At 40.6% G+C, this 140,952-nt stretch overlaps 10 protein-coding genes and 2 long non-coding RNA genes across 14 annotated transcripts in view; 7 read left to right on the plus strand and 5 right to left on the minus strand.

Annotated features, from left to right (window-relative positions):
• Positions 1 to 2,050: 2,050 nt before the first annotated feature.
• On the minus strand, positions 2,051 to 10,607 carry LOC146384842 (nicotinate-nucleotide pyrophosphorylase [carboxylating]-like). 2 transcript variants are annotated; one of them, XM_084929945.1, is made up of 5 exons: positions 10,569 to 10,607; positions 7,358 to 7,614; positions 3,956 to 4,266; positions 2,393 to 2,524; positions 2,051 to 2,311 (listed from the first exon to the last, which is right to left on the minus strand). In XM_084929945.1, exons 2-5 carry the CDS (start codon positions 7,611 to 7,613, stop codon positions 2,084 to 2,086), a joined length of 927 nt encoding a protein of 308 aa, XP_084786071.1. In that variant the 5' UTR covers position 7,614; positions 10,569 to 10,607; the 3' UTR covers positions 2,051 to 2,083. The 2 variants fall into 2 exon arrangements, with proteins under 2 accessions (XP_084786071.1, XP_084786072.1); XM_084929946.1 differs by lacking the exon at positions 10,569 to 10,607 and adding an exon at positions 8,510 to 8,689.
• Positions 10,608 to 21,584: 10,977 nt separating this feature from the next.
• Positions 21,585 to 36,817, plus strand: ppp1r12c (protein phosphatase 1, regulatory subunit 12C). Of its 2 annotated transcripts, none has more exons than XM_084930254.1 (20): positions 21,585 to 21,957; positions 23,708 to 23,882; positions 23,970 to 24,100; positions 24,422 to 24,540; positions 25,638 to 25,797; positions 25,939 to 26,083; positions 26,168 to 26,242; positions 26,328 to 26,401; positions 26,509 to 26,621; positions 26,714 to 26,778; positions 27,211 to 27,341; positions 27,420 to 27,507; positions 27,774 to 27,891; positions 30,142 to 30,260; positions 30,915 to 30,964; positions 32,397 to 32,433; positions 32,626 to 32,739; positions 33,091 to 33,141; positions 33,992 to 34,042; positions 35,615 to 36,817. In XM_084930254.1, exons 1-20 carry the CDS (start codon positions 21,767 to 21,769, stop codon positions 35,699 to 35,701), a joined length of 2,094 nt encoding a protein of 697 aa, XP_084786380.1. In that variant the 5' UTR covers positions 21,585 to 21,766; the 3' UTR covers positions 35,702 to 36,817. The 2 variants fall into 2 exon arrangements, with proteins under 2 accessions (XP_084786380.1, XP_084786381.1); XM_084930255.1 differs by having other exon boundaries at positions 21,586 to 21,957; positions 32,626 to 32,730.
• A 2,064-nt stretch (positions 36,818 to 38,881) lies between these two features.
• LOC146384844 (rho GDP-dissociation inhibitor 1-like) lies at positions 38,882 to 58,314 on the minus strand. The gene is made up of 6 exons (XM_084930258.1): positions 58,205 to 58,314; positions 49,879 to 50,067; positions 49,086 to 49,169; positions 43,525 to 43,601; positions 42,436 to 42,499; positions 38,882 to 40,778 (listed from the first exon to the last, which is right to left on the minus strand). The coding sequence occupies exons 2-6, from the start codon at positions 50,063 to 50,065 to the stop codon at positions 40,579 to 40,581; spliced, it is 612 nt and encodes a 203-aa protein (XP_084786384.1). The 5' UTR covers positions 50,066 to 50,067; positions 58,205 to 58,314; the 3' UTR covers positions 38,882 to 40,578.
• A 3,371-nt stretch (positions 58,315 to 61,685) lies between these two features.
• On the plus strand, positions 61,686 to 69,482 carry LOC146384845 (ubiquitin carboxyl-terminal hydrolase 46-like). Its single transcript, XM_084930259.1, has 21 exons — positions 61,686 to 61,775; positions 61,876 to 62,053; positions 62,136 to 62,227; positions 63,791 to 63,871; positions 64,070 to 64,125; positions 64,421 to 64,493; positions 64,603 to 64,686; positions 65,177 to 65,232; positions 65,552 to 65,642; positions 65,752 to 65,835; positions 65,930 to 66,030; positions 66,154 to 66,210; positions 66,311 to 66,442; positions 66,535 to 66,658; positions 66,744 to 66,895; positions 67,001 to 67,100; positions 67,241 to 67,317; positions 67,495 to 67,603; positions 68,213 to 68,270; positions 68,440 to 68,597; positions 68,684 to 69,482. Exons 3-21 carry the CDS (start codon positions 62,192 to 62,194, stop codon positions 68,687 to 68,689), a joined length of 1,635 nt encoding a protein of 544 aa, XP_084786385.1. The 5' UTR covers positions 61,686 to 61,775; positions 61,876 to 62,053; positions 62,136 to 62,191; the 3' UTR covers positions 68,690 to 69,482.
• A 5,615-nt stretch (positions 69,483 to 75,097) lies between these two features.
• Positions 75,098 to 77,703, plus strand: LOC146384846 (uncharacterized). The gene is made up of 4 exons (XR_014800436.1): positions 75,098 to 76,250; positions 76,874 to 76,942; positions 77,043 to 77,220; positions 77,303 to 77,703. It is a non-coding gene; the product is annotated as an uncharacterized LOC146384846 (long non-coding RNA).
• Positions 77,704 to 81,074: 3,371 nt separating this feature from the next.
• On the plus strand, positions 81,075 to 84,523 carry LOC146384847 (ubiquitin carboxyl-terminal hydrolase 37-like). Its single transcript, XM_084930260.1, has 11 exons — positions 81,075 to 81,200; positions 81,324 to 81,380; positions 81,481 to 81,612; positions 81,705 to 81,828; positions 81,914 to 82,065; positions 82,171 to 82,270; positions 82,411 to 82,487; positions 82,665 to 82,773; positions 83,383 to 83,440; positions 83,610 to 83,767; positions 83,854 to 84,523. Exons 1-11 carry the CDS (start codon positions 81,154 to 81,156, stop codon positions 83,857 to 83,859), a joined length of 1,020 nt encoding a protein of 339 aa, XP_084786386.1. The 5' UTR covers positions 81,075 to 81,153; the 3' UTR covers positions 83,860 to 84,523.
• A 6,810-nt stretch (positions 84,524 to 91,333) lies between these two features.
• On the plus strand, positions 91,334 to 94,105 carry LOC146384848 (uncharacterized). Its single transcript, XR_014800437.1, has 4 exons — positions 91,334 to 91,420; positions 92,037 to 92,105; positions 92,206 to 92,383; positions 92,466 to 94,105. It is a non-coding gene; the product is annotated as an uncharacterized LOC146384848 (long non-coding RNA).
• Positions 94,106 to 96,236: 2,131 nt separating this feature from the next.
• Positions 96,237 to 99,813, plus strand: LOC146384849 (ubiquitin carboxyl-terminal hydrolase 37-like). Its single transcript, XM_084930261.1, has 11 exons — positions 96,237 to 96,363; positions 96,487 to 96,543; positions 96,644 to 96,775; positions 96,868 to 96,991; positions 97,077 to 97,228; positions 97,334 to 97,433; positions 97,574 to 97,650; positions 97,828 to 97,936; positions 98,546 to 98,603; positions 98,773 to 98,930; positions 99,017 to 99,813. The coding sequence occupies exons 1-11, from the start codon at positions 96,317 to 96,319 to the stop codon at positions 99,020 to 99,022; spliced, it is 1,020 nt and encodes a 339-aa protein (XP_084786387.1). The 5' UTR covers positions 96,237 to 96,316; the 3' UTR covers positions 99,023 to 99,813.
• A 9,696-nt stretch (positions 99,814 to 109,509) lies between these two features.
• On the minus strand, positions 109,510 to 112,130 carry LOC146384850 (aly/REF export factor 2-like). The gene is made up of 6 exons (XM_084930262.1): positions 111,812 to 112,130; positions 110,908 to 111,081; positions 110,680 to 110,827; positions 110,489 to 110,555; positions 110,027 to 110,207; positions 109,510 to 109,924 (listed from the first exon to the last, which is right to left on the minus strand). Exons 1-6 carry the CDS (start codon positions 112,001 to 112,003, stop codon positions 109,904 to 109,906), a joined length of 783 nt encoding a protein of 260 aa, XP_084786388.1. The 5' UTR covers positions 112,004 to 112,130; the 3' UTR covers positions 109,510 to 109,903.
• Positions 112,131 to 119,882: 7,752 nt separating this feature from the next.
• LOC146384851 (excitatory amino acid transporter 3-like) lies at positions 119,883 to 122,952 on the plus strand. The gene is made up of 8 exons (XM_084929947.1): positions 119,883 to 120,118; positions 120,326 to 120,368; positions 120,453 to 120,515; positions 120,601 to 120,782; positions 121,344 to 121,451; positions 121,780 to 121,902; positions 122,245 to 122,319; positions 122,412 to 122,952. The coding sequence occupies exons 1-8, from the start codon at positions 119,961 to 119,963 to the stop codon at positions 122,473 to 122,475; spliced, it is 816 nt and encodes a 271-aa protein (XP_084786073.1). The 5' UTR covers positions 119,883 to 119,960; the 3' UTR covers positions 122,476 to 122,952.
• Positions 122,953 to 126,698: 3,746 nt separating this feature from the next.
• On the minus strand, positions 126,699 to 128,024 carry ppp1r27b (protein phosphatase 1, regulatory subunit 27b). The gene is made up of 3 exons (XM_084929948.1): positions 127,724 to 128,024; positions 127,471 to 127,621; positions 126,699 to 127,255 (listed from the first exon to the last, which is right to left on the minus strand). Exons 1-3 carry the CDS (start codon positions 127,947 to 127,949, stop codon positions 127,132 to 127,134), a joined length of 501 nt encoding a protein of 166 aa, XP_084786074.1. The 5' UTR covers positions 127,950 to 128,024; the 3' UTR covers positions 126,699 to 127,131.
• A 2,576-nt stretch (positions 128,025 to 130,600) lies between these two features.
• p4hb (prolyl 4-hydroxylase, beta polypeptide) overlaps positions 130,601 to 140,952 on the minus strand; it is a 16,387-nt gene continuing 6,035 nt past the window's right edge. The window contains exons 3-11 of the mRNA XM_084930263.1: positions 140,084 to 140,217; positions 139,768 to 139,905; positions 137,139 to 137,243; positions 136,910 to 137,035; positions 136,100 to 136,300; positions 135,708 to 135,828; positions 134,403 to 134,584; positions 133,022 to 133,135; positions 130,601 to 132,109 (exon numbers count right to left, since the gene is read on the minus strand). Of these exons, the coding sequence (XP_084786389.1) occupies positions 132,038 to 132,109; positions 133,022 to 133,135; positions 134,403 to 134,584; positions 135,708 to 135,828; positions 136,100 to 136,300; positions 136,910 to 137,035; positions 137,139 to 137,243; positions 139,768 to 139,905; positions 140,084 to 140,217 (1,193 nt within the window). The 3' untranslated portion in view covers positions 130,601 to 132,037. The remainder of the gene's footprint in view (positions 132,110 to 133,021; positions 133,136 to 134,402; positions 134,585 to 135,707; positions 135,829 to 136,099; positions 136,301 to 136,909; positions 137,036 to 137,138; positions 137,244 to 139,767; positions 139,906 to 140,083; positions 140,218 to 140,952) is intronic.

The raw sequence follows: 140,952 nt of genomic DNA on the forward strand, positions 1-140,952 counted from the left end.
CAAATAACTCCATCCTGAATAAAATACAATTTTAAACACTTTAAACTGATCAGATTATAAATAAAGAGGGTTCATTTTCCAACATGCATCTCTATAATAAAGATTATTTTTTTAAAATAGAGGAGTCGCCACCAGCTACAAGCTTGAAATTTAACTGGTCCTTCTGAGTGCATCTTTGTAAATATAATCATATGATAGTAAGTATTATAATAACATCCAAATGCTCTTGTGCTGACGACGAGATGCAAAACAAACTTCTTCTTCTTCACTTCTTCACTTCCTGCCACCATCGACCCACTTCAGTTTGCTTACCGGACTAATTGTTCCACAGACGATGCCATATCTACCTGCTCCACACATCCCTGAGTCACCTGGACGCTGGCAGAGGGAATTATGTTAGGATGCTGTTCATGGACTACAGTTCAGCATTCAACACAATAATTCCCTCTAAGCTTTTCACCAAGTTGACGGATCTAGGACTCAGCTCATCACTGTGTCAGTGGATCCTCAACTTCCTCACAGACAGACCCCAATCAGTGAGGGTGGGAAAACAAGTCTCCCCCTCCATCTCACTCAGCACTGGAGCGCCTCAGGGCTGTGTTTTAAGCCCCCTGCTGTACTCACTGTACACTTATGACTGTGTAGCCACATCAGACACCACCTCCATTGTCAAGTTTGCTGACGACACTGCTGTTGTGGGCCTGATCTCCGACAACATCGAGACGGCCTACCTGGAGGAGATTAGGAACCTGGAGAACTGGTGCCAGGAGAATAACCTCCTCCTAAATGTCAGCAAGACTAAGGAGCTGATCGTGGACTTCACTACAAAGCAGGCGAGGAATTACAAGCCCCCCTGGCACGCCAGTGGAGAGAGTGGACAGTTTCCGATACCTGGGTGTCCACATCACTCAGGACCTGTGATGGTCCTGTCACATCAACACCCTGGTTAAGAAAGCCCGTCAGCGTCTCTTCTTCCTCAGAAGACTTAGAGACTTCCATCTGCCACTGAAGGTGCTCAAGGACTTTTACTCCTGCACCATCGAGAGCATCCTGACGGGAAACATCTGCACCTGGTTTGGGAACAGCACCAAGCAGGACAGGCGAGATCTGCAAAGAGTGGGGCGCTCGGCCGAACGCATCATTCAATCAGAGCTCCCTGACCTGCTGTCCATCTACACCAAGCGGTGCAAGTCCAAAGCTAGGAAGATTATGATGGACCTCTCATCCCAACAATGGACTCTTCTCACTGTTGAGGTCTGGGAAGCGCTTCCGCTCCCTTAAGGCCAAAACAGAGAGAATGAGGAGGAGCTTCTTTCCCCAGGCTATTCGGGCCCTGAACCAGGTGTAGGACTGGACTCTCCCACACACGTCACTATAAGACTGGACTCTCACACACATCACATCACCACACGCACTCTGTTTTTTCTTCATGCACACTTCCTATAATTTATAATCTCTTTCTGCTATTTGCACATTTTTTACTGTAAATTTCTAAATTAAATCTGTAAATTTTGTATAACCTGTAAATTGTAAATACTGTAAAACCTCTGTCATTTAATGGTCGGGCATTGCATTGCACAGCTACAAGCATTTCACCTCATGTCATACTGTGTATGGTTGTGTGTGTGACAAATAAAATTTGAATTTGAATTTGAAACTTGTCTCTCGGTGGTCTGGTCTACTGCCTGGCATTTAGGAGACTTTTGTCTTTACTTCTACCATTCAGCACTATTAAGTGTGCAAGGAGAATCCATCTTACTGCTTCTGTTGCTCTTTGGTTCTCTGAGAAATTTGGGGTAATGAATGTAACAGTTGGGCTGTAATGTTTCCTGTATTGCATTAATGCAGTATTTGAGATCTGAAAGACTTTTCCTTTGGCCTACAACACTGTGTAGAGTGCAACATAATTTTAGACTCATCGCTGATCCTTATCACAGAGAACTAAGGAGTAAGCAAACAAGATGCCTCAAACGCAGACGACTTTAAATGCAGTCTTTCTTGGAAAGTATTAATGTGTTAACACAATAATCACATTTTCCACAGTCTGGCATATTATTAGAAATGTTTTATTGGTGATTTTTTATCAATCAATTTGCGGTTGATTAAACATCCTGTTTAATCGAGCATCAGGCTTTTGAACCTTGAGTGAAAAGTCCACCACTGGGCAGCCCTGCGTTATGCAGCCCAGAGAAACGATGTCCACATGTGAGGAGAGATACAGAGCTACGTTTTCTGGCGTGACTCCTCCACTGGCTTCTATCAGAAGAGCAGAGAACTCCTCCTTCAGTGCCTGAGCTGTGACTCGGAGCTCCTGCAGGTGAAAGAGGAGAAGTGTAACCATGGAACAAAAACAACAATCACCCTGGGTTCGTGTTTCTATAATATTCGCCACCTGAGGTTGAAAGTTGTCCAGCATGATGACATCTGCTCCCGCTCTGGCTGCCTCCCTGCCCTCCTCTGCTGAACGACACTCCACCTCAATCTTGCTGCTGAAGCCGCACACCGAGCGGGCAGCTTTCACCGCCTGGGGAGCAAACAGGGTTCTGCGTTTGTGTTTGTCTGCTTTTTAGTGAGCACAGCTGACCTGATGAGAGCTGTGAGGCCTGAGCTACAGAATCTAGATAAAGGAAAGTAAAACAGACAAGCTTCCTCTTTGCTTTCCTGTGCAAAGAGGATGACTGCTTTCGGTAATCTCATGACCTCTTGTGAATCCCAGTGTTTTAAAATAAAATAATTTCACCACTTTTGTAAAACTATGTTAAAAAATTATGTTAAGGCTAAAAATCCCATAAAAACTAAACAGAATTTTACATAGATTAATCTAAAAATTCAACTCAGGAATATATTTTTTGCCTAGGTGTAGCATCCTCTCAAATATAACCTTAGAAACAAAATGCAAACACAGGTATGCAGACTGATACTGCCAGTCGCTGCTTTCGTCATTTTTCCTCAGTCTTCTGCTTCTGTTATTACTCACACTTCTTGTGATGTATTCTTGTTTTGCTTCCTCTTTCAGGGTTTATTTATTGTTGAATTTCGGTAACAGCAAAAAAAAAACCAACCAAAAAAACCAAACCCTTCCTTCTCACGTATTTTTGCCTGCTTCAGTCTCCTGCATTGAGTCCCCTCTCTGCCAACACATGACAGACGGCATCAAAAACAAAAGAAAACATGTCTACATGTAATCCTACATGTTGCAAACAGAAACATGCCCCTTTGACAGTCAAAACCGTTACCTCAAGCTTTTGGTTTTGAATGTGCAGGCTGTCTGAGGTTTGTTGTTGATATAAAGTTCCCTGAGGTAACTGTAAATTTACAAAACAAATCTATGGGGTGTTTTTGCCTTCATTGTATACTTACAGTGAAGACAGACAAAGAATGTTAGGAAGGGGAGCAAGGAGGGCACAGAAAATCAAAATATTTCATTAGAAACAGTGCAGCAGTATTGAAAATATTGATTCTCAAAACCTTTTCAAAACTATAGGAGTAGCTTTTTGATGGATGCATTCTTTCTAAAGCTGGCAGGGGCAGGAACTCTGGTTGCAAAAATAAATCAGACGGTATAGAAGTCTATTAAGAAATAATCATTTTATCACCTCAGATAATACTTTCCTGGTTTTATGGTCTGAAACTGAAAACATGATTTTTTTTTATTTTCTTATTTTTGTCAATTTTATAAACAAATAGAGTAAAATAAAGATAACCCCAAACAAACCTGAATCTTCAGGTCCCAGAAACCACTGGGTGATATCATGGTGGCTCCATCTATCTGTTATATACAGCCTATAGACGTTTCATGAAGCCCTGCTGTCTCTTGTTGATAGTTTTTGAGGCTTTTGAATCAGGTCTTCAAAATTCAGGATCCAACGTTATCAAAGACATTACTTTAAGTCTGCTGAACTTTATGCTGGAGTTTAGATTACTTAAATTTTATGTACTGATCTTTGATGCCCACCTCTGTGATACTTCCCGATGCCCACACATGATTGTCCTTTAACATCACCATCCCACTCAAATCTTGTCTGTGCATGGACACGCCGCCAACCAACATGGCATATTTCTCCACCAGACGAAAGCCCGGAGTAGTCTTACGCGTGCCAGCCACCTCCCCGTGCCAGCCGTGTGCCTTTGCAATAGCCTGGAGCTGAGAGCAGCGGGTGGCAATGCCCGATGCCCGTGCCAGGCAGTTAAGAGCCGGTCGTTCCCCGAGGAGGAGGGCGTTTGCCGGGCCCCTCACCACAGCCGTCAGGGTGACAGCATCTTCACCTGTGGATAAAAGCAGGTAATATAAAAACGGATCTGAATAAAAGTCTGTAATTTACTTTGAGAGTAATTTACAAGAAGAAAACTGAATTTTCACTTTATGGAAAAAAAACTTTTATTCGTTCCCTGTTGAGTGGTTGATGTCATTTCCTGTTCCTATACTTTCAGCAGATATGTCGTTATGCTATTAATCTTCTTTTAGTGTTGTGTTTTGCCTTTTGGCTCCATTGTTGTTTTCCTACCAAAGATAGTTCTGTAGTTACTTGGAAATATTTTGGGATTTTGCTTCAGGTATACTGTATGCCCACATTTTAGTGTGTATGTGACACAGCTCTGATTAGGAATTGATTACTGTAACTGGGAACTACAGTTGCATTATATGTAGTCCTCTCAACAGATACATTAAATGTAGTAAACTGAGAAAATATTAAGCATATAAAAACATAGGCGCAGGTTTTGGATGTATGCATTCTTTGAAAACATGAAAACGTGATTTTTTTGGGGGTTTTTTTGTTTTTGTAAGTTGTATTAGCAAATAGAGTAAAATAAAGATAAAGAAAACCCAGAAACCAAACTTGAGGGTTCAGATTGGAATCCCACAAACCACTGGGTGATTTCATGGTGGCTCCATTTATCTTTTTTTATACAGTTTTTAGACGTTTCATGAAGCCCTGCTGTCTCTTGTTGAAAGTTTTTGAGGCTTTAGAATTAATTTAAAGGGGGGCTGTTAGTTAGGGGGCCAAGGAGCTGGTGGTGGACTTCTGGAAATGCAGACCCATCACACTGACGCCAGTGAACATCCAGGGAGTGGACATTGAGGTAGTGGACTCTTATAGGTATCTGGGAGTTCACCTGAATAATAGACTGGACTGTAGCCACAACACTGATGCTCTTTACAGCAAGGGTCAGAGCAGACTCCACCTGCTGAGGCGGCTGAGGCCATTTGGAGTCCAGGGAGCGCTTCTAAAGACCTTCTATGACTCTGTGGTGGCATCTGTCATATTTTAGTGTTGTATGTTGGAGCAGCAGTTTATCGGCAGCTGAGAGGAAGAGGTTAGATAAACTCATCAGGAAGGCCGGCTCTGTTCTGGGATGCACCCTGGACCCAGTGCAGGTGGTGGGAGACAGAAGGACTCTGGCCAAAATAACATCTCTGATGGACAGAGTCTCCCACCCCATGCATGTAAATGTTGCTGAACTGCAGAGCTGCTTCAGTGACAGACTGCTGCATCCTCGATGCATGAAGGAGCGTTTCTGCAGGTCCCTCCTCCCTGCAGCTGTCAGACTGTACAATCAAAACTGCTCCCAACAAACAGATGTTTACATCAGTGCTGTAACTTGACTAATCAACTGAACAACTACTACTGTTATAACTTGCACACTACTTTTCTCAGTTTATATATACTAACTTATTGGAAGTTGTATGTCTACTTTTAAATGCACAGGTACAATACACAATCTGTACTTTTGTAATTATTCTAAATATTCTTAACTATTTAAACATCTTTCAGTATCCTGCTCTGTTTGCACTCTACAACCTGGGTTTGCCATTTATCTGTACTCTAATTATAAAAACTGTACAGAACTCTGTTTTGGTAACTATTCTCCATGATGTAAATATGTAAAAATTGTGTGTGTTTCTGTTCTGTTTGTATATGTGGGTTTTGGGGGTTTTTTTTTGCTGCTGTTACAACCAAATTTCCTCTTGTGGGACAATTAAACTATTATTCTATTCTATTCAGTTAAATTATTTTCTGTTATATATTTACTGTTGTTCATATTAAACATGGCCAAACTTTCAGATGATGATTATGTCAGAGTATGAACAATTAATCTGTGTGAGCTGAAGGCTGGTGACTGTTCACTCAACCTTAGCTATCTTTTTTAACTCTTTGTCCTTTTCGAAGTCAAAGAGAGTAATGATCTAATATCAGTGTTTTGATCAATCAAACGGCTGGAGATGAGCACAGAAACATCACCCACCTGCTGTTCAAACTTTCTGTTTAAACATCAGCCAATCAGAGGAAAGTTGTCTTAAGCGGGGATGGGTTAAATAGCTTGTTTCAGACTGGATGAGCTGAGAGGTCACACCAAGATCCAGTGTAAAACAAATAAGGATTATTTTGAACTGTGAATCATGCAAAGCTACTCTGGTTCCTTTTTGCTAAAGCATATAGTTAGGGCTGGACCAGGTGACCCCGAATCCTCCCTTAGTTATGCTGCACTAGACATAGGCTGCCGGGGGATTCCCAAGATGCATTGAGTTTTTCCTTTCCAGTCACCTTTCTCACTCACTATGTATTAATAGACCTCTCTGCATTGAATCATATCTGTTATTAACCTCTGTCTCTCTTCCACAGCATGTCTTTTATCCTGTCTTCCTTCTCTCACCCCAACCGGTCGCAGCAGATGGCCGCCCCTCCCTGAGCCTGGTTCTGCTGGAGGTTTCTTCCTGTTAAAAGGGAGTTTTTCCTTCCCACTGTCGCCAAAGTGCTTGCTCATAGGGGGTCATATTATTGTTGGGTTTTTCTCTGTATCTATGAAGCGCCTTGAGGCGACTTTTGTTGTGATTTGGCGCTATATAAATAAAATTGAATTGAATTGAATTGAATTGAATTGGTGTCCAGTAAAAAAAAAGTATATGGAGCTGGGAATGAGCAGAAAAAAAAACCCCTCCAAAAAACTCAAACACACTCGATAGTGCTGAATGTTTCACACCCACCCATGACAGTAAATAGTCATGTCTTCTACACCTACGTCAACTTTAAGTTTCCTGGGACTTTCACATTATCAGGGTTTTTTTCTCCCTCAGACCTTCAACCATTGAATCATCAGAGCTTCAGAGGACAGAAAGTCTCTAAAAGTAACAAGTGGGGCAATAGAGGCGGCAGCAAGTTAGCTTTATGTGGTTTCACACCTTTTCTGTTAGATGTTAAACTGGCTTCTGAAGGCCCATAGAATAAATGATACATTTCCATTCATTATCTGCTATCTGACTCATGTGTTGTTCTTTGCTACAGCAAAGGTCACAAACACAAATTCACAGAACTTTTCTTGTATTTTACTGCTATGGAAGGAACTATGCAACACCTACCGATCTCAGTTCCTTCCTGGTAAATCCAGTCCACTGTGCAGCCCACTTCAGTGAACACTGCTGTGAAGAAGGGACACCCAGCTAGGATGCTGTGTGGAGTTTTACACAGCAACCTTGCTTCCACTTCCCGTGAGCCCACACACACTCCTGCAGGATCAAAGTTTGGCGTGTCCTCTGCCAGCCACTCCCGTGCCAGCCGGGTCAGGGTGTGGTGTGGGACTGAGTGCACAGCCGGGTGTCGGCATGGTGGAGACATACTACAAATGAGAGAAAAGAAAGTGATGAGAAACTTTAGTTGCTGGGAATGTTGACATGAAAATGAGAAATGAAAGCTGATCATAAGTCAAAAAGTCAAAGTGCTTTCTTGTCCTTTAATGACAACATGAATGAATGATTTGAGTCAATTCTGAGCATGGAGACAATCTAAATCTTGTTCATTTTTCTTTCTAGTAAAGAATGGTAGTGAAGGAATTATAGAAAATCACAAATAGTGGATATTAATCTTTATATTGCCATCAAAAACAGTTAGAAAGAGAATAGTACCTGTGAAAACCTCAAGGAACAGAAATCTAGTGGCACATACTTTCATCCACATGCAAAAGTGAAGATCAATGACTGACACTGTGTGTATATACACAGGTGTACATTTTCATAAACATCATTTCCATCTTATTTGTAAAGCTGTTACTGAGTTTTTATCTGAGCCATTGTGGAATTCTGCCTTCTTTCATTTGCACACAAAAAGAGAGTTTCACTGTGGAGAGATTGTATTTGTCTGATATTAGCTTCTTTTCACTGGATGTGTATTAAATTCCGAACTTAATTAAAATGCTTCATCTTTCACACAAAGTTCTACAATCAGGCCACATCATAGCTTAAATACTTCATATGACAGTAGAGTTCTTCACTCTCACACTGTGGTTCTTCCTCGGGCCCTTCTCCTGTGGAACCAGCTCTCAGTTTTGATTCAGGACAGGATTTAAATCGTTAGTTATCCTGATATAGGCTCAGACTACTGTAAGACTTCCCATGGTGCAGTGCACATTTTCCTCTATTACCCTCTTTATTTGTACACTTTCACTAAATGTCATTAACTTTTGCGTTCACTCTCCTGAAGTTTGTGTCCTTCTCTCTTTGTATGCTGTCGCTCACCTGTAACTGGGCCCAGCAGATGGCTGCCCCTCCCTGGTGTTGGCCTCTTCCTGTTATATGGGAGTTCTTTCTCTCTACCATCGTCACATTTTTGCTTTCAGGTGGACATAGGTATATAATTAAAGTAACAACTTCATTTAAGTGCTATTAAATGATGTGAAAATGAGACACTAATTCTAGAAGTGGAGAAGAGGAAATGTGTTTTTCTCGGGGGAGGCGGGACAATCTTAGTCTTCAGCTCAGTGAGGTAATTTGTTCTGAAAAAGTTCAGAACAAAGGGCAGAGGAGGGGGAAGGAGTGAGGGGAAGAGAGATATGGTGAAATCAGCAAAAGATCCCTGTGTGATACACTGTATTACTCATGCTGTTAGTTTAATCCACTTCTACACGTTCAATCTGATTTTCTACAGATGAAAAACGTGTGGTTTTTCTGACAGTTTTGTCCTGTTAAATAGTGGATGTTCTTCCTCCCCACTATCACTGAGTAGTGTTCGCAGCCTTTCAACATAAAGCATCTGGAATCTGGAGATTGGCACTATATAAACACAAGTAAATTGATTCAGGACATGTGCATTTGCCTGATTCCTATGCACGTGAACAATTTTGTCATTCAAAAGACACTCAGACATTCATGTGATTTTAACATATAACTCTGGCTGAGGCATGGCAGTGAAAAACAAGAAGTGCTGTTTCATCACTGGGTGTTGTGTTGTGTAATCTTGTAATCTTTTGTAATCTTGGTTCAGGATTCAAAACTAAAACTAAAAAAAAGACAAAGAAAAAGTCAGGTCAAAGTTCAGAACCAATGAGTCTCACAGACGTTTGAAACAAGATGAAAGCTGCACCCACGATTACAAAAAAAGTTTTATCAAGTTGATTTGAAGCCAGCGGACACATTAATCAAACAAATATTCGTTTAAGGAAGGCTTGGATTCAAGTTTAAACTGAATTCTGGCAGATCAGATGATCTTACTGCCACATCCTAAACTTACATCAGATGATAGCATTAATGATTTAGGTCCCTGAACAGAGCTGAACTGCTAAATATGAATTACTGCAGGTGAGAATATCCTCTTATTGTGACTGTAGTGGCTCTCACTAACAGATGGGTTTACAAGTAAACAGAAAATATATACAAAAAGAAGAAATAAAACTTCTATGGGAATGTTTTTGTTAATTTTGTCACGGTTCTGGGTCGCTGACCCAGCGTTTTGAGTTTATTGTTATTATTTTCTAGTTTCTCCTGATTTTGTATTAGTTCTTAGCGTTTAGTTCTTGTATTTAGTGTTTTATTGTTCCTAAATGTGTTCTCCCCCGCTGTGCTCTGTTTATGTCCCCAAGTTTGTGTTGTAGAACAGTTTGTGAATTTCCTGTTTTACTTTGAAGGTCTGTGTCTCGTCGTGTCTAATTAGGTTCAGCTGTGTTCCCCTCTGGCGTGTCATTCCCTCGTTACCTTGTGTGTATTTATAGTGTGTGCCTGTCTATGTTTGTTGTCTGCTTGTCTGTGTAATTTGGTAAACCTCTGTGGCTCTCTGCTCTCTATTCTCCGTGTCCTTATGTTTTCAGGTTTGTTCATTAATTCTTCCCAATCTAGGTTTTAGTTGCTCCCTGTCCATGACAAATTTTGTCATATAAAAAATTATATAAAGAGTTTTTCATGTAAAACAAATTTAAACAGGAACATCTCCAGAAAGAACCAAAAAAGGGATACAATAAGACAACATTAAAATAAGATATGATAAATAATAAAACATAGTACAAGTACTAAAATGAATTCTAAAGTGTAACTCAATGCAATAAAAATGTTAATTTAAAACATTAATTAAAACAGTAATGATCAAAAGTAAAACGTCCTTATTAACCAGATTTTATTAAAACACTAAATGTACAGTTTTAATTCACATTTAAATGCTTTAAAACATGTTTTTTAACATTATCATTCCTTCAATCTAACCTTCACAAAAATATGTTGAGCAGAAGGATAATTACAATCACTGCGTATTCAAAGTCTGTTTTATGATTGGAACAGTGCGATAAAAGTAAATAAAATATTTACTTACGTCTCCTTCTCTATTAGCCAAAGTAGAAGTGCTGAGCACAGAGAGCCACTGGAAAAATGTTAACGTGGAATTTGACCCTAAGTCCATGATGGAATGTTTACAAGAGTTAACACTGCAGGCTTTCACAATGATCCTTTTGACCACGTCTGATTTAAAAGTTGCTGAGGTCAGGCTGCTTATTTGTAAAAATGACCTGCGATAAATTCAAAGTTTTCAGCCAATACATCCGAAAAACACGCCGAGACTTTTTAGTGTGTTAATAAAATATTACAGGTTAGAGATTCAGTGAATAAGCCACCTGGTCCTATTGTGATTAAAATAGATTAAGCATTATTCGACTTCTAGTAATTCTAGCATTTCAATAACATTGAACAGAACATATTTTTGTTTTTTTTGTTTTTTTAAGAGCCAAAGAGAAGTGAGTTTGAGCCCCTTTCCAGTGATACGGTTCAACAGTTTCTTTAACTCAAGGAAAACAAGCACAGGAGGGGATGTCAGCGAGGACAGCTGGGAGATTGGACAGGATGGAAGGAGATCTCACCGGGAGAGAGCAGAGTTTGGTTAGACCAGGTGAGACTATTAAAGAATCCACAAGGCGAGTCATGCAAGGTGAGCGAGGTTCCTCACCTGGAGATGTGTGGGAAGGATGATTATACAGAGCCACTGGTTTGCTTTGGGGTGGTAGATGAGGGCGATAGGAGGATGGGCAGGCACGCGAGTCACCCACTGGAGGGTTCAACAGGAAATGACTAGCTCAACAGGGACAGATAAAAGATTCTGAGGCCTGAACTGCTTTTCAGAAACTCATGAAACACCAGAAACCAGAGAGACAAGAACACTCAACTAGAGTGCTTAGAACAGCACAGGAAACCCACTAGGGACTGATTACCACTCTGAAGAGGCAGACACAGGGCCAAGGAGTGGGAACCCCGGGGCTCCTTCCTAGACTCAGAGACCGTAAGAAAATGAGGCCAACCAGTGCAGGAGCATGGCACATGCTGTATTAATCAGAATTTGTCATTCACACATTAAAAACATTATTATTGTTATTATTATTTTATAGTATTGTTCTGTTTATTTTTATCCTCCTGCTGCTAAACTAATTTCCCCTTGTGGGACAATAAAGAAATTGAATTGAATTGAAAAAAATGGTTTCCAAGGTAAAACTTGGAATATCTTTTATCTCTGCTTGGACTGGTTCCTTTAAATCTGCATGCTTCCAGCCAAAATTGGCTAAAAAAGAGAAAAGGTTTAACTATACCACACCTTGTTTTCCTGGAAAAAGAAGGAAGTGAAATTGTCAGAGCTGGATACTAATGCAGAGTTTCAACAGAATGAACATTTTTAAAATGCTGTGAGAGCAAAAACCTCATTATGCTCTTTCGACATGCAGGTGTGCGTCTGCAGGAACCGGCCCAAACAGAGATGTATAAAAATAAAAGCAATCGGTGGAAAGAGCCACTTTGCAACGTGGACCACTTATAAAGGGTAAAGGTTATTCATGGAGTCATTGCTAGTTAAGGTTAAATGAGTGCTTGCCTCAACAAGGCTCTGACTCTATGCCGGCCTGGCTAAACGATTGCATTTTTTCCATTTAGATTTATCACGTCCACATTATACAACTTTTTTGGAATTGGGTTTGTATTCCTTTTGGTCTTGTGACTGCTCTTAAAGCTATGTTTACATGTTTGTCATCTGTGAAGCTACATTTGTGATGGTTTATGATTAGAAGTGGTCTGTTTTAAAAAGACATTTTAAATCTCAAGAAGACTTTAACAAGATGAAGAATTTATATAATAATTAAAAACAAATCAGATATATTTTGACCCCTCGGGTGCATATGAGCCTCCTTAAAGCTTGATGACCTTGGCCAGAGATGTTTTATGTATTTCTGAGGGAGCTGTAAACTAAAAGGGAAAGATTTGGTTTTATTTTACTAATCTGCTTTATTTCTTTTTACGCCTTTTTTTTTAAAATTTGTTTCCAAGTTTGCATGTTAAACTGTATTGTTTGTTCTTATTCCTAATTTTATGATCTTTCTATTCCGTGCCTTGGAAAGAACTTTGTAACTTAACACATTTTTATTATCATCAACACCAGAGAGTGGTTCTTACAAGGCTCTTATTCACTCTTTGATTTGCAGTTTTGATTAGATGGAGGTAAAAATTTTATTTTTTTTTTTGCTGAAGTGTTTGTAAAGACAGGGACAAGGAGACCTGCTGTTTTCCCAGAAATCTCCCAGGTGTCTTCTAATCATAGAGCCATTTTTAACCTCACAATTGTGTAGCTGTTACTCCCTAGAAGTGCAGTTGTTAGACAAAGCATTGAACTGTTTCTGAATTTCCTCTTACAGGGCTTGCACAATTCTGTGGTCCCTGACTGGATTGAGAATCTACAACGTCTTTTATCATTGTAAAGATTTGTGTATGTTATTTACAAAAAAAAGAAGAAGAAGAAGAAAGAAAATTTGACCCCACATCTTTGTCTTTTGTCATTTTCACATCCATAGCTGTGAACTTTCTGCATAAACTCGTGAGTAGTGGTTAACAACACTGGTGTGTGTATATGTGACCCTGGTACATACATTCAGTTTAAATGTCTTTTCTGACTCTTGGAGTGAGAGTTTACAAAATGGACTTTATCTTTATTCAATATGGCCTAAAACTAGTGACGGACTCCGTGAAAGGCTCTTAGAAACACTTAGAAAAGTGTTTATTAAGGCCACAGATCAAAAAAGCTGAAGGTTGTTCTCTCATTAAGAGGCTGATCTCTTCTTGGAAACAGGTATGAAAGACAACACAGGTTACAACACAGTGAAAGTGATTAATCCAAAAGGAGGTAAACCAAACCCGTGAAGGTTACCACAGTGTAATTTCATTAAGAATTACAAAAATAAAACAGGAAGTTGCAAAACTGAAACCCAGCATCATGAGTTTCCTTGTTAAAGACTATTACTCACATTCTTACGCATGGAAATACATTGCATGTGTCTTTCACATTGAAAAAACCTAATCTTTCAGAATATATATTTGTCTATCTTTCAGATAGACAAATGATAAACGGCTAATCTCCTGTAACCAGATATTGTAACTACTATGTTTAAATGTAACAGAAACTGAGCATTTTTTGATTATTACATAAGATAATGTGATGAATTAGGAAAGAATCAGCTGTGATGAAATGCAGCGCTCTGTGACACACAGTCAATGAAACAATAGACAAACTTATGTTTGATGAAAGGTATCAAAAGCAGACTGTAGATTAAAAATGGCCTCCTATCACATCTCATCCAGTTTGGTAGGGATGTGACAGGAGACGGAGACAGTTGCTCCCCTTGACTTTTCCAACTTTTCCATTCTTCAGTCTCTTTTTTTCAATACATAAGCGTCACACTTCCATACTTTTTGTTCGGTGGCAGTTTTGAGTATTTGCTCAAGTCAACGTGCTGCTTTTCTGTAACCTGTACTGTTAGGAGACCTGGGTCATCGACCCGGAGTTTTGAGTTTTCATTATTATTGAACTTTGAATTTGATATTCTTTATCATTTCTAGTCTTTTGGTTTCTTTGTTAGAGTTCTGTCTTATTGTTTATGTCTCTGTGTTCTATAGTCGCTCTCCCCTGTCAGCTGTCGCCCCTTGTCAAGTCAGTGTTTCTGTGTTATGTTTCCTGTTTTACTTTGAAAGTCCGTGTCTCATGTTAATGTATCAGGTTTTGCTTCCCTTGTCTCGTCAGCCCTTATTTGTCCCAGCTGTGTTTCCCTCCTGTCTCTCATTCACTGATTGCTCCCTCTGTGTATTTAAGCCCTGTGTTTTCCTCTGTCTGTGATGTGATCTGCTGTCTAACATGCTGTGTGGTTTGTCTGCCAATTGGGTTGTTGCTTAGTTTATGTTCTCAGTTCAGTTAGGTTTCTGTTTTCTACCATCCAGCAATAAAGCTGAATAAAGCTTTGCTTCTGACTGTCAGCACATTGGGTCCTCCTTACCACCACTCCTGCCTGCACATCAGCCTACACACAACACGTACACATACATGCACATATCTGCACCACTTTTATTTTATGTTATGTTATTTTTTTTTCCCTCATCAGTTGCAGGACCAGTGGTGGAGGGGGGAGCAGGGGGTATGGAGGGGTGAGAGTTATCTTATATTGCTAGTAAAGCTTTAGGAGGCTGTAGTGGCCTTGGTTTTGTTGGTTTCATTTCTCTTTGCAAGAGAATCCTACCTTATTGCTTATGTTTGGGACTCTATAGACCCTTTTCCATTAGTACCTACTCCAATCAACTCTCCATGATTTGACCTGGAACAGCTGATTCCATAACAATTTAGTACCTCCAAATGTGCGTAGTTGTTTTCATATCAACACGTCGGAGGTCTTGTGGCGTAAGATAAAAGGCCTGGACTTGATTTGACGTGTGGTTCTTGCATTTGGAAGATTTTGCTGTGAACAGACAACATGTGGTCAAAAGAGCACTCCATGCAGGTGAAACAAGCCATCCTCAGGTGGGGTTGATTTTGGGGAATGTTGGGTGGCACAGGATTGCACAATTTACCTCAACTATGTCACCTTAACAACAATTAAGTGTATCTTTCATCATGCTTAGAACCTGAGACCATGTTGTAATATACTTATTCTATTCTTGTTGGATTTTTTTCATCTTTTTCCTTTCACAACCGTTGCACTGTTGTCTCTTTTATTGTGCTTGTTTTAAATGTGTGTATGATCTATTTGGTTTAAAAAAAAAAAAAAGGCCAGATCAAGGGAAGAGCTAGTGATATATGAAACCGTATCATCAGAGTTTAGGGTGGCAGTGATAAAAGTGTTTATATGGTAAATAAAAGTGAGAAGCGATACTTGTGGAACACCTGTACTGACAGCAAATGATACCTTGCCTGAACACTGTGGACTCTACTGCCTGAATACACCAGAAAGTCATTAATGATCAGACCACATCATATCTTAAAGATCTAACAGGGCTCTGTTGGTCATAACTCCTCCCCCTTTTGTGCAGTAACTCCTCCCCTTTTGTGAGTGTGGACGCTTCCTCTCTTTGCTCTTTAAATGCTTTGCTTCTTTTATTGATTTGCTTTGCTTCTTTTATTGATATTTATTTTATTTATTTTTTTTATTGATTTTTATGCTGTTTTTTTCCCTTTTTTCCATATGAGCTTACCTGCGATAGCTTCTGGACACTGGACGCTTATAGATCATTAGGACTAAAGTGTTCTTAACAGAAACAGCAACATTTTTATAGTTACCTTATCTTCAGCGCTCCGTGTGTCTGTGGCCTACACACAGCTGAAGCCTGATTACAGCGTCTGGGCACCGAACAGCCTCAATAGCCTGGAAAGGTGCTAACCGCTAGGCTATACTAGCAACAAGATGCCTTCCCTCTCCACAGATGACTACCACAGCCTCCTGCAGAAGATTGCAGTACTGGAGACAAAAATTCATCGCTTAGAAGTAAACGTGGAAGTAAATGGACTGTGTGGAAATGAAACAACCTTGCCTTTGATTCAAAACAATGGCGATGAGCAAGCTAGTACACAGCTAAGGAGCACAGATAACATGACCAAGAAAGTAGACTGTGCATTATAATAAATCCTCAAGCGATAATCCCCCCTTGGACTGTCTTGGTGCAAAACCAAGACATAAATCATGTCTCCTGGAAGGCGGAGGACGTATCACAGGCAGGGCACAGCGAGCTGAAATCTCTGAAACCGACTGGCCTTCACTTCCTACGAGACAGAGAAGCTCTTCTACCCCTGTATACAGGAGGAAACAGGACTGGACAACCGTGAATAGGAAGGTTAACAACAAACCTCCAAAACAACTGAATGTCAAACTGCAGAACAGATTTGCTCCACTATCAAAGGATCCTGGATCTACAGGGTGGGCCATTTATATGGATACACCGTAATAAAATGGGAATGGTTGGTGATATTAAAGTCCTGTTTGTGGCACATTAGTATATGTGAGGGGGCAAACTCCTCAAGATGGGTGGTGACCATGGTGGCCATTTAGAAGTCGGCCATCTTTGATACAACTTTTGTTTTTTCAATAGGAAGAGGGCCATGTGACACATCAAACTTATTGGTAATGTCACAAGAAAAACAATGGTCTGCTTGGTTTCAACGTAACTTTATTCTTTCATGAGTTATTTACAAGTTTCTCTTTGTTCACAGCTATTGACATGTCGAAGAGGTTAACACGTGAAGAGCGGATCGAAATTGATGATATTTGATATTTGATATCTGGTGAACGCAGTAACCGGGTCATTGCAGCAGATTTCAATGCAAGACACCCTACGAGACCACCCATCTCCCATGCTACAGTTAGCAAACTGCTTGCTAAGTGTCGTGAAACTGGTTCAGTGTTGGATTTGCCAAAATGTGGACGCAAGAAAACTGTCACTAATGAAGAAACATCAGTGGTTGTCCTAGCTTCATTCAGCAAGAGCCCACAGCGTAGCACTCGCCGCATGTCACTGGAGAGTGGCATTAGTCGAACATCCCTTCGGCGGATATTAGCTACTCACAAATGGTCCCCCAAACCCTTGACAGGCCATCCCCCTCCTCCCCCTCCCTTTCTCCCTCCTCCCCACACCTGAAATTCACTGACGAGATGATGGAGTAGGTCAATGCTGGGCTCAGATCTACCCCCCGGCCCAATCCCTTTTTGTCCCCCATAAACCCCCCACCAGAGCAGCCAAAGGTTCGCCATCGAGCTCGCCCTCAACAGAGCAATCGAAGTTACATTGCCCAGCCTCGCCCCCCTTAGTTCCTCCTTACCACGTGAGCACAGCCTTGAGTTTATGTTTTTAACTGAAACTTGGTTGGACCAAAGTAACAGTGGAGCTGTTCTCATCTAGACGACCCCTCCTAACTACAGTTTTATCAGTGAGGCCAGGGTGAGCAGGAGAGGAGGAGGGGTTGCTGTCTTAAAAAAGCGCTATATAAGAACCAGTCCATTTACCATTTATTTAATGAATCATTTCAATGTAAGCAGCTATCTCCTGGAAGTTTTCAGTCTTTTGAATATGTGGCTTTACAGCTGAAGGCCCCATTCAAAGTTGTGTTTCTTAGGCTACGTCCACACGTACATGGGTATTTTTGAAAACGGAGATTTTCCGTTTTCGTTTTAAAAAATAATCCCGTCCACACATAAACGCAGAAATGAAGGAAAACGCTGCTAGGAACATGCCAAAGCAACAGGTGGCGATATATTCCTAACCGTGTAGAAATGTTGGCCAATCAGAAGTCTAGAAGCCTCGGTGGGAAATAGTAAACAAGGATGGGGCATAGAAGCAGAACCGAGTCGTATGTGTGGAGGGACAGTAACTGTGTGTGTATATGTAAGCATTTAAACACTGCAGAGAGTACAATTAACAGTAACAGTATTGTAGAAATTCATTTCACCGAAACAATAACGTGGCACACAGTGTGACGTCAAAAAAGGCGCACACCTTTGACGCTGCGTTTCCTGCGTTTTCTCCGTTTTTCTCGTCCACACGTAAATGCAAAAACAGAGTTTTCAAAAATATCCACCCTGGCCGGAGTTTTTAAAAATCTCCGTTTTCAGTGACCAAAAACGCCGTTTACGTGTGGACGAAAGGTGCAAACGCATAGAAAAATCTGCGTTTTCAAAAATACCCGGGGACGTGTGGACGTAGCCTTAATGTTTACAGGCCTCCCAAATACTGCACAGACTTTTTTAATAATCTCAGTGAACTGCTGGCTGTGATCTGTGTTGATTTCAACTGTGTAATTATTGTTGGGGATTTTAACATCCATGTGGACAACCCTCAGGACAAAGGGACTAAAGACCTGAGTAATACTCTGGGCAACTTTGGGCTGACTCAGCATGTAACAGAGGCCACACATAATAAAGGACACACTCTTGACCTACTGATCTCCAAGGGCCTGAGCATTTCAAAGGTTACTGTGTCTGATGTGGGCCTGTCTGATCATTACTGTGTTTTCTTTGAAAGTAAAATTTCAGCCCACACTAATATATCAACAGCAGTGATCACAAAACGGTGTATAACTGAAAACAGTATTGAGATCTTTAACCAGGTCTTCCCATTAACACCTGACCTGTCCAGAGGTTCAGTCAATGAGCTCGTCAATAGCTTCAATGCTAAAATGTTAAATGTAATGGACACTATTGCTCCCATTAAGATGAAGGTTATCTCTGGAAGGAAAAAGTCTCCATGGAGAAACTCCACACTGGTGAAAAATGAAAAAAGAGAGTGTAGGAAAGCTGAGCGCAGATGGAGAAAAACAAACCTCCAGGTTCATTATGACATCTATAAAGAGAAACTTCACAATTATAATTTACAACTGAGGAGTGCAAGGAGGTCCTACTTCTCTCACATCATCACCAAAAACAGCCATAATGCTCGGGTCTTATTTTCTACAGTTGACAGGCTAACAAACCCTCCTGTGTCAGTGGCAGTTGAACTTCATTCAACCATGGCCTGCAATGACTTTGCCAAATTCTTCACAGAAAAAAAATCCAAAAGATTAGACAAGCAATTGGTACATCAACAGCAGATCCAGAATATGTACTGTGTCCACTGAAAAACTGTTTAAACGCCATCAAACAGTTTCAACCTATTAACAGCAAAGACCTGGAGGACATCTTAGGTCAACTGAACTCCTCCTGCTGTTTAGATGTCCTGCCAACAAGTTTTTTCAAAAAGGTCTCAAAGACTTTGGAGTCAGACCTGTTACAGATTGTCAACTTTTCTTTAATGTCAGGTGTGTTTCCAGAACGTCTAAAAACTGCTGTAATTAAACCTATACTGAAAAAGGACAATCTTGACAAGACACAAATGAACAACTACAGGCCGATCTCAAATCTCCCATTTTTAAGTAAGATCACTGAAAAAGCAGTTTCTCAACAGCTCAATTACTTCTTAAAACAGAATAACTGCTATGATGCCTTCCAGTCAGGTTTTAGACAGAACCACAGCACTGAAACCGCTCTGACCAAAGTGTTTAATGACATATGTCTGAATACAGACAGTGGAAAAATGTCAGTCTTAGTTTTACTGGATCTCAGTGCAGCATTTGATACAGTTGACCACAACATATTACTCAAACGACTGGAGAACTGGGCAGGTCTCTCGGGAACTGTACTAAACTGGTTCAAAACATACTTAGAAAACAGGAAATACTTTGTATCAATAGGTAACTTCACATCTGAGCAGACAAGTATCACATGTGGAGTTCCCCAAGGTTCCATCTTGGGACCCTTTCTGTTTAACATTTACATGCTCCCACTGGCACAGATTATAAAGAACAACAAAATAAACTATCACAGCTATGCAGATGACACACAAATATATATCACAATGTCACCAGGAGACCGAGGCCCTGTACAGGCTCTTGGTAAATGCATCGAGGAAATTAATGACTGGTTGTGCCACAATTTTCTCCAGCTAAACAAAAACAAAACTGAGGTAATAGTCTTTGGTGCCAAAGAAAAACGATTACAGGTCACCAGAGAACTTCAATCTATACACCTAAAAACCACAAACCAGGCGAGAAATTTGGGTGTAGTGATGGATGCAGACCTAAACTTAGAAAAACACATTAAGACAATAACAAAATCAACTTACTATCACCTCAAGAATATTTCAAGGATAAAAGATCTGATGTCTCAACAGGACCTGGAAAAACTAGTCCATGCATTCATCTTTAGTAGGCTTGATTACTGTAACAGCATCTTTACAGGTCTACCTAAAAAATCAGCCAGACAACTACAGCTCATTCAGAACTCTGCTGCTCGAGTCCTCACTAAGACCAAAAAAGTGGACCACATCAGTCCAGCTCTGAGGTCTTTACACTGGCTGCCTGTCCGTCAGAGGATAGACTTTAAAGTTCTGATGCTGGTCTATAAAGCTCTGAATGGTTTAGGACCAAAATACATCAGTGACCTCCTGACCCAGTATGAACCTTCCAGATCCCTCAGGTCATCTGGATCCGGTTTTTTATCAGTTCCCAGAGTCAGAACCAGACACGGAGAAGCTGCATTCAGCTTTTATGCTCCATATATCTGGAACAAACTCCCAGAAAGCCCCAGATCAGCTGAAACACTGTTTATTTAAATCCAGGTTGATCCTGTTCTCAGCTGCATTTGAATAAAACTCCAAATCCACACTTTTAAGCTTAAATTTCAAAACTTACATTTTAACTACTGATTTTATCTACTGTTCTGATTTTATCTACTGGTTTTTTTTAATCAATTTTAAATCATGCTTTTTATTTGTTTTTGTTTTTTAATGTCTCTGTAAAGCACTTTGAATCACCTTGTTGTTGACTTGTGCTATATAAATAAACTTGCCTTGCCTTGCCTTCACTTTTTAAAGTGTAGGCTTACTTCTGGTTTCTAGAGTTTCTAAAAGTAGAGAGCGTAAAATGCAGAGCCTTCAGCTATCAGACACCTCTACTGTGGTCCCAGTTTGAATTCAGGGCACCCTCTCTAATTTAAAATCTTTACATAAAGCTCATAGTTGGGGGGGCTAGCTAAGATTTCTATTTCTTCTCCACTCACCTCTTTTTACTTCCTCTGTGTTTTTATGTAATTTCTGTATTTTGTTCTTGTGTTTTTGTCTCTATGAACTCCTTTTTGAGCCTGGTTATACGAAAGGTCTCTTCCTGTTAAAAGAGACTTTTTCCTTCCGATCATCACAGAGTGCTTGCTCATAGGGGATGGCTGATTGGGTCCTAACATTGCTGGAAAGAGTGTTTTGAGGTGACTTTTTACAAACTGGTGCTTTTTAAATAGAACTGTGATGGTGTGAATTGTGATGTGCATAGTGTTTCTAGCGCTTCTAGTATTTGTCCTCTCACTGTTAAGTAAGCATTAGGCTAAAACGGACTATGAGAAAGCACAATGTCAGGAAGTGCAGCAGCAGCTATGCACAGTACCCAAGCATTAAACTATTTCTGTATTTCCTTTCCAGGGCCTGCTGCAAACGAAACCAGCGGTGGTGACGTCACGGGGGCAGGCCTGCACAGCTCTGCGCGTTCCTTGTGCCCGCGGGCACGAGCCAAGGCTCATTCTACTACACAGAACGGAGCCCGGAGCTAGAGAACCAGGAAGTGAAAGCATACACATGGAGGGAGTGTCCGCCGCTGCTGCCTCTGTGTGTGTTTTATTTTTAAAAACACGGTCCTCCGCGGACGCATAAATGGGAGACGCGAGGACCAAGCGGCGGGAGCAGCTGAAGCGCTGGGCCGGCTCCTCCACCGACAGAGCCTCAGATGTGCCCAGGCTGAGGCTGCGGGGCGATGCCGGGAACGGAGGAGGGGAGCCCGAGGCCGAGCTCGACGACCCGCCGAAGGACCAGCCGCTACCCGGGGGAGGAGACGAGAGGCGACGGTCAGGAAACATCTCCTGTCAAACCGGCTAACAGCCTGCTAGCTTAGCTCCAACATCTGACGATAGGCTGAGGGAGGAATGCTGTGCGGGGGTTTGGGCTGTAGATGGGCTAAATAATAGAATCACACCACAGCAGAAAACACGCCCGCTCTACAGTCCTTTATTTAACATTTTAATGTTTATTTGTTGCCATGCATACTTTCAGAGGCCGGAATTTGCTGTGAGCGGTAGCTAGCTAGCCAAGTGTCTTAGGTGAAGGTTTTTATTTCCATCAGTCCCACCACTGCTGGTCTGAGATGGTCTAAAATCTCCTATTTTAAAGCGCATATATCATAATTCCTTTCGTTGTTTTCCAGCCTGCTATAACTTATACGATTTGCAGTGGTTGTTTTTATCCAGACGACCTTTAATGAGCCAGTTTCAAGTTAAAGAGCCTAATGCTAATCATAGTATTTTGAGTAGTTATTGCCTAGTTGTCCGTCTGAGATGATGCAACATTATGAATATTGACGATGGAAACAAAGGTCAGTATTTATGATGACAGACACAAAAAGGCCTTTGCCATTTATTGAAGGTACATTTGTTTAACAAATTGAGGCTGATATAATACAAATGTGTTGCCATTGTCAAAAGATCCTGGAGAAAAAGGATCAAACGTTTGGCGCAGAAATTTGGGGAGGATGTTTAGTTACAATGTTTCTGATATAACATTATTAGATTTGTGATATACCGCAATACATACCAGAGACCGTAGATGAAATAAAGTAGTAAGACAAAACACATCCCAAGTTGCAGCGTTTCCCATCAGTTAATGATTTAGTGGTGATGCAAGATCAGAAAGGATTATTTCTCTTCATCAGGTGTCACAGTTTTGACCTACAGCTGTGTGTTATAGAACTGAAGACACTTGTCGGGTTGAGAGATGAAACGTTCTCAAGAAACTTTAAGAAGTCCAGTCGCTTTTCTTTCCAAGCTCCTTAGATGACCCTGATCTGGATGACTAAAAGCCTATACAGACAATAACTTTATTCATCCGCACCTGAAAATAGTCCCCAAGAAATCTTGTGGAAGTTTTTCAGTGGGTATTTCTCTGTTAGTCTTACAAGGATGTGAGGGATAAGTTGTAGGGTCTGTCAGGGTTTGCGCGGGTCCTGAAAGTATAAAACTGACTTGTATTCAGTTGGGTTTGGTTGTAAATTTTTAGAGATGCGTCACTGTGAGAATTTCACTATATTCGCCCCTTCCTCACATTTATTATGACATACCTTGTCATTCAATCAACTCTTTTAGTTCTTGTAGATCGTAAAATTGTAAAAAATCAAAAACTCCCAGCTGCATCGGCCCAACAGGCCATCAGTTTTAAGTTGCTGCGTATGGCTTATATAGCCAGTCACAAATCCATAACAGTAGCAGCACAGTTTACAGTTTATTTTGGCCTGATGAGAAAGCTCGGTACAATCAACACCCACTACATTTTGTTTCACAGAGGTGGTGTCCTTTTGTTGATCAGTGCACTGTGTTTACACCACCTAGCTCAGTTGTTGAGGTCTCTTTTGTTGCAGTGTTCAGTTACATTCATTCAGTTCTACATAAAAACTTTCATTTTTCAGTTTGCACCTACACGTTTCGGTTTACTTGAAACGATCATAGTTTCCCTTACAGCGTGTATTTCATTGTGAGTTTGGTCTGTATGGTGTGTATAAGAGCTGAATAGTGAATTCATGCAGCTGCCTGTGTCCTCTGTTTTCAGGAAAAAGGTGAAATTTGATATTGCTGCTGAGTTTCTTGCAGCCTGTGCCAGCGGAGACACGGAGGAGGCCAAGGTGATTTTGGAGGAGGCCAAACAGACTAAAAGAAGGAATGGCGAGGATACAGCAGCAATTATTAACTGCTCCAATGCAGACGGGATCACTGCTCTACACCAGGTGAAGCAGTTTCTCCCCCTGAGGTTTTATTGGCTCGTGAATAAAAAATTGTGCAGTTTCGTAAATTTTTTTTCTCCTTTGACACAGGCCTGCATAGACGGCAGCATAGAAATGGTGACCTTCCTTTTGGAGCAGGGTGCCAGTGTGAACCAGGTTGACAATGAGGGATGGACGGCGCTACATGTTGCTGCCTCCTGCGGCCACGCTGACATCACAGAGTGTGTACAATAGCAGAACACAGCAGCTTTGCTTCAGTGTGTGTGTAGCTTCAGTGCCAGTCTTTCTGCAGTCAACAATACAAACATTGTTATCATGTTTGGCGGATGAAGCATGAGTGGGCTGTGCCAGCACACACACAGCTCACATTTAGAGAAAGAAAACTTTTTTTCATTTTATCATTTCAGTGACTAATGGTTTTGTTCCAATGTGCATGCGCCACAAACACCGATAACATGACCAGAAGTTGTCTGTTCAAAGGTCATTGTGTTGGCCTTCTGAGGTTAAACGAATCGTCTCTACCTCCATGTTTGTTTTGTCAGGTTCCTCCTGCAGGAAGGTGCTTCTCTCACTGCTGTGAACTGTGATGGTGATGTTCCTGCGGACATTGCTCTGGATGAAACCACTGAGTCCCTACTTCAGAGTTACACTCGGAGACACGGTAAGTCTTTTTCTGTGTGTAGTTGGAAGGCGTTTCTTTGTGCAATCAAAGTTCTGGAGCTGTTCCTTTTGCATCCAAACGGTGTGAGACACGGTCATGTGCATGCAGCAGGTGCCATAAGTGAGCTTTGTGATCAGGATTTTGCGTGGCATGTGCTGCATACGTTTTGTGACAGTTTATGTACTGAGTAGCACCATGTTGACAACTAAGGTCATCTCCATCAACGGGCTGGAGATGACCTCATCTTCATGTTAAGGAATGTTGCTGGTCACAGATGTTGTTTCTGCAGCTACAATCCAGTGACCAAACAGGGATCTTCAGAAAAAATAAGTCGGTGCATCAGGTCAGGAGCGCAACCAGAAGCATTTTCATTAATTAAGCTCTCCTGACATTATTAATTCATCCACTACTATCACACTTACAGCATTAGTTCTTCTGAAACTTTCAGAGGGAGAACATTTCCCACAAAAGATCTGAAGTGCAGTGCTGAGCATGATTTTCATCACGCTCCATCTTCCCCAGTCACTAAATTCAGCTCCGCAAAGTGAAGCTAAAGTTAAAATGTTTTTATTCAGCAAAGCGGAGAAGATCCAGTAATGTTTCTTTGCTGAGAGAGCTCCGCATGTAGCAGGAGTGCTGGAAGCTGAGTTTCACGGTACAAAGTGGCACCTTTTAAAGGCGAAAGTTGAATGGTTATGATTTGTGCTTTTTATTGGAGGGTGACTTGTATGTTTGTGTGTCTGAAACTTTAATCAACTTATTTCTCATCAATGCAACTTTAACAGCTGCAACTGCATTCGAACTTGACTTGGCCCAGTTATGGCCCGTACATGTTTCTGTTAGTGGTGCTTGCTAAAATGTGAAAAAACTGGAAACTTTGTTTCTCGGTGGTTGCCTTTTTTGTTCATGTGTGATGCATGTATGCGGATCGCGTTCATCCTAGATGGTAATGGGACTTACTTTCAAAGTTATAGGCTGGACACTTGAGGATTTAGCTTTAGAGCTAAGACGCTAGGATGACAAGTCCTCCAATCTTTAGACAGAAATTCATAAAAAAAACAGGAAACACGTTAATTTGACATTATGTGTCTGTTCAGGTGTGGACGTGGAGTCAGCTAAACGTCGGGAGGAGGAACAAATCATGGCAGACGCCCGCACGTGGCTGACTGAGGGCCTGCCTGCTGACGTGCGACACCCAAAGACTGGAGCCACCCCGCTGCACGTGGCTGCAGCCAAAGGCTACCTCGAGGCCCTGAAGTAAACATTTCTGACTTATTGTGTTGTAGGTCTTTGACATTAAGCTTAAAAATCAGATTTTAAGTGAGGGCAGATGTTTGTCTGGACTGTGCTCTTCTTCTATTCAGTAGTTTGACTTCATATCTTCCTTTGCTGTTCCAGGATACTCTGTCAGTGCGGGCTGGATGTGTCAGCTGTGGACTTTGATGGCTGGACACCCCTCCATGCTGCAGCTCACTGGGGTCAGGGGGAGGCCTGTCGCATCCTGGCTGAACAGCTGTGCAATATGGAAGCTCGCAGCAAAGGGGTGAGTCCCGGATAAAGAAAACTTATCTTCCTGCATTGAATTCATCTAGTCAGCCTCTTTAACAGTTTGCTTGAATACTTTTAGGGTCAGACCCCATTTGATGTTGCTGATGAAAGTGTTTCAGAGCTCCTGGAGGAATTATCTCAAAAACAAGCCAATGTAAGTTTGTCTTTACCTCATATTGTGCATTTATGTAATCTAGTAGTTTGGGTTTCTTGATTGTGCCTCTCTTTTTCTTTCATAGTGGCTTAATGAGAGGTCAGTATTGGACAGGCAACCGGGGTCCAACGCTACGAACGCACAAAACAAGCGGCGGAGGTTAATAATCATCTGTTTCTTATCCAGAATTAAATAAAAATTCTTTCGTTTCAAAGCAAAAGTTACAAGTTGCCATGTGACCTCTGTCTCCCTTATTGTGCCTGCAGGAGCTCGGTGTGCAGGATGAGCAGCAGAGAAAAGATGACTTTACAAGACCAGTCTAAGGAGCGGGGCATTTCAGGAGGCTTGGACCTGAGCGAGGAGAAAGAGAGCAGCCCCGGTAAACCTCCCTGTCATGAGTACTGCATGCTCTGTAAATCAGCATCAGTGTGCTGATTGTAGTGAATGATGCCGATTCCTGTTTTTGTGCAGAAAGCTCAACTGTCTCCAGTCCCGATACAGAGAGTGCGACGTCTGCTGTCACTCTGGCCGACAAGGTAAAAAAATCTGAGTTTATCATACAGGATGTTTCATTTTCAGCAGGTGTTAGGTAATGGTGTGTAGCGCATGTGATCAGATATGATAAAACATGTTGCAGTAAAGAGTTGTGCTACTGCTTTTAAATGAGCCAAAAACTAGTTTATTGAAACTACTTATTCAAAGCTGAAGCTTGTGCCGAGCAAGCAGCAGCATGCAAGGCTGGAGTGCAAAAAAATGCAGTTTCTCTGATTCATACCTGAGGCTGCCCCCCCCCCCCCCCCCCCCCCCCCCAATGAAGGATAAGCATGCCAAGTAAAAAAACAAAGAATACATTTCAACACATGCTGATATTAGCATTTTTTTTATTTTTTCACTCGGGTCATAAATCTGATTCTGAAATGGTGACATATAATCTGTTGTCCTTTTTTCTTCTCTCCTATGTGATCCAGACACCAACAGATAAACAAGAGGAGGAGAAGGAGCAGGACAAGGCGAGCCGCACTGCCAGAGTACAACCCACCCCTCAGACGAAGGACTATGCCGCAGATAGTCCCAACGCTCCCAACGCTGACAGGCGCAAGTAAGAGAAACAAATACTTTACTAACAGTGAAAATGCTTTGAAAAATGTCTGATGAGGGAAGTCGTTTGTGTGTTTAGATTCCAGGCTCCAGCGAGAGACGAAGAGTCCGAGTCTCAGAGGAAAGCTCGCTCTAAGCTGTTGCGGCAGACTCGCCGCCCCACACAGGTAATACTTCTTATCCAGATTCAGTACATGCTATTCAGTTTTTTGTTATTTTTTTGTTAACAGTCCCTATAAAAAGCGTGCAGACGCCCGTGATAATTAAACATTTGAACACAGTTTGGGGAAGAGTGAATAATTTACTGGGTGACGACGGGACTGTAGGATGATTTTAAGAGCAGCACGCTGCTGCACCAGTGCTGAGTTAGCAGCAGTGTACTGCAATGTTTTTAATTCCTCTTGGCGGTTTTGTTTGTGCTCTGTGCATGCAGGGTGTGACTCTAACGGACCTCAAAGAAGCTGAGAAGTGTGTGGCTAAATCTGGCGATTCTTCACCTCGAACCATCCAGCCGGTCAGCCCCCTCGTCACCATCACGACTGCAGAAAGAGGTGAGTGACACAGACAGCTAAGAACCCAAAAACTGGATAAATTCAGAAGAATTTCATAATTTTCACTATAAAAGTTATTGTTGTGTGTCGGTGTAGCACCAAAGTTTAAAAAGGAATTAAACCAAAGAAGTGCCGCACATCTGCGATCAGCAATGTCAGAATTATCTTCCAGGTTCTGTTAAAACTGAGGGAGCTGGTGTGTATACAGCCTGAAAGGGGACGTGACTTAATCCTGTGTTTTTACGAATCGCCAACAGGGGGCGCCTCATTTGGTTGTAAAAAGAAGCCACGTTGTATGAAAGCGTATGGGGAACATGAAACCATTTATCACTTGTCTTCCGTAAACTTTAACATAGACGACTTTATTGGGTCAGTCACAAGTTTCTTAGTGAGTCCGACTTGTGTCTGCTCGCCCTGTCTGAATATTTCTGGCAGTGCTTTCGCTTCCTCTTTTTCAGCAGATCAGTTAACCTTTAAAACTTAAACATAGAATCATCATATGAATATTTAATACCCAAAGTGTAAGAACAGCTGTTAACTTGTCATTTCAAATGTAAGAATCTTGCTGACTTTTCAGCATTAGTCTTTTTCTAACTGCTGTTTTCCTGCCGGCGTCCCTCCTCAGGATTGTTTAAACATTCAGGTATGCGTGCTATGCAGGTGAAGCAACTGATAGCCCGGATTCTGGAGTAGGATGTCTGTTCTCTGCACCTGCATGTACGGCACGGTCAGATATATCTCTCCGTGATCACACCCAGATTCAAAATGCCAGGCTCGCGACTTCACAACTGTGACATCACGGTGGCTGTGTCCATCTTTAATATGCAGTCTGTAGTCAAAGATGAATATGAGTCTGAGAAAAACTGAAAATCAGGTCAGAAGTCCAGCTACGACTGTTCGGTTAGGGGTGTAAAACAAATTTTAGACCGCAGGCCACGTATGACCCTAGTTTGAGCTTAAGTAGGTCATATCAGTAAAGCTACTGCATACAAACATCTGCAACTTGTGTCGTCTTCTTTTAGTGTTAACAGGTTTAGTTACACATGTAGTTGCTTAAGAAAAATAAATGTGATTTGCAAAAATGCATTTCAGTTTATACACATTATAAAGAAATGGTGTTGCAGGAAATAAAAGAACCCCATCAGCGTGGGCACTGTGTGCTAAAGGTTGCAGGAAAAAGTCTCAATACTCAGACTTTATCCTGTTTACAATAAAACCAACACAAAAAAATTGTTTTAACTAACAGAAAATGTTTGTTTGTTTCACTGGAAAGACAAACAACAACAAAACAACAGGAGCTTCTCAGTTTAATTTAATAGTAACAATAGTTAAAAAAAAATAATGGCAAAAATACAGTTAGTCTAACATTTGTGTCCTTATTTTCAATTTTCACATTTTTCAAAGGCCATCCAGTGGGTCAGGTTGGAGCCTGTGGGAGGGTGTAGCTTGTACCATATGTTGCAGGGTTTCCAGGGATCGGTTCATTTAGGACAACAAGCAGCACAGAGGTGCACCGAACACAACGAGTTACAGGGAAAATCAGCCAGACTCAGCAGTCCCACCACTGAGTCCTGATTTATTGGTTAAAATATCTTTAAATTTTTAAAGGCTCCTTAAACTCAAAGTGAAATACTTGGAAACTACCTGAGCATGGCGAAACCCACCATACGCGTTTTGCTGTTTATGTGGCTGGAAGTCTTACATCGCCTCTGTTTACAGTATGACTCCCACAATATAAGTGACATATGAGGCAGCTTTTGGGTGGAGTGCTCTTAAGGGCAGCATCTTAAAGGAAATGATGGTTTCTCACATACTGCGAAGGCTAGTGCTGCTTGTGCTGTGTTTCTATGGGTAGATAGGGCGGCTACTGCATACTCAAACTCATTGAGCTGCGGTAGAAACCATCTGACCCATTTATCGTACTTTTATCACTCAGCACGCTCCACCCGTGTTTTGTGGGGGGGTTTTGGTGCAGTTCACCATCTGATATGATGAAGCAAAATCAGTTTTTAAAGTTAAGTTGCAAGAACATTCAGTTCAAAGCCCAAACCAGCAGTTTGTGTTGTCTAAACTCATTCCTCACGAGCCTCGACGTGCAGTGATCTGAGATGAAGCCAGGAGGCAAAGATAAGCCGGCTATGGCGCCAAGTTTCATTTGGAAACGAATCTACGTTTATGCATCGCTACGATGCCTCTGCCTAAACTCCACACGCCTCACGAGCGTTTTCTGTTGACCTCCTTGTGTTTCAGACACAGACCCGCAGGTGAAGCAGGAGGAGCCGGAGGGAGACAAGCGTCTGCAAGCAAAGGACAAGCGGAAAGCGAGGAGGGAAAGACGCTCCACCGGCATCGTTCAGCTGGGAGAAGAGGTGAGAGCGGTGCAGATAAAGTAATTTCCCAATCTTCCTTCCTGTTTTCCACAGCACTGAAGTTGGTGAGAGGGCAACCTTATGAGTCATTGTGTAACTCAAGACATAAACAAACAGTGAGCAAAGCCATTTTAGATCCTGTACTGTAGACATCATGTGAGTTTGACGTCACATCGTCAGGTGTGCGCCACGGTCTTTGTGGCGCTTCGGCCGGCCACCTGTTGACTTTTATAACCTGGCACTTTGCGCCCCATCCTGAGTGTCTTGAAGACAAGATATTCCAGCACAAAAGCTCAGAGACGCTTAAACAGAGGAGACTGTGTGATAGTGATAGATCGTGTATTAGAGCATCGACAACCTGCAGCTCAGTAGCTCAAGATAAATGCGACGACCAGGCGAGCTGATAAGGGTCTAGAGCAGGTAGTTCAGTGAGCGAATGAGGCAGCTGCCTCGAGTCATGAGAGCACATCTGGGCTACTTCCTGTTGTGTCAGAAACAGCAGCTTCGGGGAAGCCGACTGTTTTTAATAAAAGAAATAAACATCCTGCTGCTGTAATGTGTGAATGTTTGCATTCGAATCTCATTTATATGAAACAAGATGGATATTTGAGTCGGTTGTTGAAGTCTTAACTGTGTGACTATCTTGTTTTTCAGAACGAGGACAACCTTCATCCAGATGATAAAAACAGTAACAGCACAACCCTGTGAGTCTCATTCATTCTTGTGTGTCATGCATTTCTTTTATTTCACACACGGGCAAATGAAATAATTTGTTTTCTGTACATTTATTTCATGCATCTCTATATTTTTTCCCCTTTTGATCCTGATGTCTGAAATAAATGTCTGCATTTCAGATGTAATGAGTCAGCTGCCCTAAACCATGTAGCTGTATTCTCTGACCGTGAACTGGCATTTCTGCTGGTTTGAATTGTTGATGATTTGGTGAGATCCTGAAATGTTTTGGTTCTCCAAACAACGTGTTCACACCCGTCCAGGAGCAGATTTGTTCAGTGTGAACAAGATTAAATGATGGACGTCAGCATCATCGGTGCATTGATAATGGGAGGATTAAGCAGAGAGAATACGATCTTTTCTAGACTCATTAGTTTTACAGCGGCGCCTGTTTCAGGCGGGAGGGAATAATTCGCCCGGTGTGACACATTCCTCGATGCTGCGCCTAAATAATTATAAATGAGATAAAAGAAATTACGCCACTGTGATGTGACACAACCAGCAGGATTGTCAAGTGAGCCTTACCTGAAATAAAGTCCTCACCGCTGCCTCTTTCACAAACGCTAAAATTAGCAGATTAATATTTGAAGTGCATGTGCATCCTTTTCTTTACCCTTTTTTGTCCTTTTTTTTTGTTGTTCATACAATCTTGTTGATCAGCATCTTGCTCTGAATATGAGTAAATGATTAGAGCGTATAAATATTAAGGTCAGATCTTAGAAACTTTACACAAAGCTGTCATTTTCCTGCTTTTGTCATTTTATTCCCCTGACTTTTGTGCTGGTTCTGCTTCTTTTCCCTTTTTGATGATTGGTCGCCCGTCACCGTGTGCGCTGCTTTTTTCCTCCCGTTGTTTGGTAGGAGGAGCAAAAATGGCTCTTTTGATAGGGAAGGTTACCGACGCACGCCTTAGTAGAAAAGCAGATGGAAAATAATTTATTTTATTGCTTGTTTATTTGTGGGTTGTTTTTTTTTTCATATTTTAGTGATTTCAGACATGCCAAGTCACGTACCCAGCACTGTTTATTAACCATTTAAAAACAGACAAATTCACTGAAAGGCACAAATCATGTGTGCAGCAGTGTCGCAAAACTTCGTTTCTCCTTCGTTCGGCGGCTCCCTTTTGGAGTGATCATCTGGTCCGTTCACTTGGCTTCTCCTCTGTCCTCCTTCGCTTCCATGAATCTTCTTTGGTTTTCTTCTCTTGCTTCGCAGCGCCATCTTTGCCTCTACATCCACTCTCCTTCCTCTGCACGTGTCCAGACCATCTAAGACTTGCCTCTTTCTTTCTTTGGTTTCTCCTCTGATTTACTCGATTGTATTCCTGCATTCAGAGAACAAGGTCCATACGATTTGTGATGTGTTTTGATATCATGGAGGAATCTCTCTTATGTGTCTCTGCAGTGGGAGTCAGCTGTCAGATGCATCTGATTATAGACCGGTACGTACCCGACCTTCACCACACACACACCAGAAAACCCGCCTCAAGGCTGAAACTGAAATGTAGCTCACTAAATCCAGGACCACAGACTGAAACCTCAACCAACTGTTTCCACCTGGTCACCTGAAACAAACACACACACACACTTTTATTTTCTTGCAAATCCTTCACTAATGTGTTGTTTCCCTCCAGCTGTACTTCAAGATGCTGCAGGAGAATGTGTCTCTGAAAGAGAAGCTGCAGGAGATGGAGCTGCAGCTCAGCCAAAACAAAGTGGAGCTGGAGAGACTCCGACAGGTTGGGCAGGTTTGCTGATGCCTCTGACATTTAAGCAGCGTGTGAGGTGTTATTTAAAAATTGGGACGTGCTCTCTGGGCTTTGACATCGCGTCAGCCAAAGTAAGCAGAGGAAACCAGAACTAGGCCTCAAGGTCACAGCGAGACGCCGATGCTCTAAATGACAGGAACATCCAGAATATAAGATGAAGATTATTTGAACTGAGAATCATGCAAAGCTATTCTAGAGCCCAAGAGTAAAACATCGAGCTAAAAGAGCAATATTTTATTTTGTTAGTTTGTCATCATCGTAATATATTCTCAGCTCTCACATTACATCCGTGCACCTGAATAAAATGATCGTCATTTCTGTGTGTGGCAGAGTCAGGAGAGCAGCACAGACCGGCCGGCCCTGCTGGAGCTGGAGAGATATGTAAGTTGTTTTTTGCTTGTTTGCGGTTGGCTGGTGTTGGGTTTTTTTTTTAGCTGGGAAAATCCCCTGAGATTAAAATCTTTTTCAAGAATTCACACCATCAGAAGCTTAAAAAAATAAATTCATTAAATCGAGCGTAACAAAAATGGACATGGTGCATTAATAAAGGATAATAAAACACAAAAGGTACAAAATAGGAAGAGCACCTCCAGTCTGTGCTTACAGAATGTTTTAGAAGAGCTTTGAGCTTTCAACAGGGAACAAAATCATCAAGCTGCATGTCTTGGCACATCTCATCCTAGATGTTGTCAGTCTAGATATGCAGGCTCGCCACATACAGTGCTGTGCAAAAGTCTCGAGCCACCCAAGACTCCTGTAGATACATCTACAAAATATCTTTAAGGAGTCTTCAGGAAAGGTTCTCCACTCACTCACTCACTCACTTCTCTCCATGCTGGTGGCCTTTTCTGTTTATTTCTCTGTCAAGATGACCCCAAGATGAACATTTCCTGAGTTCTCAGATACCAAAGCATCTGAAGTGTGAGACCTTTCAGTTTCTGTCCCCTCCTAAAGTGTGTTGTTTGAGACATATTTGTGACTGACGGGGACACTTATGAAACTAAGCCTTTATTTCCTGTTGAAACTGTGGGGGCTGAGTATTTTCTGTGTTCATAGCAATCTTGAAAGTTGTGATCAAATATGAGGTCAGGGTGTGGGGGCACATTAACAGCTCTGCAGGCTCTGCAGTGCGTGAAACCCCGGTTGAAACCTCGGTTTCACGCACTGCGGAGCAAACGTTTTCGCTCCGGCTGCTTCAGCCAGTTTGATGTGCCGCTGTTCTTGTTAACAGGAGAAGCTGAAACTCCAGAGGAAAGCAGGGGAACTGGAAGACGAGCTGAAGGTACAGATGTTCAGAGCTGAAAGCCGACTGATAATAAACGAGAGCAGAATAGGAATAAAATACCAAACAGAACCACTTTATGGCTGCGACACACAAATCGAAACGAAAGCAGTGAGCTGTGTGAGCAGTGACATGCTCAGTTATTCTGACATACGCCGTGACCTCGGAAGCTTCTAGAAAGCTAGAAGCTTTTAATCCTTCGATACATCAGTTTATTGAGACTGAGATGTGTTTGTGCTGCTGTATGAAGTTTGGCGTGAGCCTCTGAGAAATGGCGTTCACTGGATAGTAAATGAAAAGCTGAACTCAATGAAAACAAAAATAAACATTTTTTTTTTAACCCCACAAAAATAAAACCAGTAAACTAACACTGGTATTTTTAGTCAGTTAAGTTTGTCCCAAAATGTGTCACGTCTGCCTGCATTACTGAGTGGCACGCGTGCTTGTGTAGTCAGTAATGTAGGCAGGTGGGAGCTGAATTCTTGTGCTCTGTAAGATCTGGTGAGACCAGTTTGTAATGCAGATGTGATGTCAGATAACGCACACGTTTCTGCAGGATGAAGGAGTCGCCACTAAAACATTTCTTACAATGACCTACATCAGAAGATGGAAGTAGCCGCCCTGTTTTGGGTGGCGGGGCGGAGCTGGCGAGCTGCATTCACGTGTGTGAAACAGACAGACATGGATACCTGCTAATTAGTGCTGAGTAGCACACTGATAAAACACTAGATATCAGTCATCAAACATGTGATTTGTTAGATAATCCCATTGAAAATGCTCCAAAAGACGCAAACGGGTCCGAGAAGTTCAGTTCGGTGACTCCAGCTGGCGAGGGTGAAGCCTAGCAGACGGCTACAGCTCCCCGTTTCAGCACACCTGTCAGACAGACCGGCCACAACTCAAACATTAATACCTCCCAGAATCCGGATGGGTGAAATATTCTTTTTAAATCTCTGCTTCACAGTCGTGGGAAGAGGGAACCTATCCGTAAAGACCGAAGCCTTTTTTATTGCAGGCTGCAAACGTGATTATTCCTGATGTAACGCTGGCTATTGTGAGCGTGTTGTGACCTCGGCACGTAAGTTTTCAGCCCAGAGGTCGAAGCTTGTGTTTGTGCAGTCTCAGCAAATTCTGCAGAGCTCCACAGTTTCCCGTAATGACTGAACTCATGTGACCCGCGAGGACCCTCGTGTCCTGAACTGTGACACGGCTGTGGTGGTTCAGATTACAGCTTCAGATTTTAAGGTCACGTAAACAATCCAGGAGCCCAAATGTCCAGCCAGATAAATCAATAGGGAAAGAAGGAGCTTAGAAGGATAGATAAAGGTAACGTAACAACTTATTGCCGCTTAATGAAACTAATGATTCGCTGAGTCTTTATTAAAGAATGAAAGGAGGTTTAAGACAGGCTACAAAAATCTGTTTACAGTAGCTGTAAATCTATGCAGTAGACGTGTGAAATGCCCTGTAGATTGGAAGTGCATCAGGCCGGCTGTGTTTTGTCTCTCTAAGGCAGAGTTCGTCTTTCTAAGAGCGTTGAGGCTAAAGCGATGTCTCCTGACGTGTCTGCAGGTTCTCGGGGACCTCCGAGCTGACAACCAGAGGCTCAAGGATGAGAACGCCGCTCTGATTCGAGTCATTAGCAAACTCTCGAGATGAACCTGTGACAGAAAATATTCACCTCCATGGACGTAACAAGTATTACAGGATGTATGTTTTTGTCCAGCACGGACGACACAAACGAGGAAGAGACACACACTGCACAACTTTCAACAGTAACTGGAGTAACGTCATTTTCAGGGTTATTGTCTGTGTTTGGGCCTTTTATGTTTTGGCAGATCTACTGTAAACCAAGCTGAACTTCACCTCCTGTGGACGGACAGGATGTCCCTGCTTCCCACTCCCACATTTTTTTTTTTTTTTTAAATAAGTTTTTATTGTTGTATTTTTAAAAAAAAAAGAAATTAAATATTTTAATGTGCTTCGCTCTGGTGAAACTTTGTATTAAGAGACTTAAAGCCATGCACAGTGAGAGTTCAGTGTGTTTTTAGACTGGGTGAAAGATTTGCATAAGAGCCAGTCAGGTGTGCGAGGTGGTCACTAGAAAAAGACACAAATAACGTCAACGTGCCAAAAACCAGCCCCGGTTGTTTTTTAATGTCCTTTTGGGGGGGAAACCTCAAGCGGTCAGTGTTGCTTCTCAGGACGAGTCTTGGGCCGATGCTTTCTGTTTTTAGCTGGCTGCTGTAGAAGATGGACCAAATTCGCACATCTCCCGGCTCCTCTGGATGTATGTTAAACATTTATGTTCAGGGGCCGGCCGTCCTGAGGACATGATGTAAAGGTGTAGTCGCAGCTTCAGGAGAGTTTTAGGTGCTAATCATGGACGTCAGGCACAGCTCATGTTCAGAGGGACGTTTACAGAAAATATTTGTTACACAGGTATTTCAGGAGGCGGAGGACGCATGCTCCAACTTAACTGTTCTTTACTCGTAGTTCTATTTTGCCATTTTTGACTGGATGCTTGTGAAAGCCCCCCCACCCCCAGCTAAGTATTCACCATGTGACAGACGGCCGTTGTCCAACAGGAAGGCCGGATGGGTCAGTTTTTGAATGTTTACTTCAATTTTAAAGATAAAACCAACCACAACAAATGCATGTTATATTGTATTTTGATGCCGTGCCTTTCGATATGCATTTGTAAGTAATATTTCTATTTTGCTTTGGCAGTGTACACTGTTGAGTATAAAATACAGTATGGGCATAAATGTTGAAGTATCTGTTGTTTGTTTTTGTTGATAAAGAGCAATCCCACATTACATGTGAATAAAACATCGAGGCCCACATTTTATTTAAGTTTTCACTCTCAACTTAATAATATTTCAAAACTCTGAAACAGCTCTCGTGTCCAGTGGATCTGATTTTGCCCATAAATCATTAGAATTCTGCTAAAGCATCCTGATTGCTCAGTTAAGGATTTACAACAGGAGACACCCCCTCCATGGCGCCTGTTTTCAAACGATAATTAGACCTTATGAGTGTAATTATACCACAACAGAAGTTCAGGAGGCAGCTCACTTCATGCCTGAACTTAAAAGACGCAGTGAAATTCCTGAGACTCTCAGGAACGTGTTTTTCTACACGTTAACCTACAAAGTTAAAAATGGGACCGTTTCCCTTTCGATCTGTAAGTGCTTGAAGATGCTTCATCACTCATCTGAAAGGCTTCTTCAGTGTTTAAATGCTGATGAGGGGTCCCGGGTGGGGGCTCTACCTTGGAGGTGGGTTCAAAACGGCAGAGCAGAGGTGGAGGCCTACACCACCAACTGACAGTGGCCTATAAAAGCAGAGAGATCCATTCCTAAGCGTTTTAACCATCACCTGCCTGCGTGACCAGAACTCACCTGATTGTAGGGCGGGGCAGAGACTCATGAACATGTCCTGACGTGTTCAGGCTTGTCAGCATCAGCTCAAAGGTTACAACCTCACTAGAGGTTGAATGGATGGGACACTCCATCAGATGAGAGGTGAAATGTCTTCAAGAACCTAAAAGAAGTCCACTTCTTAGCACTTTAGACTAAAATTGGATGGAAAAAATAATAATAATAAAATATCGACAATTTTGTCCCACAGCTGCAGAGTCCCCTTTTAATCTCGACAAGAAGTCCAGAGAATACGAGGATCTGTTATTTGATATGGAAATGATGTCCTTACACTGTTTGTCCACCAGAGGGCGATAGAGAGCCCGTTGGTTGCAGTTCATCTAGTGTCCAGCAGAGGGTGCTCAGGATGAGCAGGAGTAAATGAAACCGAACAGCTGAACCTGCAGGAATTTCTTGCAGACATAAAGACCCGGATGACCTCAAATTTTCTGCTTCTAAAATCAGATAAAACTGAGGCTATTGTCCTCGGCCCTAGAAATAACCAGATTCTTACTCTAATGGCATTACCTTGGCCTGCAGTATCACTTTGAGGGACCTTGGAGGCTTTTTTGACCAGGATATGTTCTTCAGTGCACATATTTAAAAAATATGTAAGATTGCTTTGTTCCATTTGTGCAAAAAGAAATCAGATTGTATAGATTAATCTGAGATGATTACATAATTTAGCAGTGCTGACTTGTAGACATGGTCAATCTGACACATTTATAGTCCCATAAGTGTTTTTGTAGCCACAGATACACCCGCCACCCGCCACCCCCCCCTCCCTGACCCTGGTGGACATTAAGAAGAATGGCAATTTAAACCACTTCTGTGTTGGCTTGACTTTCCAGACCCAAATTGTCCAATTTTTAAACAGTTTGGGAATTGCTGCTCTTATCCTGACCCTTTTGACAGGAGCAAATCTCCGACAGTACTGGGCTCGGCTGCAATTTTATTTATCCCATATTCATTACAGCTGTTTAAATAATAATAATAGTAGTAATAGAAATAAATGTAATAATTAGTCTGCTCTATCAGTGGGGGCCATGTATCGGCTGATATTAGCTATTTACTAATATATCTGTGTCAGCATTTATAATGACCAACAAATCAAAACCGAAGAGGCAGGAGAAACACCATTCACCAAACAGTTTGTCCACCAGAGGGCGCTCTGCAACTTTGAAACGCTACAAACCCAGCTGATCCGAGCAGACAGTGCATACACAAGTAACCAGCATCACTTTGTAAGGACTACAGATAAATAATTTTAGTAAAATACATTTGTTTTGAAATGCTACTTTGCCTTACCTGCAGCTCCACTCAAGCTGTGAAAGTCATCACTTTCATAGCCTGAGTGGAATTTATTCAGTGTAATACAGCAAAAAGCTTTATTTGCAAAACACCAGAACGTCAGAGGCCAGGTTGAGCAAAATCTTTATTGACCGAGAAGAGCAACCACAAATGACGATAGAATATACAACCCCACCAGCATGCCAGCGTTTTCATAGAAACTGTACAATGTGAAGGAATGTATGGAGCAGGAATTCATAATTATCATCAGAAGAAGAGGATGAGGAAGGAACAAACAGAAGCTTTACATCCATGTGTTTCGGTACAGTACGAGTTTGCTTCATATTTAATGTCACTGGTCAGTCGTGTTTTTAAAACCTTCATTCTTCATTTAAATAGCGAGCATGTGTTTTCTCTGATAGTGTCACCTGACTGTTCATGTCAGTTTTCCTCTGTCTGCGGGTGAGACCAGACGCCGCCGAGGTCTCCGGCAGTGGCGGCAGCAGCAGACGGCGCCTGGCTCAGCCTCCTCCACACCTGGGATCTCCTGACTGCAACCTATGAAAAGATCTGAACGAACGAGAGCGGGCTTCGGCGGGGAGGGGGCAAACATTAAGGCAAAGTGGGGGGGGGGGAAGAAAAATCTAAAAATGTTTTTACCGTTTTTCTCCACGTGATCGATCGTAGTTGGTGCCAAGGCCTCTTGGCTAAAAGAAGCGAGAGTGCCAGATTAAAATTTCTCCAATTGTTAACATTCAGTTCCCTCCGATTACAGGAAGCGTTTAGCGTGGAGGGGGCAGTGGGCGTGTGCAGAGCTGCCATTCAGTAACCTGTATAAACAGTCTCCACTACAACAGGGCTACAGGTGGTTATTCGTTGGCAGCGAGAGCGAGCCCTTCATATTCAGACTACTTGATCGCGAGCGCTGCTCGTGCACACAAGGCATGCTAAAGAAACATTAATCGATACGTAAGGCAGCTACTTTTTATACTTTCCACTCCCTTGTTCACTTTGGCCACGCCTCCCATCTGACAGGGAGCGTGCGAGTACATTTAGGGAAGAAAGAGGCGGCGTAGAGCAGCTCTGAATGAATGTGTTTCGTTTTGTTTTTCTTTCAAGGCAGGTACTGGTAATCATATCAAAAGACAGCGAGCGAGTAGGTGAGCAAAACGAGCGTGGAGCGGTTGGCAAGCGGGCAGACGGGGAGGTGGATGCTGGGGGGTGGTGCTAAGAACAGCTGATTAACTGTCGTGTGAATACAATCACATTACACAACCATTGATACCATTATATAAAAAAGGCAAACAAAAGTTGATTGTACAGTTGCTTTTCCACATGTACTTATACTGAGAGAGGAAGACACCTTTTCGGGGGAGGTGGAGGGCAGGACTTAATCTCTTGAAGCAGTGAAAAACTGGGGGCAAAAACAGGAAGCAGAGGAGGGCGGCGGGCGCAGGAGTAAGGTGCTACTTGGCACAGCTCGGTGGGGCGCGTGAGTGCATGGACAGAGGTGGGCTCGTGCGCAACCAATGGAACGTTGAGCAGGAAGGGTGTTGATGGACGGACAGACGGGGGGGTTAGGTTGCTGCTACTGCTGCTGCTACTGGTGCTGACAGAGCGGGGCGGGTGGGGCGTTAAGACAGCGAGGCATGAGATAAGGCATGACAGCATGAAATGCACGACAAAAACAAAGAAGGCAGAAATGGCGGTGGACGTGGCAGGGATGGGAGGAGGATGAGGAGGAAGATGGAGGAGGAGGGGAGGGGCTGAGGGAATCCCTTGCGGCCCCCCCTACACCCCCAGCTCCAAACACAAAGGCCTCTTTTAGTCTTTCCAGTCTTTCTTGATGTTCAGGTTCCACTCCCAGGACAGGTGGTCGTGCTTGTCGTCGTCGGTGAACTTGGATTTGATGACGTAGTTGCCACGGGCCAGCAGGCCCTTGGGCGCCTCCTCCACCGTAGTCAGGAAGTCGTATTCAGCACCACGCGGCCCATAGCTGCCCACCATGTAGTCTGACTTGTCAACTGTCAACAAACGAGAGGAAACGTTAGATCTTTACATCACGCTCAAGCTCAGCTCAGATTGTGAACAGGCTGGTAATTACCAACATGTGGGCCATGAAGACACTGCAGGTGGCTGCGAGGAGTCAGTTACAGCAAAATAAAATAACAGCTTCATAGGACTTAAATTTTTAAATATACATGGATATATAATTATAAAAGTTTTCTATAACTTCTATAATTTATACAACTTAATCCTGTAAGATAAGATCACCATGATGGGCTGTCACGAGGTTTCACTGCACAGCAGGAGATGGAGATATTAAGAGAGGAGAGCTGGACGTCAACCCAGCAGCAGGAACGCTCGTCTGTATGAGGGGGCGTAAGAGCAGCGCTGCTAGAGCTCTGCAAAACAACAACCAGCGAGATCCTCGTGTGTCAGAAACAGGAGCACTCCCGTTCCTCCTCACAGAAACGAGCAGATACCCACTATCTCCTCCACACTCTTGATCTGGAAAACCCTCATGTGGATTTGCCATCCTGGCGGAGCTAGACTGAAACTGAATGGGCTGCAGGCAGCAGCTCACTCTTATTTTGGGGAGTGCTCTCGTTGCCTCTCCTGTGAATCTGTTGTCACTTCAATTTGCACCAAAAAAGGTGAAATAGATTCACAACAGTCTAACGGCACTGCCTTTGAGTCATTCTGTGATTCCCTTAAATTGTTATTAAAATAAAAATCCAATGAAATATTTTTTAAAAAGAAGCTAAACATGCAAAACACAAACATAGGCTTTAAAAAGAGCCTGAGTTAGCTGCTTTAGCTCAGTAGGTAAGCAGGCGAGTGCAGCAGTCCCAGCAGCTGTGTCTCTCCTCTCCTCACTTTCCTGTCTGTCTTCACTGCTCCACCATCCAATAAAGGCAAAAATGTTCAAATAATACTTAAAAAAGTAGTATTTTGTGAGAGGCTGCTTTCGATAACTTATAAAGCTTCAGGCCCTGAAGAAGCTCTGGATCACAGGAGGTCTCAGGATTGTTGCTTCACTGTTTGTTCAGCTTGTAACAATGTTGTTGTGACATGAGACGTCTTATCCACTTTCACTCGCATTAATTCAGAGCTGCTGTTACAACTGTGGTTACTCAGTATTACCCATTACTCTGTGACTCAGTATCCCCTCTGTGTGCTTAAGCACTCTTTTATCTGTTTCATCGTAAGGAAAAAACGTTTAAATTTACTGATGAAGAGAAACATTTAAGTTGTGTGAGGGGTGACTGTGAGACTGAGGCCTGTACGTGTTTGAACATAAACAAATGTGCTGTAACTGTAGCTAACGCGCCAAGGAGAGACAAGATTTTTTTAAACAAAGAGCCAAAGTAAAACTCCCAGCAATTATCTGTTAAACAGGCTCATTTCAGCTCGCTCCAAAGGAGCCTTTTTGATTCAACATCAGCGACTGGCTAAATAATCAGCCCCAAACTGACATTAATAGCTCATTTAGCAAAGTAACAGCTGTGCATGCTTGTATATAAAAAGACTGATTAGCAGCACAGCTAATGAGCCTCTGGTTGTTGTAGGCTGCTGTTTGGCTGTTAGCACATGATCAGCTTTACATGCAGGAGCTGCATCCAACCAGTAACGCTGATCTTCAGAGGAACTGTGTTTGTACAGACGTTTTTCACTCACTCTTCATTCCTTTCCTGAACGTCTGCTGCACATACTTCAGCCCCGACACGATCTCCCTGTTCACCTGAGGACACAAAGACATTGCATCAGACATGTGACAGTAAGACAGATCAACTGTGGAAAGTCTATGGCACTGTGCAAAAGTCTTGAGCTGGCCCTCATTTCTTTAAACTTTGCCTCCAAGGAGCCAGACTTTCTTCTGACTTGATCAAAAGTTCTTGAAGAAAGTGGTTTTTGGACATTGGCTGCTTTTTCACTCATTTTCAGTCTGTGGACCTTTTTCAGAGAAATGTTTTTTTTCCTGTTAAACTAATTAACCCTGAACTGTGAATAATTCAAGCCTAAAAATGCACCTAACTTGAGGGTGAACCAACATTGCGTATATATATAACATCAACTCGTTATTGGCTGCCTGTCACAGAAACAGAATTTGGTCCCATTTCTTCTATGAAACTATAAAAATGACAAGGATAACACAGTCTGACAGGCATAAAATACCATTTTTGCACCAAAAAGATGATTTCCAACATGCTTTTAGCTGAAAACTGTTTTTAAGCTGATACAAAGCCTCTTTTCATCCTGTGAGCATCTACAACAATTCTCCTGCTACCAACTAATGTTTTAATGAGAGCACAGATGACCTGACACCAATTACTTTGAGATTTTGTATTTTTTGTTATTGAGTGGCTACAGATGGCTCTTTGTGGCTCTAAAACCTGCTTTGTAATTGTGATGTGGTTCCAGATAAATAACAATGTGTGTCGCTTGTTTTTTTGTTGCTATGTACATCGTCTGTGCTTACACTCAGTGGATTCAGAGGAAGTGAGCAATATTTCCTATAGTTAATGGCAGGAAATAAATTTTTTTAATATCAAAGCCTCACTGAGCAGCAATCTGCCAACATTGAGCTCCTGTGCCAACAATATTTCTGTAAAATGTGCCTTAGAGGATGGCTGTCGAGTCCTGTCCAGTGACCCAAACTTCACAGATTTGAAAACATCACTATCAGTGGAACAGCTGTACTTTAACATGGTCTGCAGAAAACAAGGACAGATGCACTCATTTCTTAAACAGACCAGCAGCTCTCACCTTAAAGCTGATCTTTATTCTGTATTCTACTCCCTCCTTCAGGACAAAGGCCTGCTTCTTAAAGGCTTCCAGGTCTCCTGTGAGCAACAACAAACACAGACAAATCAATATAAGGTCCAAACCTCAGTGACAGTTCACTTCAGCATTTTTTAATTTCATCTGTTATAAGGACTAGTGCCATTGATTCATTCATTCATGCAATCCTCTCACTCTCACGCTGATCAGTCTTCGCTAACCTGCTTAGCCGCGACCCTTCCTGTGTCGTGTCCTGGCTCTTTGGCCAGGCTGCTGTTACTATTATTATGGTCTTGGATTTCATTAAGCTGCTTCCCCAAGAGCGACCCACAGGTCATGCAGATGGGGGAACTTGAACATCTTGGACTGTAGCTGTCGACAGCAGCCCTCCCTCTGCTGTGGAGATCCGTCGTGAGTTTGACAGCCACTCAAACACAAACCTGCAGCAGGTGGCGCTATGCTGAGCTCACGAAGGCAGCAGAGGAGAACAATACCACCGTCATCAGCTGCAGTTCAAGATGAGACTTACTGGAGAGGCAGCCGAATATATGATTTCTCACAAATAAATTATTGAGTAAAACATTTGCATATGAAAGCTGGTAAAAAGCGAGAGCTAGACAGTCTGCAGGGCACAGAGCTGTTAGGACATCAGATTTCACTTCACAGTGACTTTGTTTGTCATTGTCTCTTTTGGCAAAAATGAATTTAAAAATAAATTTAAAACACAAATGCATGAAGGTGTAAACATCAATAAATCATATAAAATCAAAAAGGTAAAATACTGAGTTTTTATTAACTGACACAATGTTGATATTTCACAGCACAGCTGTACTGAGTGCACAGTTACCACCAAAGTACTTGTTACGCTGTGAGAATCCAGGAGCAAAGCACACACGTCTTTACCCTCATGTTTTAATCTTAAAGATTCACTGAACACATGTTATCGTAGCTCCTGTAACCATCCACTAACATCGTCTCACTCTGTAGACCTCAAACATTACTATGAGATAAGGAGGTGTTAATTATAATGCAGATCGTCTCTTTTAGATCACAATCGTGAGGTGAAGCTCACGAGTACAAACTGAGCTGCTTCTATTCTGAGGACTCGCATACTGCCCCATACAGTGAGCTCCCACTTTAGCCTCTAAGCTTTTATTTTACATCTACTTTATATTCTGGCAAGCTGGAACTAAAACAGTGTATGACCTTAGATTTTAGTACCGAGCTGCTGACTGTGACTGTATCAGTTTATATTAAAAAGAAATAAAAACGAGTGGATCAAACTTGGAGGTTAATCGACCATAAACAATTTAAAACTGCTTTTAATTAGAGACGTCAGGCTGTTTCACCAAAACAGGATGAAAACGTCACCAAAGCATCTTGTCTTCTGTTTTAAACGATGTGCACCTTCTACCTTTACAGCAGCACCTTCTTTTGTTATCTACCCCTTCCTGAAAGCACAGACCCAGCAGCTGACTGGTCAGATGTTGTTAGCAATGTTCCCCACAGAGTGACATGACCTGAAAGCATTTACATGGAAACCACGATGGGAGCTCTTCAAATGATCTAAATACTGAGGAAAGCTGCTTCGGTGCTTCCTTTATTGCCTCCCTTAGCAGAGCAACGCTGGCGAACGGTTCATGGCGAAAACACCATCTACTACTAACAGAGAGTCTTGTTAAAAGCACAAGTTCCACTGGATCACTTCTCTAGATGGAAGTGTCCTAATGTCTTAACAAACGTGCTTTTTACCTGTATACACTCTGTTACTCTAGTACAGAAAACAAAGCTAAGATTAAAAATGTGCAGAACATAAGTGATTAAGAAAAGAGGCGACACAGGAGACATTTTTGGACAAGGAAAGCTTTTGGTCTAGAGAAAGTAAAGTTATTAGTTGTCATACTTCTAAACTACAAGCCTGTCGAGCAAAAACTCATATGAGGCTCAGTATCGTGCTCAAGGACACTACGTCAACTGGCAACTAAATAACTGACCTTCTGATTGGTACCGCTTAAAATCACCCACTAATCTGTAAACCACTAATTTAATTATATCTGAATTTAAAGGAAAACCTCTGTAAAATGTTTTTTGGTTCAGTAATTTCTTGTTTGTTTTTTAATTACACTCTTAAATAATCCAGATTATAACAGTTTTAGTTTTTTGCCTTAATCACGCCCTGCGTGACACATTTACATCCCTCCCTTTGTTTCCTACAATCAGTGAGTCCTCGGGACACTAAAATCATCTGGCAGTCCCGTGGGAGCTGACTGCCATGCTGACCGTTGCTGCCCTGTTGTTCCCAGGCCTCTAAAAAAGGCTTTTAAACTGAGCTGTTTCTAGTATGTTCTTGCTGAGTAGAGTGTGTCCTCCTCTTCCTTTGGGTCCTCTTAAATCCAAGCTTCACAAGAAACCAACAACAAAGAAGGAAGTGAGCCCAAACAGACTCAAACCTCTGCAGAAACTAAGAAATATTTTAAAGTTCGGAAAGTTAGTGTTCCACTTTTATTTCCTGCTCCTGAAGTACAAAAACAGACAACTTACACTAATCTTTCCTTCTTCTGCTTTTCCTTCTTCTTCCTGCAAGCTTCTTTTTATCACAGTCTCTGTGATCACAGAAGTAAGAGTCTTATATTTTGGGCCAGTTTGTAAGTCATTTGAACCCGAAACTGTGAGGGCGCGTTTTATCATCAACCTTATTAAACGTTTTGGTTCCTTGCATAAGAGGAGAAATGACTGTGCCATGAAACATCTTAAAAATATTACTTTCAGGGACTTTTTATTGAAAAGCATAACATGTTTTATCTCCAAATACAAACACAATGGGGACAATTCATTTTAACGTCTCCTGAGGGGGGGGGAGGCACTTTTTGGCTTAACAGAGTTCAATTCAGTGTTTCTTAAGCCTGACAATATTCAGCTTTAAGGACAAACACACGAGCATAGCTGAGGGCTATCTGTGACTTTAAACTAGAATTAATGGCAGGATTTTTGAAAAAGTCACAATCAGTCAAACTGGACTATTGTGCCTTTATTTACCGTGTGGACAGTCACAACTTTATCTGAGAAAGCAGTAAAAGCTGCAACGAGGAACAGGACAAAATGTCCTGGACTGATCCAAATCTAGGCCAGCTGGGCCCAAAGCTGCTCCAGAGGAGTGAGAAGATGCAGTTCAGACCTACAAGATTATAAAACTCTGGAATATTTTACATTAACTTTTAAATTAGTGCCAGGAAACTAAAAAACTAAATCCAGTCGCTGTAGTTTGTCCATTTCTCTCTGCTTCTGGGATGTGTCGGTAAATCTTATTAGTAGCAGATTCAGACCTTCACAGAGTAAGTGCTGCTGGATGGAATTATAATAGGCAGAGTCTGTACTGGGGGTGCAGGACAAGCACTTCTGAGAGCTTTGAAACAGGATGAAAATGATTTGAAAGAAAATAATGGTGTGTGAAAATGTGATGGAACAACACGTTGTTGGCTTTGGCAGCGTGGCCTCGAGTCTCGAGTCCCCCACCACCACCACTGAAGGAGATTTACTGGCCCATGAGAGAAAAAAGGCATTTCAATTATTTTATAGATGGGAGCCGGGAAATTACTTTTCCCAAGGGGCAACATGCGAAACGGGGACTGTTGGACGGCTGCACCAATAACACGAACTCAAAGAACCTGCTTGATATTAATTTCGTCTCTCTTATTAACTGTTATGGTTACGGGTCGATTTTACAATAAGGCAACAATAATGTATTCGTAGTAACCCCAGATTATTTTATTTAATAAAACATCAATATTTGGTGTCACATGATACAAAATATCGCGATACTATCCAGTATAGATTTTTCACCCCACCCCTACTTCTTTGTGAGTTTGTCTCAGCAGTTTGCTTCACAGGTGAGCTCATCACTCTGAATGAACTCGAGGATGCTCAATTACATCCTCTCATATTTACAATTATTTTGGTGTGGCTACTCAAGAAACTTGAAAATATCTTGCACATACTGAACTCAGCAGCAGATTCCTCTAACTTTAAACAAAATAAAAATTGAAAAAATAACTGAGGTGAAAATGTTGGCGGGACACCGAGTTATCCAGGACTCCTTGAGTCACGCACAAATGTTTTTTTCACAATGCGAACCACGATCCCTGCACATGCACATGGGTATGAAGAAGGTGCCCAGGCAGCTGGGAAATAGCAAACAACTGAAAACCTAAAGCAGTGGACCAGAAGAGACAAACCTGGAAACAAACATAACTGTGGGCCACTTATTAATAATCCTTTCCCAGGTTCCCCTACGGCAGCGGTCAGCAACCTTTAACACCCAAAGAGCCATTTGGACCCGGTTTCCACGCAAAAGGAAACACTGGGAGCAGCAAATACTTTTTGACATCTAAAATTAAGATAACACTGTATATATTGTTTTTTACCTTTATGCTTTGTGTGAACAACTAAGGTGTGTTGCTTATGAAATCCATGAAGTGCTACAGAGAAAATTACATTTTATTCATGTAATTAACACATTTTGAACTCTTAAAGAAATATAACAAATGGAAAGGAAACTAGAAAGGACCACGTAGCAAACAAAAACTGTTGTGATATATATCGCCTTTGGGCTTTTGGAGCCTTGACCTGACTTTTAAAAAATAATTGGAAAAAAAGCTCTATGCTGCTGAAACATGAAAAATAGATATTTGCAAAATTCTGCCTAAATATGTATTTTACCTGGTTAATGTGTGTGGCGGGTGTGGTCTGCAGCGCCGCTGCAGGGGAGGCGGACGCACCTGAGCGGCACCCGCAATCACGCCTCGCCGCCTTAACGTCTGTGCTCTCTGTGCTGATGTGTTGGTATGTGTCGGGCTGTGAGCTGAAAAGCTACAGCTGGCTTACAGCAACCGTGTGTGAAAAGTGGTCAATAAAGAGATGCTGAAAAGCGTGTTCACGGAAACATCGTCGGGTCTGCCGTGATATGTTTACAATGGGACTTCTGCTCCTGAACCTCTGCACATAACGTCTGCAGATCGGGGCTGTACGAGGTCACTTCATCTTTACGCAGGACTGTAAGCTGTCGTCTGTGAGGCGTGAGCGGTGTTTGTTTTTAACATAGTTCACGGTGGAGAACAGCTGCTGACATAATGTGGATCCGAAGAGCCATAACTGGCCTACCTGGGGTTGAAAGTCTCGATAAATGCACGGCGTTTCGGCGGGTATACCGGCTTCCGCAAGTGTGACGCTTATTTTGAGCGATGAAAAAAATAATAGAATATAATTTTATTTTTATATTTCAATATCACAATAATCTTCCAATTTAGAACTACAAGTTAAAAAAACTAACATAAAGAAAATATACTTCAGCTAAATACTTCTAATTTATTTTCCCAAACCACGCGGAGCCGCACTATAAGGACTAAAGAGCCGCATGCGGCCGACCCCTGGTCTACGGAAACCTGTAGGAAGGATCAGCAGTTCCAATATGGCGCCATTAGTTATCAAACACTGAATGTTGGGGTTCAATCAGAAACTTCTACTTGATTTCTGCCTGAGCACAGACTCACCACAGAGGTCCAGGACCAGCGGCTCAGGAGCACTATCACAGACCAAACTCATCCGGATCACCTGGACGTTGGGAACATTGGGATCTGAGACAAGACCAAAGAAACAGGTGATTCAGTACAGACATAGCAAACATGCTAAACATGTGTCTCATACTACCCAGATTACTGCTGGCTGCTCCATAGTTTATATTCATAACTTTTATTTATCCTTAAAGACACTTTAACGTCATTTTCACATGCAGTCTGCTAAACCCAGACATTTATAGGAGGTCTGCATGTGATGTAAAAATCAGCTACGTGTTTGAAGTGTTTGAACTCAGGGGAGCTGAAATCAGGACAGGCTGCTGTAGTTGGGACAGATTCTGCATTAATTACTCTTCAGTTTGTTCTCAGTCAACAATTCAAACTTTTCTCCTCACAGCAGGAAGCGTACTGATCATCAGTGTTTGACAGACAACACTAGGCCACAGGTTACTATAAAGACATCAAACGGGGTGTAACAGTTCAATGACAAACCGAAAGCAATAAAAACATCTGCTTTATTGTAACACAGCACCACCTTCCTGCACTGTGATACCTACAGGGACCTCTTATGTATTGTTGAAGCAGTGAACAAGAAACACATAAGAGTAATGGACTTTAATGTTTATCATTAAATCAAATAAACATATTTTTTCTGTTTTTAATTAATCACTTCTAAAGAAAAACTGAGATACAATTTGAACTGTGGTTTTGCAGAACCGTTACACACACACACACACACACACACACTCAGACACACACAGTGTATTACCAGCCTCAGAGATCCCAGGGCCAAGCAGGGCTTCCTTATATTTGCGTAGGCTTTCGTCATCCTTATCCAGCTCTTGGATCTCCTTCACTGACTTCTGGGCTGGAGGTTTGTAGTTCACTGGCTCTGGCTCTTCATTTTCAGCGGCGATAGCTGCTAGCTGCTCCGTAGTCACGTCATCGTCAGCCATGTCTGGAGAGGGAAAAAATGTGAGTGACGGTATAGCGAGCATGGAAAGAAAGCAGGTGGGCAGACGTCCTATATTCTTACTAACACTTGTCTCTTGGGGAGGCAAGTGTTTTGTTGTAAACAAAAAGACAAACTCTGCTGTGTGTAGCATTTTATGTCATCTAATCTCACTTCTTTGAAGTAGTAATAATGAGAGGGGAGTCATGAACGAGGCGTCAAGCATCCCATGATGCAGTTATTTAGGTCAGATGAAAACAACTGTGTTCCCCTGGCATGGATGACATGAGTCTGGTCTTTTTCACCTCTATTACATTCATCCAAGCAACAGCTTCACAACAGTGTACACCGCAGTCGTGTATATTTGTTTTTCTCAGCGATGTTATCAGGGAAGAGTTTCAAGGATAACAAGAACAAGGAATAACATTTGTTTTGTCCTCATAAACCTCCAAATAAGGAAGCCATCTCATTTATGTCAGGAAAGCAAGATGATCGAGTTAATCTGATGCAGAGACAATGGGTTTGTGTTTCATTTGCACAGAAACTAACTGTGTTCCCGTTTTAAGGAGGCTAATGCCCAAAAAATTTCCACTGCTCAAACGCACAGTGTAACAAAAGCAGGAAGAGCTGTGCTTGGACCGAGAGTCTTAAAGCTCACAATAAAGCCCCCCTCCCACCCACAGCAAAACAGAAAAAAAACACAGGGCCTGAATGCACCACTGGCACTCTAGCATACATCGCTTACAATTACACTTTAGTGCTGGTTGTGTATCTTTAATCACTTAAGAGCAGCCACTTTGATGTTGTAAATAATTACAGGAGCATTTTTAAAAAAAACCTGAAGGACACCTCTGCACACAACGAACTCTCAGTAATGTGGAAAAACCAGCAGAGAGAATTCAGGACGTAAACTCTCTTTGCTCAGATGCAGTGACTCTGCTGCTTCACAGGGCTGCTCCATTATGACAAAAAACATCCATGCCTAGACTAGACATTTAAAAGAATGTCAAGCGCATGAATGGAGCCATTTGAGGTGGTCTGGGCATCTGAACAGGACGCCTCCTGGACAACTCCAACTTCGAGAGGTGTTTCGGAGACATAGGAGGAGATTTTAAGAAACAAGATGTATTTACTGAACTTATAATATTTTACAGGGGATTTTCTTAGGATTTATGTACAATTTCAATAAAATGTTTTATTTAATAAATAGATAAATGTAAGAAATAAAGGGGTACACAGCTGTGGTGGAGGACGTACAAGGTTATGACATAGGGAGTACTCTTAAGGGAAACTGCTGGTCCCTGCCAGCCTGCAGCCTGTACTGCAGGATGTTTGTGGTAGATATTGGACCTGCCCACCTCAGAAGCCCTGCGGCAACAGCCACAAACTCAGTGATAGCAAACAGTTAAGAGTTTGGGTGAGGGATGCTGGCAGGTGTACTCGTTTGTCTTTCTTCTAGAACATGTTCACCTATGGAAACTTGTTCGTTTTTCTCCTTCTAGGCAGACCAGGTTTTTCCATCATCTTGGTCAAAGCTGAACACGAGCGAGTCCGAGCTTTCAGGGAGGGGCGAAAGCTCACTGCTGTACAGGAAAAGGATCAAAACAGAGCCGATGTGTTTCCTCTGACTATAAAAGTTAGTGAAATAATGTCAACATGCACGCTAGAAAGATCTGATGCACCATGATCGTTTTAGTCACTATACTCTTGATTTTTTTATAATCCGTTCTTATTTATTAGGTGATATTTAACTAGGCTGGACATTTTTCACAACTGATAAAAGAATTAACTGCTAAGTCAACATCACTGTAATCTGCTTCAGTTAGTTCAACAATACAGCAAACGTAGCTGTGAACTAATTGTACCTCCATCTCCACCCAGCAGTGCTCAGCCAGCAGTGTTTAATACCTCCATGACATTCGTTTACATTTCAGCAGCAACAGATGGATTAAATGCTTCGAGTCTCCAGCCTCAGATGCAACACTGTGTAAACTGTGGCTGTAACTAAAAGACTGGAAGTTTGAAAAGAACTGTGGATAATGCAAATGTCCCAAATAATTTTAGTAATTAGTGATTTTTGTGATACAAATCGTAAGTTTGAGTTTGTCTGCATACCTCTCTCTTCTCTTATGAACTGCCTAAACTAGCAGGCATCATAGAAATGTCTATAAGCAGCACAGACGTGAACTATGCGAGGAGCCGCAGCCATAAACATGCCTGAGCAGGAGCCAAAATCCTGCTTCAATTTTCCTCCTTTCTATTCCTTACAAATGCACCATTATATATACACAATTTCTTGCACCTGAAGGAACCAAAATTGTGTGACTAAAGTAAGACTTCAAGAACATCTTCAAAATGTGATTATTAGCTGCTGGTTGCACAAATTCTCCTTAATCAAGCAGAGCCTTTAAACACCAAACTTTTACTTTGGTCAAGTTTCTCATGTGACTTCAGATATACCTTCCACTCAATAAAAATAAAATGCATTATTAGAGATATGTACAATGATAAAACAACTGGTTTTTTTTTTTAATGCAATCTTCATTTGAGTTCATGTTTTGCATAACTAAACTGCAGATTTAACTGAGGTCAAATTTAGATGACGGTTACTCGACGAGGAGTGAAACTCCTGGCATTAACTCTTAGCTTTTTATTTATATTTTTGGTTTGCATGGTCTCCCTGTTACGAAATTTCTTAAAGCTAAATATTTTTCCCACTGAGCACTGTGCAAGTACATCAGTCTTTTACTTGTAGCTTTTAGATTGTATTGTCCCACAAAAGGCTAATTTAATCCCTTTATATACTGCTATCTTATTCTGTGAGACCATATAATAATTTATTAGTAGACAAGCTCCATTTACTTTATTCTCCAAAGTTTGGTCAATCGGGCAGCACAGAAAGTGATCATTCTGACACAGTTTTACGCAAAGTGTGACCCTAAAGAGCCGTGCTGATGGGCAGTCAGCAGTTTTTTTCATAATGTGGAAAACTGATGTGTTATTTTTCTTCAGCTCACTTTTATAACTGATGGTTGGTTCAGTAAATGTGTACTTAAACTTCGTGACACTGAGGCTCTGTTTAATCAGAAGGTCAGTGGATTGATTTCCTCCAGTCCATCTGCTGAAGATACCGAACCTCGAGTTGACCCCGATGCATCCATCGGAAGGTCAGAAGGTGTGTGTGTGTGCATGTCAGATAAAAAGTGCTGTATGAATGTGTGTGTGTGATTAGGTGAATGAGGCATTTTGAGTGCACAAATTAAGCAGAAAGATGCTATATGAGTACCAGTCCATTCACCATTTTAGAGAAAGGGAAACAATCTACAACTGTCCACTTTAGCTCATACTGGGCTGTATGTGTCCCAACTAAAATAAATTGGCCATCCCTGATTTTGACCTTGAGTTGCACTTTGAGTGAACTGTTAACCACACAACTCAAGTGATTAAATTTTAGGATATTCACTTTGTATTGTTACTAATAAAAGCACAAATGTACCACTGCCTGCTCAGCCGCTTTTTCTCCACAAAGTGAGGAAATAAAATATTTATATTTAACCTAATATGATTAAATTTGGACAACTGAAGATGTTTTCATGAGGAGTAAGGACACCTGTAACGTCAATACCTCACGGGATTAGCACAGGTCTGAAATATGGAACAGTCACATTTTCAGATAGTAGAAGTTACCTTTCTTGCGTTTATGCTCTACAGTTCTCCTGTCACAAGCTTTTCCATTTGAGCAAACATTCAATAAAAAGGTTAAAAATTTAATTTCCGGTAAGCTCATAAATGTATTTTAGATTTAAATAAATTAGTATAATAATATTTGTGCTTTTATTTGAGGAAAGCTGAAAAAATCCCATGTTTTATGTTTTAAAAAAAGTATCCTCGTGTGTTTTCACTTTCAACAGTTCACGTGCTCTCACAGGACATGATGTAAGAAGTTAATAAAAGTGATATTAAGAAGACTCCCCTTGTGCTGTCATGCCAAATATTAACATTAGGACATTTCATGAGTTGACTAGAACCCAGTTTGACAGACTCGCCCCACACAGCCTTCAGCAGGCTCACAAACAGGACGGGAAGCTTAAAGAAACTTCAATTTCACAAACAGAGGAAGCATGCGGGAGCCTGTAGCCTCATCAGTGCAGTGTGTCACTAACGTTTACATCCTCTGTTTGGTGTTGGGTTGTTTTGGGTTCATCTATTTTTGTATCAAACACTAAGAACAACAACCTGCAGGGCAACAGCCAATCCAGACTGTTACCCCTGCCGGCCTCTTGCAAACATTAATAACAAATACAGAATTTAATAGAGACATGGAGGTTTCTGCCTGCTGTAATTTTGAGCAGCAATATAATTTAAATTACGGCGACTGGTGCTACCCCTTTGTTGCCTTGTTCTTAGGTTATCGCATTCACAAGATTTTCAGAAAACTTGACCTCTGACCTTCAGGTTGAGTTCACTGAGATATGCAGATAGATAATACCTATAGTAATAATTTGAAGCTCCGAGGTCGCCTCATTCTCGAGTTATCGCATTCCAATCTTAGGTGTCCGTACTGGCCGCCCGCACGGCAGGGAGACAACAATACCCTGCAAACAACAATGTTTTGCTCATGGGCGATGATGTCAGGGATCAACGATGGTCAAGGTTAATCTTTGTTATGCATTTTTGTGCATGTTAGTCAGCGACCGTGTGCGTGTGTATGTGTCTGTCTGTTTAATGCCGTCTGTAATTGCTTTTAAAGAATCATCATGATGTTACAACATGTTCAGAACCTGCCAACGGCTTACTTAATAATAATTTACTATCCAAACTAACAGCCCCACGTCAGTGCTTAAAGTTTTGCGGACCCCATGTATGCTTTTACTGACCTGCAAGATAAAAAAAACTTTTATTTGTTTTTGTTTTTTAACTGTAAATAAATTTTAATTTAATATGTATGACATTATTTATGTTTTATATTCATCTAAATCTGAAAAACAATGTTACAAAAGCCTTGAAATAAATCTAGTCTAGTACACCCTGGGCTGCTGCCAGTTTAATTAAGTTAACAGTTAATCTGCATAAATAGGCTTTTATTCTAACTTCTCTAGCTTTAACGTGGATTTTTCTCTGTGTAAGGAAAACGGTGGCGCATGCGAGGAGATGAAAGTTTGCTTTATGTCATGTTTGCGCTGGTTGTTGATGTGGATAGACGAAGGACTCACACCAGCTGTTTATCAGAAAGGTTTTAATAGTTTTGGACGAGACAAACATGTTTTTTTTTTCACTGCGGCTGAGTTCACTTTCTCGGTAACAACGCCACCTCCCCGCTTTTCACCACGTGTCTGTAGACAGACTGTGGCTCCACGTTAAACTGTGACAGCATCATCTCCACAGCTGCTGTTGTGTTTTCAGTCTTTTTGTTGAGAAATGTAGGAACTACCTGGCCTGAATCTTCCAATACTCCACGTCACTATTTCATGTCTATTTTAGTCACAAACGTGGATGAAATGCTTACAAAGCACTGAAGCAAAGAAGTTACATTGAGGATTTTTTGTAATCAAGTGGTTTGCATTAATCAATAAATCTGGATAATTTTCCTCAAATACTAACATATAAGAAAAATCTGAGCCTGACCTAAACAAGAACTGGGAATATAAAATGTCTTGTAGGAGCAGTCGAAAATAAGTGAGCCAAACTCTTCTCAGCTTTGAGGTGAACATCTTAAGCGACTACCAATGTGAGTGAATTATACCACTGATTGATTTATCACAGGGTGGTAAATACATTAGTGGGTTACCTAAGCAACCAGAGTCTGCTATGTCCACCAATGCAACCAACAACCTGGACACAATGAGCAAATATATGTGAACCGGGCTTCATATCTGCTACTATATAACCATTTATTATAAAATAAATATCTTCTGACAACTTCTTTCTTTACAGCTTTTGTAGGGTTGGAAATACAGACTCACCTCCTTGTATTATTCATGTGTAATTTATTTGCCAAAGAGAAATTATAAAATATATTAAATTATATCTTGTTATTCGTCTTTTGCATTTCTTGAATTTCTTTCTTTTTTCATCGACTGGGCTTTTTAAGTAGTTAAATATGTTCTGTTAGTGGACCAATAGTAGCACTGAGGAGAGAATGATTATGGGGACCTGCAGTGACACACCTTACCAAATCTGTCAACATTCCTGCTTTTCCCAGTTTCTCCCATATTTTAGGACCATCCACAATCGTGTTTTCCGTGTTTATCTAATATTGCACAAGCTGCCAGACTGTCTATGAAACAGTCTATGCATAGAATGCATAAAAACTGCATGCTATTTCAGCACATCTGTCAAAACAACCTGATTCTCATTGGTCCAATCTCAGCGCAGAAAAACCAGGTAAGGGTTAAACAAACTAACTGCTACCTTAGCTGTTTGACTGTTTTAAGTCTCTTTAGTGCAAAAATTCAGTAAAGAGTGATATAGTTGGCTCTTCAGACGTGCTTAGCGGGGAATTATTAAATTTGGTACATTTAGAAAGAAATTAAATCAAACTGAGCTTTATAAAACATTAAGTTAGTCCTTTAACAACGTATAAATGAAACAGTAAAAACAAAAATGGCGCCCTCTTTCAACCAAAGCAGTGTCACCAAAACTATTTCACACATCACTGGCTTCCTCCTGGTTATGCTAACTTAATAAATCAAAGTTATACCGTGTCATCAAAACAGTTTCTCATATCACAGTCAGGTGAATATGCTACAACAGGTAAACTGAAAGTCTCCAGATCTCCAGAAAGTCTTATAATTTCCAAATGTTGCAGCATTTCCTTTTGTATGATCTGAGAAGATCTGAGCTCCTGTATTGATTCGACATCACTGAAATAGCGGTACACTCATGTTCAATCCAGCCATGATGCACGCCATACACAAGCCAACAGTTTGTTAACAGCTGAAAGGGACTCCAGCTACATTCAAGAACAGCAAAGAGGGGGAATGAGATGCTCCAAGGGAGTAGCTGTGTTTGCTGCTTTAAAAAAGAGAAAGACTTTCGCTGTGGGGGCATGAGTTTATTTCTCTGCTGTGAAAACGTTAACGCCAACAAGTAAAAAGTCAACAAACCGGCGCCAAAGTGCCATTACATCTATCTGACCTTCATAACGGGCAGCCTGTTAATGAGTAACTCCATGTGCAAAGAATTTAAGTTTTGTTAAAGTGTAATAGAGGCTAACAGATGATTATTTATTATTTAGGTTCATCATCAAATCATTTCACACTCTATACACACCTGACAGAAGAATGAACCTATATAAACCTATATAAAGGCTCACTTATATAATAATAATACTCTAATATATCATGCAATCTCTAAATCGTATACATTTTTGTTCATAAACTAGTTCTTGGAAGGTCTGACTGACTTTGTTTGTAATCTAGATAAATCTAATCCCAGATGAACAGAGTAACAACAACATATATTAAAAACAAAGTGTAACTGTTCTTTTTGTGGGGCTTTTTTAACGTACTGATCTCTAACTAACACACCGAATTAATAGTTCGTTGGTCAAAGTGCCTTAGGCAGGCATATAAACACAAAGACTTTCAGAGTTTCCTATATTTATTTTTCCTGCATTAAATTAAATTAAAAACAAAACAGCTCTTTCAATGAAATTTAATGAACATATGTTTATTTTAAAGATAATATCACGGATCTTTGCAAATTTTCCTCAATTATGTATTATCCGCGAAAAAAAACCAGATGAACCGCAGCTGCCATGGTGATAAAATAGTAAATATATCTGTCATTATTAGCCGGGTAACAAACCTCCTTTTGACAGCATATCAGTTTACTCACGCCACTGGTTCATTAGCCTGAACGATTAAACTCATTAATACTGAACAATGTGGCTCAACTTTTCCTGCCGCCGACCCCCCCTCTCACACAGGGTGGGACTGAGGAGAGAGACAAGTGGCTAGCTCGTTAACCGCTGGGAACAATTCAGCCGAGCTAACCGGAGCCTGCAGCTAACATTAGCATGACAAGTTATCATCAGCTGACGGGAGCCGGTGCGACAACGGAGCGGCTTCACGGACGCGCGCCGGTTATGGTTGCTCTAGAGAGGGCGTTAGAAGCTGTCTTCGAAGCTGGAGACGCTTACCTTTAAATTAAACGCAGTAGTGTTTTCAGGAGCCTTTGCAGTAAGTGCGTTCGTTGCTCTCTGGGCTCTCCTACAAGTATGGCGAACAAGGGGACGGCGCCGCCCCGTGCGCCGCCCGCGCGTCACGTTCCCGGGAGCGGGTCCGCGGCGCGCACGCCCTACGTAGGTGACGCGCTTAAAAGCTCGTGTTTAGTTTTGGGTTCAGTGGGATAGTTTCGCTCTGCTGTCACACTTTGTACTGTGATAAAAGGTACAGAGGATAACGGGACATATTTAAAACTGACCTGTGTATTAAAAAAACACTGATTGCTTCTAATACTTACTTGTAAAACCCCTTGAAGTACATGTTTCTTTGTCTGATTTAAAATCTATATGTGTGTGCAGAGGCAAATTCTTACAAAACCTACACCTTCTGATAATTTTTCTTAATCATATATAATATGTGGCACGGGTGTAATGAGCCATAACTTCAACCTAAATCTTTTTTATTACCAATTTATGTGTTCTTTCCATCTAATTCAATTAGTTGTTTTCTGTTTCTTTGTTTTTTCTGGCCTTTTCCTGGTCTGTTTGCTAATGGCCAAAAATAAAAGTCATTATTATTTATTAATAACCAAGGACCAGTGCCTCGGGGCACTGACTGCAAACACTGTTGCCTTAAGTCTTCAGTGAGGCAGGGACAGGCATCCCCGTGTGGATCTTGAGAAATGCATTATCACACAACTGCAGTTGAAAGATGCAGAAGTTGTAAAGCCAATGGCCTTAAAACTAACTAGAAAAATCTGCATTTCCTGCGAAAATGCAGTGTGGATGCTTTAAAGCTGAAGCTGTATGCAAAAACTAGCTGAAAAAACTGAAAAGTTGCAGAAATTGTAAAAACTTTGCAGAAGCAAAGGAACTTTGCTAAAATAGAATAAGTTAGCAGAACTGCAATATCTTAGAGGAAACATAATACTTGGCAGAAATGCAATAGCATAGCAGAACTTCGCAGAAATATTGTAACTTACCAGAAACATGATAACTTCTCAAAAATACAAGAATTTAGGAGAAATAGTATAAGATAACAGAAAGAATATATTTAGCCAAAAATACTTAAGCATTACAGAAACACTATGATTTAGAAAAATAGTACAACAGAGCAGAAATACTGTGATTTACCAGAGACACTGTGATGAACTATGAATATTGTAATTTTAAATTAATACTATGTTTTAGCACAAATACTATAATTTGACAGAAATACTATCATTTGGCAGAAATACTATGTTTCAGCACAAATACTCTGGTTTAGCACAAATATTATAACATAGCAGAAATACAATTATATAGCAGAAATGCTATATTTAGAGAGAAAAATATAATACAGTAGAAATAGTATGATTTAGCAGAAATACTACAATATAGCATAATAACAATGATTTAGAACAAATACTATGATTGAGCAGAATAGTAATAACTTAAGTGAAAATACTGGAAAAGTAAGATGACAAGCTGAAAAAAAACGGAACATGGTTAAGTTCCCTCAAAACTAATTGTTGTTCACCTGTGAAAAAAAAATAAAGAAATAAAAATAAATTTAAAAAACAAGAAGGAACAGCCAACAGATACACACAAAATCAAAAATGTATACACAAATGCACAGAGAGAGAGACACACGGAGGGTCTATGCCAGTCAACCAGTCTGAATATATTATACTTTTTTCCAACAATGAGATGCTGCCCTAAAGAGGGTCTCTCTCTCTCTCTCTCTCTCTCTCATGCACACACACACACACACACACACACACACACACACACACACACACACACACACAAGATCCAATTCAGTCAACCAGTCTAAATATATTGAATTTGAATCTTACAATGAGATCATCCCATAAAAAGGCTTTCTCTCTCTCTCGCTCTCTCTCTCTCTCTCTCTCTCTCTATCTCTCTCTCTCTCTGTCACACACACACACACACACACAGGGAAAGAGAAGCAAGTTTCTAGCTCAGTCAAGCAGGCTGGGAGCTGCTGAATTTGAATCCACCAATCAGAGAGCCTGTGCACTTTTTCCCGCCAAAACAGGTGCACGCAGCACAGAGAGACACAGGATTTTTGCAGTCTATTTCTCATAATGACGACTCCCCTCAAACAAATGACCATAATTTCCTAACCGTAGGGGCTAGAACGGTCATTCTTACACCGTTTTGTTCAGAAGAGATGGGGGAATCTTAAAGTGTTGACAATTTATCATTAAAATATGAATTATTAAAGATATTTGACTTCTAATGCACCATAACTGAGTAGAGCAAAGCAAAAACTGCCTTGACTTGCCCTCAAACAACGCTTTCTAACTCTAAATCTATTTGGAGTATCAATATCATTCTTTCACCATAAGAGACAGCAGGCTTTGGTGAACAATCATGGAAATTTTCAGGTCTCTGTGGAAATCCATTAAAAAGATATGACGAGAGAAATAAGTGGTTCATTTCCAGAGTTTGAAATCTGAAGAAATCTGAGCGAAGGACGAATTTCCTACCCTCAAACAAGTCTAACTCATTTCAGAACGGTAATAGGTGAGAAAATAATTCTTGAATTGTGAGCGTCAGGAGTGTCTGAAGATATACTGGGACAAGCCTTATGTCTTAACTTTGCTTCGTTAAGGAGATATGACGATTCGAATATGCCTCTCATTACAGAAATCAAGCGGTGATTTTGAACAAGCTCTCCATTGACTTTCTATGGAGAGTTTTGCGACTTTGTGTTGGTCTGAGGAGATTTGCCAAAATTCTATAAATCCCACAACAATGATAGTGACATTTTCGGAAAGCCAGCAAAAATACCTACGTTTTGATGTATAATTTGTGGAAGTTGAGTGAAAATTGAGCAAGTAGCAAGAAGTTGTTCGGACATGAAGAGAAGACTGCAAAACCTTCAGTGGCACACTGGAAGCCAAGTGCATAGCAACCATAACAACGCATGTATTTTGTGAAAAATCACAATTTTGCAACTGAAAACTTTAAGAGGCATAAAAGTAAAACGGTAAAAGATTTGAAAAAGCTGATTTATACCTGAATAGCCCAATAATTTGAGAACATTTTAAAGTTTGAATGGTTGTTCTACGTGAAAATATGAGGAAGTAGTTAAGTTTCAAAAACAAGCAAATTTTAGCAGAATTACAGAAGTTTCCCATTCATTTCAATGGGACAAATTAAGCTTAATATTTTAAAAAGTATAATAGTGAAAAATACCAAAAGACATAGCACACATTAGCAGAAATAGCAGAATAGTTTAAAATTTGAACGGTGAAAATCGGCTGAAAATTGTGGAAGTAGTTAAGTAACAAAAAGTGTACGGAAGTCCTAAGAGGAACTCAATAGTGTGGATGCTTAAAGCATCCACACAATAAATAAAAATTGTTGATGATAAAAAAAAAAAATTAAACTTCAAAGCTCATGCATACATGCACATCCAGTGCTCAGTGTCTAATTGTGTGTTTGTGTTTTTACCTTTTCGCAGTAGCGTAGTGAAACATTTGGGCGGTGGATAAATAATGGAAAATAAAATTCAGACTACAGACGGCTTCAGGTGAGTACACGTGGTGCACAAGGACCAAAGCTCACCTTCTCAACCTGGACAAAATGAATTATTTTACACTGATACTGTAAACTTTGTGTTTGTGTGTCAGGTTTCCATACATCGGAAACAGCTGCTGCATCTGTAGTTCTGTCCATCCTGAGGAGAGTCCACACTCTACATCAGATCCTTGGCTCACCTATAATGACGCACAGGTGCTGCACACAACTGGATCTGCAGCTTGTGAGGAACAGCAGCACTCAGCCTACATCCTGTTTTACGAGATTAACGTAAGAAGACACAGCATCTCATCCTGAAGTGAGAGAATGGCACGCCAGCTGCAGCCTAATCCAATCTCTCTTCTTTTTTCAGTGCCCAGACACCCTTCAGTTTCATCATGTCATCCCTAACAATAGCTGTAGAGTTGGATGGAGGATGAAGACAGCAGAGAGCAAAAGAAACAGGTAAGAGCAGACAGGTAGTCAGAGTTAACAAAAACTTTTAAAGCCAGTGTAGCTTCTGTTTTGAACACATTTATTGATGACAATTTTACATAAATAAGCAGTGTGTTATACTGTTATCAGATGTGGAGTCTCACTAACCACTTTAATAGTGACTTGTGTCCCAAATACTGTTTATTTGTCGTAGTTACAGATAGTGAAATAAAAATGGGAAATGGTTGTTTCATAATTGTATACTCAGCTTGGTCAAGACAATAATTCGAGAACGAGGGGCAGGATTTTGAATTGATGCCATTGGTGCATCTACTAAAGTTCTGGGGTCAGTTTGAATATCAGTGACCTTGACCTCAAGTTCAAAGGTCAAGTTTTCTGAAAATGTTGTGAATGCTACAACTCTGTGACGAGACGTAAGTCTCCTAGGTCTTTAAATTTGTATATAGGTGCATCTACTAGGAAGCTGAAGGGTTGCACTGCGGGCCATCTGTAGAGGTGTAGAGTCAACAACCTGTCTCTGAACGTGGACAAAACAAAAGAGATTGTTGACTTCAGGAGAGCACAGTGGGATCACTGCCCACTTAAGATCAATGGATCCTCTGTGGAGGTCGTCAAGAAGAGGACCAGATTTCTTGGTGTCCACCTGGCGGAGAACCTCTCCTGCTCCCTCAACACCAGCTCCATAACCAAGAAGGCCCAGCAGCGTCTCTACTTCATGCAGAAGCTGAGGAAAGCCCATCTCCCACCATCCATTCTCACCACCATTTACAGTGGGACTAACGAGAGCATCCTAAGTAGCTGCATCACTGTCTGGTATGGTAACTGCAGCGCATTGGATCGCAGTACCCTACAACGGATTGTGAGAGCAGCTGAGAAGATCATTGGAGCCCCTCTCCCCTCCTTATAACACCCGCTTGCTGGAGGACCCCACACAGCCTTCAAACACACTCTTCACCCTGCTGCCTTCTGGAAAGAGGTCCCAGAACATCCGGGCCCTCGCTACCAAACTACGGAAAAGTTTCTTCCCACAAGCCGTCAGACCCCTGAACACTCAGTGACTGCACTGGCACACGCACACCTTCACACACGTCACTACCAAGCACTTATCTGCAGTATCTCACACACACACACATACATACAGACACCAAGTTACTTTTGCACAATACTCAGCATTTTGCACATTTCCATTGTCTTGTGTCTGTATCGTCCTGTTCTGTCTAGTTTTGCACTGTTTTGTCTTGTTTATTTTTGCAGTTTATGCACACTGCACTTTATGTAGTCCTGGGTTTGTCCGTATATGTCATATATAGCACCAGGGTCTCGGAGGAACGCTGTCTCATTTCACTCTGTACAGTACCTCTGCACGTGGTTAAAATGACAATAAAAGCCACTTGACTTGACCTGTTTTTGTAGCAGTTGCTTGGAGACGAGTACCACACAGTTCAAATGAGCATACATTCCAAAATATGCAAATTAGCCCCATACATCATAATGATGATGTTTGCTGTTCAGGGTATGAACATTCTATGCTGAAAGTTTATAAATATACAACCTTTGACTGCTTGTTTTCAGTTGAACTTTTGCAAAGCTGAGGAGATTTTCGCTGCGATCGCATCAAGTCCAAAGATGTTTAAACTTCTTTTTCACAGAAAGGTAAGTTTGAAGAGACTCGCAGCACATTTCTCTGAATATTTTCTTATGGTAAACAAGCATTTTTGAAACTTTTAAGGAAGCTTCTTGGATGATTTCTGTAAAAACTGAATTTTGAATCCAAATGAAGGATTTTGTATTTTCATACCATATACTTTGTTTTATGCCATTACTGATGTTGGTTTTCTTGTTTCTAAACAGAAATCACACAAACAAAACGTGGCAGAGAAGGAAATTCCTTCTACGTCTCATCAGAGGTAAAGAAATGCGCCACTCTTTAATGCTGCTGGAGATATTTATAGCAGTGCTTTAGTTGGAGCTCTTTTATTTCCCTTTTATTGGTGTTTTGTATTTACATCTTTTTTACTACTTCTAGTCTTGTCTATAATTTATATTGATTCAGAGATTAGCGTTTGAAAATGTAGAGTGTAAATGTACAAAATACATGATTTTGTTCCATTACAGTTATTCATTTTTATTTGCAATCTCCAGCATGTACTTCTTGTTAAAAATTTCCACTTTGAATTTGATTTACACTTTTGTCCTCATCAGCATCCCGGATGCTTCTGTTGCTGAAAATGTTCAAAAGAAGAAGAGAAAATGGAGACACCTCTGCTGTTCCTCGGTTTGCTTTTACACAAAACATATGAAATGCACATTCTCTTTAAATTGCACTTGTTAATTTAAAGTGACTTTACTTTTTTAATAAACGTATGTTTGTTCGTCCTCTGCAGCAAACTGACAGCGATGCAGAGGCAGAGAGCAACACTGTGAAGACACAAAAAAAGTGTCGCTGGTTTCTTTTTAAATTCTGGAAGGTATGTTTTATGGAAAGAGTCACTGTCATCAAGCATTTACTCATCACAGTTAAATGAGAAGAATTAAGAGCAATTTAGCACACAGCTATGTCCTCAAATTAAGTTCAAAGATGTTTAAACGTTTTTTTTTCACAGAAAGGTAAGTTCGAAGAGACTTGCAGGATGTTTCTCTAAATATTTTTTATGGTGAATAAGCATTTTTGAAGCTTCATGGATGATTTCTGTAAAAACTGAATTTTGATCAGAACCAAGTGAAGGATTTTGTATCTCATAGGACAAACTTTAAAACTCAATTTAAAGCATGAATAAATTGTTTTTATTTTATTTAAAGATATTCCTATATATCTGCTTCATGAGCTGACAGCTCACTAAAGTGATAAATAATATGAAATAATACCAAATTTTCTAACTGGACACTTTTCATGGAGAGACCCACTTGGTATGTTTGTTTTATGCCATTACTGATGTTGGTTTTCTTGTTTCTAAACAGAAATTACACAAACAAAACGTGGCAGAGAAGGAAATTCCTTCTACGTCTCATCAGAGGTAAAGAAATGCGCCACTCTTTAATGCTGCTGGAGATATTTATAGCAGTGCTTTAGTTGGAGCTCTTTTATTTCCCTTTTATTGGCATTTTTCTTCCACCTTGTGTATTTGCATCTTTTTTACTACTTCTAGTCTTGTCTATTATTTATATGGATGCAGAGATTAGCGTTTGAAAATGTAGAGTGTAAATGTATAAAATACATGATTTTGTTCATGTTGGTATTCCATTACAGTTATTCATTTTTATTAGCAATCTGTATTAGCAAAATGTACTCCTTCTTATAAATTTCCACAACATTTACACTTTTGTCCTCATCAGCATCCCGGATGCTTCTGTTGCTGCCACACCAGCTAACCCTGAAAATGGTCAAAAGAAGAGAAAATGGAGACACTTCTTCTGCTGTTCCTCGGTTTGCTTTTACACAAAACATATGAAATGCACATTCTCTTTAAATTGTACTTGTTAATTTTAAGTGACTTTACTTTTTTAATAAACTTATGTTTGTTCGTCCTCTGCAGCAAACTGACAGCGATGCAGAGGCAGAGAGCAACACTGTGAAGACACAAAAAAGGTCTCGCTGGTCTCTTTTTAAATCCGGGAAGGTATGTTTTATGGAAAGAGTCACTGTCATCAAGCATTTAAATGAGAGCAATTAAGAGCAATGAGGCACACAGCTATGTCCTATATATATATCAGGTAAGAAGCACCACAGAAAAGATCCCAGCAGACCTGAGTTGGGACACTTGGATTATGGAGCTTCTGGACCAAGAGAGTGGATGGGAGCATGTGTTTAACAGGTAAGAGAAAGACGTCCTCCAAAATGTTTCAACTTCAAAGCTCATGCATACATGCACATACACTGCTCAGCATCCTGACATCTTTCCTAATTTTGTGTTCGTGTTTTTACCTTTTTGGAGCAGTGTAGCATGCGGTGGAAAAATAATAGAAAGTCAAACTGAGACTACAGACTGCTTCGGGTGAGTACACGTGGTGCACAAAGACCAAAGCTCACTTTGTCAAAGTGGAGAAAATGAATTCTTTTACACTGATACTGTAAACGTTGTGCGTGTGTGTCAGGTTTCCAAACATCGGAAACACCTGCTACATGAACTCCTGCCTGCAGAGCCTCCTCAACATTGAGGAGTTCATAAGAGACATCGGGCGTCAGGAGGTTTTGTGGAGCACAGATCCAGAAGCTCAGCTCTTAAGGTGCGCTACGTCAACCTTCTACTTTCTTCAAAAACCTGAAGAACAAAGAGATCTAACAGCAGAAATGTCTGTTTACCCTTTCCTTTCTACAGAAGGCTCATTGATGTCAGGGACTGTCATGAGTCAACAGATTATGGCCTTAAAGATCACCACCTAAGAGCTTTTAAGAAGGCATTCAGCAATCAAGCTCCTGAATACACCGGCAGTGCACAGAAAGTGCGTCAGCTATTTGGACATTTCGTTTTTTGCTTTACCTTCTGATTTTGATGTACTGTTTTAAATCTCTCTGCTTTTCTTTCAGGACGCTCATGAATTCCTAACATTGTTCCTCAATGAGGTCAAAAGGCTCGCACCTCACCTGGAGAGGAACGCAGCTCTCCTGGGCCAAAGTTATACCTGCCCAGTAGAAGACCATCACATTTTTAAAATGGAAAACATGAGGACATGCAAGAGGTAAGCCTGTCTTTCAGAAACGCAGAGCTGGTTGCAATATTTTCATATACCTCTTTTCCACCTACCTGATCTTTACTTTAACTACGTTACTCCTGAAATGTGTAGCTGCGGTCACCAATCATCACAGCAAGAGGAATTCACCAGCTTGTCTCTTGACCTGGTTCCAGAGGGGTCTGTTATAAACATGTTAGAGACATACTTGAAGGTAAGATCACAAATTCCAATAGAGTTGTAGTGTCAGCGATCTTAACACACCTTTTTTGTTAGTGTTTGTGTGTATGTGTGTGTGCATATGTTGAGATTTCTTTCTACCATAAAGCCTGTTTTCTCTGTGCTGTTGTTCAGGAACAAGAAATAGAATTTCGCTGTGATTGTGGAGGGACGGCCTCAGAACTGAAGTCGTCTTTTGATACACTGCCAAGGTGAGTAAGGTCACATCAGAATTGATCGACTGACCAGGTTTCCAAACTGTGGCGCATCAAATATCAGAGTTTTTCGAGACAATACTTGAGCAGTCGTTTTCTCCCATCTTCTGTTTGTGTTTGACACTCATTCTTCTTATTTTCTACCTTGTTTGTGTTTTTTTTCTTTTCTGCCAGAGTTCTGATCTTGCATCTGAAGAGGTTTGGCTTTACACAAACCTACAAGATTCAGAAGGTGGATGACCCCGTCAGGCTGCAGAGGGACTTGGTGGTGCCATCCAATCAGGTAAAAACAGACTGCAGAACGTCTCAGGCTACGTCCACACTAGCCCGGATAGATTTGAAAACTCCGTGTCCACACTAGCGTTTTCAGTCATTTTCAAATAGTTGTGCGTCTGCATTGAAACGGCCGAAAACGCTTACGTTCCAGTCCTGCGCATGCGCAAAAGTGAGTGAGAATTACAGAATTTGAAGAAAAGCTATCCGGAGCATGTACAAACTGATATTAATCTTTTTTAGGGCTGTCAAAGTTGAGAGCAATCAAAACAACTGCTGTATAATGCACTCGGCTATCTTTGTTTAATTGCTCACATGACTGCATCACATGACTAAAATGCGTCATCGTTTTAGAAAGTCTGCGTTTTCGAGTGTCCACACTGCGACGGGACAGCTCCGTTTTCAAATGTATGCGTTTTCGAGAGCGTTTTCAAGATGCTGTGTTTTTCCTTGAGGAAAACGCCGTCTCAGTGTGGACGGGAGGTCAAAGCGGAGAGAAAACGATGTGTTTTCAAACGAAAACGCATTCGTGTGGACGTAGCCTCAGCAAATCAGCTTAATTATGGCACTGATGTGAGACTTTATGAAACTAACACTCTTTGGATTTGTTCCTTCTCAGGGTGGTGGCTGTTACAGTCTTGTCAGCATCATCAGTCATTATGGAGGCACAGAGTCAGGTAAAACAGCAGACTTGTTACAAACAGAAAATGAAAACTTGCTACTTTTCAGTGAAGGACTCACACACAAAAGCTTTTGATGTTCTAAGAAGCACTAAGTCAAAATCACTGTTTGCTTGAATCAGTTGACTTCCAGAAGTTGGATTCATTTGTCTTAATGTGATTTCAGGACACTACATCTGTAGTTCTGTCCATCCTGAGGAGAGTCAGCACTCTACATCAGATCGCTGGCTCACCTATAATGACGCACAGGTGCTCCACACAACTGGATCTGCAGCTTGTGAGGAACAGCAGCACTCGGCCTACATCCTGTTTTACAAGAGAAACGTAAGAAGACACAGCATCTCATCCTGAAGTGAGAGAATTTTTAAATGTCCTGTTACCTTGTTAACCAGTTTTGTCTTCATTCTCAGTTCTGAAACAGGAAATGGAAGGAAGGAAGGAAGTTAAGGTCATCATCATGCTGAGAAGGAAAAGCAGTCGTCCCAGCCCACCATCGCACACTGGAGGACAAGTACTGGTAAGTATTGCCCTCAGGAGGAAGGGTCCTCCCAGAGAGCCTGGTTCCTCCCAAGATTTCTTCCTCCAGGAGGGAGTTTTTTCTTGCCACCGTCGCCCCACATTCACTGGTCTCATCAGCAGGGACATTTTTAACATCCTAAGACCTGAACTCTTTCATGGCATGCATTTTTAATTTCTCTGTGCCATTTGGGTTGATTGGGACCTGATCGATGTAAAAACAAAGACATCAGATTCGGACTATCTTTTTTTTGTTTCTCAAAACAATGAGATCCACATATGAGGACGTTCATTTTAAATTTCGATTGAACAGTGGCAGTGTAATGTCCTCCCTCATAAGTGGATATCAGGTTTTTGAAGAGCAAAATTTTGTATTTTGGTCTAGACAACCCAAAATGTTATGTCCACATATGTGGACACCAGGTCCTAGGAGGTTAAAACAAAATCTACTAGTAGTGCACCACTACTAGAGATCGTCCTTTTCTGGACCAGTGTTTGGCTTGCTCTCTGGGAACAACAAATTAGTGCTGTCAGCGTTAACGTCATTTTAACTAATGACGTTAACGCTGACATCACTAATTTGTTGTTATTATTATTAATATTATTATTAATTTATTTGTAAAATAAATTAAATTAAAAAATAAAGAAATTATTTAATTCTTTATTTTTTTTGTTTTATTAAAATCAAAATAACAACAAAAACAAAAATAACTAATAAAAAAATATTAAAAGTATTCAGCAGTGTTTTGTGAAATTTGTAATGAGCCTTAGTTAAGTTGATGTCACAGAAGTTTCTGAATCATTTAGATTGTTCAACAAACTGATTCACTCAGGTAAAGATGGTAAGCTGGAGCAATGGTACCCTTGGAGTTCAGTTTAAGTTTTCAGACAAATATTCCCTCGATCAGTTGCAGCTTCTGCTTTTAAATAAATGATTTAGCTGCAAATGTTTAGCTGCAGGTAGCAAAGTCCAAAAGTGACAACATTTCCACTGCAGTCTCTCCAGAAATGGCTTATAAAATTTTGACCAAATTAGACATTTATCCTTGGATCAATTAAAGGGTGAAAATCTTTAATTGTACCTTTTATAACATTTTAACAAGTTACTGTCTCCTGCTGCATGTTTCCTGTTTTGGCTGAACTTCATCAGCTCAAAAAACTCACCGTGCTGTGGTGTACTAAATGACCTCATGTACAGGACACACTGAAGGCAGGTTTGCAACGTTTAATCAACAAAGTCAAGATCAGTTAACAACAGCTGAACTAAAGACTTTCTTTTTCTCATCGATAAAATGAGGTCCATGCCAATGCGCTCAAATGGGACCTCCATTAATGGTGAGGGGCATAAAGGCGCTTTTTGAATGACCAGCTGGTTCACCAGCTGACACCACTGGACGCACACCATCGGCGCACATCCAAACATGCAAAAAATGCAAGATGGTGGTGCGCACAGATACAGCGGCTCTATGCTCTCGACACACTGAACATGGTCTGTCCCTACTCGTTACAACATGTGGAAATGTCAGTGCTATGTCAGGGCGCACTATTTGACTCTCAGCTCTCATCATTTGATCAAAGGGCCAGTTGCATAATGCCATTATCTTCTGTGTAGCGAATTGCTGGAACGGGCAACCCAAACGCCACGTGTCCCTGTTGGTGGTGTGTGCAGGCCTACATACTGTCCTATTGAGCTACTAAACCCCGACCAATCAGTTTTCAGATTTAAGGGGTATGATGGCCGTCAGCTAACCGCAGCTGTTACTCTTTGCATTTTCCCCCGATATTTCTTTTCCACCAGTACTATGGGGTATTTGTGAATATCCATGACTGACCCGGCCAGTTGGTCTTTGGACAGGGTCACGGCAGTTTCAAGGTTAAAAAAAAAATCCCTTTCACTGACAGACTGAAGGAAAGCTCCTCAAAAATGGAGGGTCTTCAAGCTCCTCAGTGGCAGGAAAAGGTTTCCCGGACCCAGTGTTGTATATTTGTTTCCCAAAAGATTGAAATAGTGGAGAGAAATCAGGTTCTGAAACCATCCAGAAGACAAAGTCTCCAACTGGTTTGTGGAAGTCCAGTTTCTCCAAATTAATCAGCGGGTGAAATGTCTCTTCATGGATGGTTTTGATTCTGTTGTTGTTCACGAATAAAGCCCTCAAAGCAGCATATGAAAGAAAGTCATCTTTCATTGTTGTCTCCAGCGTGTTAAAAGAGAGATCGAGCTCAGTGATGAGTTTTGAAGCGGCTGCAGGGACTTCTCGAAGGTTTTGGCTCAAACGGTCGCAGGATGTTGTTCACAGTGGTGACACTGTTGACTGGTGATTGACAAGCACTGAGATACTAACATGACAAACACAAGAAACATCATGACTTATTCTCCTGAGTGCCTGCAAAACACAAAATCAAACTCAAAGCTTTTCTCTCAGGTGCTGGTGTGGCACAATCTAATGATAAGAAAGGTCATGCTAACAGCTTTTGGAGCACAGCTGCACAAAATAACAGCTTTTGGAGCACAAAATGCATTACAGGCAAACCCAGTACCCAAACATGTTAACAAGGATAAAGAAAAAAATCTGAAACAAAAGCAGGTAGTGTGGTGATTTATGTTGTGAGGATGCTTTCACTCCCATCAAAGTCACCCAGTGTTGAGAACCCAAATGAGCCCAAAAACCTCAAGTGGCTGCAACCAACAGCGAACGTCAAGAAGTGGATACTTGCATGTTGAGCCAGAAACATGCAGAAAACCCAAAAGAGGCAAGACGGCACATCTTGGTCCCACTCAGGCAGTACGAACACCTGGAAAGAGGAGCCCACAGTTCAGACCCAAGGTCACTGGTAAGGACACCAGCCAGCCAGTTATAAGTCTAGTTTTAATTTTCATTTTAGTTAGTGTTATGGCCATTCTAGGGGTGGCCAGACCATAATATAAGGGTGATCCACCCCTGTCTGACCCCAAGCAGCACATCACACAACCAGTACAATTTTGATGGTGATTTATTTACAGTGATTGAATTCTAACAAAGGAAAGGAGCGAACTATAGCTTCGGGGTGGACCCCAAAACAACAAACAAAAGGGACCGTATCTAAAGGATGTACAAAACTTATTTATGAAAAGAATAAAACCAAATGACAATGTCTTATCTCCCTAACTAACAAAAACATGAGAAAAGGGTAATCAAATAAAAAGGCAGTCCACCCCTACATGCTCCTGTATAAAGAAACAGGTAACACAAAGCCTGCCGGTTGAGGTCCATGGCGGTGTCATCTTATATGTTGTCTCCAGGTCATGAGCCAATCTGTATGGGCCGTCCCATGGATGCACCAATCACGGAAAGGCACCTGCACACTCAGATTTACATATGAGACAACATTACAACAACAGTCGTAACATTAACTAAAAATGTTTTTCACCATCTCGTTTTAACTTCTGGTTTAGCTTCAGCTAACTAAAACTAAATGGGCCTTGGAAATAATCACATCTTAATAGAGTGAACCATAGACTGTATAAAAGATAGGACCATTGCAACTTTACTGCAGCACTTCACCCTTTCACATAGTCCCAGCTCTTCTCTGTCATGTTTTATGGTTCTGCAAATGTCTTCAGTTGGTGAAAGGTCTGGACTGCTGGTGTCTTGTTGTGCTTGCTATGCATCCCTGACTCGTTTCTTCTTTCTGCATCAAGTAAGGAATGTAGTGAAAGTTCCCAAGAGGTTAAAAACACCACTGAAAACATGCCATCAGACCTGAGTTGGGACACTTGGATTATGGAGCTTCTGGACCAAGAGAGTGGATGGGAGCATGTGTTTAACAAGTAAGAGTATAACGTCCCCCAAAATGTCCCTAACTAACAAAAACATGAGAAAAGGGTAATCAAATAAAAAGGCAGTCCACCCCTACATGCTCCTGTATAAAGAAACAGGTAACACAAAGCCTGCTGGTTGAGGTCCATGGCGGTGTCATCTTATATGTTGTCTCCAGGTCAAGGAGACAACATATAAGATGGATAGACAGACAGATTTCAAAATAGCCAGCTGGAATGTTAAGGGGTTGAATAACGGGATTAAGAGGAAGAAAATGTTAACATATCTAAAGTTATCAAGAGTTGATATAGCCTTTATTCAAGAAATGCACATGTGCAAGTCAGAAGCCTTAAAACTTAAATGTTCCTTGGTAGGTAAAGTCTTTTCCAGTCCTGGAACTGATAAAAGTAGGGGAGTGTCGGTTCTGATTCATAAAGCAGTTAGCTTTACTGAAACAAAATTAATAACAGATAAGGAAGGTAGATTTATATTGGTTTATGGACAGCTACTGGACACACCAATAATTTTATGCAATATCTATGCACCTAATGCGGACATACTCGCCTTTTTTCATAACCTGTCACAGTATCTTTTGGAATTAGAAGGTGCACAAATAGTGGTAGGAGGAGATTTCAATCAAATACTGGATCAAGACCTAGATAGATCACTTCCTAGGAGAGGCACAGAGAGTAGATCTGTAGTTGCCATAAGGCAGATGACCTCAGATTTAGGTCTGAATGATATTTGGCGGACAATGCATCCAGAAGGCAGGGAATATTCCTTTTACTCTCCGCCTCATAATGTTTATACTAGAATCGACTACTTTCTTATTTCTGAAGCCTTAGTGAATAACTCTATAGATTCAAGTGTTGGTAATATAGTAATCTCGGACCATGTGCCAATTTTTCTATGTCTTGGAAATATTTTACAGATTCCTCAAAGCCGCAGATGGCATTTAAATGTGTCCTTAATTAAAGACTCTGGGTTTATTAAATTGATAAGAGATGAAATACAATTTTACAAACAGACAAATAAGCGAGAGGACACTACATTGGCTACTTGGTGGGATGCTATGAAGGCATACTTAAGGGGGAGGATAATTTCTTACGCTTCCTTTAAAAAGAAGGCAGCTAACAAGAATATCATTACGTTAGAAGCCAAATTAAAGGCACTTGAGGCAGTACATTCCCATACAAAAGACAGAGTTACGTTGACTAAAATCGTTAAAGTTAAATATAAGTTGAATGTACTGTACAACAGAAAGGCAGAATACGCTTTATTTCGCATTAATCAAGCATATTGGGAAATGGGAGAAAAGCCGAGTCGTTTATTAGCATACCGTCTTAAACAGAAAGACGGTATGAACCATATCCCAGGCATACGACAATCAGATGGGGTTATTTCAACTTCTATTAGACATATAAATGATGGATTCAGGGCCTTTTACAATAATCTTTATTCTACACAAGGTAGTTTAGATGAACAGAAATTCGAAGCATTCTTTACTGATTTAAACCTGCCACAGCTTTCTACTACTGACCAGCAGATTATAGATGCTCCAATTACAGTGGAGGAGATTACCCGTGCAATTAACAGTATGCCACTTAATAAAGCTCCAGGATTAGATGGGTTACCATTGGATTTCTATAGAGCATTTGAGGATATGTTAAGTCCCCTGTTGCTCGATGTTTATAATGAGGCGTTCAAAGTAGGCTCATTACCTCAGTCAATGCACTCTGGACTTATAACATTTATTCTTAAAACTGGGAAAGACCCTTTAGACCCAAGTGGTTACCGCCCCATATCTTTGCTGAATTCTGACCAAAAAATCTTGGCAAAGGTCTTAGCGGGTCGATTAAAAGTAGTAATGGTGAAAATAATTCATGCAGACCAATCTGGTTTTGTTCCAAACCGCTATGGTTCAGATAATATTAGGCGGTTGGTTAATTTGCAAAATTATGTATATGATTCAGTATATCCAACAGTGGCCCTATCGCTGGATGCTGCAAAAGCTTTTGATTGTGTTGAGTGGGATTATCTGTTTAAGACATTATAAAAGTTTGGTTTTGGTGACAATTTTATTAGGTGGATAAAGATATTATATGATTCGCCTTCAGCGCGAGTATTGACGAATGGGCTCATATCAGACCTATTCCTTTTACAGAGATCCACAAGACAGGGTTGTCCCCTTAGCCCCGGTCTTTTTGTAATTGCTATAGAGCCTTTGGCACAAAAACTGAGAAATAATGTAAATATATTTGAAATTTCGATGGGTAATAGTCAACATAAGCTTCTATTATATGCAGATGATATGTTGTTACTCATGACCCAGCCTGGGAAGTCAATTCCAGCCCTATTAGAATGTATAGAAAGCTTTACGCTGCTTTCAGGGTATCGCGTCAACTGGGATAAATCAGAGGCAATGCCTAAGTCAGGACACTGCCCCCATACTTTATTTAAACAGTGGGAGTTTCGGTGGTCCGTGAATGGTTTGAGGTATTTGGGGATACAAATTACCTCGAATTACACTAAGATGGTTCGAGCAAATATGGAGCCAATGTTTGAAAGAATAAAAATGGAATTTGGTAGATGGTCCAGAGTACGTCTCACAATATGGGGTAAAATTAGTTGTATTAAGATGATGACTGCACCCATGATCTTTTATATTTTATCTAATATTCCATTACACATTCCAGATAAGTATTTCAAAGATCTAGACTTTTTAATCCGGCAGTTTCTTTGGGGTAGCTCACCGCATCGTTTAAGTATTAAGAAACTTCAAGCGAGTGCAAAACAAGGAGGTTTTTCATTGCCTAATTTCCAATGGTATTATTGGGTGATGAACGTGAAACAACTTAGAGCTTGGTTACCTACTGCACCAGTTAAACCCATCTGGTCCCATATAGAGACGGAAGTTAATGGCGGTATTTCTCCTTGGAGGGAGCTGTTTGATACCAGTCATAAAACTACCCATCCTATAATTGCAAAGACATTGTGGTTTAAATTACATAGGGCAGGTCGCTGGGACTTTATTAAATCACCTTCGGCAACCTTATGGAGTAATAAAAGAATTTTGATTGGAGGGACATCGGTTGACTGGTTACAGTGGCGTAAAGCAGGCATCCTTAATGTATCAGATTTATTTGACTGTGGGACTAAATGTTTTTTAAGCTTTGATAAAATTGTAGAGTTATATAAGTTGCAGCGTAATCAATTCTGGAGATATGTCCAAATACATAGTTCATTATCGAAGTGGCTGGGAACCCCCTTGAGTTGTCCTGTGGGCAGCCCTGTGGAAGTCCTGCTCTCAAGATCACCCTTGGGTAAAGGTACCAACGCTAAGATTTATCACTTATTGCAAGAACGGTCAGCTGACCCTCTCCTTAAAGTTAAGGGCTACTGGGCCCAGGACATGGCATTGGACATATCTTCAGTTGAATGGGATTCATGTTTTCAAAATGTTAATACTATGTGTAAAGAAACAGGCAGTAGATTTATTCAACTTAAGATAATCCATAGGTGGCATCGAACACCGCAACAATTGTATAAATGGAACCTGGCCTCTACGGACGAATGTTGGAGATGTGATGGTCAAAATGCTTCGATTTTACATATCTTATGGAGCTGTTCGGCACTTCGGGATTGGTGGGAAAATATAATGGAGGTAATTTTCAGTGTTTTAAAAAGGAGATTTGGTATCTCACCAAAACTGTCCATACTTGGTATAACCACAGAACTTTCTGATGGAGATTTTTCCAGTGATACAAAAAGATGGATTATTTTGGCTCTTACTACGGCCAAACGGGTCCTGCTAAGACATCGGCGGAAAAAGAACCCCCCTCCCTATGAAGAGTGGCTAAAGACAATGGCTAAGTTGGCGTCTTACGAAAAAGTGACTTATGGTTTATTAGACAAATTGCCTCAATATGATTGTATTTGGTCCCCCTTTACAAGCTGGCTTTCTGTAACTTGAAGAACAGAGGAGTAATGACAGAGTGGTGGTGTGGGGATTGGTGTGCGAAGAAAGAATAGGATAACTTCCCTTTGTTTTGTTGTTGTTTTGTTTTTTGTTGTTGTTGTGTTTTGTTGTTGTTTTGTTTTTGTTTGTTTGTTTTTAAAACTATTTATTTATGTAGTTATCCTTAAGCTCTGTTATTGAAGTTTAAAATGAAATAAATAAAAATTGTTGATGATAAAAAAAAAAAGTTTAAACTTCAAAGCTCATGCATACATGCACATCCAGTGCTCAGTGTCTAATTGTGTGTTTGTGTTTTTACCTTTTCGCAGTAGCGTAGTGAAACATTTGGGCGGTGGATAAATAATGGAAAATAAAATTCAGACTACAGACGGCTTCAGGTGAGTACACGTGGTGCACAAGGACCAAAGCTCACCTTCTCAACCTGGACAAAATGAATTATTTTACACTGATACTGTAAACTTTGTGTTTGTGTGTCAGGTTTCCATACATCGGAAACAGCTGCTGCATCTGTAGTTCTGTCCATCCTGAGGAGAGTCCACACTCTACATCAGATCCTTGGCTCACCTATAATGACGCACAGGTGCTGCACACAACTGGATCTGCAGCTTGTGAGGAACAGCAGCACTCAGCCTACATCCTGTTTTACGAGATTAACGTAAGAAGACACAGCATCTCATCCTGAAGTGAGAGAATGGCACGCCAGCTGCAGCCTAATCCAATCTCTCTTCTTTTTTCAGTGCCCAGACACCCTTCAGTTTCATCATGTCATCCCTAACAATAGCTGTAGAGTTGGATGGAGGATGAAGACAGCAGAGAGCAAAAGAAACAGGTAAGAGCAGACAGGTAGTCAGAGTTAACAAAAACTTTTAAAGCCAGTGTAGCTTCTGTTTTGAACACATTTATTGATGACAATTTTACATAAATAAGCAGTGTGTTATACTGTTATCAGATGTGGAGTCTCACTAACCACTTTAATAGTGACTTGTGTCCCAAATACTGTTTATTTGTCGTAGTTACAGATAGTGAAATAAAAATGGGAAATGGTTGTTTCATAATTGTATACTCAGCTTGGTCAAGACAATAATTCGAGAACGAGGGGCAGGATTTTGAATTGATGCCATTGGTGCATCTACTAAAGTTCTGGGGTCAGTTTGAATATCAGTGACCTTGACCTCAAGTTCAAAGGTCAGGTTTTCTGAAAATGTTGTGAATGCTACAACTCTGTGACGAGACGTAAGTCTCCTAGGTCTTTAAATTTGTATATAGGTGCATCTACTAGGAAGCTGAAGGGTTGCACTGCGGGCCATCTGTAGAGGTGTAGAGTCAACAACCTGTCTCTGAACGTGGACAAAACAAAAGAGATTGTTGACTTCAGGAGAGCACAGTGGGATCACTGCCCACTTAAGATCAATGGATCCTCTGTGGAGGTCGTCAAGAAGAGGACCAGATTTCTTGGTGTCCACCTGGCGGAGAACCTCTCCTGCTCCCTCAACACCAGCTCCATAACCAAGAAGGCCCAGCAGCGTCTCTACTTCATGCAGAAGCTGAGGAAAGCCCATCTCCCACCATCCATTCTCACCACCATTTACAGTGGGACTAACGAGAGCATCCTAAGTAGCTGCATCACTGTCTGGTATGGTAACTGCAGCGCATTGGATCGCAGTACCCTACAACGGATTGTGAGAGCAGCTGAGAAGATCATTGGAGCCCCTCTCCCCTCCTTATAACACCCGCTTGCTGGAGGACCCCACACAGCCTTCAAACACACTCTTCACCCTGCTGCCTTCTGGAAAGAGGTCCCAGAACATCCGGGCCCTCGCTACCAAACTACGGAAAAGTTTCTTCCCACAAGCCGTCAGACCCCTGAACACTCAGTGACTGCACTGGCACACGCACACCTTCACACACGTCACTACCAAGCACTTATCTGCAGTATCTCACACACACACACATACATACAGACACCAAGTTACTTTTGCACAATACTCAGCATTTTGCACATTTCCATTGTCTTGTGTCTGTATTGTCCTGTTCTGTCTAGTTTTGCACTGTTTTGTCTTGTTTATTTTTGCAGTTTATGCACACTGCACTTTATGTAGTCCTGGGTTTGTCCGTATATGTCATATATAGCACCAGGGTCTCGGAGGAACGCTGTCTCATTTCACTCTGTACAGTACCTCTGCACGTGGTTAAAATGACAATAAAAGCCACTTGACTTGACCTGTTTTTGTAGCAGTTGCTTGGAGACGAGTACCACACAGTTCAAATGAGCATACATTCCAAAATATGCAAATTAGCCCCATACATCATAATGATGATGTTTGCTGTTCAGGGTATGAACATTCTATGCTGAAAGTTTATAAATATACAACCTTTGACTGCTTGTTTTCAGTTGAACTTTTGCAAAGCTGAGGAGATTTTCGCTGCGATCGCATCAAGTCCAAAGATGTTTAAACTTCTTTTTCACAGAAAGGTAAGTTTGAAGAGACTCGCAGCACATTTCTCTGAATATTTTTTTATGGTAAACAAGCATTTTTGAAACTTTTAAGGAAGCTTCTTGGATGATTTCTGTAAAAACTGAATTTTGAATCCAAATGAAGGATTTTGTATTTTCATACCATATACTTTGTTTTATGCCATTACTGATGTTGGTTTTCTTGTTTCTAAACAGAAATCACACAAACAAAACGTGGCAGAGAAGGAAATTCCTTCTACGTCTCATCAGAGGTAAAGAAATGCGCCACTCTTTAATGCTGCTGGAGATATTTATAGCAGTGCTTTAGTTGGAGCTCTTTTATTTCCCTTTTATTGGTGTTTTGTATTTACATCTTTTTTACTACTTCTAGTCTTGTCTATAATTTATATTGATTCAGAGATTAGCGTTTGAAAATGTAGAGTGTAAATGTACAAAATACATGATTTTGTTCCATTACAGTTATTCATTTTTATTTGCAATCTCCAGCATGTACTTCTTGTTAAAAATTTCCACTTTGAAAAATAACATTTACACTTTTGTCCTCATCAGCATCCCGGATGCTTCTGTTGCTGAAAATGTTCAAAAGAAGAAGAGAAAATGGAGACACCTCTGCTGTTCCTCGGTTTGCTTTTACACAAAACATATGAAATGCACATTCTCTTTAAATTGCACTTGTTAATTTAAAGTGACTTTACTTTTTTAATAAACGTATGTTTGTTCGTCCTCTGCAGCAAACTGACAGCGATGCAGAGGCAGAGAGCAACACTGTGAAGACACAAAAAAAGTGTCGCTGGTTTCTTTTTAAATTCTGGAAGGTATGTTTTATGGAAAGAGTCACTGTCATCAAGCATTTACTCATCACAGTTAAATGAGAAGAATTAAGAGCAATTTAGCACACAGCTATGTCCTCAAATTAAGTTCAAAGATGTTTAAACGTTTTTTTTTCACAGAAAGGTAAGTTCGAAGAGACTTGCAGGATGTTTCTCTAAATATTTTTTATGGTGAATAAGCATTTTTGAAGCTTCATGGATGATTTCTGTAAAAACTGAATTTTGATCAGAACCAAGTGAAGGATTTTGTATCTCATAGGACAAACTTTAAAACTCAATTTAAAGCATGAATAAATTGTTTTTATTTTATTTAAAGATATTCCTATATATCTGCTTCATCAGCTGACAGCTCACTAAAGTGATAAATAATATGAAATAATACCAAATTTTCTAACTGGACACTTTTCATGGAGAGACCCACTTGGTATGTTTGTTTTATGCCATTACTGATGTTGGTTTTCTTGTTTCTAAACAGAAATTACACAAACAAAACGTGGCAGAGAAGGAAATTCCTTCTACGTCTCATCAGAGGTAAAGAAATGCGCCACTCTTTAATGCTGCTGGAGATATTTATAGCAGTGCTTTAGTTGGAGCTCTTTTATTTCCCTTTTATTGGCATTTTTCTTCCACCTTGTGTATTTGCATCTTTTTTACTACTTCTAGTCTTGTCTATTATTTATATGGATGCAGAGATTAGTGTTTGAAAATGTAGAGTGTAAATGTATAAAATACACGATTTTGTTCATGTTGGTATTCCATTACAGTTATTCATTTTTATTAGCAATCTGTATTAGCAAAATGTACTCCTTCTTATAAATTTCCACAACATTTACACTTTTGTCCTCATCAGCATCCCGGATGCTTCTGTTGCTGCCACACCAGCTAACCCTGAAAATGGTCAAAAGAAGAGAAAATGGAGACACTTCTTCTGCTGTTCCTCGGTTTGCTTTTACACAAAACATATGAAATGCACATTCTCTTTAAATTGTACTTGTTAATTTTAAGTGACTTTACTTTTTTAATAAACTTATGTTTGTTCGTCCTCTGCAGCAAACTGACAGCGATGCAGAGGCAGAGAGCAACACTGTGAAGACACAAAAAAGGTCTCGCTGGTCTCTTTTTAAATCCGGGAAGGTATGTTTTATGGAAAGAGTCACTGTCATCAAGCATTTAAATGAGAGCAATTAAGAGCAATGAGGCACACAGCTATGTCCTATATATATATCAGGTAAGAAGCACCACGGAAAAGATCCCAGCAGACCTGAGTTGGGACACTTGGATTATGGAGCTTCTGGACCAAGAGAGTGGATGGGAGCATGTGTTTAACAGGTAAGAGAAAGACGTCCTCCAAAATGTTTCAACTTCAAAGCTCATGCATACATGCACATACACTGCTCAGCATCCTGACATCTTTCCTAATTTTGTGTTCGTGTTTTTACCTTTTTGGAGCAGTGTAGCATGCGGTGGAAAAATAATAGAAAGTCAAACTGAGACTACAGACTGCTTCGGGTGAGTACACGTGGTGCACAAAGACCAAAGCTCACTTTGTCAAAGTGGAGAAAATGAATTCTTTTACACTGATACTGTAAACGTTGTGCGTGTGTGTCAGGTTTCCAAACATCGGAAACACCTGCTACATGAACTCCTGCCTGCAGAGCCTCCTCAACATTGAGGAGTTCATAAGAGACATCGGGCGTCAGGAGGTTTTGTGGAGCACAGATCCAGAAGCTCAGCTCTTAAGGTGCGCTACGTCAACCTTCTACTTTCTTCAAAAACCTGAAGAACAAAGAGATCTAACAGCAGAAATGTCTGTTTACCCTTTCCTTTCTACAGAAGGCTCATTGATGTCAGGGACTGTCATGAGTCAACAGATTATGGCCTTAAAGATCACCACCTAAGAGCTTTTAAGAAGGCATTCAGCAATCAAGCTCCTGAATACACCGGCAGTGCACAGAAAGTGCGTCAGCTATTTGGACATTTCGTTTTTTGCTTTACCTTCTGATTTTGATGTACTGTTTTAAATCTCTCTGCTTTTCTTTCAGGACGCTCATGAATTCCTAACATTGTTCCTCAATGAGGTCAAAAGGCTCGCACCTCACCTGGAGAGGAACGCAGCTCTGCTGGGCCAAAGTTATACCTGCCCAGTAGAAGACCATCACATTTTTAAAATGGAAAACATGAGGACATGCAAGAGGTAAGCCTGTCTTTCAGAAACGCAGAGCTGGTTGCAATATTTTCATATACCTCTTTTCCACCTACCTGATCTTTACTTTAACTACGTTACTCCTGAAATGTGTAGCTGCGGTCACCAATCATCACAGCAAGAGGAATTCACCAGCTTGTCTCTTGACCTGGTTCCAGAGGGGTCTGTTATAAACATGTTAGAGACATACTTGAAGGTAAGATCACAAATTCCAATAGAGTTGTAGTGTCAGCGATCTTAACACACCTTTTTTGTTAGTGTTTGTGTGTATGTGTGTGTGCATATGTTGAGATTTCTTTCTACCATAAAGCCTGTTTTCTCTGTGCTGTTGTTCAGGAACAAGAAATAGAATTTCGCTGTGATTGTGGAGGGACGGCCTCAGAACTGAAGTCGTCTTTTGATACACTGCCAAGGTGAGTAAGGTCACATCAGAATTGATCGACTGACCAGGTTTCCAAACTGTGGCGCATCAAATATCAGAGTTTTTCGAGACAATACTTGAGCAGTCGTTTTCTCCCATCTTCTGTTTGTGTTTGACACTCATTCTTCTTATTTTCTACCTTGTTTGTGTTTTTTTTCTTTTCTGCCAGAGTTCTGATCTTGCATCTGAAGAGGTTTGGCTTTACACAAACCTACAAGATTCAGAAGGTGGATGACCCCGTCAGGCTGCAGAGGGACTTGGTGGTGCCATCCAATCAGGTAAAAACAGACTGCAGAACGTCTCAGGCTACGTCCACACTAGCCCGGATAGATTTGAAAACTCCGTGTCCACACTAGCGTTTTCAGTCATTTTCAAATAGTTGTGCGTCTGCATTGAAACGGCCGAAAACGCTTACGTTCCAGTCCTGCGCATGCGCAAAAGTGAGTGAGAATTACAGAATTTGAAGAAAAGCTATCCGGAGCATGTACAAACTGATATTAATCTTTTTTAGGGCTGTCAAAGTTGAGAGCAATCAAAACAACTGCTGTATAATGCACTCGGCTATCTTTGTTTAATTGCTCACATGACTGCATCACATGACTAAAATGCGTCATCGTTTTAGAAAGTCTGCGTTTTCGAGTGTCCACACTGCGACGGGACAGCTCCGTTTTCAAATGTATGCGTTTTCGAGAGCGTTTTCAAGATGCTGTGTTTTTCCTTGAGGAAAACGCCGTCTCAGTGTGGACGGGAGGTCAAAGCGGAGAGAAAACGATGTGTTTTCAAACGAAAACGCATTCGTGTGGACGTAGCCTCAGCAAATCAGCTTAATTATGGCACTGATGTGAGACTTTATGAAACTAACACTCTTTGGATTTGTTCCTTCTCAGGGTGGTGGCTGTTACAGTCTTGTCAGCATCATCAGTCATTATGGAGGCACAGAGTCAGGTAAAACAACAGACTTGTTACAAACAGAAAATGAAAACTTGCTACTTTTCAGTGAAGGACTCACACACAAAAGCTTTTGATGTTCTAAGAAGCACTAAGTCAAAATCACTGTTTGCTTGAATCAGTTGACTTCCAGAAGTTGGATTCATTTGTCTTAATGTGATTTCAGGACACTACATCTGTAGTTCTGTCCATCCTGAGGAGAGTCAGCACTCTACATCAGATCGCTGGCTCACCTATAATGACGCACAGGTGCTCCACACAACTGGATCTGCAGCTTGTGAGGAACAGCAGCACTCGGCCTACATCCTGTTTTACAAGAGAAACGTAAGAAGACACAGCATCTCATCCTGAAGTGAGAGAATTTTTAAATGTCCTGTTACCTTGTTAACCAGTTTTGTCTTCATTCTCAGTTCTGAAACAGGAAATGGAAGGAAGGAAGGAAGTTAAGGTCATCATCATGCTGAGAAGGAAAAGCAGTCGTCCCAGCCCACCATCGCACACTGGAGGACAAGTACTGGTAAGTATTGCCCTCAGGAGGAAGGGTCCTCCCAGAGAGCCTGGTTCCTCCCAAGATTTCTTCCTCCAGGAGGGAGTTTTTTCTTGCCACCGTCGCCCCACATTCACTGGTCTCATCAGCAGGGACATTTTTAACATCCTAAGACCTGAACTCTTTCATGGCATGCATTTTTAATTTCTCTGTGCCATTTGGGTTGATTGGGACCTGATCGATGTAAAAACAAAGACATCAGATTCGGACTATCTTTTTTTTGTTTCTCAAAACAATGAGATCCACATATGAGGACGTTCATTTTAAATTTCGATTGAACAGTGGCAGTGTAATGTCCTCCCTCATAAGTGGATATCAGGTTTTTGAAGAGCAAAATTTTGTATTTTGGTCTAGACAACCCAAAATGTTATGTCCACATATGTGGACACCAGGTCCTAGGAGGTTAAAACAAAATCTACTAGTAGTGCACCACTACTAGAGATCGTCCTTTTCTGGACCAGTGTTTGGCTTGCTCTCTGGGAACAACAAATTAGTGCTGTCAGCGTTAACGTCATTTTAACTAATGACGTTAACGCTGACATCACTAATTTGTTGTTATTATTATTAATATTATTATTAATTTATTTGTAAAATAAATTAAATTAAAAAATAAAGAAATTATTTAATTCTTTATTTTTTTTGTTTTATTAAAATCAAAATAACAACAAAAACAAAAATAACTAATAAAAAAATATTAAAAGTATTCAGCAGTGTTTTGTGAAATTTGTAATGAGCCTTAGTTAAGTTGATGTCACAGAAGTTTCTGAATCATTTAGATTGTTCAACAAACTGATTCACTCAGGTAAAGATGGTAAGCTGGAGCAATGGTACCCTTGGAGTTCAGTTTAAGTTTTCAGACAAATATTCCCTCGATCAGTTGCAGCTTCTGCTTTTAAATAAATGATTTAGCTGCAAATGTTTAGCTGCAGGTAGCAAAGTCCAAAAGTGACAACATTTCCACTGCAGTCTCTCCAGAAATGGCTTATAAAATTTTGACCAAATTAGACATTTATCCTTGGATCAATTAAAGGGTGAAAATCTTTAATTGTACCTTTTATAACATTTTAACAAGTTACTGTCTCCTGCTGCATGTTTCCTGTTTTGGCTGAACTTCATCAGCTCAAAAAACTCACCGTGCTGTGGTGTACTAAATGACCTCATGTACAGGACACACTGAAGGCAGGTTTGCAACGTTTAATCAACAAAGTCAAGATCAGTTAACAACAGCTGAACTAAAGACTTTCTTTTTCTCATCGATAAAATGAGGTCCATGCCAATGCGCTCAAATGGGACCTCCATTAATGGTGAGGGGCATAAAGGCGCTTTTTGAATGACCAGCTGGTTCACCAGCTGACACCACTGGACGCACACCATCGGCGCACATCCAAACATGCAAAAAATGCAAGATGGTGGTGCGCACAGATACAGCGGCTCTATGCTCTCGACACACTGAACATGGTCTGTCCCTACTCGTTACAACATGTGGAAATGTCAGTGCTATGTCAGGGCGCACTATTTGACTCTCAGCTCTCATCATTTGATCAAAGGGCCAGTTGCATAATGCCATTATCTTCTGTGTAGCGAATTGCTGGAACGGGCAACCCAAACGCCACGTGTCCCTGTTGGTGGTGTGTGCAGGCCTACATACTGTCCTATTGAGCTACTAAACCCCGACCAATCAGTTTTCAGATTTAAGGGGTATGATGGCCGTCAGCTAACCGCAGCTGTTACTCATTGCATTTTCCCCCGATATTTCTTTTCCACCAGTACTATGGGGTATTTGTGAATATCCATGACTGACCCGGCCAGTTGGTCTTTGGACAGGGTCACGGCAGTTTCAAGGTTAAAAAAAAAAATCCCTTTCACTGACAGACTGAAGGAAAGCTCCTCAAAAATGGAGGGTCTTCAAGCTCCTCAGTGGCAGGAAAAGGTTTCCCGGACCCAGTGTTGTATATTTGTTTCCCAAAAGATTGAAATAGTGGAGAGAAATCAGGTTCTGAAACCATCCAGAAGACAAAGTCTCCAACTGGTTTGTGGAAGTCCAGTTTCTCCAAATTAATCAGCGGGTGAAATGTCTCTTCATGGATGGTTTTGATTCTGTTGTTGTTCACGAATAAAGCCCTCAAAGCAGCATATGAAAGAAAGTCATCTTTCATTGTTGTCTCCAGCGTGTTAAAAGAGAGATCGAGCTCAGTGATGAGTTTTGAAGCGGCTGCAGGGACTTCTCGAAGGTTTTGGCTCAAACGGTCGCAGGATGTTGTTCACAGTGGTGACACTGTTGACTGGTGATTGACAAGCACTGAGATACTAACATGACAAACACAAGAAACATCATGACTTATTCTCCTGAGTGCCTGCAAAACACAAAATCAAACTCAAAGCTTTTCTCTCAGGTGCTGGTGTGGCACAATCTAATGATAAGAAAGGTCATGCTAACAGCTTTTGGAGCACAGCTGCACAAAATAACAGCTTTTGGAGCACAAAATGCATTACAGGCAAACCCAGTACCCAAACATGTTAACAAGGATAAAGAAAAAATCTGAAACAAAAGCAGGTAGTGTGGTGATTTATGTTGTGAGGATGCTTTCACTCCCATCAAAGTCACCCAGTGTTGAGAACCCAAATGAGCCCAAAAACCTCAAGTGGCTGCAACCAACAGCGAACGTCAAGAAGTGGATACTTGCATGTTGAGCCAGAAACATGCAGAAAACCCAAAAGAGGCAAGACGGCACATCTTGGTCCCACTCAGGCAGTACGAACACCTGGAAAGAGGAGCCCACAGTTCAGACCCAAGGTCACTGGTAAGGACACCAGCCAGCCAGTTATAAGTCTAGTTTTAATTTTCATTTTAGTTAGTGTTATGGCCATTCTAGGGGTGGCCAGACCATAATATAAGGGTGATCCACCCCTGTCTGACCCCAAGCAGCACATCACACAACCAGTACAATTTTGATGGTGATTTATTTACAGTGATTGAATTCTAACAAAGGAAAGGAGCGAACTATAGCTTCGGGGTGGACCCCAAAACAACAAACAAAAGGGACCGTATCTAAAGGATGTACAAAACTTATTTATGAAAAGAATAAAACCAAATGACAATGTCTTATCTCCCTAACTAACAACAACATGAGAAAAGGGTAATCAAATAAAAAGGCAGTCCACCCCTACATGCTCCTGTATAAAGAAACAGGTAACACAAAGCCTGCCGGTTGAGGTCCATGGCGGTGTCATCTTATAAGTTGTCTCCAGGTCATGAGCCAATCTGTATGGGCCGTCCCATGGATGCACCAATGACGGAAAGGCACCTGCACACTCAGATTTACATATGAGACAACATTACAACAACAGTCGTAACATTAACTAAAAATGTTTTTCACCATCTCGTTTTAACTTCTGGTTTAGCTTCAGCTAACTAAAACTAAATGGGCCTTGGAAATAATCACATCTTAATAGAGTGAACCATAGACTGTATAAAAGATAGGACCATTGCAACTTTACTGCAGCACTTCACCCTTTCACATAGTCCCAGCTCTTCTCTGTCATGTTTTATGGTTCTGCAAATGTCTTCAGTTGGTGAAAGGTCTGGACTGCTGGTGTCTTGTTGTGCTTGCTATGCATCCCTGACTCGTTTCTTCTTTCTGCATCAAGTAAGGAATGTAGTGAAAGTTCCCAAGAGGTTAAAAACACCACTGAAAACATGCCATCAGACCTGAGTTGGGACACTTGGATTATGGAGCTTCTGGACCAAGAGAGTGGATGGGAGCATGTGTTTAACAAGTAAGAGTATAACGTCCCCCAAAATGTCCCTAACTAACAAAAACATGAGAAAAGGGTAATCAAATAAAAAGGCAGTCCACCCCTACATGCTCCTGTATAAAGAAACAGGTAACACAAAGCCTGCTGGTTGAGGTCCATGGCGGTGTCATCTTATATGTTGTCTCCAGGTCAAGGAGACAACATATAAGATGGATAGACAGACAGATTTCAAAATAGCCAGCTGGAATGTTAAGGGGTTGAATAACGGGATTAAGAGGAAGAAAATGTTAACATATCTAAAGTTATCAAGAGTTGATATAGCCTTTATTCAAGAAATGCACATGTGCAAGTCAGAAGCCTTAAAACTTAAATGTTCCTTGGTAGGTAAAGTCTTTTCCAGTCCTGGAACTGATAAAAGTAGGGGAGTGTCGGTTCTGATTCATAAAGCAGTTAGCTTTACTGAAACAAAATTAATAACAGATAAGGAAGGTAGATTTATATTGGTTTATGGACAGCTACTGGACACACCAATAATTTTATGCAATATCTATGCACCTAATGCGGACATACTCGCCTTTTTTCATAACCTGTCACAGTATCTTTTGGAATTAGAAGGTGCACAAATAGTGGTAGGAGGAGATTTTAATCAAATACTGGATCAAGACCTAGATAGATCACTTCCTAGGAGAGGCACAGAGAGTAGATCTGTAGTTGCCATAAGGCAGATGACCTCAGATTTAGGTCTGAATGATATTTGGCGGACAATGCATCCAGAAGGCAGGGAATATTCCTTTTACTCTCCGCCTCATAATGTTTATACTAGAATCGACTACTTTCTTATTTCTGAAGCCTTAGTGAATAACTCTATAGATTCAAGTGTTGGTAATATAGTAATCTCGGACCATGTGCCAATTTTTCTATGTCTTGGAAATATTTTACAGATTCCTCAAAGCCGCAGATGGCATTTAAATGTGTCCTTAATTAAAGACTCTGGGTTTATTAAATTGATAAGAGATGAAATACAATTTTACAAACAGACAAATAAGCGAGAGGACACTACATTGGCTACTTGGTGGGATGCTATGAAGGCATACTTAAGGGGGAGGATAATTTCTTACGCTTCCTTTAAAAAGAAGGCAGCTAACAAGAATATCATTACGTTAGAAGCCAAATTAAAGGCACTTGAGGCAGTACATTCCCATACAAAAGACAGAGTTCCGTTGAATAAAATCGTTAAAGTTAAATATAAGTTGAATGTACTGTACAACAGAAAGGCAGAATACGCTTTATTTCGCATTAATCAAGCATATTGGGAAATGGGAGAAAAGCCGAGTCGTTTATTAGCATACCGTCTTAAACAGAAAGACGGTATGAACCATATCCCAGGCATACGACAATCAGATGGGGTTATTTCAACTTCTATTAGACATATAAATGATGGATTCAGGGCCTTTTACAATAATCTTTATTCTACACAAGGTAGTTTAGATGAACAGAAATTCGAAGCATTCTTTACTGATTTAAACCTGCCACAGCTTTCTACTACTGACCAGCAGATTATAGATGCTCCAATTACAGTGGAGGAGATTACCCGTGCAATTAACAGTATGCCACTTAATAAAGCTCCAGGATTAGATGGGTTACCATTGGATTTCTATAGAGCATTTGAGGATATGTTAAGTCCCCTGTTGCTCGATGTTTATAATGAGGCGTTCAAAGTAGGCTCATTACCTCAGTCAATGCACTCTGGACTTATAACATTTATTCTTAAAACTGGGAAAGACCCTTTAGACCCAAGTGGTTACCGCCCCATATCTTTGCTGAATTCTGACCAAAAAATCTTGGCAAAGGTCTTAGCGGGTCGATTAAAAGTAGTAATGGTGAAAATAATTCATGCAGACCAGTCTGGTTTTGTTCCAAACCGCTATGGTTCAGATAATATTAGGCGGTTGGTTAATTTGCAAAATTATGTATATGATTCAGTATATCCAACAGTGGCCCTATCGCTGGATGCTGCAAAAGCTTTTGATTGTGTTGAGTGGGATTATCTGTTTAAGACATTATAAAAGTTTGGTTTTGGTGACAATTTTATTAGGTGGATAAAGATATTATATGATTCGCCTTCAGCGCGAGTATTGACGAATGGGCTCATATCAGACCTATTCCTTTTACAGAGATCCACAAGACAGGGTTGTCCCCTTAGCCCCGGTCTTTTTGTAATTGCTATAGAGCCTTTGGCACAAAAACTGAGAAATAATGTAAATATATTTGAAATTTCGATGGGTAATAGTCAACATAAGCTTCTATTATATGCAGATGATATGTTGTTACTCATGACCCAGCCTGGGAAGTCAATTCCAGCCCTATTAGAATGTATAGAAAGCTTTACGCTGCTTTCAGGGTATCGCGTCAACTGGGATAAATCAGAGGCAATGCCTAAGTCAGGACACTGCCCCCATACTTTATTTAAACAGTGGGAGTTTCGGTGGTCCGTGAATGGTTTGAGGTATTTGGGGATACAAATTACCTCGGATTACACTAAGATGGTTCGAGCAAATATGGAGCCAATGTTTGAAAGAATAAAAATGGAATTTGGTAGATGGTCCAGAGTACGTCTCACAATATGGGGTAAAATTAGTTGTATTAAGATGATGACTGCACCCATGATCTTTTATATTTTATCTAATATTCCATTACACATTCCAGATAAGTATTTCAAAGATCTAGACTTTTTAATCCGGCAGTTTCTTTGGGGTAGCTCACCGCATCGTTTAAGTATTAAGAAACTTCAAGCGAGTGCAAAACAAGGAGGTTTTTCATTGCCTAATTTCCAATGGTATTATTGGGTGATGAACGTGAAACAACTTAGAGCTTGGTTACCTACTGCACCAGTTAAACCCATCTGGTCCCATATAGAGACGGAAGTTAATGGCGGTATTTCTCCTTGGAGGGAGCTGTTTGATACCAGTCATAAAACTACCCATCCTATAATTGCAAAGACATTGTGGTTTAAATTACATAGGGCAGGTCGCTGGGACTTTATTAAATCACCTTCGGCAACCTTATGGAGTAATAAAAGAATTTTGATTGGAGGGACATCGGTTGACTGGTTACAGTGGCGTAAAGCAGGCATCCTTAATGTATCAGATTTATTTGACTGTGGGACTAAATGTTTTTTAAGCTTTGATAAAATTGTAGAGTTATATAAGTTGCAGCGTAATCAATTCTGGAGATATGTCCAAATACATAGTTCATTATCGAAGTGGCTGGGAACCCCCTTGAGTTGTCCTGTGGGCAGCCCTGTGGAAGTCCTGCTCTCAAGATCACCCTTGGGTAAAGGTACCAACGCTAAGATTTATCACTTATTGCAAGAACGGTCAGCTGACCCTCTCCTTAAAGTTAAGGGCTACTGGGCCCAGGACATGGCATTGGACATATCTTCAGTTGAATGGGATTCATGTTTTCAAAATGTTAATACTATGTGTAAAGAAACAGGCAGTAGATTTATTCAACTTAAGATAATCCATAGGTGGCATCGAACACCGCAACAATTGTATAAATGGAACCTGGCCTCTACAGACGAATGTTGGAGATGTGATGGTCAAAATGCTTCGATTTTACATATCTTATGGAGCTGTTCGGCACTTCGGGATTGGTGGGAAAATATAATGGAGGTAATTTTCAGTGTTTTAAAAAGGAGATTTGGTATCTCACCAAAACTGTCCATACTTGGTATAACCACAGAACTTTCTGATGGAGATTTTTCCAGTTATACAAAAAGATGGATTATTTTGGCTCTTACTACGGCCAAACGGGTCCTGCTAAGACATTGGCGGAAAAAGAACCCCCCTCCCTATGAAGAGTGGCTAAAGACAATGGCTAAGTTGGCGTCTTACGAAAAAGTGACTTATGGTTTATTAGACAAATTGCCTCAATATGATTGTATTTGGTCCCCTTTACAAGCTGGCTTTCTGTAACTTGAAGAACAGAGGAGTAATGACAGAGTGGTGGTGTGGGGATTGGTGTGCGAAGAAAGAATAGGATAACTTCCCTTTGTTTTGTTGTTGTTTTGTTTTTTGTTGTGTTTTGTTGTTGTTTTGTTTTTGTTTGTTTGTTTTTAAAACTATTTATTTATGTAGTTATCCTTAAGCTCTGTTATTGAAGTTTAAAATGAAATAAATAAAAATTGTTGATGATAAAAAAAAAAAGTTTAAACTTCAAAGCTCATGCATACATGCACATCCAGTGCTCAGTGTCTAATTGTGTGTTTGTGTTTTTACCTTTTTGCAGTAGCGTAGTGAAACATTTGGGCGGTGGATAAATAATGGAAAATAAAATTCAGACTACAGACGGCTTCAGGTGAGTACACGTGGTGCACAAGAACCAAAGCTCACCTTCTCAACCTGGACAAAATGAATTATTTTACACTGATACTGTAAACTTTGTGTTTGTGTGTCAGGTTTCCATACATCGGAAACAGCTGCTGCATCTGTAGTTCTGTCCATCCTGAGGAGAGTCCACACTCTACATCAGATCCTTGGCTCACCTATAATGACGCACAGGTGCTGCACACAACTGGATCTGCAGCTTGTGAGGAACAGCAGCACTCAGCCTACATCCTGTTTTACGAGATTAACGTAAGAAGACACAGCATCTCATCCTGAAGTGAGAGAATGGCACGCCAGCTGCAGCCTAATCCAATCTCTCTTCTTTTTTCAGTGCCCAGACACCCTTCAGTTTCATCATGTCATCCCTAACAATAGCTGTAGAGTTGGATGGAGGATGAAGACAGCAGAGAGCAAAAGAAACAGGTAAGAGCAGACAGGTAGTCAGAGTTAACAAAAACTTTTAAAGCCAGTGTAGCTTCTGTTTTGAACACATTTATTGATGACAATTTTACATAAATAAGCAGTGTGTTATACTGTTATCAGATGTGGAGTCTCACTAACCACTTTAATAGTGACTTGTGTCCCAAATACTGTTTATTTGTCGTAGTTACAGATAGTGAAATAAAAATGGGAAATGGTTGTTTCATAATTGTATACTCAGCTTGGTCAAGACAATAATTCGAGAACGAGGGGCAGGATTTTGAATTGATGCCATTGGTGCATCTACTAAAGTTCTGGGGTCAGTTTGAATATCAGTGACCTTGACCTCAAGTTCAAAGGTCAAGTTTTCTGAAAATGTTGTGAATGCTACAACTCTGTGACGAGACGTAAGTCTCCTAGGTCTTTAAATTTGTATATAGGTGCATCTACTAGGAAGCTGAAGGGTTGCACTGCGGGCCATCTGTAGAGGTGTAGAGTCAACAACCTGTCTCTGAACGTGGACAAAACAAAAGAGATTGTTGACTTCAGGAGAGCACAGTGGGATCACTGCCCACTTAAGATCAATGGATCCTCTGTGGAGGTCGTCAAGAAGAGGACCAGATTTCTTGGTGTCCACCTGGCGGAGAACCTCTCCTGCTCCCTCAACACCAGCTCCATAACCAAGAAGGCCCAGCAGCGTCTCTACTTCATGCAGAAGCTGAGGAAAGCCCATCTCCCACCATCCATTCTCACCACCATTTACAGTGGGACTAACGAGAGCATCCTAAGTAGCTGCATCACTGTCTGGTATGGTAACTGCAGCGCATTGGATCGCAGTACCCTACAACGGATTGTGAGAGCAGCTGAGAAGATCATTGGAGCCCCTCTCCCCTCCTTATAACACCCGCTTGCTGGAGGACCCCACACAGCCTTCAAACACACTCTTCACCCTGCTGCCTTCTGGAAAGAGGTCCCAGAACATCCGGGCCCTCGCTACCAAACTACGGAAAAGTTTCTTCCCACAAGCCGTCAGACCCCTGAACACTCAGTGACTGCACTGGCACACGCACACCTTCACACACGTCACTACCAAGCACTTATCTGCAGTATCTCACACACACACACATACATACAGACACCAAGTTACTTTTGCACAATACTCAGCATTTTGCACATTTCCATTGTCTTGTGTCTGTATCGTCCTGTTCTGTCTAGTTTTGCACTGTTTTGTCTTGTTTATTTTTGCAGTTTATGCACACTGCACTTTATGTAGTCCTGGGTTTGTCCGTATATGTCATATATAGCACCAGGGTCTCGGAGGAACGCTGTCTCATTTCACTCTGTACAGTACCTCTGCACGTGGTTAAAATGACAATAAAAGCCACTTGACTTGACCTGTTTTTGTAGCAGTTGCTTGGAGACGAGTACCACACAGTTCAAATGAGCATACATTCCAAAATATGCAAATTAGCCCCATACATCATAATGATGATGTTTGCTGTTCAGGGTATGAACATTCTATGCTGAAAGTTTATAAATATACAACCTTTGACTGCTTGTTTTCAGTTGAACTTTTGCAAAGCTGAGGAGATTTTCGCTGCGATCGCATCAAGTCCAAAGATGTTTAAACTTCTTTTTCACAGAAAGGTAAGTTTGAAGAGACTCGCAGCACATTTCTCTGAATATTTTCTTATGGTAAACAAGCATTTTTGAAACTTTTAAGGAAGCTTCTTGGATGATTTCTGTAAAAACTGAATTTTGAATCCAAATGAAGGATTTTGTATTTTCATACCATATACTTTGTTTTATGCCATTACTGATGTTGGTTTTCTTGTTTCTAAACAGAAATCACACAAACAAAACGTGGCAGAGAAGGAAATTCCTTCTACGTCTCATCAGAGGTAAAGAAATGCGCCACTCTTTAATGCTGCTGGAGATATTTATAGCAGTGCTTTAGTTGGAGCTCTTTTATTTCCCTTTTATTGGTGTTTTGTATTTACATCTTTTTTACTACTTCTAGTCTTGTCTATAATTTATATTGATTCAGAGATTAGCGTTTGAAAATGTAGAGTGTAAATGTACAAAATACATGATTTTGTTCCATTACAGTTATTCATTTTTATTTGCAATCTCCAGCATGTACTTCTTGTTAAAAATTTCCACTTTGAAAAATAACATTTACACTTTTGTCCTCATCAGCATCCCGGATGCTTCTGTTGCTGAAAATGTTCAAAAGAAGAAGAGAAAATGGAGACACCTCTGCTGTTCCTCGGTTTGCTTTTACACAAAACATATGAAATGCACATTCTCTTTAAATTGCACTTGTTAATTTAAAGTGACTTTACTTTTTTAATAAACGTATGTTTGTTCGTCCTCTGCAGCAAACTGACAGCGATGCAGAGGCAGAGAGCAACACTGTGAAGACACAAAAAAAGTGTCGCTGGTTTCTTTTTAAATTCTGGAAGGTATGTTTTATGGAAAGAGTCACTGTCATCAAGCATTTACTCATCACAGTTAAATGAGAAGAATTAAGAGCAATTTAGCACACAGCTATGTCCTCAAATTAAGTTCAAAGATGTTTAAACGTTTTTTTTTCACAGAAAGGTAAGTTCGAAGAGACTTGCAGGATGTTTCTCTAAATATTTTTTATGGTGAATAAGCATTTTTGAAGCTTCATGGATGATTTCTGTAAAAACTGAATTTTGATCAGAACCAAGTGAAGGATTTTGTATCTCATAGGACAAACTTTAAAACTCAATTTAAAGCATGAATAAATTGTTTTTATTTTATTTAAAGATATTCCTATATATCTGCTTCATCAGCTGACAGCTCACTAAAGTGATAAATAATATGAAATAATACCAAATTTTCTAACTGGACACTTTTCATGGAGAGACCCACTTGGTATGTTTGTTTTATGCCATTACTGATGTTGGTTTTCTTGTTTCTAAACAGAAATTACACAAACAAAACGTGGCAGAGAAGGAAATTCCTTCTACGTCTCATCAGAGGTAAAGAAATGCGCCACTCTTTAATGCTGCTGGAGATATTTATAGCAGTGCTTTAGTTGGAGCTCTTTTATTTCCCTTTTATTGGCATTTTTCTTCCACCTTGTGTATTTGCATCTTTTTTACTACTTCTAGTCTTGTCTATTATTTATATGGATGCAGAGATTAGCGTTTGAAAATGTAGAGTGTAAATGTATAAAATACATGATTTTGTTCATGTTGGTATTCCATTACAGTTATTCATTTTTATTAGCAATCTGTATTAGCAAAATGTACTCCTTCTTATAAATTTCCACAACATTTACACTTTTGTCCTCATCAGCATCCCGGATGCTTCTGTTGCTGCCACACCAGCTAACCCTGAAAATGGTCAAAAGAAGAGAAAATGGAGACACTTCTTCTGCTGTTCCTCGGTTTGCTTTTACACAAAACATATGAAATGCACATTCTCTTTAAATTGTACTTGTTAATTTTAAGTGACTTTACTTTTTTAATAAACTTATGTTTGTTCGTCCTCTGCAGCAAACTGACAGCGATGCAGAGGCAGAGAGCAACACTGTGAAGACACAAAAAAGGTCTCGCTGGTCTCTTTTTAAATCCGGGAAGGTATGTTTTATGGAAAGAGTCACTGTCATCAAGCATTTAAATGAGAGCAATTAAGAGCAATGAGGCACACAGCTATGTCCTATATATATATCAGGTAAGAAGCACCACGGAAAAGATCCCAGCAGACCTGAGTTGGGACACTTGGATTATGGAGCTTCTGGACCAAGAGAGTGGATGGGAGCATGTGTTTAACAGGTAAGAGAAAGACGTCCTCCAAAATGTTTCAACTTCAAAGCTCATGCATACATGCACATACACTGCTCAGCATCCTGACATCTTTCCTAATTTTGTGTTCGTGTTTTTACCTTTTTGGAGCAGTGTAGCATGCGGTGGAAAAATAATAGAAAGTCAAACTGAGACTACAGACTGCTTCGGGTGAGTACACGTGGTGCACAAAGACCAAAGCTCACTTTGTCAAAGTGGAGAAAATGAATTCTTTTACACTGATACTGTAAACGTTGTGCGTGTGTGTCAGGTTTCCAAACATCGGAAACACCTGCTACATGAACTCCTGCCTGCAGAGCCTCCTCAACATTGAGGAGTTCATAAGAGACATCGGGCGTCAGGAGGTTTTGTGGAGCACAGATCCAGAAGCTCAGCTCTTAAGGTGCGCTACGTCAACCTTCTACTTTCTTCAAAAACCTGAAGAACAAAGAGATCTAACAGCAGAAATGTCTGTTTACCCTTTCCTTTCTACAGAAGGCTCATTGATGTCAGGGACTGTCATGAGTCAACAGATTATGGCCTTAAAGATCACCACCTAAGAGCTTTTAAGAAGGCATTCAGCAATCAAGCTCCTGAATACACCGGCAGTGCACAGAAAGTGCGTCAGCTATTTGGACATTTCGTTTTTTGCTTTACCTTCTGATTTTGATGTACTGTTTTAAATCTCTCTGCTTTTCTTTCAGGACGCTCATGAATTCCTAACATTGTTCCTCAATGAGGTCAAAAGGCTCGCACCTCACCTGGAGAGGAACGCAGCTCTCCTGGGCCAAAGTTATACCTGCCCAGTAGAAGACCATCACATTTTTAAAATGGAAAACATGAGGACATGCAAGAGGTAAGCCTGTCTTTCAGAAACGCAGAGCTGGTTGCAATATTTTCATATACCTCTTTTCCACCTACCTGATCTTTACTTTAACTACGTTACTCCTGAAATGTGTAGCTGCGGTCACCAATCATCACAGCAAGAGGAATTCACCAGCTTGTCTCTTGACCTGGTTCCAGAGGGGTCTGTTATAAACATGTTAGAGACATACTTGAAGGTAAGATCACAAATTCCAATAGAGTTGTAGTGTCAGCGATCTTAACACACCTTTTTTGTTAGTGTTTGTGTGTATGTGTGTGTGCATATGTTGAGATTTCTTTCTACCATAAAGCCTGTTTTCTCTGTGCTGTTGTTCAGGAACAAGAAATAGAATTTCGCTGTGATTGTGGAGGGACGGCCTCAGAACTGAAGTCGTCTTTTGATACACTGCCAAGGTGAGTAAGGTCACATCAGAATTGATCGACTGACCAGGTTTCCAAACTGTGGCGCATCAAATATCAGAGTTTTTCGAGACAATACTTGAGCAGTCGTTTTCTCCCATCTTCTGTTTGTGTTTGACACTCATTCTTCTTATTTTCTACCTTGTTTGTGTTTTTTTTCTTTTCTGCCAGAGTTCTGATCTTGCATCTGAAGAGGTTTGGCTTTACGCAAACCTACAAGATTCAGAAGGTGGATGACCCCGTCAGGCTGCAGAGGGACTTGGTGGTGCCATCCAATCAGGTAAAAACAGACTGCAGAACGTCTCAGGCTACGTCCACACTAGCCCGGATAGATTTGAAAACTCCGTGTCCACACTAGCGTTTTCAGTCATTTTCAAATAGTTGTGCGTCTGCATTGAAACGGCCGAAAACGCTTACGTTCCAGTCCTGCGCATGCGCAAAAGTGAGTGAGAATTACAGAATTTGAAGAAAAGCTATCCGGAGCATGTACAAACTGATATTAATCTTTTTTAGGGCTGTCAAAGTTGAGAGCAATCAAAACAACTGCTGTATAATGCACTCGGCTATCTTTGTTTAATTGCTCACATGACTGCATCACATGACTAAAATGCGTCATCGTTTTAGAAAGTCTGCGTTTTCGAGTGTCCACACTGCGACGGGACAGCTCCGTTTTCAAATGTATGCGTTTTCGAGAGCGTTTTCAAGATGCTGTGTTTTTCCTTGAGGAAAACGCCGTCTCAGTGTGGACGGGAGGTCAAAGCGGAGAGAAAACGATGTGTTTTCAAACGAAAACGCATTCGTGTGGACGTAGCCTCAGCAAATCAGCTTAATTATGGCACTGATGTGAGACTTTATGAAACTAACACTCTTTGGATTTGTTCCTTCTCAGGGTGGTGGCTGTTACAGTCTTGTCAGCATCATCAGTCATTATGGAGGCACAGAGTCAGGTAAAACAACAGACTTGTTACAAACAGAAAATGAAAACTTGCTACTTTTCAGTGAAGGACTCACACACAAAAGCTTTTGATGTTCTAAGAAGCACTAAGTCAAAATCACTGTTTGCTTGAATCAGTTGACTTCCAGAAGTTGGATTCATTTGTCTTAATGTGATTTCAGGACACTACATCTGTAGTTCTGTCCATCCTGAGGAGAGTCAGCACTCTACATCAGATCGCTGGCTCACCTATAATGACGCACAGGTGCTCCACACAACTGGATCTGCAGCTTGTGAGGAACAGCAGCACTCGGCCTACATCCTGTTTTACAAGAGAAACGTAAGAAGACACAGCATCTCATCCTGAAGTGAGAGAATTTTTAAATGTCCTGTTACCTTGTTAACCAGTTTTGTCTTCATTCTCAGTTCTGAAACAGGAAATGGAAGGAAGGAAGGAAGTTAAGGTCATCATCATGCTGAGAAGGAAAAGCAGTCGTCCCAGCCCACCATCGCACACTGGAGGACAAGTACTGGTAAGTATTGCCCTCAGGAGGAAGGGTCCTCCCAGAGAGCCTGGTTCCTCCCAAGATTTCTTCCTCCAGGAGGGAGTTTTTTCTTGCCACCGTCGCCCCACATTCACTGGTCTCATCAGCAGGGACATTTTTAACATCCTAAGACCTGAACTCTTTCATGGCATGCATTTTTAATTTCTCTGTGCCATTTGGGTTGATTGGGACCTGATCGATGTAAAAACAAAGACATCAGATTCGGACTATCTTTTTTTTGTTTCTCAAAACAATGAGATCCACATATGAGGACGTTCATTTTAAATTTCGATTGAACAGTGGCAGTGTAATGTCCTCCCTCATAAGTGGATATCAGGTTTTTGAAGAGCAAAATTTTGTATTTTGGTCTAGACAACCCAAAATGTTATGTCCACATATGTGGACACCAGGTCCTAGGAGGTTAAAACAAAATCTACTAGTAGTGCACCACTACTAGAGATCGTCCTTTTCTGGACCAGTGTTTGGCTTGCTCTCTGGGAACAACAAATTAGTGCTGTCAGCGTTAACGTCATTTTAACTAATGACGTTAACGCTGACATCACTAATTTGTTGTTATTATTATTAATATTATTATTAATTTATTTGTAAAATAAATTAAATTAAAAAATAAAGAAATTATTTAATTCTTTATTTTTTTTGTTTTATTAAAATCAAAATAACAACAAAAACAAAAATAACTAATAAAAAAATATTAAAAGTATTCAGCAGTGTTTTGTGAAATTTGTAATGAGCCTTAGTTAAGTTGATGTCACAGAAGTTTCTGAATCATTTAGATTGTTCAACAAACTGATTCACTCAGGTAAAGATGGTAAGCTGGAGCAATGGTACCCTTGGAGTTCAGTTTAAGTTTTCAGACAAATATTCCCTCGATCAGTTGCAGCTTCTGCTTTTAAATAAATGATTTAGCTGCAAATGTTTAGCTGCAGGTAGCAAAGTCCAAAAGTGACAACATTTCCACTGCAGTCTCTCCAGAAATGGCTTATAAAATTTTGACCAAATTAGACATTTATCCTTGGATCAATTAAAGGGTGAAAATCTTTAATTGTACCTTTTATAACATTTTAACAAGTTACTGTCTCCTGCTGCATGTTTCCTGTTTTGGCTGAACTTCATCAGCTCAAAAAACTCACCGTGCTGTGGTGTACTAAATGACCTCATGTACAGGACACACTGAAGGCAGGTTTGCAACGTTTAATCAACAAAGTCAAGATCAGTTAACAACAGCTGAACTAAAGACTTTCTTTTTCTCATCGATAAAATGAGGTCCATGCCAATGCGCTCAAATGGGACCTCCATTAATGGTGAGGGGCATAAAGGCGCTTTTTGAATGACCAGCTGGTTCACCAGCTGACACCACTGGACGCACACCATCGGCGCACATCCAAACATGCAAAAAATGCAAGATGGTGGTGCGCACAGATACAGCGGCTCTATGCTCTCGACACACTGAACATGGTCTGTCCCTACTCGTTACAACATGTGGAAATGTCAGTGCTATGTCAGGGCGCACTATTTGACTCTCAGCTCTCATCATTTGATCAAAGGGCCAGTTGCATAATGCCATTATCTTCTGTGTAGCGAATTGCTGGAACGGGCAACCCAAACGCCACGTGTCCCTGTTGGTGGTGTGTGCAGGCCTACATACTGTCCTATTGAGCTACTAAACCCCGACCAATCAGTTTTCAGATTTAAGGGGTATGATGGCCGTCAGCTAACCGCAGCTGTTACTCTTTGCATTTTCCCCCGATATTTCTTTTCCACCAGTACTATGGGGTATTTGTGAATATCCATGACTGACCCGGCCAGTTGGTCTTTGGACAGGGTCACGGCAGTTTCAAGGTTAAAAAAAAAATCCCTTTCACTGACAGACTGAAGGAAAGCTCCTCAAAAATGGAGGGTCTTCAAGCTCCTCAGTGGCAGGAAAAGGTTTCCCGGACCCAGTGTTGTATATTTGTTTCCCAAAAGATTGAAATAGTGGAGAGAAATCAGGTTCTGAAACCATCCAGAAGACAAAGTCTCCAACTGGTTTGTGGAAGTCCAGTTTCTCCAAATTAATCAGCGGGTGAAATGTCTCTTCATGGATGGTTTTGATTCTGTTGTTGTTCACGAATAAAGCCCTCAAAGCAGCATATGAAAGAAAGTCATCTTTCATTGTTGTCTCCAGCGTGTTAAAAGAGAGATCGAGCTCAGTGATGAGTTTTGAAGCGGCTGCAGGGACTTCTCGAAGGTTTTGGCTCAAACGGTCGCAGGATGTTGTTCACAGTGGTGACACTGTTGACTGGTGATTGACAAGCACTGAGATACTAACATGACAAACACAAGAAACATCATGACTTATTCTCCTGAGTGCCTGCAAAACACAAAATCAAACTCAAAGCTTTTCTCTCAGGTGCTGGTGTGGCACAATCTAATGATAAGAAAGGTCATGCTAACAGCTTTTGGAGCACAGCTGCACAAAATAACAGCTTTTGGAGCACAAAATGCATTACAGGCAAACCCAGTACCCAAACATGTTAACAAGGATAAAGAAAAAATCTGAAACAAAAGCAGGTAGTGTGGTGATTTATGTTGTGAGGATGCTTTCACTCCCATCAAAGTCACCCAGTGTTGAGAACCCAAATGAGCCCAAAAACCTCAAGTGGCTGCAACCAACAGCGAACGTCAAGAAGTGGATACTTGCATGTTGAGCCAGAAACATGCAGAAAACCCAAAAGAGGCAAGACGGCACATCTTGGTCCCACTCAGGCAGTACGAACACCTGGAAAGAGGAGCCCACAGTTCAGACCCAAGGTCACTGGTAAGGACACCAGCCAGCCAGTTATAAGTCTAGTTTTAATTTTCATTTTAGTTAGTGTTATGGCCATTCTAGGGGTGGCCAGACCATAATATAAGGGTGATCCACCCCTGTCTGACCCCAAGCAGCACATCACACAACCAGTACAATTTTGATGGTGATTTATTTACAGTGATTGAATTCTAACAAAGGAAAGGAGCGAACTATAGCTTCGGGGTGGACCCCAAAACAACAAACAAAAGGGACCGTATCTAAAGGATGTACAAAACTTATTTATGAAAAGAATAAAACCAAATGACAATGTCTTATCTCCCTAACTAACAACAACATGAGAAAAGGGTAATCAAATAAAAAGGCAGTCCACCCCTACATGCTCCTGTATAAAGAAACAGGTAACACAAAGCCTGCCGGTTGAGGTCCATGGCGGTGTCATCTTATATGTTGTCTCCAGGTCATGAGCCAATCTGTATGGGCCGTCCCATGGATGCACCAATCACGGAAAGGCACCTGCACACTCAGATTTACATATGAGACAACATTACAACAACAGTCGTAACATTAACTAAAAATGTTTTTCACCATCTCGTTTTAACTTCTGGTTTAGCTTCAGCTAACTAAAACTAAATGGGCCTTGGAAATAATCACATCTTAATAGAGTGAACCATAGACTGTATAAAAGATAGGACCATTGCAACTTTACTGCAGCACTTCACCCTTTCACATAGTCCCAGCTCTTCTCTGTCATGTTTTATGGTTCTGCAAATGTCTTCAGTTGGTGAAAGGTCTGGACTGCTGGTGTCTTGTTGTGCTTGCTATGCATCCCTGACTCGTTTCTTCTTTCTGCATCAAGTAAGGAATGTAGTGAAAGTTCCCAAGAGGTTAAAAACACCACTGAAAACATGCCATCAGACCTGAGTTGGGACACTTGGATTATGGAGCTTCTGGACCAAGAGAGTGGATGGGAGCATGTGTTTAACAAGTAAGAGTATAACGTCCCCCAAAATGTCCCTAACTAACAAAAACATGAGAAAAGGGTAATCAAATAAAAAGGCAGTCCACCCCTACATGCTCCTGTATAAAGAAACAGGTAACACAAAGCCTGCTGGTTGAGGTCCATGGCGGTGTCATCTTATATGTTGTCTCCAGGTCAAGGAGACAACATATAAGATGGATAGACAGACAGATTTCAAAATAGCCAGCTGGAATGTTAAGGGGTTGAATAACGGGATTAAGAGGAAGAAAATGTTAACATATCTAAAGTTATCAAGAGTTGATATAGCCTTTATTCAAGAAATGCACATGTGCAAGTCAGAAGCCTTAAAACTTAAATGTTCCTTGGTAGGTAAAGTCTTTTCCAGTCCTGGAACTGATAAAAGTAGGGGAGTGTCGGTTCTGATTCATAAAGCAGTTAGCTTTACTGAAACAAAATTAATAACAGATAAGGAAGGTAGATTTATATTGGTTTATGGACAGCTACTGGACACACCAATAATTTTATGCAATATCTATGCACCTAATGCGGACATACTCGCCTTTTTTCATAACCTGTCACAGTATCTTTTGGAATTAGAAGGTGCACAAATAGTGGTAGGAGGAGATTTTAATCAAATACTGGATCAAGACCTAGATAGATCACTTCCTAGGAGAGGCACAGAGAGTAGAGCTGTAGTTGCCATAAGGCAGATGACCTCAGATTTAGGTCTGAATGATATTTGGCGGACAATGCATCCAGAAGGCAGGGAATATTCCTTTTACTCTCCGCCTCATAATGTTTATACTAGAATCGACTACTTTCTTATTTCTGAAGCCTTAGTGAATAACTCTATAGATTCAAGTGTTGGTAATATAGTAATCTCGGACCATGTGCCAATTTTTCTATGTCTTGGAAATATTTTACAGATTCCTCAAAGCCGCAGATGGCATTTAAATGTGTCCTTAATTAAAGACTCTGGGTTTATTAAATTGATAAGAGATGAAATACAATTTTACAAACAGACAAATAAGCGAGAGGACACTACATTGGCTACTTGGTGGGATGCTATGAAGGCATACTTAAGGGGGAGGATAATTTCTTACGCTTCCTTTAAAAAGAAGGCAGCTAACAAGAATATCATTACGTTAGAAGCCAAATTAAAGGCACTTGAGGCAGTACATTCCCATACAAAAGACAGAGTTCCGTTGAATAAAATCGTTAAAGTTAAATATAAGTTGAATGTACTGTACAACAGAAAGGCAGAATACGCTTTATTTCGCATTAATCAAGCATATTGGGAAATGGGAGAAAAGCCGAGTCGTTTATTAGCATACCGTCTTAAACAGAAAGACGGTATGAACCATATCCCAGGCATACGACAATCAGATGGGGTTATTTCAACTTCTATTAGACATATAAATGATGGATTCAGGGCCTTTTACAATAATCTTTATTCTACACAAGGGAGTTTAGATGAACAGAAATTCGAAGCATTCTTTACTGATTTAAACCTGCCACAGCTTTCTACTACTGACCAGCAGATTATAGATGCTCCAATTACAGTGGAGGAGATTACCCGTGCAATTAACAGTATGCCACTTAATAAAGCTCCAGGATTAGATGGGTTACCATTGGATTTCTATAGAGCATTTGAGGATATGTTAAGTCCCCTGTTGCTCGATGTTTATAATGAGGCGTTCAAAGTAGGCTCATTACCTCAGTCAATGCACTCTGGACTTATAACATTTATTCTTAAAACTGGGAAAGACCCTTTAGACCCAAGTGGTTACCGCCCCATATCTTTGCTGAATTCTGACCAAAAAATCTTGGCAAAGGTCTTAGCGGGTCGATTAAAAGTAGTAATGGTGAAAATAATTCATGCAGACCAATCTGGTTTTGTTCCAAACCGCTATGGTTCAGATAATATTAGGCGGTTGGTTAATTTGCAAAATTATGTATATGATTCAGTATATCCAACAGTGGCCCTATCGCTGGATGCTGCAAAAGCTTTTGATTGTGTTGAGTGGGATTATCTGTTTAAGACATTATAAAAGTTTGGTTTTGGTGACAATTTTATTAGGTGGATAAAGATATTATATGATTCGCCTTCAGCGCGAGTATTGACGAATGGGCTCATATCAGACCTATTCCTTTTACAGAGATCCACAAGACAGGGTTGTCCCCTTAGCCCCGGTCTTTTTGTAATTGCTATAGAGCCTTTGGCACAAAAACTGAGAAATAATGTAAATATATTTGAAATTTCGATGGGTAATAGTCAACATAAGCTTCTATTATATGCAGATGATATGTTGTTACTCATGACCCAGCCTGGGAAGTCAATTCCAGCCCTATTAGAATGTATAGAAAGCTTTACGCTGCTTTCAGGGTATCGCGTCAACTGGGATAAATCAGAGGCAATGCCTAAGTCAGGACACTGCCCCCATACTTTATTTAAACAGTGGGAGTTTCGGTGGTCCGTGAATGGTTTGAGGTATTTGGGGATACAAATTACCTCGAATTACACTAAGATGGTTCGAGCAAATATGGAGCCAATGTTTGAAAGAATAAAAATGGAATTTGGTAGATGGTCCAGAGTACGTCTCACAATATGGGGTAAAATTAGTTGTATTAAGATGATGACTGCACCCATGATCTTTTATATTTTATCTAATATTCCATTACACATTCCAGATAAGTATTTCAAAGATCTAGACTTTTTAATCCGGCAGTTTCTTTGGGGTAGCTCACCGCATCGTTTAAGTATTAAGAAACTTCAAGCGAGTGCAAAACAAGGAGGTTTTTCATTGCCTAATTTCCAATGGTATTATTGGGTGATGAACGTGAAACAACTTAGAGCTTGGTTACCTACTGCACCAGTTAAACCCATCTGGTCCCATATAGAGACGGAAGTTAATGGCGGTATTTCTCCTTGGAGGGAGCTGTTTGATACCAGTCATAAAACTACCCATCCTATAATTGCAAAGACATTGTGGTTTAAATTACATAGGGCAGGTCGCTGGGACTTTATTAAATCACCTTCGGCAACCTTATGGAGTAATAAAAGAATTTTGATTGGAGGGACATCGGTTGACTGGTTACAGTGGCGTAAAGCAGGCATCCTTAATGTATCAGATTTATTTGACTGTGGGACTAAATGTTTTTTAAGCTTTGATAAAATTGTAGAGTTATATAAGTTGCAGCGTAATCAATTCTGGAGATATGTCCAAATACATAGTTCATTATCGAAGTGGCTGGGAACCCCCTTGAGTTGTCCTGTGGGCAGCCCTGTGGAAGTCCTGCTCTCAAGATCACCCTTGGGTAAAGGTACCAACGCTAAGATTTATCACTTATTGCAAGAACGGTCAGCTGACCCTCTCCTTAAAGTTAAGGGCTACTGGGCCCAGGACATGGCATTGGACATATCTTCAGTTGAATGGGATTCATGTTTTCAAAATGTTAATACTATGTGTAAAGAAACAGGCAGTAGATTTATTCAACTTAAGATAATCCATAGGTGGCATCGAACACCGCAACAATTGTATAAATGGAACCTGGCCTCTACGGACGAATGTTGGAGATGTGATGGTCAAAATGCTTCGATTTTACATATCTTATGGAGCTGTTCGGCACTTCGGGATTGGTGGGAGATTTGGTATCTCACCAAAACTGTCCATACTTGGTATAACCACAGAACTTTCTGATGGAGATTTTTCCAGTTATACAAAAAGATGGATTATTTTGGCTCTTACTACGGCCAAACGGGTCCTGCTAAGACATTGGCGGAAAAAGAACCCCCCTCCCTATGAAGAGTGGCTAAAGACAATGGCTAAGTTGGCGTCTTACGAAAAAGTGACTTATGGTTTATTAGACAAATTGCCTCAATATGATTGTATTTGGTCCCCTTTACAAGCTGGCTTTCTGTAACTTGAAGAACAGAGGAGTAATGACAGAGTGGTGGTGTGGGGATTGGTGTGCGAAGAAAGAATAGGATAACTTCCCTTTGTTTTGTTTGTTTGTTTTTTAAACTATTTATTTATGTAGTTATCCTTAAGCTCTGTTATTGAAGTTTAAAATGAAATAAATAAAAATTGTTGATGATAAAAAAAAAAAGTTTAAATTTCAAAGCTCATGCATACATGCACATCCAGTGCTCAGTGTCTAATTGTGTGTTTGTGTTTTTACCTTTTTGCAGTAGCGTAGTGAAACATTTGGGCGGTGGATAAATAATGGAAACAAATCAAACAAATGACCATAATTTCCTAACCGTAGGGGCTAGAACGGTCATTCTTACACCGTTTTGTTCAGAAGAGATGGGGGAATCTTAAAGTGTTGACAATTTATCATTAAAATATGAATTATTAAAGATATTTGACTTCTAATGCACCATAACTGAGTAGAGCAAAGCAAAAACTGCCTTGACTTGCCCTCAAACAACGCTTTCTAACTCTAAATCTATTTGGAGTATCAATATCATTCTTTCACCGTAAGAGACAGCAGGCTTTGGTGAACAATCATGGAAATTTTCAGGTCTCTGTGGAAATCCATTAAAAAGATATGACGAGAGAAAAAAGTGGTTCATTTCCAGAGTTTGAAATCTGAAGAAATCTGAGCGAAGGACGAATTTCCTACCCTCAAACAAGTCTAACTCATTTCAGAACGGTAATAGGTGAGAAAATAATTCTTGAATTGTGAGCGTCAGGAGTGTCTGAAGATATACTGGGACAAGCCTTATGTCTTAACTTTGCTTCGTTAAGGAGATATGACGATTCGAATATGCCTCTCATTACAGAAATCAAGCGGTGATTTTGAACAAGCTCTCCATTGACTTTCTATGGAGAGTTTTGCGACTTTGTGTTGGTCTGAGGAGATTTGCCAAAATTCTATAAATCCCACAACAATGATAGTGACATTTTCGGAAAGCCAGCAAAAATACCTACGTTTTGATGTATAATTTGTGGAAGTTGAGTGAAAATTGAGCAAGTAGCAAGAAGTTGTTCGGACATGAAGAGAAGACTGCAAAACCTTCAGTGGCACACTGGGATCCAAGTGCATAGCAACCATAACAACGCATGTATTTTGTGAAAAATCACAATTTTGCAACTGAAAACTTTAAGAGGCATAAAAGTAAAACGGTAAAAGATTTGAAAAAGCTGATTTATACCTGAATAGCCCAATAATTTGAGAACATTTTAAAGTTTGAATGGTTGTTCTACGTGAAAATATGAGGAAGTAGTTAAGTTTCAAAAACAAGCAAATTTTAGCAGAATTGCAGAAGTTTCCCATTCATTTCAATGGGACAAATTAAGCTTAATATTTTAAAAAGTATAATAGTGAAAAATACCAAAAGACATAGCCATCATTAGCAGGAATAGCAGAATAGTTTAAAATTTGAACGGTGAAAATTGGCTGAAAATTGTGGAAGTAGTTAAGTGCCAAAAAGTGTACGGAAGTCCTAAGAGGAACTCAATAGTGTGGATGCTTAAAGCATCCACACAATTATCAGTTACATCAATTCTATAACATTCTGGAAGCCAGTGTTCAAATGCAAAAATGAGTGCAGGAAGTAAAAAGGCTTTTGCAGTAGTCTAGACAGGAAGAAATACAAGTCTTGTCTTGAAATTTGTTTACATTTTTATAAAATTATAAGATAAAACATGACTACATTAGTTTCACTGTGTGATGCTGAAAGTTATCAGTTAGGGCTACGAATTATCGAGTAATTCGAATAACTCGATTATAAAAAATTCTTAATACAAATTCTTTGTTTCGATGCTGTTTAAGGCACGGCTCATACCACTGTCGCTATGAAAATGTGAAACATTTGTGATTTAAAAACAGACCTGAAATGGCACTCAGGAGCAGTGTTTGAATAAAATGTTTGACAATGTTAACCCTACACACACTGATAACACAACAGCAGCAGTGAGGATGACACTGGTGCAGTTTGCACACACGCTGCGAAGAGCAGCTGAGCTCAGGTGGAGCGAGAGAAAACGTTTCTAGTGTCCAAAACAGCAGCTCTGTAATCAGCAATAAAAGCTTTACTGGGAAGACCTTCTGAATGTACCTCAAGTTATTTATGCATTTTTTTTTTTTTACTTGTGTTTTTGTTTAAATTTAATTTATTTGCACATTAATATCCTTCTTGACAAACGTTTTCATTAAAACATTGCAAGGAGTTCATTTTGAAAAACCTGCACCCCCCTCGTTTGTATATTTAGTATTGCTCATTAGAGAAAAGTATTTCCTATCCAATTACTTGATTAAATAACCGAGATTACTCAATTTCTAAGATAATCGGTTGCTGCAGCCCTAATGTCAATTCAGATACTGGAGATATGAGAGACACCACCAAGAAGACGGAGCAAAGACAATATGAAGAGGTACAAGCAGCAAGATCAAGATGTTGACCCTGTATGAGGAAGAGTACCAATGGTAGAGACTTTGGAAGGTAATTCATTGTGTGGTGCTTTGAGAATGCACCATTATAAAGACAAAGGCTTTAGTTTAGCATGGTTTCAGTAGTTGGCCTGAGCATGGCCAGTCAACATTTGGCACCACTGTGAGTCCAAGAAGACGAGAGACGTTTTTCTAAAGATGACTCAATATCATGAATTTATGTACAAAATCCTTTGAACGTGTCCATGTGTCAAATATACAGTACTGAGTGACAGAACCAGTGTACATTAAAATGCAACTTTTGTTTTTAAATTTACATTCAGAAGTCTGTCATTCAACCATGTTTATACAAAAAAAGAGAACAAAGATTCTCATTACAGGTTTAAGGCAACAACAGTTCCTGAATCCTGATAACATGGTTTCATGGTTATAAAAAGAGAAATTTTGAAAATAACACCCAAAAGAAAAAAATGGTCCATACAAAATGTCTTTAAAACACAAGGGTCTGATCCATCACATCTGATTAGCCAAAATAAAAAAAATGATAAAAGGAACAGCAGTGCCATCCCAGCAGAGTCCTTTTAACTGGTGTCCATCTTACACTAAGAAAGATGAAGAAAAAAAGAAGAAGAAACCGATTAGAAAATTCACAGTATTATCCCAAATAATTAATGAAACTGATTTCATGCAGCCTGATTACATACCTCAGCATTATAGGCATCCAACTGGGCATCAAGTTCCTCTGCAGAAAGCTGGGGTCTGTTTCCTCCTCCCCTCCCGCGGCCTCTGAAACCTCCACCACCACCGCCGCCTCCACCACCACCACCACGCCGCCTTTCAACCCTGGGCTGACCGAGCCTAGTCCGATCAAAACCTTTGTTTGAGCTCCAAACGATAAAAAGAAAGAGGGTTAACTCCAGAGAACCTGTAAAAGCCAAACAAGTTCCCCCCACCCAGATAAATGGAAGAAAATTAATGGAATTTGTTGTCGATTTTGCAATAAATCACTTATCAAATCTCAAAATCCTTGTAATACATAAATTGATTTTTTTTTTTTTTTTTTTACTGCGTAACACCGTAACCCATTTTCAATGCCTATATCATAACATTAACCCATCAACCTTGATTTACAACCCCGGATCCTTTTTTTAAAAACAAAAACATACCCTTGTGTATTCTGTCTGTTCTGTGTGTCGAATTCTGAAGTGGCTTGTTGGATTTTCATAGGGCGGCCTGGCGGGAAAAAAATAAATAAAAATAACAGAAGTATAAATTTAGTTAGTTACCATTAACAGTTTAAGCAACAGCCATGTGCACACGCCTAAACAAGAGAACAAGCATGGGAACAAATCCTCACCATCAAGCGGTACGCCGTTATAGTGCTTCATGGCTTTCAGTGCATCTGCCTTATTTACAAAGTGGACGTCTGCAGTTCCTTTACTGCGACCAGACCGATCATAGTGTATAGATGCCTTCTTCAATGCTCCGAACTCAGCAAACAGCTCCTAAAAAGTAAAATCTGGAAAATCAGTGCCATTCCTCAGCATCTGAGGTGAGCAAAATAGAACTGAGCTTAGATAATTACCCTGATATCAGAATCAGAGACACCAAAGTCCAGATTGGAAATCAGCAGCTTGCTGCCGTTTCCTCCGCCATTTCCACCACTGTTTCCTCCGCCGTTTCCACCACTGTTTCCAGCACGTCCACCAACATGCTCCTCAAACATATCGTGCTGCCATTTATCGGGCAACTCTCTGGGCTGTGGAGACAAAAAAATAAAATACAGGCTTAGTTTGTGTTTTGTTCTAGGAAACTCAGAGTGCTACTATGATGGCTTAAAGCACTTGAATATTGAATGTCTGAAGGCTATTGAAAAAGGTAATCTAATAACCAATTTATGGTCATTACTCCCTATAAACATCACGGGAATCAGGCTAGAGGCATCATCCAGGTCTTCACAGGAGGAGTCCATTCAAAAGGGATGAGAGTCTTTCTTCAGTGCCTGAAAACACTCTTCTTTCCACAGAGGTGGTGAGAGTAAGGCAGCGAGTTTCCACAGGTTGGAAAAAGCCCCATGTTAATTATGCGGCCAAAAAAATGAAGCAAGGGCCCCACTTTGAAGCAGTTTTGTCAGGAGGCAAAAAAAAAATAGTTTGGTAGACAGGATTTCGGCTCCTTTTGCTCGAGCAGGCTATAAAATGCTGACAAAGCCAAAAACAAAAAACAACAACAGCAAAAAAACAAAGACACTCCAGCGAGGGTAAAACATCCACATCAATCAGAGCAACCGAAGAAATACAAGAAAACACACAGAAAAGTCCCTCAGAGTCCATGCTGGTTCAGCTCCTAGCTTCTCCTGTTACTGTTAACTGAACCATGCTAGTTTCCGGAAGTCCGTTATCACGTAATTACACCTTTAATGACGCATTTTAAAATACATTTCCAACATTTTAACCATTTTCACAATTTCAACCGCTTTTCTTCCATACCCTCGTGTACGGCGTGGATCTGTTGTTTCGGTTGAAGTTGCTCTGTCGGCCCCGCGCCGGCCTCGACGGCCCGCCGCCTCGACCTGAGCCTCCAGCCCGGGCGAACGTTCCTCTCCCGCGGCCTCCACCTCCGCCTCCTTTCTTGCTCATCTTGATAATGTCGTCCAGAGACATGTCCATCTTATCACCCATGGCGCTGTTCAAACTTCACCGACAAAGAAGACAGACAAAGACTACCGACAAAGCGTGCAGAGGTGGCTGTTTATAAGCTACCGGCGGCGCGATGTTGAAATTGACGGAAATGACGTCAGAGGGAAGCTTCGCTGACGCAGAAGCTCCGCCTTTTGAAAAAAAAGACACTTTATTGAACTTTAATAGTAAACGATGAATATGTAAATGAATATGTAGCATTTTCTATATTTAAAGGATAAGTGTGATATATAATATTTTTACATTTCCAAAACACAATGAAGTATCAAAAACCGTTTTGCTTGATATAAGCAGGACAGATTTAAACAGAGAATTCGGTTCAATTTTATCTACATTTTTTTTTACATAGCACCAAATCGCACCAACAGTTGCCTCAAGCACTGAGAATAAAACCTACAAAAGACAAACGTCCAATTTCTGACCATGAAAACTACAAATAATACAAGTAATATTTGGTAGGGAATATCGTAAATAAAGCAGCTCAAAGCTTATGGCCATCAAAAGATTAAAAAAAAAATGTGATTTAGGAGAAGATTTCAAGGAGGTCCCTGACTCCACAAGCCCTAACTTTTTATGGTTTGGTTGATGGCAAAAGTATTTGATACCATGATGATGGACTTCAAGGGCCTTGTGTTGGCATCTGAGACATATTGGGTCAACATTTCTGCTTTGTAGCTCCAGACACAAAAGTTCTTTAAAAGCAATCAGTAAAATGTTTAAAGTGATTCTAAAAAATATAGGGAGCCAGTGTAGAGAAGTCAGAATCAGAATTATTTAGATAAACTGTTTTGACTCATTCTTATACAGTATTCTTCATTTAAGTGTTATATGTAATTTTTTTAACTGAAATATCGCTTTGTGAATTTTTATGAAAAGTTAAATTCAAGTCAACATTTTAAAAGAAACAACAATAGTAATAAAAAGAGGTAGCGTTAATATGACAGAAGAACACAAATGAATAAGAAGTTATTTTTCTTACCAGGATTAAACACAGCAGAAAAAAAGGAATCAAACTTTTGAAAAGTAGAAATATGTTATATTAGAAGATCCGCTCTGATGTAAATTATGATTTTTTTTTCTCATGCAATTTAATAGTTTGACATTTTCCAAACACAAAAAGCACCAATTTTATACATGCAAATAAAATCTGAGATCGTGTACTAGCTGTGTTTTCACTGTTACTGCTGAAGTAGTTTAGTAGTACTAGTAGTAGTAGTACCACAGATAAGGAACAAAGTTTAGCAACATAGTTTCGGTAAGCTGTAACCTGTAAGCAGCACTGTCAACGTCGTAGAATAAACAACAATAACCACCCAGAGCTGTTACTGAACTGCTTTCAAACATTGCCTGAGGATTTCAGTTGGTGGCTTTAATTTGCAGAATACTTTGCATTACACTGAGAGCCTAACCGTTTATGTGTCTGAAACCCACCTACAGACCCACACTTTTTCCTGCATCCTCCTGACTGTTTACATGTTTCACACCACTGTTGCTTCTACAGTTTCTTTTCAGTTGCATACAAAAACTAATATTCAGCAACAAGTGTATTTAAAAATGATGAATTTAATCAATCCAACAAACCAATAAGTGAATTAGTTTGTTGGATTAGATGTGATATTCCAGTGATTTATTAATTTAATGAAAAGTTTGTTTTCTGACACTGATGTAGAAAACATGTTTGATTTACTGTAAGTTTTAAAATGATGAAATGATATTGATTGTGGACCTACGTAGAGTGATCAGGTGATCCTTCTTTTTGTGGGACTGTACAGCCTTTTTATTCTGTAGGCAGAAACCTTTCTAAAGTGTTTTTATTTCATGACTGAAGAAAACAGCAAAGATTCCTGCAGGTCAACATGTTAGTACAAAGGTCACTACAAACACACTCAGACATTGGTGGGACATGACAAAAACTACAAAGAAAAGCAAATGCAGCTACAATAAACCCCTAATAATTCATTCAAACTGGTAGAAGGTTATTGATTCCTTTGAGGATTTTAATGTTTGGAGTTCTGGAGAAAGCCTGGAGCTCAAAAAGATACGTGTTGTTCATTAAAATTGAAATGATTACTACACATTATGTCTTAAAAACCTTGTGGATTATTGGAATTAAAAAGAGAATACTATAGGGGACTAAATTTTAGTTTCTTTAATGCTAATTGTATTTACCTAGTGTTTCACCCAGCCGAACAAGTAAACTGCAAATTAATCCACTCAAAAACATAGAGTTAACTTGTTCATAGGGGATAATCTGATTTCTTGGGTTTTCTCAGAGATACTTTACCTTGGGTATAAGCTATCGTAATGTTCATAAATCTGATTTTAACCACATTGAATTGATTTGAATTTGATGTGTATAACTGCCACATGCAGCAAAAAGGAAACATTAGTTATGAGGTTAATGACAGTTTCCAAGCAAAATGTATACGGTGAGATCATCACCAGGCCAATTATTTGATTTTACGCTGTTTAGATTTGAGTTTACGGCTCTGTGGAACATAAAAGTGTCTGATGATTATTCTCTTCAATACATCATGTCAACCAGTTAACCTTAGAAATCTAGTCCTGTTAGCTCTCAGTGTCAGTGAGGAATACTCTTTGAGAGTTCTGGCAAAATACTTAAAGACTTTCTTTTCAATTGCAAGCTGTTAAAGGCATTCGTAGCAATAAAACTGACAATGAACGTGATATAAAGAAACTACCACAGCTACAAACAGGTAAGCCAAATCTTTCAAAAGGTCAGGTTTGGCCCCCAGGGACATGACATTGACATCTGTTTGTGTTTTTGCTGTATAATCAGCTATTTCCATAAATGTACTTTCATTACAAAAATGTTTTGAATAAAGACCAAATCAAATGAGAAACCTGTAAATAGAAGTTACAAGATGTTAGCCCGCTTTCTATCACGCCACATTTCTTACCTTTGATCTTGTATCTGCACTAATCTAATTAATCTGTTGATTAGAAATATAAACTACCACATCAGCGGTCTATTGCATTAACTTAGCAGCCACACCTACTAACAGTTGAAGAATAACAATGAAATCCATTCAGATCCTCTCACTCAACTCTCTCAAGCAACAATTATATATCTTCAGTCGTTGACCTTTTAGTGTGGAGTCACTGACGTTACAATCAGATCATCGCTGTCCTTTTGAGTTTCACAAACCTGTCCACAGACCCATCTCTTATCTCTTATCCCACACCTCTCTGCTCTTTATCTGTTTGCAATTTATCCACTGCTGGATTCAAAAAACAGATATTGTTTAGTTTCTTTCTTCTACTTTGTTTCATGTTGGAAATTAATAAGTATATTCTTGAACAAAAATATGGTTTATAAATAAACTGTATTGACTTATTTTTAGCTTTGGTCAAATTAAATAGCAGCATCAGTTCTCTAGAGTTTCGGTAAAGCCCGACCAAACTGGACCATGAATAAAATAAGGCTTGATGAGTTGAGGAAATCACAGTATTGAAGTGAAAGCATGGAAACCAGTAAAATAATAAAATGTATTATCTTAGTATTTCTGATACAAAACTAATAGCTATACCTTCACTAGCTGAAGCAGATGCCCCTCTCTGAGCCCAAATCTGTCTGACATTTGAATTTTTACATTGCAGTTTAAAGTGTTTTTGGCAGTATTAAAAACAAGAAAAATTAAAACAACATCCTCGATAACAGCTTTGTAATGAAAATATATGGGGCTAATTTAAATGAGTGTTACTATTAGAAATATCAGGCACACAAAAATGACCACTATGACTGACAGATTTAAAAAAAAAAAAAAAAAAAAAGGAAAAAAAGGCAAATTTATTTATGAGCCAGAAAAAGCTGGCAGACAGCTCGACGTAGCAGGGAATGTTAGCTCAGATCAGAAGACAGCTCACTTTAATGAAAACGAGCTCGCAGTTCTTTGAGTTTTCAAAGTTAAAGTCACAAATGAAAAGAACACAAAACTAAAACAAAAGCAACACAGTAAACCACATGAGAAAAATTTAATTACAACAGTTCTGTGCTGGAAATGTTAAGTAGAAATGAAAAAAAATGACACCTGTAATTTGTATATTTTTAAGAAACAGTCCCAAAATAAAAGGAAAGTAAGTATACATTCAACTATGTGAACCTGAAAATTGTGTTGCACTTTTTTGCAAAAAAAAGCTAAAATTGTCTGCAAGTTGACTAATCAGGGAATTATGTCATTGATTGCACTGTTTTAAGTTTTACAGGTCATCACAAAAACTACCTCATTATGAACCTCTCTAAAACCCTAGATACAAACTAAACATAAAAGGGCAGAGTCGCCTCTATTTGTTAAGGAAACTAAGATCTCCCGACATCTGCAGTAAATTGCTGCAGATGTTCTGTCAGTCTGTAACGGCAAGTGTGATTTCTATGCTGCGGCCTGCTGGGAAGACAGCATCAGAAACATGGATGCAAGGAGGCTGGGCAAAGCAGTGAAGAAAGCTGGCAGATTGGACACACTGCGGGTGGTACAGGAACAGAAAAACATCAGTACTGGATGATCATTCGCACCCACAGCCATCAGGCTTTTAAATTCTCATACAAATAGGACATGAGTTATGTCAGACACTCAAGTTTCCCTTTGGGATCAAGAAAGTTATTCTCATTCTTATTAATGCAAATGTTCTGGCAGGAAACCCAATGTTCACCAGCTGAACAATGAAATGAAACTTGACTTTTAAACAGTCCAAGAATGAGCAAATCAGAAAGCCAGCGAGCCTTCATCTCCTCTTTTGAATTCAGTTTGTAATAACTTCTGTGCCCTCGTCCTTTCTTTTCATCAGTACATTTTTATTTGTATTTTTTCCTCACACTGACCAAATTTTCTCACAGAATAGACAAACGTATTCAAAGATAAAAACAAACAAATAAACAAAAACAAACAAACAAACAAACAATCAAAAGTTGGAATCAGCGCGCCAAGGACTTCCATCCTAGAATACCTGTGAAAAGTCGGTAAAAGTCAGATTTCTGAGGCTTGCGATCATTTTATGTTCATTATATTCATTATTTATTTATCGAAATTTGTTCTTAACTTTGTTCATAAATATCTAATTATAAATTATTTTATAAATGCCTGATTAGTAGCCAGCGAATGTGGCTAAATTTTTAGCTAACTGTGCGGCAGAAAAATGGCGACTAACGGTCGTGAGGAGGAAAGCACTGCTGCCGCTGCCGATGCTGCGATCTGGAGGCAAAGGCTGCTCAAATGCTGGAACTTTGTCCTGGTCAACAAGTTTTTGTTCCTAAGTGTGTTGGGGGTTGCTGGTGGTAAGTGATGACTGGTTAACCCACCAGTTAGTTTGTTCTGAGTGGTATGGTTTTGTGCTGCTGTTAAATGTATTTTAATTTCACTTTATTGTGATTATTCCAGGTTATTGTTTAGCTGCACAGCGCTCTGTGACTAAATGTCTGTTAGTGTTTTATAAATTCACTTACAGGGTTAATTTACTTCTGATTCAAGTCAAACAGTATGAGGCAAGTCCACAGGCTTAATCATTGAATTTTAATCAGGGTAAATGTGAATTAAAATAACGTCAATATTAATCATATAAAAATGGCGAGTCAGCTCAGTAATTGTGTTGTTTTTTATTTAAATTTTATTTTAATTAAAATACAGCTATAATACAACTTTGTCGCACTTTAGCATTACCAGATACACAATTGCGCATGCGCCAGTGGTTTCTTTATTTCCTTCTTTTTCTTTTATGTTGATAGCAGCCGTTAGGTGAAAATCCCACCAGGTTAAACAGCTACATCTGGTGGGCTAATGGAGCATCGCAGGTGTTTTCACCGTTTCCACTGTTGACAGTTGAAAGCTGCTGATACCTCCTTGCTGTTGAAATAATTCAAACAAAGTTTACATGGGAACATTAGAAAAGGATGCTCCTGCAATTTATTTACTAAACTTAAATATTACAATAAAACAGAAAGAATAAAAAAGAAATACCAAATAAAAACCAAATGTGCTAGTTTATACCAAAACAGCACTATTTCTTTTTTAAATTGCAAGTGTAAATAAAAATACTCATTGTTTGTTTAAAAATCTAACAGACAGGGTTTACACTGATGATTCATTCAGAGTAACTTTCATTTTTTATCCAAATCTTTTACAAAGTTGTGGGATGAAAAATTAGCACACTGAAGGCTAAAAAAGAAAAATGAAGGGTTTCTGTCAGGAGACTTTTGTTAATGAAAATGAGTTCGCAGTTTGTCGTTGGCCTTTATAATATGATTGAAAGGAGGTGTTAGTTTAAATGTGTGAGTTTATTAATAACTTTTAACCAAGAAAAGTGTAGTAATATTGATCCTTAACTAAAAATAAACAAACAAAAAAAAATAATATTTATAATAATAAATAATAATAAAACATTTTCTTGTAATTTGGCAGGGTTGTTTTCTTTATTAGGGTTGTTTTGTTTTGTCTTTTGTAAAAATAAAACTTTCATCCTGAAAATTTGGAGCGTTTCTTTTGGCCACATCTTTTCTTGTTTTTTCACAGGTGTCATACTGGGCTTCATTCTGAAGACCTACACACATTTAACTTCAGTCACCCGGCACTACGTCGGCTTTCCTGGAGAAATACTCATGCGGATGCTTCAGGTGGTTACTGTTCCTCTTATTGTAACCAGTGTGGTTGTTGGTAAGTTGCATGTTTTTGTTTCCCTCACACTGTTAACTGGTTTGGCAAAGTTTTGAGTTATCAAATATCCAGACAGACCTGTCATCCATGTGACCACAGTGAGTAACTATGTTAAGGATGGTATGTTCATATCCTTGACCTGGTATAGGGTGGGAGAGGTTGGAGAAATGTGTTTAAATTGCTTGTGCTGGTGTGTGTGTGTGTGTGTGTGTGTGTGTGTGTGTGTGTGTGTGTGTGTGTGTGTTTAGGTGTTTCTGGTCTAACTGTCAGAGCATCCAGAAGAATTGCCATTCGTGCAGTGATATATATTATGTCAAGCTCACTGATAGCTGTGATCACAGGTGAGACAAATGTTTCAGATTACCAACAATTAATTAATAATAATTATTATTAATTAATACACTTTTTAAGTGTGATATTGTTCGCCCTTTTCAGGAAAAAACACTTGGTTACACCAAGTGTCCCCTGAGAGTTTAAAATGACCCAAATTCTTTCAGCTCCAATCAAACAATCAGTGTGGATGTTCTCCCATCACAATAATATTTAACAGGTTTTAGCTGAATTAAAAGTTATTTCTAAAAGAACTAAGATGTGCATCACCGCTTTATTTTGAACATAAACACAGACAGAAAACTAAATATCAGCAACATTAGGGTGACTGAAGTTAGGCTCACATCTAATGACCTTCCCCCAGTGGCTGGTTATAGAGCTGTGGTTAGCTGTGGTAATATAGACACATTAGCAAAAGACAAATGTTTTGTGATGGTTAAATTGTTCTCAGTAAAAGTGCTTGTTGAAGGTCACTGATGGGCTGAGACAAAGACACAGAAAATGGACCAAACTTCAGCCAGAGAAGTTCTGACATGATTCTTACGAATTATGTTGAATCATGTTACACCTAACAATATGTTGCTGGGTGATTTGGACGACTCGCCATGAAAAAGTCCTGATCCTAAGCTAAATGTCCACAGTGAAATCCTACCTGAGAATGATCCTTTTCTTCTTTCAGCTGCTCCCTTTAGGGGGTCGCTATATCTGTTCCGATCTCCCCGATCCTCTTCTTTCACACTAACCCTCTGCATGTTTTTGGAGAGAGTGATTTATTCAGGACACTGTGAGCCTCTAGTGTCGACTGTGAGTTTTTTTTATAGCTGGAATATGTGCTATACATGAATAGTGCTGATAAAGAGCTGCAGAGGCAGAGAGCAGGAAGTGCTTGGACCTGGAAACGGGATCGATATGTCATCCCTTAAAAGCCAGGGTAAAACATCTGTATGCATTTGTTCTTGATTCCTACACTCAGTCTTGAATTGTGTGTTGTAGGAATGATATTGGTCATGATTTTCAAGCCAGGAGTTGACTACGTTGAGGATGAAGAGCCAGAAGGTGAGGAAGATTTCTCCACTGTCGATGCCCTGCTAGATCTGTTAAGGTAGGACATCATTTCAGGCTGGACTTTCTGTTCTCCGGGAAGGTTTTTCAGGTCTTCTGTCATCCATAATTCATGTGTTGAGGAGAAATATTCTTTATGTGAGTTTTGGCAAAACATCAACAAATTTCATGCCATATTCTCGGGTTGTGTTTGTTTTATATTTGGTTGACATTTAAAAGATTAATGAACGAGCTATCTTGCACATAGGAACATGGTCCCACAGAACTTGATTCAGGCTTGCTTCCAACAGGTATGATTCAGATGTACAGCTAACTTTCTCAGTTAACAGTCAGTTAACAAGATGAACATGAATATTTTTTATTTGTTCTTGTAGTACAAGACTACCACAGTGGTGGTGCAAAATGAGGATGATGACCAAAACTCCACCGTGGGAATGGTAAATGTTTGTGAGCTGATCTGCAGCATTACAGTCTGACAAACACGAAGTCATTCTGAGACCATCGTTGTTTTTGTGTCTTCAGAATGCAACAGATGTGCAGCTAGTGGGCCAATATGTTGAGGGAACCAACATGACGGGCCTGATCATTTGGGCTTTTATTTTTGGCCTCGCCATTAACAGGATAGGAGAGACGGGGGACGCCCTCGTGGAGCTCCTTACTGTCATTAATGAGGCCACAAAGAAGATTTTCAACATGATACTGGGGTAAAATGAAACAGCTGCACATAAATTTGCTCTCTCTATTACATTTTTTAAAAATCATTTTAGAAATGCATCACATGTTCTGTAGTGGAACGTGTGAAAGACATGAATAAAAACAAACATCATACCAATCTGTCTATTACAGTGAGAGTATTAACAGGATTCACATATTCTTTCTAGATTATTATTTTGTTATGATGAGCTTTAAATGCATTTATGTATTGCAGTTTGTTCTTATTTGTTCTTATTCTGTCAGATCATGTATGACTGTTAAGTACAAGCGATCTCAGCAGATTACCTGCTGAGAGTAAATGATGTCAGTGATCCTGGCAGTAATCATATAATGAAATAAATTACTTGTAAAAGTAATTTGCCAACACTGATGATGAACCTGTCTCATTAGTGCCATAACCGGTACATCGTGCGCTGACACCAACGTGGAAATGTGATGTGCCCGTGGCCCAGCCACTATTTCACATCCCGCCAATGACTGGATACTTGAGTGTGAGTTAATTTCATGGCATTAATTAATTAATTTTATAAAGATTTGGTTTCTGTTTTCAGATATCTGCCCATAGGAGTGCTGTTCATGATCACAAGCCACGTTGTTGAGGTTGAGGACTGGGAAACTGCTCTGAGGCTTGGAAAGTTCATGGGAGTGGTTATTTTCGGGTATGTGCACCTTAACAGTGGCTCCTCTTCATGTGGCAGCATTTGAAAACTTGGCGTTTAACTTTGTGTAGAGGAACTGGTGCTTCCTTTAGATGCCCTGAAGGATGATTACAGGATAAAGCTCTGGACACTGAATGTGCAAAGTCAGTTTTAAGGAAATATGAACATTAACTACCAGATAGGTCTGTTATCTAAAAAAAAAGTCTTCTTTTGGGGGATTTGGAACAATGGAGATATATAAATCCTTCAGTTGAGTCTCATTGTTTTAGGCAGTGAGAAACTGTATTTGGTATAATCACAGTTGGCAGTGTGTATACTGTTTTTTCAGGCTTCTGATCCATGGCCTGGTGATTCTGCCAATGATCTTTTTCTTGTTTGTGAGGCGTAACCCCCTCCCTGTCATGAGAGCGGTCACCCCGGCTTTAGTCACTGCAATGCTGATCTCATCCAGGTAAGACACACACAGAGGGCGGTGTTCCGTTGTAATCAGAGGGTAAGTTCAGATGTAATCCTGGGTTTACAGGCTTATGAAGGTGGTTCACTTTTTCCTTCCTGGCTTCTATTAGGCTTTATTTATGACACATTTTTCCATTTTCTCAATACTGCTACTCGTGTTGCAGACAGTTTCTATTATTAATTTCTGACATAGTCTGACCTTCTTTGTAAAATATGTTGGTTTAAGTGAAGCCAGATAAAGAAAAGGTTTTAGCACAGGCCCCACAGCTGACCGAGTAAATGTTTTATAATTCCATAACTGTTCAAGCACTAACAAATGATGTGCTGTCTCTCATAGCTCTGCTGCGTTGCCCCTCATGTTTTTGTGCTGTGAGGAGAAACTGAGGATCAACAGAAAAGTAGAATGGCTCCTGTAAGTTTCGCTTTCTGTTCATTTTAATGTCTGACACATTACTACTGCTGCCTTTTCACATCTTAAAAACTGTTTGCTGTGTTTGTGTAAAGTTCCAAAGATCTCAGCAAGTTCCTGAAGTCCTGCAAGGTAAACCCCAAGAATCATTACTTATAACACAAAGGAAGGACCTGTGGAGAGGATCCTCACACAGAACATGACATCGTGGTTTGGGAACAGCTGTGTGAAGGACCAAAAAGCTCTCCAGAGAGTGATCCGTACAGCAGAACGCTGCTGCAGGATTGCTCTCCCCCCGCTTCAGGACACCTACACCAGGAGATGCCGGACTAGAGCAGCGCAGATACTGAAGGACCCGTCCCATCCTGGCAACAAACTGTTCCAACTTCTGCAATCTGGTAGAAGGTTCCGCATCATCCGGGCAAGGACAGAGAGACTCAAGAGGAGCTTCTATCCCCAAGCCATCCGGGCCCTAAACACACACACACCCGCCCTCTCACATCATCTATAATTGACTGAGACAGGACTCTCTTCCAGACACTCTAAACCAAGGCACAATGTACATGTAATTTTAAATATGTTTATATTGCCTATCCTGTAAAATAGTCAGATGTCTATTCATATTAATGTACAGAATTCACCTGCTTGCTGCTACTACTGCACATTCACCCAATGTATATACTATTTATATATATATATATATATATATAATGTTCTTCCTCTACCCCCCCCCCCCCCCCCCCCCCCCCCATTTTTGCACATGTCGAGGAGCGTGTCAGGCTACATTTCACTGTGTGTTATACTTGTATAACTATGCATGTGACAAATAAAGAACCTTGAACCTTGAACCATGAACAATGCAAAGAGCATGAAACTGTCTTGATATTCAACTATAACGTTGTTTTGCGTAGGGAGGCTATACCAGCATCAAATTATCCAAGTGTGTTGTGTCATAAATCCAGTTCTAGCTTTGGTAAGAAATCAAACTCTTTGTCTCTGTTTACAGTTCAGTGAGTTGTGATGATTTTTAATAACATATACACCTCTGCTTTCAAAGGTGTGCACGAATCCCTGTGAGCACTATGGTCCTGCTTCGACTCATTAAACTACATGTCACGATTCAGTAGCTTGTAGACCATCTTTAGCAGCAGTAACTCCAAGTAACTGTTTTGTGGGGCTTTATCATCTTGCATGTCACTGTGGAGGAATTTCAGCCCACTCTTTTCAACAATGCCGCTTCAGTTCATTCAGGTTTTCAGGCATTCATTTATGCACAGCTCTTTGTCAGCCCAGTTTTAGCTGTCGGCAGATGGCCTCACATTTGACTCTAGAACAGTTTGATATACAGAAGAGTTCATGGTCGGCTCAATGACTGAAAGCTGCTGAAGGCCTGTGGCTGCAAAACAAACCCACATCATCACCACTATGATGACTGTTCATATTTGTATTGATGTGCTATGTTTAGCTGTTCATGTGTTTGAGGGTTGAAACTCATTATCAGAGTTTAGAAAGAACGATTTGCTGACTGACTGCGTTCTGTGGTCATTCTTTGCCTTTCAGAGATCGATGCAACACCGTCGTCAACGTCTTTTCAGACTGCATTGGCGTGTCGATCATCTATGAAGTGTCCAAAAAAGAACTGGAGGAGCATAGACAGGAAATGATACAGTAACTATGATGACTTCTTTTCTTTTTAACCATAAGATTTTCTCAGAGGTGCTTAAGGCCCATTTAGGATTTGTTGTTGTTACAATATGATAATTTAGCCTTTTCTGAAGAAAAAGGCTAAACTGTATTAGTTGTAGTCAGGAGTTCTGCAGCTTTGAGAGCTAATAAGCTAGAACTGGAGATCCCAGAGTGATTCTCTTTAGAAGATGGAATTCTGAATGCAAACCCCCAATGCAAAAACAGAGTCAGAGGATATAAAGAGCATTAGGAAAGATCTCAGATTTTTTTAAGTTTAAATGAAAACTGTTCATCACAAATAAAACCACCTTGAGACACATTTATAAACAATATAAAAGATGGACATACATGCTAGCTTCCCTGTTCAGACCCCGATGCTGAGTGCCTTGAACCAGGAGTGATATCCGTGGCCACAATTAACTTTCAGGCCAGTAAAAGCCTGAAAAAAATGGCCTTTAGCTCCTTCTGTGAACTCAATAAACACGCCACATATTAAGTTTAGACTCAGTTGCTAATTTCAGGCCATACTGAACAAAACTTAGTTTATTTTGTTATTTTTGGTCATCCTAAAAGCGATGATTTCACCGTGCGTTTCCCCCCTCACTCATCACACTGGGGCTCGAAACAGAAAATGCCTCGACTTGGTAACAAAACTTCCCTGACCAGTGGGCGATGTTGCAGCAGATACGTCCATCTTTATACAGACTTTGTTCATGTCACATGTTTGTGAGATGGAAAATGTTCACAGTTTGTTTTAGATCTTAAAGGACCACATCTTACTTGTCTTTGTCTTTGCTAGGATGGATTTCAGCAATGCTGCGGATGCTGCCCCTGACCAGATCCAGGTCCACCTCAGCGACAGGGACTTGGATAACGAGTCCCTACATACCCCACCGGAAAATCCATTCTCTGAGTTCAGTGATGCAGCGGAGCAGCTCGACCCCAACCGTCATCCTGAGACCCAGTTTTAATGATTTAGTGATGAGTACAGTGGAGCAGTGCATGTGGTACAAAAGCCCTTTGATCTGTGTAAAAATGGAATAGATGAGTCTTGTTAAATATTCTCAGCTGTATATACTTCTATTAAATTTATGTAACAAGCTGTTGAAAGTTATTGAAATGTATTTAATTTCGATTGATGGAGTAAATCTAGTTATTATTTGGATTAGAATAAAATTCATATAATCACTTTTGGCCTCATTTTCATGTCAGTCCTCTGCTGGTGCAAACGTCTCTAAAAATCCAAATGCAGTCTGAAATTATGTTGAATTTTGTGTTTATGCATTACGAACATCATACACGTGTTAGAAAACAATCACTGGCAGAGAGGGAGGCTGATACTGGACAGCAGAAACTGGTCAGAATCTTTCAACAGGAGAGAACACAAAAACAATGCTGTAATATTAGACCCACACCGGTCTTTCTCGTCCATATTTTGAAATATTTAGCAGTTCGGTGACTCATATTAATATATCCCTTAATCTTTTCCTATTTATTTTGGCCATAGTTTGAGTGAATATCTGACTTTATGGATGATAACCTGTTTGTTTATGTGTCTGCATGTTTCCACATACATCTCTGTATTCGGCTTTTATTCTAACTATGAAGCACTTGGGTTTTGAAAAGTGCTTTACAAATAAAGTTATTATTATGTCAAAGCAGCTACAGTTCTAACATTATGCCTTACCACAAACCAAAAAGGTGAAAAAACAAAAACTAGTTGAAGTATTAGTGGTGTCCCTCAACTCACCTGTGCTCAATAAACGGAATGAGAAAAAAAGAAAAGTCAAAAGATTATGGCCAAAAATTTGAACAAGTTAAAAAAAAAATCTTAATCTTCAGGCTGCAGAGACACAAAGATTTCAACAGAACAATTACCGGTTCCCTCAACACGGGGAAAGCTAAGCACATGCATTATTTCTCTATCCTCTCAGGGCATCTCACAGGAAGTGCAAAGTCAGGGTAGAGTAGCCACAAGAGACTGAAACCCAAAACAAAACGGACACTAAAATAGAGCAGATACACTGAAGACACTGCGCTGTCACTGAGGAAACACAATATTTTCAGGTCAGTGCCAGTCACCTGGGTCAAATTTAGGACCAACATACTGACTGTAAGAAATAGATCTACAGTAAGTCCTCATTAAAACCACAGTAAGTGGCAGTGTTGAGGGCATACGTCCAGAATACCTCTTTCATTTTGTCCCACCAGTTAGCTGACCTGAGGCTGCTGTGGCTGAAACGCTCCCAGGATGTGCTTCCATAGTTGGCCATAAGTTTCCTATATGAATGATCCTTCACCTCTGACCTCTGTAAACAGTGCTGAGATAAGGTTTGTGGGCTCAGTCATTCATTTTGATTTATTATAAATTAACCTTATATTTTTAATATTCATACCAACATGGGGAAGCAAAATGCTCATCTCGACGCTTTAAAATGGGATCGACTGGAGCCAGCCTCAAGTGGTCACTGGAGGTACTGCAGTTTTTGGCACAAGAGGCTATGATGGCTTTTTGCGGTTTTCCTCTGTGATCGATTAGTTTGATGTCAAGACGCAAATGCAGCATTGACATATGTTCATGTGAAACATGAGACAGAGGTTTTTTCACGTTAAGCAGGGAAATGACGGCAAAGTCAGACAAACTGATAAACTTTATTTAAAAAAATAAGTATAAAAAGTCATACAAAAGACTATAAAGAGAACATTTAACTCACAATAATCAAAAAGGCACAAGTAACCAACTTGATAAGCTGCACACTGCACACACTGCAGCCTGTTTGGTTTTGTTAGTTCAAAACTTTCAACAGGCAGAAGTCGTAAAGTTCCTACCAAACAAAATCCAAAGATTCATTTCGTTCACAGCATTTAAAAAAAAGATCTGAAGCCCTGACAGGAAACAACAAATCTGTGCTGCTGGAGTTTTAGGTGGAGTCCTCCTTCCAGCGAACATCGACTCCACTCAGAGGGCATCCAGACCAGCTCTGTCAGCCCTCCTTCCACCAGACCTCTGCAGTCCTGGATCAAAGTTGAGGCACCTCACAGAGTCAGGATCCTGGACCGACGTGGCTTTGCCTAACCATTCCTGCAGAGCAAACGGTTTTCAGGGTTTAAAAGCTGCTTCAGGGAGTTTCAGTCGTTGGCAGCTAGCCCGAAAAGCTCCAGCAGCTCCTTGTTGTCCTCATCGATGAGATCAGCCGGCTTCTCCCCGCAGTCGTTCTCCAGCTCGGGGTCGGTACCCAGGGAGAGAAGATAGCTGAAAGAAAGATAAACCGTCGTCAGTGAAAAAGATCACCATGCTTCGGTGTCTGGGAGCGTGACCTTCTACATCTGTGGAGCCACTGTAAACATGATGTCAGCCTCCTCCAGCTGGCTCACTGCGATTCGTGTGGCTTCCTTGGATTTGCATTGCACACAATCTTCCCTTACACTAAACTTTTTAACTATAAAGGAGAAAGTCTCGAGGCTCACCGTGCGATGTCTGGGAAGCCATCACTGCAGGCCATGTGCAGAGGGGTCCATCCCTCCTCGTCTCTCTGGTGGATATCTGCTCCATACTGGACCAGGAGCTTCACACACTCCAGGTTCCCAGACAGGACGGCCTCGTGGATTGCAGCCATGCCTGCTCAGAGAGGAAAGCAGGACACAGTTAGCGCACTGAATAAAGTCTGAGAAGAAACATTTCTACTAGTGTAACTGAGCATTTCATTCGCGTGGCTCTCACCGGAGTGGTAAATGGTGTCGAGCGTCACTCTCTGGGCTCGGATGAAGCGTCCAATCCTTTCTAGCTCACCCTGTCGCACATAGTCCTGGAAAAGGATGTCATTGGGGAAGTGGACACTTCGGATTGGCTTCAGAGAAGCAGCGCCTTTGCAGGTGATTGGGATGTCCTGGATGCAAGGTTTGATTCCCAAGGTCTGGGATGCAGGGCAGTGATAGTATTTCATCATGGTCTCTGCAGAAGTTTTCAAAAGCGGCAACTAGAAAAAGATCAGTCGGTCTGTTCTCAGTGTGGCTCTCTTGCTTTCTAGTGAAGAGTTCCTCTGAAAGCCCGGCCTCCCCGTGGGTCTTTTTATACTCTGTCGGGCTATTTTAGGATGCAACACCTCACAGATCCAGTGGCGAGATTTGGAAGATGAGTAGTCCCTCTGGCAGGCCTTCCCACTGGCCTGTCACAAGCTTCACGTCTCCAGACATTACAGTCAGTAACCCTTACCTCTGCTGTCACCCCCACATGCCCAGATGCTGTTCACTTAAAGATAGCGGTGACATCTTGCCAGCTGAGTGGGAGGGGATGGGAGAAGATGGAGGCTTCTAGTAAACACCAGGCTGTGTTGGTGGGGGGGGTCGTCACAGAGGGGTAAGGTTGCTGGCATGTGGAGGCTGTTGACCAGTAACTGCCTGACACAAACAGTCAAGAAAGGACGACTGCCATCATGGTCATCATTATGTGTAACACAGGATGGGTAACTTCCAGATTACTGAGGTTTGCATCATCCTCTTTATCAGTAAGGCAGCACCGTCTTCCTCAGACTCCTTAAATGTGAAGATTTTCTTCATTTCACTTTAAGCTGTTTTTGTCTTTCGAGCTGTGCGATGCTAAAATACAGATGGATGAATTGCCTTGAAGTTTTGTTCAATGATAATCTCCAGATGAAAAATGTAAACACATTTGTGAAGTCCTCTGACTCCACCTCTTTTAAATTTGTTGTTTAAAAAAAATGTTTCTCATCAAGTTTGGTATTGAGCCTGTGGCGGCTCCTGGTATCATGTAGAGTGACAGGGAAACACTCAGTGCATTATGGGAAAGGCCCAGCAGCCTTTACCTATTGCAGAACAACTAAGGGATGGTCACCTGATACAGCCTTAACTACAAGCTTGATAAAAAAGGAAAATTTTAAGCCAAATCTTAAAAGTACAGCCTGAAAACTGAAGGTGATACACTGATTATTTAAGACCTTGCATGCAAAGACAAAAAGATTTTAAGTTCTGGTTTTAACAAGAAGCCAATGAAGAGAAGCTAATATGGGTAAAGTAAGTAATAATAAATAAGATGAAGTAAGCATCTCTGCTTAGACAGCCTCCCCTGTGACTTGAATAAATGATGGCATGGATGAAAAGTGAATGCATAGAGAAATAAAGCAGAATAAAAAAAGGCTTTCTGCAATAAAGAAAAGTCTGATGTGAGCCTTTTTTCCTGTCTGGCCTTCGCTCACTGACTGACTCATGGGCGTGTTACAGGATTCAGTGATTCATCATCAGATGGTGAGAATGAGACTGAGTGGCTGTGTGCCTGATCATTTTTTAACCACAAAAATTCATCCAGGGGACTTTACATCTGCTAAACATGCACCGTCCTGTGTTCACAGCATAGTTTAATCAGTCATTTAAAAAGTTTAGAAACTGAACATCGATGAACAGGTCCGCGGCTCTCACCGAGGGGGGAAAAAATCACACACTGGGTTTTTTTTTGACTAGTTATTTGTTTAACCACTTAGTATGGAGCTTTGAGACCTTCACGGTGGAATAAGACAAACCAGGAGACAACCCAGCCTCTGGAGAATAATTAACCGAGCCACATTTTAGGACTGAGAAACTCCTCGCTCCAGTTTCGCAGGCCTCAGTTTGCTGACTGAAAGGCTGCACTGGGAGGGGCAGAGGGCTTGGACTGTTGACCCCACTGCTGACCCTCCAGTATGCTGGCTACGTGCCGGAAAGCGGCACAAACACCAGTCAACGGGCATATTAGCAGCCCTGTGAGGCTGTACTGCATGTTCAGCTGATCTGTGAACACACAAACAGCTGAAGACGTGTGCACACGATGCATTTCGACTTTGCTGGGATTTAATTTTAACTTTAAATACCATAAACAATATATGTAGGGTAGTTTTTATTTATTACAGCATTTCAATGAACTACATATCTGTCTGTGCTATTGATGCGATTCCAGCATCCCAGTTTGGTCCAAAGTTACTTCAGTAATACCTGAAACAAAAAAAAACAAAAACATGCTGTTCACTGAAATCAAAAACTATATTTTAGAAAAATAGAAACTGAAAAAAAAAAAAATATTGTACTACTATAAGAGGTTGAAAAAGTGTTATAGTTTTAGTCTCTGAGGACACTGACATTTTTGAGTGTTGGCTTTGAGACTGTGGCTTTATCAGGACTCTGCCTCCTTCATTAATTCATGTTTTAAACCTGTGACATAAAAGACTAAAAAACACAAATCTGTAAAAGCTAAAGCTACAGTTGTAACCTATAGATTCAACAAAAATGAATTTTTGGTCATTTTTTGCACTTATTAATATAACTAAATTTATTATAGATCCTTCTGTCTTCCAGGTCTTTATTTTTGCTTCATTTTATTTTTAATAAATCCCATTTTGATTTTGAATACTCCATATGGGCTTAAATTTATAATCATTTACTTTTGAGATGAGTTTTTTCCAGATTGAACATTATCTACCGTATACAGTTGGAGGGGTAGCTCTCATTTAGTTCATGTTTGAAATAAATCGGTAGTCTGTAGTTTCAGTAACAAATAAAATACAAAAAAAAAAAAAAAAAAAAAAAAAAAAAAAAGCATGAGGCATTTCATTTTTACATTTTTTTTTTAATTTATTTATTGGCCACCATTTCACGTTTTCCACATTAATTTGGATATGATGGAATGCTTCGTTAGGATTCCCCCTCCCACACCACCATCGCTGTTCAGCTGACATCACCTCGCTCTACTCAAGCTTCCCCTCCCTGCCCCACACTCACGCACACACGCGCACACACACAAACACACTGAGGCAAAGTAAGGGTGCTGCGTAGAGCCAAAAGGGATGCAGGAGGTACAGTATGGGTGAGGGGTGGGGCTGTTCCAACTGTTCCCTCCCCGCTTCAGATATCAGACACGTCTCTCAGACCGACCCGACCAGTAAACTTAACCAATCTCTGTTTGCTGTAGTAAACACATGAATCTCTGATTAGGCATGAATGCAGTGCAACCCATCAGAATCCCCCATACTCCCACCCACCAGGTCTGAGAGCGTCCACACGGGCCAACTCTGCCCCAACCGGGCCAAACTGGCAACAGCTGGGCACAATGGTAGATTTTTTAATAAAAAAAAAAGGATGACAAGTCCTATATAATAAAAAAAACTCAAAGTGAAAGCAATTAAATAAAATACGATTTTCCCCAAAAAGTTAACTTTGTTCCATTTAGAATAGAGTCAGTAGCCGCGCTGAAACGAGGAGACAGAACCGAAGGATTTGGGAATGAAGAAATGACAGACCCCCCCCCCACTGAAAGAAAGAAAATAATTGGTCTCGGCTACAGATGGGGGGCTCTTTGTGCTACACCATGGGGGTTATTTTAGTGAAAACATCTACAGGATGGCCCCTTTTCCCCTGAGAGATCAGTCCTTACAAACCCGTCACACAAACCTGTGGTCCTATCAGAGGGAGAAGAACACTGGCAGCAGCCCGCCACCCCCCCCTTACATACAAACATAGGTTACAACGCTCGATTTGCTGATACCCACACTGAACAAATGAACAGCAACGACTCTTTAAAAAGGAGGGGGGCGTGTGGAAAAACAAACATTTTGAAAACTTGGATCTCAATGCCATTTTTTTTTTCTTTCTTACATTTGGTTCAAAATATACAAGGCAGACAGCTGATGTGGAGCTTTGCAGACAAGGCATTGAGGTCTCCCACAGGAAATGGTGCACTGTTCCACAGGGTCCCGCCAGGTGGGACAAGACCAGTCTGAGCCAGAGGTTGGGAGGTTGCAGATGTGACAGGCAAGGGGGGAGGTTTAAAAAAAAAAAAAAAAAAAAAAAAAGCCCTGCCATGCCAATGATGGACTGACTAGCTGGCGGGCTGTTATCAGGCCAGCTTACTGACTGACTGAGAGGCAGTTAAAGGGGAATAATGAATGTTCACAGGACAGGGAAGGTCCACAAAGAAGTGAAGGTGGTGATGGTGACTGTTTGGGAGGGTTAGGGCGGGACTCGTCTCCTCTCTCTCCGTTTCTGCCGACGTTTACAACTCATCGTGTCCGTCGTCGTCAGTGCCGTCCTCACTATCGGAGTCGTCCTCCACGTCTTCCAAATCCTGCAGAGCAGAGAACAAGGGTTAGAGATTCAACAAAGTCCAGTTTACTCTGTACCACAGAGGGTTTATAGCTTAAATATAAACTGTCAACATAAACCACTCAACGACATTAAAGGAACGCTTTTATTGAAAAATGCTGATATCTACTGATACAGTCAAAGTAAAGTAAGACTTTGCTTATTGAGACAACTCAACAAATCCTGCTGGTGCGGCAACAAACTACCGAAAATAACCCCCGATGTCACCCTGAATCCCTTCATCACTAAACAAGACCTTGAGTCAACACCATCAGAAACGCAGCTCGCCATTTTGATGACATCTCTGCTTTACAGGGCATTTCTTGTGTCTAGTCTGAGGACAGGTGTGGTGAGGAGAGGTGTGGGATATGTGAAGATGCTAATGGTGACTGCTACGCTGCACGTGCTGCTTTTTCCTGGAGGCTCAGGTCTCCAGGCGAAGCCCAGTAAACAGCGACAACAGCTGCAGGAGGCATTAGAAGACTGGGCTGCAATTAGACTTGTGTGAAGGGGGTGGCGTGGTGGCAACAGTGGAGTGGGAAGGTGTCAGGAGAAAGTCTCCCATGCTAACGTGCACGCCAGGGAACACAGGGAAGTACGGTAGAGTATGACTGCATACATCGAGTTTCAGAAACTTCACCAAAGTCTTTATTTAAGTATTTGAATCCATAGATGTCGTAATTCTGGCTTTTATCCAGAAAATTTAAACATACATTTTGATCAGCTGCTTACATCTGGGCAAGAAAACAGCTTTGCCTCAAACCTGCACCCAGACATCAGATTATTTGGACATCTACATCCGTGAAAGCTCAAAACGCGATACCGGCGAGCATCTAATCGATGAGGTTCAACGGTGACCACAAGAGTGCCGTCTGTGCAGTTCAGAGGATCTCACCTCAGGTTCCAGGTCATCGTCATCATCTCCTGCGGGGGCACCGCCTTCTTTGCCGCCACTCTCCAGGAACTTGGTGAAGCCCTCAAGTGTTCTCTCCCCATTGTAGTCGATCACCTGCAGATGAGACGTCATTTCAGAAAGAAAACCAAGAAAGGAAGAGTCTCCTCTCACTGACGTGCATACTAATCCTCATCCAAAAGACTTATTTCCTTTTGGAAAACACTACTAAATAAAATTGGAAATAAAATCTTGTGCACTGAAAACATAAATTTGACATAAATTTGTTCAAAGTTAAAAACTTTTCCATGTTTGTTTCTGAGAAATGCACACAAAGCATTTAATTGCAAACACTGAGTAGATTTGCTTTATTATTTTATAATGTCCAAAGCTGCTCTATATGCAGGACAAAAGTAAAAAAGACAGACGGTCAACTTTTAGAAAACCAGCAAATTTATTTTAGCATTTTAAATCAGACATAATCATGTCTGTCATTGCAGCCACCTCCAGACTCCTCTGCATGCTTCCACTAATCGGTGTCACAGGCTAATCTGCAGACTTATTATGGGGTGACCCTGGTATATAGCACTCATTTAGGATTCCTGAGAGAAAGTGGCACGAGCATGCCTGGCCAAGAAAGCGCAAGGCATGTGCAGGTCATCTTAAAGTGAGTGAAGCCATCGAGCAGGAATGCTCCAGAACCGCACACCAACATAATGCTGCAGAAACTTTCAGGAGTGGGCTCATGTTTCTGCACAAGGTTAACGCTGCTAAATCAGGAGGCAGTAATAGCACTGAGGTGACCCCAATAGCAATGATTTCAGATTCCAAGAACATAGCAAAGACATAAATAAGATTAGTGTGAGGGTGGAAATGGCTTCTCTCCGGCTCAGTGATCAGACAAAGGAGTTTCAGTCGTAACATGCCAACCGTTATTAAAACTGGTGTGGCGTTCGGGCCAGCGGGAATTATTTTCTAATGTTTATTAAAAAGTATTAGTATTTGTAGTCATTTGTTTTTAACTTTGATTCATCAGCTTTGGCTCATTTTCTGTGAAAAACAAAATAACCTTTATAGTGACCTATTAAAAAGTGGTGTTTGGATCTACTGGACAGACGGGACATGAAGATGTGGAGGTGCTGTAATCCCTCCTCCTGGCCTCATTTTTTAACCCAAATGTGAACATAAATCCCAAATTCAACATCGTTCGTTACTCAGACTGAAACTATTGACCGACAAATAGGCCAGTAGCTGTCCTGACCACAGTTTTACTGAGGTCACAGATCAAGGAAGGCCAGGTTTCATTTCCTTCTCTAAACTCAGAATGTCCACGTCAGCCATCTCCATCTTTTACATACAGTCTGTTAAAGCTGTCAGCACTCACCTTGCGCTCTTCTCCTGCAGGGAAGAACTTCAAAGTGGGGAAACTGTGGACTTTGACAGCCTCAATCTCATTGGCTGTGGAGTCCATTTTGGCTACAATAGTGTCAGCGCTGTCCTTGTACTTCTCTCCCAGCTTCTCCCAGATTGGAGCCAGCTGTTTGCAGTGTCCACACCACGGTGCATCTAAATCACCACAAAGATTATTAAAAGAAAACCAGAATTTTAATGGTGAATAATTTTTGATAAAAACAGTAACAGCCGTCAGCTCAGGGAAAACAATGTAACTTTTACAAAACGGGTTAAAAATGACACCCCAGGATAGAGTAAACAGCATCAGCACACTGATGCTTACCAGCTACGGTGGACATAAAGTAGCAGCTGACAAAATCCTTTCTGAAGCCACCACAGGTTGCGTTTGAGTTGGGTTTGCGTGTCTGCAGCTATGTGCTGGAAGCCCGTCAATAGTGGATTCAATATCTAAGCTAACTTTAGCTGGTGTTGTTCACTGGGAGCAGAAAAGGCCCTGAGGTTACCTCTAACAGCCTGTGGACTGATTTTAAGGCCTTTCACCAAAGAGAGTCAAGGAAAGTTTCATTTTGTTAAAAGGTGTAAACTGCTCAGACACTAGCAGACATGTTTGCACTTATTTGTTTAGCATTTATTTGAAACCTCAAAATGTAATTCTATACTGCAGAAAGAAACTTTTTACTCAATATGCATAGAATATTTTTCTTTTTATCTTAGTGAGTAAAATTCAGTTTGAAACGCTTTACAGTATAAAGCTAGAAACAAGTAACCACAGAGTGTGCATGCCATGTGCAGCCTCGGCTTCATGACCTGGGTCTATCCTTTGGCTGGCTAGAAAACGCATCACCTGTCAGGGAATATGGGGCCTTTCCTGATGTTCATACCTCAACATAAACCAGATATGGAAAAAATGCTCCAAAAATAGTGCAAATCTGGACAAGGATCACTAACAAACAATCCTTCAGCTAAATTTAACCAGAGCTTTTCAGCATCAAGTGTCTGGTAGCAAATTAATTTGCAGAGAGCGTGCATGAGTGAGCCTCGAGAATGAGCAGGTATCTGGCTTAGCTTGGGCAAAGCAAGACGATTTGAGTTTCAGACAAGGGGCTTTGCCAAATCTCACACCCAAGAGAGTTACTGCAAAAATACCCCATCGCCCCAACAGGTGAACCCCCCCCCGACCTGCTTGCCCCACTTCTGATTTAAGGATATGGGAGATAAACACGCTGCACCACAAAATAAAAATGGTTGAAATGCAGAAAGAAGGGAAAGCTCTTACAGAATTCCACAAAGACGTTCTTGGAGGGATTGAAGGCAACCTCCTCAAAGTTTTTGCCGACCAAAACCTTGACAGGGTTTTTGTCCCAGTCTTTAGGGATGTCCTGGCTCATGAGGTGGGGCTGTGAGAAACAGACAATCACTTCTTTAAAAAGCGAACTGTGGTTTGGAGAGAGTATTTAAAGCACATTCCTACAGGCAAGGATCACACAGATACATTATGGCATTAAGCGGATTAAGGCTGTAATTGCTTGTAAGATTCCAAAAAGATGTTTGCACTCTGGATGTGGTCATGCAATCGCCTTCACTATGTGATTTATGGAGACTGTAAAGTCCAAAATTAACATTTCTTGTGGCCAGAACATAAAGTCTATGTATAGCGGTGTCCCTCACCTTGAGTTTGCCCTCAGTGAACAGTTTGCAGAACTCAGTGATGCTTTCTGCAGTGATGGCGTCGCTCTCTGGCTTGTACTTGGTCATCTCGTCCTCCAGAGTGATGAGGCGGATGGCAGGGCACTCCTCTTTCTTCAGGCCGAAGAACTCCAGGATTCGCTGGTTGTCGTCAATGTCACTGTCGATGAAGATGAACAGGATCTGGACAGAAGAGAGGGCGGAGTCAGTGAATGATTTTACTCAAAATAGCCCTCCTGATGCGTGCGTCAGGGTGTATACAGGTACAAAGAGCCAAGTTTAAGAAGTGTGATTAAATGTTTGCCAACTTTGGATGTTTACTGGAGAAAAAACAAAAAACACCTTCAAAAAGAAACGTTTTTCACCATCTTTACCAACAACACATGTGTCTGCTTGGCTGAAAATACATTTTCAATAAAGCGTTTTCCTTGAGGTCTCCATATAAAAACACCCAAAATCACATGTTCCTTCATTGCAGGTCACTGATGGCTGGCTCCCTTCTGCTGGACACTGAGTGCTGCACCTTATTTTCTAGCATGATGGAGAATACCCACTCTTCCGATTGAGTGATGTGTATCAACTCTCAAAATTGCTTGTCCATGTGATTAGAGATAACCTCTAGGTTGGCTAATATAGCCAGCCACCTATTGACATTTGTAAACATCTATAATGTCCTTTATGGGCAATAACTGCAGACTTTCTGGAAAATCCCACATCTCAATCCCAAAAGAAAAACCACACTGCTCTCTTGATGGTACAATTTTGCACTTTACAGTGACAGCTTTGCCGTACCTGACCCTTGAATCCCTCTGCGGCCTTCTTAAACTGGTCCATTTTGTCCTGGAAGTCTGAGGCAGCTTTGGGCAGGAACATGAGGATGTGGGACTTGATGTCTCCGCCGAAGATTTTAGGGGCAGTCTGGAGAAAACAGTTTGACACGTGAGGAAAACATCTGGAGTGCGGACAGCATTATGGTGTGAGAAAAAGGGATCTAAACGGTGTGAGCAGCCCCATCGATTACCTGCTCGGTGAACTCAATGACCAGGGGCAGCTGGTTGGCCTTGACAAAGGACAGAAGCACTTCTTTGGTCAGCTCACCATCGAAGGTATTGCGTCCCTCATCAAACTGCAAAGGAAACATTATAGTTGCAAATATTACCCACCTGGTGTCACATCTAGTCTGCCTGTGAACACCGGACATAGATTTCCCAGACAAAGCACTTTAAAGTCGCCCAGTAACCCCCAGCAGACCGAAGACTTTTATCGGTTGTTAAGAATAGCAGTGGTGCAGCTGTGCCAGGCAGCTCTTACTGGCACAATAGCAGAGATGAAATTTGGCCTGTTGCGTACTGCCAGCCTGAATGGCACTGAAACTTAAGCTCCAAAATCCTCGGTCAAATAAACAAGTGAAAGACTCCCAGCTGTTTATTAAAACCGAGCCCCTGCTTTGGGAGCGTTTGCTTAAGAGCTGCCCACATGTCCGCGATGTTTGTGCCAGTATGAAGTTACCAACAGGTTTCAGAGGCCAGAAAATGGCACGAGGAGGAATAAGCACTTGTACATGTGCCAGATCACCCAACACCCTAAGGGCCGAACACTTATGTTGTGAAGTTGCTTCATGCTGCAGCAACAAGGACTGCATGAAATTGTTTTTTATTACAGATCACCTCCCAACTATCAAACACAAGGACAGAGCTGTCTGTTATTAATTTATTAAGTACACACCAATGTCAGAAATATGCCAGTAGCTGTCCTGCAGTGCGTGGACACACACGTGCAGTGTCACAGTTTAAGGTTAGGTTTGAAAATACAGTTATTGTGTTTGCAAGATTACTTTCCATCTATCAAGAGATAAAGCTGCTTTCCTGTCTCTGCTGACAGCATAAAGCTATGAAAAACTCAACATGCCATTGGTTTAGAAACCTGAAGCTTCAGATAATGTTTCCAACAACATTAAAACTGAAGCGTTCTAGTTAATTAGTAACACTTTGCTCCGAGTGTTCATATTTTTTAGAGGTGGCTCTAAATACTGACAAACTGGCAGCACTCGCAGGGCAAAATGTTTGACACCAGCCAAATTCATCCCCCCCCCCCTTTATGGCATTTAAAAAAAACAAAAAACAGAGTGGTACACTTCTTAAAAATAATCACGCTTGATGCGGTTTAAAGTTTTGGGTGCGATCACTACGATTAACCGGTGTGATTAAGCTGCCTGCTCGCCCTCAACTCGATTATTCTGTCATCAAACCGGATCTCGGCACCTTGTTTGTGTTAACATTGTTTGCTGCAGCAGTTTAAGTTTGTGCTTTACTTCTTCTCTGTTACATTCGGCACTCGTTAGCAGGCATCTGTGCACCTGTGTTGTACCATCACAATTTACAGATGCAGCTATCTAACTGAGCTTCCTAGTGTCAGCTGTTTGTCATTTCAGCCGCCTTTGGCTCCAAAAAACTAACATGGCAGCAACCACTGCACCAAGTTTTAGTCCAGAAACCAACGCAAGGCATCACAGCAGCTTTTAAATTTGAGTCGAGTTTCCAGGATTTGCTCATAGTTCAGATTTTGCTGTGTGAAAATGTTTAGGTTTCTTGAGTTTCACTGTTGATCACTGCTCAGGGGAAAAACTCATGTAGACACCAAACATCTGAATAAACACGTTCAACAAAGTTGCCAGGCAGGAGGTGCTGGCACATTTTACCAAACTGACAACCACTAAAACGATATTAACTACATTATTTAGCTTTAGGTACACATTACCGTTTCAGTTTTTTCAAAACTCTAGTTTGTTTTTATTTTAGTGAAAATGTTTTCAAACCCATTTTTTAAATCAAGTAATCTGCCATTGTTTTTACATGTTCTTTAAATTTGAGCTCTTGAATTTCTTATGTAACCGACATGATTTTGAGGTTAACATTGGCATCATGTGAACACGCTTGGCCAATAAAAAATCCACAGACTTTTCGTAACTGATATTTGCATTGTAATTGATATTGTAAATTTTCAGCGGTTTTCATTTCCATAGGTTCCTCGTGTTACATGGTTGCCAACGCACCACTTCTGAAAGATCCTCTGGACTTTGACTCAATCTGATGAATCAACAGGCTGACTGTACTGCAGATAACAAACTGATCTCTGACCAACTGCACATGAGATGGCTGTAGTTAATAACCTCTTGTGTAAATTATAGTGACTTTTATTACCTATACAGGCTTATAGGAAGGCATTCAAATTACATGCATTCATCCTCTGCCTTTAGCCAACGGGAGCTGCTTGGAGGACCGACAGTAACCTAACAACATCCACGACCGTGAGGGCGAGCAAAGTGCACGTCTTAAACGTTCAAGTAGCTCAAACGAGCCAAGTTTAGCACCGGAGAGCGGATACTGTGGGTTCAACAGCATCAAATTACAGAGGTGTGGATCAGAGACACAGCTGTGGCGTCTTCTGCAGCTCCACTGTAAATACTCACACATGGAAGTGTGTTTCACAGGCACAAACAACATATTTACAATGTATTCCGATTACACCTCAGATTGAGTAACAGCTTTAAATGAAGTCAGTAAGAGAACTATGTCTTCGTGATGTCCTGTGAACACAGTTTGTCCACATGTTTGTGTACAAACAGACGCAAGACAATATTTGAGAGTCACCTTCTTGAAGAGGACAACGCTGTCCTTGGACACTTCAAACTTGGAGTAAACGGCATCGCTGGAGGTCTTGGCGAAGGGAATGTCATCTATGGCCTGAGCTGCTTTTTCATAGGCCTGGGCACCAGCAGACTCTGCGTCCTAAAAGAAAAACAGCAATCCTCTGACTGAAACTTGCAGTAGCTTCAACCTCTGTGCTTTGATAGCAACAAGTACAATATATGTATATTTTTAAAGGAAAGGCAGGAATTAGGACTAATCTTCTGCTTTTAGAGATGATACCGTAAACACATTTCAGTTATAGAGATCCGAATCGCACCTTGAAGAATCCGATGACTGCCACCTCATTATCAGCGATCAGAGACTCTGCGTCGGTGACCTCATTCAGGGTGGCGACGGCGGGCCCTGTGCGCTTCTTCAGCCAGTTGACGATGTCATCTGCCTGCCTGCCAGCTGAAACAAAACAGTAATTCAGGCTCTTTAGTTTGGATTTCAATAGAAATAGCTGATCTTGAGTGGGGGGAAAAATGGGTACATGAATATTAATTTGAAAAACCTCCATATGCCTGCCTCTTCTTTGCCCACTTAGTTGAACCCGAGCTGCGAGTCAGAGCAGTGCTACATTTCATTTCATTTAGATGAGCTGTTAGAATATTGTTGAAAGCAGTTTTGTAAGAGCCAAACCGTTACCCAAACACAGTCTAACTTTACCCAGCAACAGTCTTAAACAAAATGAAGCCAACACCAGTGCTAAATACCATCAGTTCCTCTACTGGCCATTAAAGGCTCCATTAATTCCCATAAATGTCCAACTTCACAATACACAAAAAAGGCCCGTCAGTAAAGTTTCAGAAATATCACATTTTCATAAATCTTACATGACACAAATTACCTGGGATCTGTGTCTGTGCAGCGCACCTGTACGTTTTTATGAAGGCAGCTTGTCAACAATGAACACTAGCATCAGCTGATTACGTGGCACTCTACCATCTCAACCAAGCATGATTTTAACATTAAAAAAAACCCCAAAACGTTATTATAAATAAAAATAATATACCGGCAAACAAAATACCAACTTCATTCTTTACATTGCATCCATGCATGTTTTTGTATTGAGGGCATACCCTACAGTCTGTGTATAAAAACACCTGTGCATATTTTATTTAATTTGTCCTTTTTGGCCTGAAT

This window comes from Perissodus microlepis, chromosome 6, assembly GCF_051167445.1.
Source record: "Perissodus microlepis isolate ML-2025 ecotype Zambia chromosome 6, ASM5116744v1, whole genome shotgun sequence".
Classification (NCBI taxonomy): domain Eukaryota; kingdom Metazoa; phylum Chordata; class Actinopteri; order Cichliformes; family Cichlidae; genus Perissodus; species Perissodus microlepis.

Coding starts and splice junctions, on each gene's coding strand:
- LOC146384851 (XM_084929947.1), top strand. CDS start 119,961: ATGCATTTGTTCTTGATTCCTACACTCAGTCTTGAATTGTGTGTTGTA. Junction 120,369..120,452: donor TTCAGGCTTGCTTCCAACAG/GTATGATTCAGA, acceptor TTGTTCTTGTAG/TACAAGACTACCACAGTGGT. Junction 120,783..121,343: donor ATTTTCAACATGATACTGGG/GTAAAATGAAAC, acceptor TTCTGTTTTCAG/ATATCTGCCCATAGGAGTGC.
- LOC146384844 (XM_084930258.1), bottom strand. CDS start 50,065: ATGGCTGACGATGACGTGACTACGGAGCAGCTAGCAGCTATCGCCGCT. Junction 49,170..49,878: donor CCCTGGGATCTCTGAGGCTG/GTAATACACTGT, acceptor GTCTTGTCTCAG/ATCCCAATGTTCCCAACGTC. Junction 40,779..42,435: donor GTTCAGGAAAGGAATGAAGA/GTGAGTGAAAAA, acceptor GTTTGTTGACAG/TTGACAAGTCAGACTACATG.
- LOC146384847 (XM_084930260.1), top strand. CDS start 81,154: ATGGAGCTTCTGGACCAAGAGAGTGGATGGGAGCATGTGTTTAACAG. Junction 82,271..82,410: donor TGTTAGAGACATACTTGAAG/GTAAGATCACAA, acceptor GCTGTTGTTCAG/GAACAAGAAATAGAATTTCG. Junction 82,488..82,664: donor TCTTTTGATACACTGCCAAG/GTGAGTAAGGTC, acceptor CTTTTCTGCCAG/AGTTCTGATCTTGCATCTGA.
- ppp1r12c (XM_084930254.1), top strand. CDS start 21,767: ATGGGAGACGCGAGGACCAAGCGGCGGGAGCAGCTGAAGCGCTGGGCC. Junction 27,342..27,419: donor CCCAACGCTGACAGGCGCAA/GTAAGAGAAACA, acceptor TTGTGTGTTTAG/ATTCCAGGCTCCAGCGAGAG. Junction 27,508..27,773: donor AGACTCGCCGCCCCACACAG/GTAATACTTCTT, acceptor CTGTGCATGCAG/GGTGTGACTCTAACGGACCT.
- ppp1r27b (XM_084929948.1), bottom strand. CDS start 127,949: ATGATGAAATACTATCACTGCCCTGCATCCCAGACCTTGGGAATCAAA. Junction 127,622..127,723: donor CGACACCATTTACCACTCCG/GTGAGAGCCACG, acceptor CTCTCTGAGCAG/GCATGGCTGCAATCCACGAG. Junction 127,256..127,470: donor GGCTTCCCAGACATCGCACG/GTGAGCCTCGAG, acceptor TCTTTCTTTCAG/CTATCTTCTCTCCCTGGGTA.
- LOC146384850 (XM_084930262.1), bottom strand. CDS start 112,003: ATGGGTGATAAGATGGACATGTCTCTGGACGACATTATCAAGATGAGC. Junction 111,082..111,811: donor GATCCACGCCGTACACGAGG/GTATGGAAGAAA, acceptor TTGTCTCCACAG/CCCAGAGAGTTGCCCGATAA. Junction 110,828..110,907: donor TCTCTGATTCTGATATCAGG/GTAATTATCTAA, acceptor TTTACTTTTTAG/GAGCTGTTTGCTGAGTTCGG.
- LOC146384849 (XM_084930261.1), top strand. CDS start 96,317: ATGGAGCTTCTGGACCAAGAGAGTGGATGGGAGCATGTGTTTAACAG. Junction 96,544..96,643: donor GAGACTACAGACTGCTTCGG/GTGAGTACACGT, acceptor CGTGTGTGTCAG/GTTTCCAAACATCGGAAACA. Junction 96,776..96,867: donor CCAGAAGCTCAGCTCTTAAG/GTGCGCTACGTC, acceptor TCCTTTCTACAG/AAGGCTCATTGATGTCAGGG.
- LOC146384842 (XM_084929945.1), bottom strand. CDS start 7,613: ATGTCTCCACCATGCCGACACCCGGCTGTGCACTCAGTCCCACACCAC. Junction 4,267..7,357: donor CCAGGAAGGAACTGAGATCG/GTAGGTGTTGCA, acceptor TTTTATCCACAG/GTGAAGATGCTGTCACCCTG. Junction 2,312..2,392: donor TGGACAACTTTCAACCTCAG/GTGGCGAATATT, acceptor TTTCACCTGCAG/GAGCTCCGAGTCACAGCTCA.
- LOC146384845 (XM_084930259.1), top strand. CDS start 62,192: ATGGAGGATGAAGACAGCAGAGAGCAAAAGAAACAG. Junction 66,031..66,153: donor TGGGAGCATGTGTTTAACAG/GTAAGAGAAAGA, acceptor TTTTTGGAGCAG/TGTAGCATGCGGTGGAAAAA. Junction 68,271..68,439: donor TTATGGAGGCACAGAGTCAG/GTAAAACAGCAG, acceptor ATGTGATTTCAG/GACACTACATCTGTAGTTCT.